At 44.5% G+C, this 140,000-nt stretch overlaps 4 protein-coding genes and 2 long non-coding RNA genes across 9 annotated transcripts in view; 3 read left to right on the forward strand and 3 right to left on the reverse strand.

Annotated features, from left to right (window-relative positions):
* Window positions 1–4,849, forward strand: part of LOC146370114 (uncharacterized) — a 6,561-nt gene extending 1,712 nt beyond the window's left edge. Inside the window, exons 2-4 of the long non-coding RNA XR_014797198.1 lie at window positions 1–7; window positions 2,144–2,344; window positions 3,292–4,849. The exon at window positions 1–7 is cut by the window's left edge and continues 245 nt beyond it. This is a non-coding gene — a long non-coding RNA (uncharacterized LOC146370114). The remainder of the gene's footprint in view (window positions 8–2,143; window positions 2,345–3,291) is intronic.
* A 6,894-nt stretch (window positions 4,850–11,743) lies between these two features.
* Window positions 11,744–29,496, forward strand: arhgap15 (Rho GTPase activating protein 15). Its single transcript, XM_084908881.1, has 13 exons — window positions 11,744–11,835; window positions 13,926–14,097; window positions 14,167–14,238; window positions 21,835–21,975; window positions 22,072–22,161; window positions 22,265–22,363; window positions 22,530–22,659; window positions 25,798–25,932; window positions 26,300–26,398; window positions 27,816–27,893; window positions 28,291–28,425; window positions 28,666–28,771; window positions 29,147–29,496. The coding sequence occupies exons 1-13, from the start codon at window positions 11,822–11,824 to the stop codon at window positions 29,328–29,330; spliced, it is 1,455 nt and encodes a 484-aa protein (XP_084765007.1). The 5' UTR covers window positions 11,744–11,821; the 3' UTR covers window positions 29,331–29,496.
* A 2,100-nt stretch (window positions 29,497–31,596) lies between these two features.
* On the reverse strand, window positions 31,597–84,947 carry LOC146370116 (kinesin heavy chain-like). Its single transcript, XM_084908880.1, has 26 exons — window positions 84,665–84,947; window positions 78,573–78,660; window positions 78,410–78,483; window positions 78,220–78,324; window positions 77,938–77,986; window positions 77,760–77,815; window positions 68,942–69,029; window positions 68,723–68,847; window positions 68,531–68,635; window positions 68,239–68,387; window positions 67,988–68,136; window positions 64,837–65,006; window positions 62,995–63,063; window positions 62,710–62,916; window positions 61,854–62,000; window positions 61,584–61,772; window positions 61,327–61,444; window positions 61,131–61,207; window positions 60,925–61,034; window positions 60,621–60,722; window positions 60,241–60,301; window positions 55,014–55,085; window positions 54,565–54,669; window positions 42,955–43,171; window positions 42,713–42,865; window positions 31,597–34,932 (listed from the first exon to the last, which is right to left on the reverse strand). The coding sequence occupies exons 1-25, from the start codon at window positions 84,794–84,796 to the stop codon at window positions 42,720–42,722; spliced, it is 2,910 nt and encodes a 969-aa protein (XP_084765006.1). The 5' UTR covers window positions 84,797–84,947; the 3' UTR covers window positions 31,597–34,932; window positions 42,713–42,719.
* A 3,417-nt stretch (window positions 84,948–88,364) lies between these two features.
* On the reverse strand, window positions 88,365–95,662 carry LOC146370117 (activin receptor type-2A-like). Of its 2 annotated transcripts, XM_084907937.1 has the most exons (12): window positions 94,788–95,662; window positions 94,168–94,387; window positions 93,434–93,552; window positions 93,160–93,314; window positions 92,552–92,575; window positions 92,113–92,256; window positions 90,965–91,108; window positions 90,634–90,767; window positions 90,443–90,557; window positions 89,609–89,747; window positions 89,152–89,282; window positions 88,365–88,996 (listed from the first exon to the last, which is right to left on the reverse strand). In XM_084907937.1, exons 1-12 carry the CDS (start codon window positions 94,840–94,842, stop codon window positions 88,799–88,801), a joined length of 1,578 nt encoding a protein of 525 aa, XP_084764063.1. In that variant the 5' UTR covers window positions 94,843–95,662; the 3' UTR covers window positions 88,365–88,798. The 2 variants fall into 2 exon arrangements, with proteins under 2 accessions (XP_084764063.1, XP_084764064.1); XM_084907938.1 differs by lacking the exon at window positions 92,552–92,575.
* A 603-nt stretch (window positions 95,663–96,265) lies between these two features.
* On the reverse strand, window positions 96,266–102,872 carry LOC146370118 (uncharacterized). Of its 3 annotated transcripts, none has more exons than XM_084907940.1 (3): window positions 101,583–102,872; window positions 97,623–97,892; window positions 96,266–96,677 (listed from the first exon to the last, which is right to left on the reverse strand). In XM_084907940.1, exons 2-3 carry the CDS (start codon window positions 97,814–97,816, stop codon window positions 96,350–96,352), a joined length of 522 nt encoding a protein of 173 aa, XP_084764066.1. In that variant the 5' UTR covers window positions 97,817–97,892; window positions 101,583–102,872; the 3' UTR covers window positions 96,266–96,349. The 3 variants fall into 3 exon arrangements, with proteins under 3 accessions (XP_084764066.1, XP_084764065.1, XP_084764067.1); XM_084907939.1 differs by having other exon boundaries at window positions 97,623–99,303; XM_084907941.1 differs by having other exon boundaries at window positions 96,266–96,674; window positions 97,623–101,712.
* LOC146370119 (uncharacterized) lies at window positions 102,742–104,114 on the forward strand. Its single transcript, XR_014797139.1, has 2 exons — window positions 102,742–102,827; window positions 103,201–104,114. It is a non-coding gene; the product is annotated as an uncharacterized LOC146370119 (long non-coding RNA).
* Window positions 104,115–140,000: the final 35,886 nt, after the last annotated feature.

The following is a 140,000-nucleotide window of genomic DNA, read 5'->3' on the forward strand; positions in this document are numbered from 1 at the left end:
TGCAAAGGTACTCTGAACCATGCCATGTTGGGCACCTGCGGATGCGCCCGGACACGGGCAATGCAATGACAGTAGAACCAGGCCCTCTGCACCTTCCTTTCTCCCATTGGGACCGTTTTGTCCCATCCTTTTTGGTCCCATTCGCCATATCTCCAGAACCGAAGAAGCCATCGGCGTGGGCTCTTCGCCACAGCGTCCGGCACCAACCAAAACCCCCACCTAGACACCAACATCAGCCCTCTACACCTCTTACTTTTTCAGTTATTCCACTTTTGTCCCATCCTCTCCTGGCTTTTTCCCCATAACCTATCATTTAAGCCTCATCATACCTGCAGTGGGCCACTGGAGGGAGACAAATCACCAAGCACTGAAATTCAAATTTTGCACTGCACACCTCACAGTGTCTGTCTGTGTGTGTGTGTGTGTGTGTGTGTGTGTGTGTGTGTGTGTGTGTTTTTGTGTGTGTGTTTCTGTGTGTGTGTGTGTGTGTGTGTGTGTGTGACAGTTAGACAGAGAGACAGAAAGAGAGAGAGAGAGACAGAGAGAGATACAAATCAAAAAGCACTGAAATTCAAATTTTGTACTGCACACCTCACAGTGTCTGTCTGACTGTGTGTCTGTGTCTGTGTGTGTGTGTGTGTGTGTGTGTGTGTGTGTGTGTGCGTGACAGAAAGAGAGACAGAGAGAGAGAGAGAGAGATACAAATCAAAAAGCACTGAAATTCCAATTTTGCACTGCACACCTCACAGTGTCTGTCTGACTGTGTGTCTGACTGTGTGTCTGTCTGTGTGTGTGTGTGTGTGTGTGTGTGTGTGTGTGTGTGTGCGTGACAGACAGTTAGACAGAGAGAGAGAGAGAGATACAAATCAAAAAGCACTGAAATTCCAATTTTGCACTGCACACCTCACAGTGTCTGTCTGACTGTGTGTCTATGTGTGTGTCTGTGTGTGTGAAAGACAGAGAGAGACAGAGAGAGAGAGAATGAGTGACACTTGCTGTGTATTTAAAAAACAAGCACTCAAACAAACGAAAGAGAATGACAGACGCAGAAGGCGATTGCACTGTTTGCGGCAACCGACGATGCCTTGCTCTCCCCTTGTACAGTGCGTCGTGAAGGCATGTGTGGACCAGGAGATGACGCAGTGCTCCAAAGGCCTGGTTCTGCTGTCCCTTCTGCGGTCTCCTGCTGCAGACGCTTCTGTGCAGGGAAACTGCTACATGTTATGTCACCGATCCCTGCCACGTCGCGTGTCTAACGACCCCGCAGGGCCTGCTGAGTACAGTGGTGGTGGAATCAGCCCGACCGGACACTCCTATATGCCACTTTGACCTTTTTATTCCGTCAAATTTTGACCGATTTCCACCAAGTCCAGAACCGTTGGTGCTATCGACATGGGGTCTTTACCAGGGTGTCCGGAGGACCCAAAAACCCCCCTGTAGACACTACTTTCATCCCTCTACGACACTTACTTTTCGAGTTATTCCATTTTATTCCGTCAAATTTTGACCGATTTCCACCAAGTCCAGAACCGTTGGTGCTATCGACATGGGGTCTTCACCAGGGTGTCCGGAGGACCCAAAAACCCCCCCGTAGACACTACTTTCATCCCTCTACGACACTTACTTTTCGAGTTATTCCATTTTATTCCGTCAACTACTGGCTATTACCACCTAACCTATCCTATCATTTAAACCTCATCATACCTGCAGTGGGCCACTGGAGGGAGACAAATCACCAAGCACTGAAATTCAAATTTTGCACTGCACACCTCACAGTGTCTGTGTGTGTGTGTGTGTGTGTGTGTGTGTGTGTGTGACAGACAGACAGAGAGACAGAGAGACAGAGAGAGAGAGAGAGATACAAATCAAAAAGCACTGAAATTCCAATTTTGCACTGCACACCTCACAGTGTCTGTCTGACTGTGTGTCTGTCTGTGTGTCTGTGTGTGAATGTGTGTGTCTGTGTGTGAGTGTGTGTGTCTGTGTGTGTGACAGACAGAGAGAGAGAGAGAGAGAGAGAGAGAGTGACACTTGCTGTGTATTTAAAAAACAAGCACTCAAACAAACGAAAGAGAATGACAGACGCAGAAGGCGATTGCACTGTTTGTGGCAACCGACGATGCCTTGCTCTCCCCTTGTACAGTGCGTCGTGAAGGCATGTGTGGACCAGGAGATGAGAGGAACAGGAGCCACAGAGCGTCAGCGGCACACACCCAAGCTGCACAGGGCACACGCGGCGCCACGCAGAATAAATGACGTTCCTGAGGCGCAGCCCAAGGCCAGCCACCCGTAGCCTCCTCGCCTCCTCCTCCCGGGACCTTTGAGGAGCACCCCCCAGCCACAGGTACTCATTCCAATGTTACACAATGGCCCAGCATCACAGGCCATCTCCTCACATTGAAATCTCTCCTGATTTCTGTTGCTTTTCCCTCATCTCTGAGCCGGTGTGTGTGTGTGTGTGTGTGTGTGTGTGCGTGCGTGTGCGTGTGTGTGTGCGTGTGTGTGTGCGTGTCTCTCTTTTACACAAAAAGCACATGTGAGTGCAATTGAAACGGCATTAATATGCAATGCACAGGACTTGCCAACTGGGCGCCCTCCTGTGGACCACAGATGCAATTGATTGTCCAAAGCTGTTAATTTCTGCGGCACTAACACCTTCTGACACTTTGTACCGCATTGAGCCAGCAGAGGGAGCCCCTCTTGTCAAATCCCAGTTGCACAGCAGCTGCCCTGCTTCTGTCTGTGTGCTTTGGTGTGTGTGTGTGTGTGTGTGTGTGTGTGAGTGTGTGTGTGTGTGTGTGTGTGTGTGTGTGTACGTGTGTGACAGACAGACAGACAGAGAGAGAGAGAGAGAGAGAGAGAGAGAGAGAGAGATACAAATCAAAAAGCACTGAAATTCCAATTTTGCACTGCACACCCCACAGTGTCTGTCTGACTGTGTGTCTGTCTGTGTGTCTATGTGTGTGTGTGTGTGTGTGTGTGTGTGTGTGCATGACAGACAGAGAGACAGAGAGAGAGAGAGAGATACAAATCAAAAAGCACTGAAATTCCAATTTTGCACTGCACACCTCACAGTGTCTGTCTGACTGTGTGTCGGTCTGTGTGTCTGTGTGTGTGTGTATGTGTGTGACAGACAGAGAGAGAGAGAGAGAGAGACAGAGAGAGAGAGTGAGTGACACTTGCTGTGTATTTAAAAAACAAGCACTCAAACAAACGAAAGAGAATAACAGACGCAGAAGGCGATTGTACTGTTTGCGGCCACCGACGATGCCTTGCTCTCCCCCTGTACAGTGCGTCGTGATGGCATGTGTGGACCAGGAGATGACGCAGTGCTCCAAAGGCCTGGTTCTGCTGTCCCTTCTGCGGTCTCCTGCTGCAGACGCTTCTGTGCAGGGAAAGTGCTTCCGAAAAAGGTTTGCAGCTCTATTTCCAGATAGGAGGGTCTGACAAAGACACGGCGGGCACCCTTGGAGTCGGGGAACGATTCTGCATCCGTGGACGCATCACACGACCGTTCTCCAACTACTGCCCCATCCTGCAAAGGTACTCTGAACCATGCCATGTTGGGCACCTGCGGATGCGCCCGGACACGGGCAATGCAATGACAGTAGAACCAGGCCCTCTGCACCTTCCTTTCTCCCATTGGGACCGTTTTGTCCCATCCTTTTTGGTCCCATTCGCCATATCTCCAGAACCGAAGAAGCCATCGGCGTGGGCTCTTCGCCACAGCGTCCGGCACCAACCAAAACCCCCACCTAGACACCAACATCAGCCCTCTACACCTCTTACTTTTTCAGTTATTCCACTTTTGTCCCATCCTCTCCTGGCTTTTTCCCCATAACCCTAAGACAAACACGTAATTAGGATAAAACGATAAAAGGAGGGCTTGGAGGACACAAAACAATTGGACATAATACAAAAGTCAATAAGAACAAACACATAATTAGGACAAAACAATAAAAGGAGGATTTGGAGGACATAAAACAATTGGACATAACACTAAAGTCAAAACGAGAAACACATAATTGGGACAGAAAAATAATAGGAGGACTTGGAGGACACAAAACAATTGGATGTTACACAAAAAGTCACAGAGGAGGACATAACAAGGACAAAAGAATGTGGGACAGGATGGTTACAAAGAAAGGAACAAGTCATGACGAAACCAAAGGAAAGGACAAATAGGAAGGGGGTGCCATAAATATAAAAACTAAAGACAAATACTGGAAAGGAAATTAAAGAAGGGGGTGCCATGAAAATAATAAAAACAGAGAAAGCCAAAGAAAAGACAGGACAAAACAAAAAAATAATAAAACAGAAAATCCAAGAGTGGGAGGAGACAGCACACTATAAAAGCCAAGAGAGGCACACAAAAAACACACATGGACAGACACGTTGGGCCAGCCTGAAGAAGGCCTATAACTCGCCGAAACGTCGCGACGGCCCAACGATATACACGTGCACTAAAAAACCAAATCATGGTTAATTTTTTGAACTGGGACGGGGTTATCATCACCGGCCCCTTGGACAATCATACCCCTTTGGGGCGTACTGTGGGAGACCTGAACGCCCGGGATGGGAGCAGGTGTGGACAGCGCATTGATTTCCCCTAACCCCTAACCCTAACCCTATAAAAACAGTGATTAAATTAATTTGGCTTTAAAATTCATTAAAAGTAATTTTATAGAGTGCAAATATGTTATTTTTGGCTAAAAAACAGTTAAAATGTAATGCCGGTTTAAAAATAAAGACCAAATTCATTTTTACCGAATAAAAGTAAAAAAGACGAATGGGATTTTACACAGCCGAGGGGAGAATATAAAAGGCGGAGCTCGCACAGGAGCTCATTTCCCACTCGGCACTCGATGAGAGCACATCTCTGTCAGTCCAACTGTTGCCAGCTAACCTAGCTTACAGTTTTCTGTGTGCCACACCTGAGGAAGACCGTGTACGGTCGAAACGTTGTGTTTTTGTGTTTATTTTTAAATAAACAGGTTTTTTTTGGCACACCTTCTTTTGTTGTTTATTGTTTTTTCCTGATTTTTTTCCTTTCCACATTTTGGAAAGCGTTTTTTGTTCACCTTAAAATTAAATTGATATTTTTTGAGGCACATTTTATTTTTTGAAAAGAAGAAACACAAAGGAGAAAAAGACTGGACGCCATGGAAGACGGCTGGACGGTGGTGCGTTATGGCCGCCGCCGCCAACGTGACTGCCAAGTCTTCTGGGACGGGTACGGAGGGCCGCAGGGAGGGATGGACCGCGCACGCTCCTTTTCCTTTCGGAGAAGGGATTATCTTCCCCATCCTAACCCTATGTTAAAAAGACTGAGTTCGGCCATTTTTCACACCCATGTTCCAGGATAAGGATTTACATCATAACCGTTGATATATTGTTTTTCCAGAGGTCCGTGAAAGCACCATTCAGTGGCGCGACCAATCAGAACCCCGATTCGGCAGAGACTGTGGGCCGTGCCAGTGTGTGGACCACTGATTGGTGCAAAAACCCGGGCACCCTAGGCATTATGGGAAGTGTGGTCCGATCCACATGCAACCTTTATGGACGCTTTGCAGACAGCACGCAATCTGTTCCGGACACTTGTTGTTGGATTTATTACTGCTTCTTTCGCAAGCCAGCCTGAAGAAGGTTCATTTGGAACCGAAACGTCGCAACTTTGGCTCTTATTGTATGTATGTGTTTTATGATTTATTGAGTTTGAGCAATAATGAAGCGCTCAGTAATCATAAGTCAGTAGTACGAGTAATCCGTTAGCACAGAACCACCTAGCATTATCAGCACGGTCAAGAGTGACCAGACGATACAGCTAAGGACATTAGTGGACACACAACCATGGCCACATTTGCTACGGATGAACAGTGGACCGTCGTTCGGCGGCGCAGGGACCGGAGAGGAGATCGTGGCTGGACGGCCGGGGCGAGCGGACGCAGATTGCCCCGACGGAACAGTTTTCCAACTCGGGACGGTCGGAGAACTTATGCGTCGGTCGTGAGAGGAGAACACCGCAACGGTGAGTCAGATCTCTTCCACGCACCACAGCGGAGCCGGAGGAGAGAACAGCTGGCGACAGACCGCTACGCAGCCCGACAGAGAAGTCGGACCGGACGGGACTGACGATTTGAACGGAGAACAGCTCAGGACAATTGGTAGACCCACCCGAATTGAGCGAGCTGGACCTCCTGCTAACAAAATATTATCAGATGATCCTGACTTTTCTGCGAAGGTTCGCATTATTCACAGACTAATTAAAGCGGTGCATCATCTGAAAAATGTGGCAAGTGACATTTATCCTCCTTCTCTAAATAAGATAGCCCACAATCTAATGACTGTTATTAAACCAGCCATCCCCAACAGAAAGACACAGACTATGATTGAGGGAAACGCGAGAAACTGGGCTCATACAGCCATTTTGATCCTTCGGGATCACTATACTGAGAGCATAGAGAAGGAAATAAAAGCACTTTCTGAGTTCCCTAAACAGGACTGGGGGGCCCATTCGAAATAGCAACGTCCTGGGCCAAGAGGAACCTGGGCCGTCGCCTGCAACCCGAATCCCTGGAGCAGGCCTGAGCGGAGATTGTGGTGAAGCTGGCTGATCTCAGGGCAGCCACTGGAACAGTGGAGGAGAATACTGCCAGCGAACCTGCGCGACAGCCACAGGGGAACGGGGAGATGAGGCAACTGGACGCTATTGAACCCCTTACTGAGGTAATACAACAAACTGTTCTACACACACAACCCGCCCCACCTCAGACCGAGGCCGGCTGGAGGATAACCATTTCAGCACAGGTCCATGACCCACCTGCAACGAGCACCACATCTAAAACAACAACTGCAACAATGACAGATCACATCATTGGAGATTGGTCACCCTTTTCTGAGAGGGAGCAGGAAAAAGAGAGCGACTCGAGGCTTACCTCCCCTCCGGAGACTCCACAAACGGCAGAATCCAATCCAGCGGCACCGAGGGACCAGAGGGTGAAGAGAATCCTCATCGCACTCCAAGAGACTCCAATCCAGGAGATACCACCTTCTCTCTCCATCCAGCCACCACAATCTGTGGAGGAGATGAACACTGAGGGGCTTGACCTCACACAGGGGGAATCCACCTCCAAAAAGATAAAGCGGGTTAACACAGTAACAGTGGCCAAACCACAACCAGTGACTTACCTGGGCCCGCCTTGCAGCAGCTTAGACAGACTAAAATCCTGTGTACAGACTCGGCTCCAAATAAGAGCAGCAGAGGAATCGTCTTCATCGTCTTCTCCTCCTTCACTAGCCTCATCAGAACAGCAGGTGCGGACCCCGACGAGACATCCCAACACTTGCAGAAAGCTGAAGGACTGGCACCTACACGTTAAGGAGCCCTGGATCATCATCGGCGATTCCAATATCAGCAGACTTCCTCCTTTTGCAGCTGACAGCCTACAAATTGACAGCTTCGGGAGCCAAATGGTGGCATGCGGAGAACCTACTGGAGAGAGCGACCGCTGACATATCGGTGACAAAATTAGTCCTATCCTTTGGTATTAACAACAGGTCCCAAAGAGACAAGAATGTGCCAGTAATGGAGCTGAAAAGGGCACTGAGAGTAGCTCGTGAAAAGTTCCCTGAGGCTGACATTTATGTGCCTGAAATTAACTTTTCTTCTGCCCTTCCTCAGGTAGAACAAGACACATTATTGCACCTGAACACTTTCATTGCAGGTTTAAAGGACCACATTCCGGCCCTCACTCCAGACGTGTTCACCACAGAAGGTGATGACCTTCATTGGTCACATGGAACTGCAGAAACAATGTTACAGCATTGGGAAATGTATGTAAATGGGGAATCCCCATAAGCCCGTTTAACCGGGGGGGGACAAGTGATGAGAAGGTAACTGATGGTGTAATTAACCTGTGCAAAACATTCCAGCCTTCCATTGCTCAGCGGACCATACTAAATAGAGGCCTTACATTCATTCCCACAAAAGGTTACAATAAAAATTTACGTTTACAGTGTAAGTATGATCTCCAACAGTATCACAGACGTGTGAAATTGGCTATATTCTACGGGGATAAGAATGATTCTGTACCCCAGCCTTTCACTCCAAAATCAGACTGGTCTCCACCGATCGGCCAGCTTCCACCTCAGGTGCTCACCTTGGTGAGGACTGACGATGAGTACTTCCAAAACCAATTCCATATAGACCATATTAAATCCAATTTGACAACAGACGAATTGAAAGCTTTAACAGAACTGAAAGAAACAAACAAATCATCATCAAACCGGCGGATAAAGGAAGTGCTGTGGTGATCCTTGATAGAGAACAGTATTTGGAGGAAGGCTACAGACGATTAAAGGATAAAACATATTATTTGATATTAAATAAACTGATTTATTTAGAAACAGTGCCAATGGTGGAAAAAATCATTAACAATTTACACCAAAAGAAATTCATTAACATAAAACAAAGGAACTATTTACTGGGTTCCGCTGAACCAAGGGGACGGCTCTTTTACATGCTGCCCAAGATCCATAAGGATCCTGCCAAATGGAGCATTCCTTTCCAGGTTCCTCCAGGAAGGCCTATTGTTTCGGACTGTGACAGTGAGACGTATTACACAGCTGAATATTTGGATTATTTTCTGAACCCTCTGTCTATTAGGCATGCAAGCTATATTAAAGATACATATGATTTTGTAGAGAAAGTGAAACAAATACAAGTCCCCGTTGATGCCTTTTTATTCTCCATTGATATCGACAGCCTCTATACAAATATAGACATTAGAGAAGGAATTAACTCCATTAGGAGAATCTTTCAAAAATATCCAGATAAGAGAAGACCAGATAAAGAATTGCTACAATTGTTGGAAATAAATCTCATGAGGAATGATTTTGAGTTCAACGGGGAATTCTATTTACAGATTAAGGGTACGGCTATGGGGAAAAGTTTGCCCCAGCCTATGCCAACATTTTCATGGCAGAGTGGGAGACCTCTGCATCGGAGAAATGTGTTAAAAAGCCATTATATTATTATCGATTCTTGGATGATATCTGGGGTATTTGGCAACATCCTGAGCAAGACTGAGGCGTTTTTGAGGACTCTCAATGACCATAATGCTTCCATCAAACTGAAATCCACCATTAACAAATCCTCAATTGATTTTTTAGACACAACCACATTTAAGGGCCCAAATTTCCTGAATGACCACAAATTGGATATTAAAGTCTTTTTCAAACCTACAGATACACATGCCTTGTTGTTCAGATCTAGTTTTCACCCAAAACACACATTTGCAGGAATAATTAAATCCCAATTACTGAGATTTCACAGGATCTGCACTCAACAGGTTGATTTTGGGGAAGCGGTCAAGATTTTATTCTCAGCTCTCTCCACTAGGGGGTACTGTTGGTCCTTTTTAAGAAAATGTTTTAATTCATTCTTGCAGACCAAGCCAATTGATGTTTCTCCCCTCATCCCAGTGGTGACCACATATTCTCCTTCCACCTGCAAATTGGCCAGAGTTATCAGGAGTAACTTTCAAAGGTTTGCTCAGGATACACATATGCTTCAGGATCACAAGGTAATTGCAGCCTCTAGGAGGAGCAAAAACCTGGGTGATCTCCTCCAGGTCTGAAACTAAAACCCCCCCTCTTTGGGTCCTGCTGCAGGGGACCTGGACACCTGAGATGGGAGCAGGTATGGCCAGTGCATGGGAGCCCGGCCCCCTTCGGGGACCGGACTCCTAACTTGATTTCCCCTAACCATGGGGGGGTCCCTAACACAAAAAAACAAGAAGTCACGCACAAGAAAGAAAGACAAGCACAAAACAAACAGAAAAAGAGTGAGACAAAACAAAGAGAATAACGTACACGAACACACAGAAAGGATTTAAAGGAAGGGGGTGCCATAAACACAAACAGAGTGAACAAAGGACGGGATGTCAAAAAAGACAGGGGGTGCCATTAAAAGACAAAGAGAAACAAAGAGATGACAGAAAACAAAGAGAAAAACAAGTGAAAAACAGAGAAAAATAGTGAGAAAAACAAAGATATGAAAGAAAACAGAGAAAAACAAGAAAAACAAAGAAAAACAGTAAGACAAAGAGAAAACAAGTCAAAGGAAAAAGGAGAAAACAAGTAAAAGCAAAAGAATGTTTCACAAAAACTAAGAATTTTTCAACTAAAAACACAAGTGGGAGGAGCTAACAAAAGTATAAAAAGCCAAGGGAGGCAAACAGAAAGACAAAGACAAGACACACTGGGTCGGCCTGAAGAAGGCAAAAACATGCCAAAACGTCACGAACGGCCCAGTGATGCTATAGCGCACTAAAACCCTAGATAAGTTTGAAGTTTACACACCCACGTTCTCGCCTGAAAATATGTTAAAAGTTTATTATGTGACACAGAAAGATTAATAAGAGTAATATTAAAACTTAGTAGCGGCCGCCATTGTTGAAAGCTGGAATTGGCTGGGCCGCGCTATGAATTCTGGGATATGGTGGGCCACGAAGGACACACCCGACCCATCCTTCAAATCTGGGGAAAAGGAGGACACATTTGTCGACTACATTCGGAGGAGTCTACGAATCTGGACAGCCTTCGTCGCGTCGCTGTGACAACGGGGGGGTGGGGGGGGCTAACTGCCAAATACCTCAAATTGAATTCTGCATTAAATCATGTTCAGTTGTTTCTAATCTTTCCTTATTGAAATAATATGTTTAATACAACTACTACACATGTCAGTTTAAAATTATAAAAAGACATTCATTATATTATATTAAATGTTTTGTATCTTTGTGATTTGTCTGTTTCCTTTTCCTGTTGTATAAACTCACTTTAGATCAGCTAACTCTAAATACTGAACTAGCAGCTGGTACCTGTCTGAATGTCTCAAGCTTAACTACAGCATGAAAGAAATATTAATAAAACCTGTGCTAACACACAGTTAGCCCATTTCACTATCATTATTGAGATTATGTATACTATCTAAACACTTTGTTAATGATTTATTTAGAAATTCCAAATGATGCCAAAACCATGCCATGAGCCATCAACAGCTCCTTGATAACTTGTAAAGTAAAAGTAAAGTAAAGTGTGTGTGTTGCGTCCCCATAGGGAAATAGTTCCTCTGCATTTAACCCATTCACCCAGTGAAGCAGTGGGCAGCCACCAATGCAGCGCCCGGGGAGCAGTGTGTAGGGACGGTACCTTGCTCAGGGGTACCTTAGGGTAGCCGTTCAGTGGAGTCGAACCCCCGACCTTCTGATCATGGGGCCGCCACTCTACCTACTGAGCTATCCCTGCCCAACTGTGTGCAGTTGGTGTAATATTTATTTTAAAATGGTGAATATATTGTTTGCAATGTATAAAGCTACTGTTATTAAACATGTTATATTATAGTATATAAGCATATTAATTACCTATAAGTCACTTATATCTTATAAATTAGATATTTAGGTGGAATAATTTTTCTAAAATAATACATTTACTATGTACTAACACAACAACAGGCCAAGAAAGCCTTGAAATAATCAAAATAATCTGATTAGGTTCCTAATCAGCTGTTCTGAGTAATAGGTTTATAAATCCAGGGTAAATAAAGTCAGACCATCTGTAACGTTTGAACACCAGCACTGACAGAAGTGACAAACTGCCCGTGTCTGGTCTCACGAGAGTGAGGTTTGTTTTCAGGAAATGGGGAGGTTGCAGCAGTTGTAGTTTGAGACGTCTGGTTTGAAGAAACCACGTGATGCTTTTTACTTCCTCTGACAGTTAGGCCTCTCTGCGTCTCTTCTTTTGTGATCTGAGACATACAGAGATGGCGGGTACAAGGTGAGTTCATTTTAAATATGAAATCTCATTATTCTGTTGTCTCTGTGATTGGTTTGTTTTGGTGTGTGTCTGCAGGTCTCACCACTGCGTTACTGGGGTTCACATTAGTTTACTTTCTGTAGGCCTCCGCTCACTTCTGGCTGAAATTAAAAAAAAAATAGGCCAATAATAATAGGAATAACCCTAAATGAGCATAAAGATTTCATTTGCTTATTTTTTTAGACCAATCTCATCTGAAGTTATGGAAACATTGTAACAGTCTCTGATTCAGACTATGAGGTTATGATAGTAAGACTTCATGCATGACTGACGGTCCAGCTTCCGTTGTTTGGAGGGTTTCATTTTGTTTCCGGTTAATGAGGCTTCACTTCTCATCATGTCAGTTCTGAGACCTGATCATATTTTTAAGTGTGCTGTTTTTATGATGTGGTTTTATGTCACAGTCAGTTACTGAAACAGCTCAAACCCACAGAACTGCAGACACGAGGGATGATTCAAACATATGTCAACGTCATAAAAAACAAAACGATCGGAGAGTTTAATGTTTTTATTTGCATTTTCTAACACACTTACCAGACATTTCAACAATATATTTAAATGTAATATTGCACACTAAGAGTTCAGGAAGTACATACAAACCATCAGCTTCTTTCTATAGCCCCACATTCTCCAGCCCTACGCTCTTTTTTTAAATTATTTGAATAACCACATTTTAGGAGGAAGACCAAAGTGTTACGAGATGGTACTTTGACATTTTCATGATACCGCTCAACCTCTGATGTACACCAAACTTTTCATTAAAACTGTTGAAAAAAAGATGTGACTAGGGATTTCAAGAAATGCTGTTTTTTAATGTTGTTGATTGTTTTTCCATTGTATTCTCCAGGAAAAGTAAACTTCATCCTACTCTTTTCCAGCACACACATTGTGTGGACATAGAGATATACATGAAAACTTGATGTTTTTTAAGTTGTGCTTTTTCTTCTTTTCTCTTATTTCAGTTACATTTCCATGTTTGAAATAATAATCTCTCTCTCGCCCTCCCTCCCCCTTTGACTTTTGAGGGAACTGTTGTTGTGATTTGGCAGGATATAAATAAAAGACAATGGTTGTTTACACACCTGACACGTGGTAAAATTCTGTCACCAGAATCATGTGGCCTGGAAGTATCTGCATGACAGCGATAAGAACTACTTGAATTCTCCAGCTACTAAGAAAAAGAGCTTAAATGTTTCCCTTATTAACGTCTTTAGAAGAGGAAAAATGCTGTTCTATAAAATACACCATCCAGCCATTCATGTAAACCAGCAACAGAACTGTAAATGTCAAGTAACAGTGTGTTTTACATTCCATGCCAAAAGCTGCTGACACTGCCAGTTAAATACAACCGGATACACCCTTCTCTTGTTCTAAGTCCTGGTTAATTTTCCTACCCAGCTTTCCTTATATTGTTTCCCACTTAGATCGAGGAAAACTGGTTAGAAAAGGAGAGAAGAGGTACTATTCAAACATACCCTCAGTCTTTTCAGCTCTGGTTTCCTTGCAGCTGGCTAGCAGAAAGGCAGACATTGTGTAACTAAAGTGAAGCAAACAGGAAAAAGTCAAACTGTCCTCAGATCCTTTTGTGGATGGAACTTCTGAATGTTCAGTCACTCAGTTTAAATAAAACAGGAGGTGGAGGAGTGGATGAGAAGTCAGGGTGGATGTAAACAGGTGAATAGACGCAGACAGAACCATTTCAGTTAAGTTTAACTGATTCTAATATTACATATTTTATTAAATGTATTTTTATTTAATCATGGTTAATTTAACATTACGCATAATGGGTGTTCTACAAAGTATTTCCCAAAGTACACAAATGAAAAGAATGAACAGTCTATGTACGTTTTTACCTGAGAAAATGGTTACCCATACTGCCTGGGGAAACATAATATTCTTCATTATTTTAATGGGAAATAAAATGTAATATCATAATACATTTTCTCTAAAGTGGATTGTTTAAGAGCATAGAAATATAAATTCACAGACATCATAACTAACTGTAAAGCTATGAAATGAAAAAAATGATTGTTTTGTTTTTCCATGTGCAGAATCACGAACCTGCAGGGTACCGTGAAACCACCAGTGATTCAGGCTCCACAGCGCAGCACAGCGACACAGGGAGCCGTGCAGATGCGCAGTAAAAACTCTCCGAGCTCCGGAGACCGTCTGAGTCAGTCCAAGTCGATGGTGCTGCAGGAGACCGACCTTCCTCAGAAACCTGTACGTAAATCACAAAGAAGCACCAGCCTGCAGGAGACGCTTCTGTTTTAATGAACATGTCTTTTGCAGATCTCTCGACATCGCAGGAATCAGTCTCAGCACAATGTTGTGGTAGCAGGAGCTGCTACATTTGAACCTCTGGTAATTACAACCTATATAATCGTTACATTCCTCCTGTTTTCGAAAAGTTCCTTCACAGATTCGGTTTAATCTCCTCTCTCCACATCTGACTCCCCCCACATTCACTCTTCTGTAAGATGATCTTACTTTGTCATTTTGCTTTTTATTTGCGATCCACAACAACTGATCCCAGTGCAGATTGGTCATCATTTATGAAAACAAAAAAAATCTACTTCCCAATTAAATGAATGAATGTTTCAACGACAGCACAGTGGCGTACGAAACAGTGATTAGCACTGTTTCCTCACAGTAAGAAGGTCCTGGTTTGATTCAACCACCAGTCTCTCTGCGTTAGCCCTGTGACAGACTGGTGACATGTTCAGAGTGTAAGTATTTAAAATACTTACAGTGTAATTTGTGCATCCTTTCTTCTTCATCATCATCTTTATTTAGAAAGCAAGTGCTGCACATTGGAACTAAATAATAAAAATTCATAATATATAAATAAGATCCAAATAAAAGAAAGTGAAATAGTTAATTAATTAATAATTAATTTAATTTTAAGAAATACTAAGTCTCATTGAGGCCAAAAGCCAAAGAATAAAAATGGGTTTTAAGACATTGTGGTGGGGCGTGGTTCGTGTGGGGGAAGCTGACACACCTGAGCTCGATCTCAGGCATATTAAACGTGCCAGCCCAAATGGAAAAGATATACATTAATCTTATAAAGTTTGTATCTGTCTTGTGTGAAACTTGTATGAAAAGCACACAAGAGTGAAAACAGATAAGATCCCTTGAAAAATTATATAAATGAAACTTGTATGTTTTGAATACTTACTAAAACAATATATGAAAGTAATGAGAAAGTGGCCACTTTCATGAGTAAATCATGTAAGCCTTATATGATTCACTATATGAAGTAGGCCACATCTGATGCAAGTCTTTTATAAGTTTTTACTATTTCTTTTCCATATGGGAGGACCTGAGGAAGTGTTTGTTTGTTTGGTTGGGTGGGTGTTATGTGTGGGATGCAGCTGAAAAGCTGTGGCCGGGAGTTGTAGATGCAGCAACCAGGAATAAAAAGTGTGTAAAGAGTGAAAGTATGTGGTCGGGGCCGTCATTGCTGTCACAGACGTGTTTTAAAAGTGGACAGTGAAGGGCCCTCTCTAACATGCAAGGGCGAGTTATTCCATTATTTAGGAGCCATGATAGAAAAGGCCCCGCCCCCTGTGAGCTTCCTCCTGGATCTCAATACTTCCAGGAGCAGCTGGTCAGCTGACCTGAGAGACTGACAAGGTGTGCGGGGATGAAAAAGCTCAGAGAGGTAGTGAAAGAATTTAAAAACCAAACATGAGAATCTTAAAATGAACTCTAAAAGACACAGGCAGCCAATGCAGTGAGGCCAGGACAGGGGTTATATGCTCTCTTTTACGAGTTCCTGTTATGCAGTCATGCAGCGGCATGAACCAGCTGCAGACGTGAGAGCAACGACTGACTGACCTCCACATAAAGTGAGTTACAGTAGTTCAGACGGGATGAAATAAAAGCATGGATCACTGTTTTAAGGTGCTGCCTCGAAAGAAAAGATTTCACTCTTGCCAGTCGCCTTAAGTAATAAAACTGGACTTCACCACTGCTCTGATTTGGTTGTCCAATTTAAAACCACTGTCCAACTTAAAACCAAGGTCAGTAATGACAGGTTTAAAATAAACTTCCAGGGATCCAAAATCAACAGGAGGACTAACAGGCACCACTGGGTCCACACACCAACAATTCTGTTTTCTTGTACTTGAAATTTAAGTAGTTTAAAGCCAACCAAGCTTTAATGTCATCTAGACATGTCAAAACACGTTTTATGGAGATGCTATCCTTCTGCTTTAGTGGCAAATAGATCTGGCATTCATCAGCATGTGCAATGAAAAGAGATCCCATGCCTTCTTAGGAAGATGGCGCCAGCAGTATGCACGGCGACACGTCCGTCAACTCTGCTAGCTTTGCTTTGGCTTTCGCTAGCCTTATCCTTTTCTATTTGATCCCAAAATGCCCTCTCTCTGCGTGTGCACAATTGCCAGTTACTCTTAGAAATCAAAGCATCGTATGACCTGGCTCTTAAACAAACGGACACAGGAGATGATTATGGGCCTCCTCCACCACTTTTTGAGCCCTGTATTCCGGTTTATCTGTGCCAACACTCCTACACCACTTCCTGGAAGAAGCGCCCGAGGAAACGAGGAAAGCGGGCTTGTACACTCATCAAAGTCCGAGCTCTTCTCCGTGCTTCTCGTGGAACTACTGGACCAGCAGAGTGCATCTTTAGATGGATCCTGCCTGTTGTCCCTGGAGCTCCCACGACACTTGATCCCCCGCTCTCAGCTTTTTATTTCCCTAAGCGGCCTCGGACCCGTGGATGCGGTGTGGACCACAGAAATCTTCGCACAATTAACCGAGCTGGAACATCTGATGTTAGGATCTACACACTCCAAATGGCTTTACTAAATGTAAGATCATTAGCAAACAAGACGTTTGTATTAAACGACTTCCTAAAGTCACAACAGTTGGACTTTCTGTTTCTGACAGAAACATGGCTTCAACCCGGTGAGTCTGGAGCTTTTTCGGAACTGGTTCCTCCTAATTTCTCATTCTTCAGCCTCCCTCGGTCCTCTGGTAGGGGGGGAGGCTTAGCCACCGTGTTCAACGCTCGATTTCACGATTTCATCAAATATTACAGCACGACTCATTTTCTAGTTTTGAACTCCAACTGTTTGAGTTACACCTACACTCTGCTGCGCCTTTGCTGTGTGCCCTCATATACCGTCCTCCATCTTAAAAAGGATTTTATCAAAGAGTTTTCAGGTTTTATGGCTGGAATCGTTCTTAAATTTGACAGTTTTTTAATCCTTGGTGATTTTAACATCCATGTCTGCTGTGACTCTAAACTTTTGGTCAAGGACTTTTTAAATATTATTGACTCTTTTAACTTGACCCAGTGGGTTACCGGTCCCACGCATGAAAAAGGTCACACACTGGACTTGGTGCTCTCCCACGGGCTGGATGTGTGCATCATGGAAATATCCAAGTTGCGCATCTCCGATTATCTTCCTGTGTTGTTCACTGTAACACTGCGCTGCTCTTAATGCTCTAACAGGGCCCGCTTTGTCTGCTGCCTTTATGGATTCTGCAATAATGAACTCCAACTGTAAAAGTGTTGAGGACCTTTCGGACATTCTTCATTCTACCTGCACTGATATCTTGGACTCTATTGCTCCGCTCAGGATTGTGCGCACTAAGCATTTATCAGAGCCGTGGTTGAATGAACATACGCGCTCCCTCAGACGTGACTACAGACGCGCCAAAAGGAGATGGAAAAAGGACAGATTGCACGTTTCCCTACAGATTTTAAGGACTCGTCTTTCTGCTCACCAAGAAGCTGTAAAAACTGCAAAGACAAAGTTTGTCTCAAACTTAGTGTCAGTAAACAGTCACAGGCCTCAGGTACTTTTTAATGTCTTTAATCGCTTTCTTAGGTCACGTGATAATGCTGGAGTCATTTCTTCACCAAGTATGTGCGATGATTTTTTAGCATTTTTTAATGACAAGATTCTATCGATTAGGGCTCTTGTCTCGTCGTCTGCTGCTTTAGATCAGAGTCTTTCTCCTGTGTGCTCAGCTGTCTTAGAGCAGTTTGATCCCATCTCCCTTAATGACTTGACCGCGGTAGTTAGTAACTAGGGCTGGGTATCGTCACTGATTTCTAGAATTGATTCGATTCCAGTTCACAAGGTCCCGAATTGATTCGATCCACGATTCGATTAAAATCTGGGAAATTTTGCCTGAGACAGTCAGAAATATTATAATTCAGATCAGTACATTTACATATTTTTGTATCTATAAAAAGGAAGCTGACACTTTCGAGACTTTATCAAAGGTGTGAGCATCACAGCAGAGGCCTTTGTGTCAAAGTAAACATGGAGGTGGTTTTCCTGGCCTGGGATTTTATAAAAATATTCCACAGTACATCAAAAACGAAAGAAAACCATTAATCAACATATGAATGTTACCTCTGACACAGCTGAGCGTTTTGCATAATTTTAAAAAGTTTATATTTGTTTAGAAGCCTGTTGAACAGCAGAAATTAGGTTTTCTTTTCGGAAGTAAGTGAAAGGGAAAAAAAACAGCGGCCGACAGCCTGTGAACAATGGTAGACTTGTGCGTAACAAGCAAGCGAATAATGCAGAAAACAGATGTGTGAAGCGTAGTTTGGATCTTCTTTTGCTGCTGGTTTGGTCAATAATGTTAAGCTTTAGAATCACCGCAAAAAGGGTGTAAACACAAAGCGCGGACCCGCCGAAACATCAGAATCAGCAAGCTGTCGGCTTTCAGCCCCGAGCGTGTCCGTGCTGTCGGGTGAGAAAAGCGACATCTCACTGATTCTGATCCGTCGGCAGGTCCGAGCTTTGTGTTTACATCTTTGTGCAGAATCCGTGTTCCTGCTCTCATTTACTGTTTTAGCTGTTTGGTGGTTCTTGAAATTTTGTGAGGTTTAACCTGAGATTCTGGCGTTTCGGGCAAAATAAATTAATAAAAAAAAAAAAAAAATTCGATTCAGGATTTTAATGAATCGATATCATGTTATCCAAGCCTGAATTTATTTTAATCGATAAATCGATTATCAAAACCCACCCCTATTAGTAACCTAAGATCATCACACTGCCCCTCTGATTGTCTCCTTCCAAGCTTGCTTAAAAGCACTTTTAATACACTTTTAATGTTGGGCCTTTTATCCTGAGATTAATTAATACGTCCCTTGCTACAGGCTGCGTCCCATCATGCTTTAAACAAGCTGTAGTTCAGCCTCTTCTTAAAAAACAAAACCTGGACCCAACTGTTCTGTCCAACTACAGGCCTATCTCAAAGCTTCCTTTTCTATCTAAAGTCTTGGAGAAAGTGGTCTACCTACAGTTGCAGGCCCACCTTGATTTTAATATGATCTCTGAAAAATTTCAATCTGGTTTTAAATCACTACATAGCACTGAGACGGCACTTTTAAGGGTTTTTAACGATATTCTTTTAACTCTGGACTCTGGCAGCCCTGCTGCCCTTTTATTGTTGGACTTGTCAGCAGCTTTTGACACGGTCGACCATGACATCCTGTTATCAAGGCTAGAATTTTATGCTGGCCTAAAAGGATCTGCCCTCCAGTGGTTTTGGTCCTATTTGTCAGAAAGGTCTTTTCATGTCAATATGGGCCCCCACAACTCCAAAATAGCCCCTCTTAAATACGGTGTACCTCAAGGCTCTATTTTGGGTCCTGCCCTGTTCGCACTCTATTTGTTGCCATTGGGCTCCATCTTCTCGCGGTACAGCATTTCATTTCACTGTTTTGCTGATGATTTGCAGATTTATCTACCTTTAAAAGCAGGGTCAGACCATCCCCAGCTCTTATTACGCTGACGATTTCAAACAGTGGTCGTCATTAAATTTTTGAAAGCTAAATGAAAATAAAACTGAGGTTGTCATTTTTGGCAACTTTAATCATATCGACAGCACTCTGGGCCCCTTTCCTCGTATTGTAAAACACATGTAAAAAACCTCGGTGTCTACTTTGATGGTTCTTTTAAATTGAATAAGCAGGTGAGTGCAGTAGTTCAGTCCTGCTTTTTTCAGTTAAGACAGCTGGCCAAGGTAAAGCCATACCTCCCAGCTAACGTCTTTGAGCGTGTTATTCACTTGCAGATTAGACTACTGCAATTCATTGTATTATGGTCTAGATCAGGTCACCATCCATCATCTTCAGATGGTCCAAAATGCAGCTGCTCGCCTGCTAACTGGTACCAAACGGAGAGAGCATATAACCCCAGTTTTATCTTCTCTACACTGGCTTCCTGTCTCCTACAGGATCCAATTTAAACTTTTACTTTTTGTTTTTAAGTCACTTAATGCCCGAGCCCCTCCTTACCTGTCTGAGCTCCTCTCTGCCTATGCTCCAGGAAAAACCACGAGGTCTAGCTCAAAATTAATGCTGTCCATCCCACGGACTTATCTCAAATCCCGTGGTGATAGATCCTTCTCTGTGGCAGGTCCCAGACTTTGGAATAGTCTCCCCTTAAATATTAAATCTGCACAAACACTTGAGCAATTTAAATCATTACTAAAGACACATTTCTATGCCCTGGCTTTTAACACACTATGACCCAAGCATTTTGGTCTTATTTGAATTAGTTTTAGTTATTGTTTTTTATTGTTATTATTGTACTACATTGTTGCTTTTTAATGCCATTTTTATATTGTTAAGCACTTTGTGCAGCATCGGCTGTTTGAAATGTGCTATATAAATAAATTTGACCTTGACCTTCTAAGGATGGAGCCCAGCAGCAATAAATACAGTGAAAACAGCAGTGGCCCTAAAATTGAGCCCTGTGGGACGCTGCATGACAGAGGAGCAGAAGATGATTCAGAACTGAGAAGGCTGGCGGAGACAATTGGTTTAGGTCTTATTTGGCCAAGAGAACTAAGTGCAGAGCCACCAATATCCACTACATCATTTAATCAAGAATTAGACTATTGTGGTCTACGGTGTCAAAAACAGCAGCTAGGTCAAGCAAGACCAGAACAAATCACATACCAGAAGGATGTCATTAAAAACCCTTAATAATGCAGATTCTCTGCTATGAAGGGTTTTAAAACCTGATTGAAAAAACCTCAAGGATGCCATTATCATCTAGAAAATATTGAAGTTGACTAAAAACAGTTTTCTCTAAAACCTTGGAAAGTAAAGGCAGCTTGGAAATAGGCCTATAATTGGGACAGAGACAGAGGGGTCAGAGTCAGGAGCTGTGATCAGAGCCCTGGTGGTGACAAAAAAAAAAAAACACCCTCAGAAAATTATTGCAAATATCAGGAGAAATTTCCAAACAGACATTCAGTGGAGTATTAGGAACAGAGTCAGTGGTGTTAAATAACACACATGGGTTATGACTGTTGGAAGAAATGATATTTTCAAAATATTCCCTTTTTGTCTCTTTGACAGTGTTCTGGTAGCGATGTCAGCAGTCTTTGAAAATTTGAAATGATACATGCAGTTTATCCTTTCTCCACCTGGGTTCTGCTGGGTGACATTCCCTCTTAACAGCGTGAGCGCTGTCATTAAACCAAGGCGCAGGTTTACCCCGAGGCTGTCTGGGTTTTAATGGAGCCATGGAGTCCCACAGAGTCAGAGAAATTCCTCTTGCATCCAGATGGCTAGCCAAATCTGACATGCAGATTTGGCTAGCCATCTGGTTGGAACTACTGGTGAGGCCAGGAAAGTTCAAAGCTTTAGAAGTGGCTTGTTCTGATCCCCACAAGTGAGTCTGATTATCGGTGTCTACAGAGAGTTCACTGACATCTTGGTTTGGTTGACATATGGATTAAATATGCATGTCTGTTCATTCAGATTAGTTTTTCACAACTAAACATGGCTAACCTTTAGAGTCACTGTTTATTTTAAAATAGATTTGATGTAAAGTCCCATGTTCAGTTTGTCTTTCTGGGTTTCTGATGATTCCCCCCCCCCGCTCTCGACAGCATATGTATAAAACATCTGAACACTTCCTTAATTTCCCTTTTGTGTGCTTCCAGGTGGATTTGAAAGGGGAAATCATGAATATGGCTAAAATTTCAGACAGTGGTAAGAAGCAGAGGAAGAACTGGTCTTCAGTGTGGACTGTGCTCACCTCAGACCAGTTAACGTTTTATAAAGACAAACAGGAAACTGGACTGGTATAAAAATCTTTCATCACTACTGTCAGTGTATCTCTACTTATATTTGTCATGTCTAACTTGTGTGACCCATCACATTACTGTCTTTGCGCTTAGAAACCAGGAGGTAAGGCAGATGTGCTTCAGCTGTGTGGAGCAGTCATTGAGTGGAATACTGAGAAATCAAGCAGGAAAAATGTCTTCGAGGTGAACACTTGTCTGCTGCTGATGGCTTATTCTCTCTGGTTATTTAAAATAGATGGTACAGAAATGAACTGTTTTTTTCGGTTGTCTTTTTTACCTGTTCTAGATTAAAACAAGCACAGGAAGTGAGTATCTTGTCCAGACTGACAGTTACTCCACTGCCAGCAAATGGTACGACGCCATCAAAAAGACTGTCGACTCTTCAGTAAGAAGTCACCACCCTTTAAAATCATCATCACTATATTCCTTGTTCATTAATTATTTATAAATTATTTCTGTGCATTTTGTGAATTTCTTTTCAAAAAGACAAATTGATCACTTATTAATAAAACTAATCTTCCTGAGATTGCTTGTACCTCTTTTCTGCTCAGACTAAAGAAGGTTTTCCTCTGCGGAGATCAAACAGTACAGACTACCTGCCCAGACACAGCTCCCTACCTGGATATGGCTCTGCTTCTCCTGGTGTCAAACAACGTAACCCGATACACCGACGATCTATCAGTGAGTCTGAGGAATAATGATTTGTATTTATACAAAGCAGCAGTGAGCAGCTAAAGCCACAGAAACCATTAGTGTGTAAAACATGATTCACATCTAAATTATCATGACTGCTCCATAACTGCTGGAGGTGGAAAGCAGCTGTGCAACTCCTAAAAAAAGTTAAGGTAATAATGTCACGCGGGTGGAAACTGACTCAGGCGCAGACCAGCTGAACTAGAATTACAGTCACAAGTGTATTTACAAACACACCATGTGAAATTATAAACAGTGTATGGGGGCAGGGACTTTCATTGGTCCAAGGGAAAACGCGAAGCACACTCTGCTCGTTCGCTCCTCTCGCATTTGTCTTTAGCAATCTCACCTACTCCACGCCAGGGAAACAGATCCAGGGATAAGGATAAGGACAAGTCCAGGAGTCTATGCACTTGAGAACCGTGGTTAGAATAAACTGAGAAATCACACAAGAAACAGATTATCAGAGCTGTACTGACGAGAATAACTCAACAATCCAGCAAAGACACCTTCTGAGCCCTCAGCTTAAAAATCAGGCCAGGAGTCCACGTAATCAGGCAGATTCACAGCAGCTGCATGGGCCAAGGGCGGGAGCCCAGCTGAGCTCTGCCCAGGCAGACAGGTGAGAGAGAGACTCTCAAAACAAAATGTGGCCTGGAAACTAGGTCAACCAGGGAGACACAGAGACCATGACAAATACAGTCCTTGGACCAGTCAATATGGGGTTTATGTGTATTTAGCCATGGATAACCGAGAACGAAGGATACAAGCGTCATCAAACAGAAAGGAACTAATCTTTTCAACATGGTTGCAGGAAAAGGAGATCTGAATGGCCTGCAAGTGACGATGGGTATCATCACTTGCAGGCCAATATAAACCTGACACTAACACTGGAGTCTAGGTAGGGAGACGTCCTCAATCGTGCCCGCCAGCATTCCTACTGCTACTGACGGACAAGATCTTTCGGCCACGTGGGACAGGTGTCTGCATAGTGTCCTTATCTGCCACAATAAAAACACTGACCAGCCAGATGTAATTTCCTGCAGTCTGAGAGCGAAAGTCGGGCCTGGCCAAGCTGCGTGGTCTGCTCTTCCTCCTCTGCTGGCTCGTCTCTTCCTGGCCTTCGTTCCCAGGGGTCAGCCCCTCATGGATCTATCAGGACTGGAGACCTGTTTACCATATACCTGCATGTTGTCATCAATCCTAACAGTCATGGAAATCACAGCATCCTACTCACTGGAGTTGAATGCTACCGTGCAGTGACTTCTCTTCATAGTGAAAATACAACTTACAGCTCTATCTCTGTACAATGGTGCTCAGCTATCTCCACATGTTCCCGTAAATCTCCTGGGAGACTTTCACCTTGACGAGCTGGATTACTGACTGTGTTCCTCAATGATACAGTGTCAGCTACTGTGTTAAGTAGAGAGCCATTGACAAGGCTGATCAGCATCAGGATAGCATGATTAGTCAGGAGGGGTGGCCAACTCCAAGGCAGGAAACTCTTCAGGCCTGGTGTTGCACCAAAACACAAACACCACCACACACACACAAACATGCACAGACCAGGAGTAGAAAACACAAATCCAAATACAACACAGACATGGCAGGTCGACCGGTGAGGAATGGCAGACCATGACAGAAAAAGACTCTAAATGAATATCAATGGTACTAAAAGTAGCTGTAGATAATGTTACATCTGTGTGATGATTATGGGTCATTTTGTCTCTAATGGTTAAAATGTTATTTGTGAAGAAGTGGCTACAGTGCTGAAGAGAAACCTTCAGTTCTTATTTCTTATTTCTCCAGGCTAAATGATGATCCTCTAAATTTGTGACACACCATTTCCTCTCCAGCTTACGAGTTATCTGCTTTAGGCTACGTGTTTGAGAATTATACCACGGAGTCAGGTACTTCTGATTTGAGGCCTTAGTTTTCACAGGAGCTACAGTATCCAGAGTCATACGTAGTGAGGAGGTAAAATTATTAACAAGATAATTGACCTCTGTTGGAGGAGCGTTCAGATAGCTGCTCTGCTCTGTGTTGGTACAGGGCATTGAAGATGATAACAGTGGGTGGATTATATTCTTAAACTTAGTTACAGCGCTTTCAGAAAGACATCTACTGTGATAAAGTCTACTCTCCACTGCTGTGTAATCAATTATTGTAAATGTAAATGTTATCAGGAAATGATCAGACAGCAGAGGGTTTTCAGGAAACACTGTTAAATGTTCAGTTTCTATGCCATATGTTAAAACAAGATCTAGAGTGTGATTAAAGTGGTGGGTGGGTTCTTTTACATTTTAAGAGAAGCCAATTGAGTCTAATAACAGATTAAATGCCATGTTGAGGCTGTCATTTTTAGCATCTACATGGATGTTAAAATCACCCACAATAATTAATTTATCTGAGCTGAGCACTAAATCAGATAAAAAGTCTGAGAAATCAAACAGAAACTCTGTGTAAGGCCCAGGTGGACGATAGATGATAACAAGTAAGACTGGTTTCTGAGTTTTACAGCTGGGGTGGACGAGGCGAAGCATCAGGCTTTCAAATGAATTAAAAGTCTTTCTGGGTCTTTGGTTGATTAATAACCATGCCACCAGAATATGGGTGATGAGAGACATCATTTAAAGTTAACATTGAGAAACATTATTCTGAACATTATTCCACCATAGTTTTTTGCAGATTGGTGAACCTCTGCCTATTTTCACTTCTGAGAGCTCCTGTTGTGCCTAAACTGTACAAAGATTGGCTACAATCGTTTTGCATCCATTAAAACGCTGTTGTGATTGGATACAATTACCCTGATTAGCTGCAAATTGTTCCTGCAGCTGTTTCTTTTTAGTACCACTTACTTATCCAGCTTTTTGTTGCTCTGTCCCAAGAGCTGATGTTCAGCTGCCATCTAATTCAAAATGAGCGCATGTGTGTGTTTTCTGTTCTATTGTGAGTAAAATATGGGTTGATAAGATTTGAAAATAATTAATTTCTGTTTTTTTAATCCCTAACCCTTTTACATTCAATTCAACTTAATTCAATCCTGTTTTATTTACACAGCACCAAATCACAACACTTGTTTTACATAGTATCTCAAAGCTGTACCTCAACCTGTTTCTTCTGTAGACATGTTTGGCAGCTCAAAGCTGAAGCACAGCGCCTCAGATAGCGCAGACAAGAATGGAGTGAAAAACAGGCTGAAGAAATTCATCATCAGACGTCCATCCATGAAGACTCTACAGGAGAAAGGCCTGATAAAAGGTTTCTGCTTGTTTTGCTTCAGCCTTTTTTCTGAAGCCTTGTTTTCCAGTCGTGTTTTTATGCTTGCTTCCTTTCCTTTAGAAATGTCTTTTTTAAAAATTAAAACTTAACTAACAGTTTGGATAAATTTTGTTTCAACAGCATTGCTGGCAGACTAGAGAGGTTTAAGAAATAAAATAACATCATGTTTTTATATACAGTGTTACCTTTGCAGAAGCTTTACAGGTTCAGTTTTATAACCTAACCCTGGCCCTAACACAAGCTTAAAATGATTTTTGTGAGTCAACTGGCTTTCAAAATGTGCTTAATCTAATAATTAAGTTAACAAAAATTCTAATTGATCAAATTGTTATAACATCTGTCTCAGATCGAGTGTTTGGCTGCCATCTGTCGAGTCTCTGTGAGCGTGAAGGGACCACAGTACCAAAGTTTGTTCGGATCTGTGTGGACGCCGTTGAGAAACGAGGTACGTTTACTGATACTGAAACTCAGACATGACTGTGCAAGATATGGACACCCACTCTCCCACCCATTCCTTGACATCCTTGCCAGTCACAGGAGCACGTTCAGTGAGAGACTGAGATTACCCATAATGCACCAATGAACGACACAGGAAATCATTGCTGCCCGTGGCCATCTACAGTACACAGTACAATAGTTACACCCCTTTGCACATGCTTTACAGTAAAATAATAACTAACAAAGTTTTACAGGTCAGAGTAAAATGTCAATCATATATATTTCACCTCTGCAATATTCTGGATATTTACAACTGAGCTACTTGTATATATTAGAGTTATTTCTTGTATTTTGTAAACTTTGTAATATATTGTATTATTTAATTTAGTTCAGTCTGTTACCGTTATTGTGTGTGTGTAACTGTGACCACATGATTTCTTTTGGCATTATTCTGATTCTAAACACAGGTACAGTGGTATGAAAAAGTGTTTGCCCTCTTCTTGAGTTCCATCTGGAAATTAAGAAGACTCAGATTCATGCTGACCAATGCATGAGCCAGAGTCGAGTTTCTGCATCTCTATGAAAGTTAAAAAGTACTTCTGCATGGAATTGTTGTATAAAGAATGTGCTGCCATCTGTTTGTGACCTCAAACTGAAGCGCACTTGGGTTCTGCAGCAGAACACAGCAGCAAGTCCTCCTCCGAGTGGCTGAAGAAAAACAAAATGAAGAATTTGGAGTGGCCCAGTCAAAGTCCTGACCTGAACCCAGAGTTTATAAAGCCAGTTCATGCTCAAATAACCTCGGATGTGCTAAAATTCCTCCACAGAGCTGTAGAAGATTCATTGCTAGTTATCACAATTGCAGTTAGGCTGCTAACGGTGGACCAACCAGTTATTAGGTTTAGGGCACTGTGGTGGGGTGTGGTCTGTGGTGCTGCTGCAGGAGATCACGCCTTGCTGGTTGTGCGGACTGCTGTAATGCTGTTGTTGTTGGTGATGTGTGTGGCTGGCAGCTTTAGAGCTGCAGTCGTGTGTTTGTGACAACAACCGTGAGAATGCAAAATAAAGAGATGCTTATAAGCATAAAAATGTCGTCAGGTCTGCCATGGATCATTTACAGGGGCAATCAGTTTTCGTAGGTTTGGACTTTTCCCCTTGATAATAAACACCTTCATTGAGAAACTGCATTTTGTGTTTACTTGTGATATCTTTGTCTATTTAAAATTTTTTGATAATCCGAACCATTTAAGTGTGACAAACATATGAAAAATTCAGGAAGGGGGAAAACACTGTATGTTTAGTTTCTGTTTCCTGAAAGCTAAAGCTGTTTGAGTACAATCAACTAGCGACGAGTAGTACATATGGAGCTATTGAATGAGCTCAGACTTAAATTAAGGTTTTTAATAAAGTGTATCTCTTTGCAGGTCTGGAAGCTGATGGGATCTACAGAGTCAGTGGAAACCTGGCCACAATCCAGAAACTTCGCTTCCTCGTCGATGAAGGTCAACTAAACAGTAGCTTTTACAGTAGCTGTGAAGTAGTTAATTTCCCTTTCATTTATGAAAATGGGTTATAATTAATCAGCGTAAGTCTTACATTGCCCTGGCAAAGCTAGGGGATTAAAACAAAGAGTCAAACAATGCAGGTTACAAAATGAAACAGAATTTTATTAAAAAATTAAACCTCGATACACAGCTAAGCAACTAAGTCAGTCAACCAAACCCATCAAAAATAGTGCTTGTGGCATGACCTTACACCAATAATTTATATCAAAATGTATTAAATCCTCCTAAGTAGACTCCGAAGTTAAAAACCAATACATATAAAATGGTAAAACAATGTGCTCTGACCTCTTCTCATAAAATCCTGCTCAGTAATATTTCCATGGTTGTCCCACAGAGGAGGACCTGGACCTGGAACACAGTCAGTGGGAGGATGTCCACGTCGTCACCGGAGCCCTCAAAATGTTTTTCCGTGAACTGCCGGAGCCACTGTTTCCATTTAGGTTTTTCCAGCCTTTTGTGGAGGCCATCAGTGAGTAAAACCTGCCTTTGTTATAAATCTTCAGTTTGTGATGACTTTATAAAATGGTTCTTTTATTTCTGTAATCTCTGCTGCTCTTGGTCAGGTCACTTTAAGAATGAGACTTGTATTTAGACAGAATCTCCAGACTGCTTGAACAAGCCCCCCCCCCCCCGCCCAAGTTTAAAAGCGTTTAAACTTCAATTAGAAACCTAAAGGTTAAACTAATGCTGCTGTCATTTGTTTTAACAGAGATCAAAGAACCCAAACAAAAAGTTCAGGCTGTGAAGAAACTGATACAGCAGCTGCCCAAGCCCAACCATGACACCATGAAGCTTCTCTTCAGCCACCTGCACAAGTAATCCAACACACACCTGAACCTCACCTGTTAGGAGCATTTACAGTGTTCAGGTGGAATACTGTGGAATAAACCACTGCACATATTACTTTACAAACAAGTGATAATTCTTACATTCCTGTCCTTATATTTGGCTTGTATCTTATGTTTCTTGTATTTTGCACACCGCTGTTGCTTGTGAAGCTTGCACACAAGAATTTCACTCACATGTGCTGTGACAATAAAAGTGATTTGATTTGAAGTTCACACAATCAGAAAGGCACCATCAGAAAGGGTCGTATTTATAAACTCAGGATGGGTAGCACATAGTACACTGTTTGATGCTTTGTTAGCTAATTTAAAGGACATGTTAACGTTTGCATTTTCCTTTTGCAGAGTTCTGGCCTTTTCCAGGAAGAACCTGATGTCCACTCAGGGCATCGGAATCGTGTTCGGTCCAACGCTGATGTGGCCTGAACTGGACGCCGGAAACATGGCGGTCAACATGGTGTATCAGAATCAGATTGTGGAGTTCATTCTCACTGAAAGCCAAGAAATCTTCAACTTGGACAGAAAGTAAAAGGTGCTGAGCGGGACCAAATCAGCTGATGGACTCACGTTTACAGATATTAGAAGCCATGTCTGGTTTGGGCCGGGATGTAAAAACTGGAATTTTCAGAAGACATTTTGTCAGAGTTTATATTGTATTAGCACAAACAAATCTATAATTAAATGTTTTGACTGTTTTACCTCTGCCACAATCGGTTTTGTTTTCAAATACAAAAATATACAGTACTCCAATAAATAATTCTAATGATTTTCTGTATATTTGTAACGTACCACTGAATATTTAAAACATATCCTAGTGTCATTATAAAATTCAGCTGCATTATCACAAAATTAGCCTGCAGAGCAAACATGTTTTTATTTATAAAACAGAATCTTAGTAATGTTTTTTTTTTTATTTCAAATATAGCATTCACACTACTCAAGGCTTCACATGAACATCTCAAACAAACCCTGTCATATTATTGGTAAAATATTGCTGAAGATTATTTTAAAGTTATTGAATGTTGGTGAGTAAATAAGATGATTTGTATGATTAGTGTGTTTGTTTCTAGACAGTCTTGCAGTATAAATATTGACTAAAAAGAAACAATAGAGCCTGAAGTCAACATCATAAACATCCAACTTTAGTGAGAACTGACGCATTTAAAAAAATCTACAGCAGAAAACAGAAAACAAACTGGATTCAGACAATAATTTGTGTGTCAAAAGTTAAAATGAGTGAATATAACGGAAAATATGTTCATGTGTGAATAATTCAGCCCGGAAGGGGTAAATCTGTCAGCACAAAGAGTTTGATGTGTGTTTGTGAGTTTGACAATTAATCAATGAATTCTGCCCGGAGGTACTGAACCGAAGTTTTTAAAGGTTCTGTCTTGTGGTCTGAACACATCAGACTACAGCGACAAAAATTTATTTAATAAGAATAGAAAAAGAGGTGATTTTAAATTCCTGTAAACAGCATAAGTTTCCACTAGTTCATGTTTGTATGTTAAGATATTTTAACTGAACAGAAATTAAACGTTCTAAAAATTATTTGAGATTTTAAAGGTTGCACATCTTGTGAGAGACGAAGATACTGAAGGTACATCTCAAGTTTATTTGACTCGTTCCTATTGATAAATATATTTTAGAGAATTCGCTGATTAAAATTTACTAAGCTCAGCCGTCTGTTCCTTGCTATCTAAAATATAACAGGACACTGGAGTAAACTCTTGACTGTCTCACACTTCTGTTTAATCAGTTTTCTGTTTGACGTTTATTCAGCTGTGTGAAAACTGTAACTTTAATCTCAGCCAAACCGATTTACTCAGGAACAAATAAAATACTGAAAAAGCCAAACAATAACATTTTTAAGTTATCTGAGTGACTTATATATCATGTTTAACCTGAGTAGCCAAAGACCGCGGGGATGTGAAAACGATGTGCAGGGAGTTTGCTGTTGTCGCCCCGGTCAGCTATCGAGCTAGTGGGTCTCTGAAAACGTCAGAGCACTTTTACAAATATGCGATGTCTTGATAAACCGAGCAGATATTTGAAGTTTACACAGCTACTTTCTCACCTTATAACATGTTAAAAGTTTATTTTGTGACCCAGAAAGAATAATAAGAGTAATATTAAAAACTTAGTAGCGGCCGCCATTGTTGGAAACTGGAATTGGCTGGGCCGCGCTATGAATTCTGGGATATGGTAGGCCACGAAGGACACACCCGACCCATCCTTCAAATTTAGAGAAAAGGAGGACGCATTTGTCGGCTGCATTTGGAGGAGTCTACCAATTTGGACAGCCTTCGGCATGTCGGCCAACAAATGTGGCCTCAGGAGGATGTAGCCCATGAATTTGGATACCCCCAAAGTGTCACGGTAAAGTGGCAGTTCATGAGAGGCTGATTAAAAGTCTGTTTTATAAATGTTATTCTAGAATTTTTCCAGTGTTTTTTTAAGACTTGAATTTTATTAGATTTTTTTACAAGAAACAGAAAAAAAAAATAGAAGGGACATTCCACTCCTTAAGACAGTTAAAATAGCAAATGTGTTGAAGATGCGTACACCATCTCAACAAAAACAGAGTGCAAAATATAACATAAATAAATAACGATGCCAATAGTTCACATAAACCCGATTACAGCTGTTATAATTAATCACGAGCTTAACTACTTAAGCCAGATACATCACTGACCTGTATATGAAAAATAGTTGGCCCATTTATCAGTTTAATCATCCGATCTCAAATTTTTCCAGTGTTTAAATAAATGATTAAGTAAACACTATTCCTGATGTCAGATAAACACTCAATTTTTCACTTTATTTGACATGTTCAGAAACACGTGATGTTCGATGTCTTTACAACAACCTGTGAATCACTTCAGTATCACTTTGTTCTTACAGCACATTATGAACATAGTTATGATAAACACTTTCATTAGCAACACGTAAACATTACCAATACATCAATAAACACTTACAAACAGATGTGCTTTAGTTTGCTTTCAATACAATGTTGGAGATGTAAAGTGACCACAAACACTGCAGAAAACATGATGTTCTGATTGGCTGACATCATGTCACTAACTTCCTGTTCACAACATCTGCCATCAGCTGATCGTGTCACTTTGAAGCTGTCATTCATCAGCCTCGCCGCTCTGTAAACTTACTGCAGATTCACAACAACAACCACAACACAAACACACGCACAAACACACTGACACATGATCATTTCCAGCTGGATGACAAAAGTAACATACACATTTTTCACTTTAAGCTAATAAATAAACAGTAAAATAAACTCCTTAAATTACATTTCAGTAATAAACACATTAAAAACACACAATCAATATCTGCAATCCAACACTGTCGTCAGGAAAACAAGTTTTAAATTCATTTAAAAAAAAAAAAAAAGAAAGAAAAACTTTCGATCATGTTCCTGGAATTTCCTGAATTTTATTCCTCTAGCAGCATCTTTTAAAGCTGCAATCATATTTATGGTTTGAATGAAAGAGAAAGTTTGTGAGAGGATAGCTGTAATTTTTAAACTCATATAATCAAAAGTTGTAACACTTTGAAAATTTTATTTCAAAATGAAAAAAAAAATGTGAGAAACATTTGTTTCATTAAAAAAAAAAAAAGATTTGAGGTTTTTAATGCATCAACATAAACAAGGCTCTAGAGTGTGACATGCGACCTAACTTCTCAGTGGTGTGACTAAAAGAATCCTAGGTCGCACCGGTGCAACCAGTCATTCAAGTAAAGAAAACATCACACATTATGCCTGTATCGTGGTCTAAACCAATCAGAGATAGTGAGGGGCAGGAGCTCTCTGATTGGTCATGGTCCAGATGTAGGCCTATGTGTGTTTACATTTGAAGGTGCAGGCAGATAGACAGAGGTGAGCAGCCTAGACCCGATAGAAGTGGCTGTAGTTGTGGGTAATGAGAAAAGATGAAAAGAACGATTGATAACTGTTTTGTTAAGGCCTGATCCCTCTGAAATTCATAGCGAGTGCTCTGACACGGAGCCATCAACCTCTCAGGTTATGTCTAACACTGGTCCAGAGACGGCATCAGATAATGAGCCACATACGATGGACTCAGAGCCCACTGACAGTAAAAGCGTAAAGTGTATACGTTGGGAAGAGAGCGGCTTGACCAGTTTCCCTGGCTAAGATACAGTAAAGCTGACAACATGATGCACTGCATTTACTGCAGTGAGTGTGGAGAAACTGTGGCCGGCAATACTGCATTTGTGACTGCAGCTAATACGTTTCAAAAAGAAACGCTGAAAAAGCAGTGCATTCAGAAAACACATTTTATGCTGCGATAAATGCACTGGCTTCTCCCCACACCTTTCAGCGGCAGCAAACAGGTCGTCACAGGAGGCCGATGTGATGATTAAGTTTAACATTGCCTACGATATTCCCAAAGAAGATGTTCCGTTCACTAAGTTCAAGTCCAAAATAATTCTTCACAAGAAAAATGTCTTGAAGGTAAACCCCATGTACAGTAATGATGTCACGTGTGCCCAGGTTACAGGTGTCATCACAGACACATGGGAAAAAAGGGGGAAAAGGCCAGATTACAGGAGTTGACCATCTGAGGGCCATGTGACTGTAATGGAGGAGGGTCCATAAGATATAAAGCTGTTCAGATACTGAGATGTTCATTTTGAAGCCTGTCAGACACTTTGAGGTCTTTTTAATTTACATTTTCTTTTTATTGAATATATCTTGAGATGTTTTAAGTTTAAATTTCAGCTCAGTGAAGCACTTTAAACACATTTTTTCAGTAACTTGTCTTTCTTGTAGAAATGTGCTCCAAATAAAGAACTTTGTGTTGACAGGTGCTGGTGCACCTAAGGAAAAAACGTTAGGTGCACCAGGCAACTGTGGCAAAAAGTTAGTCTAGAGCCCTGACTGATTTTAGTATCATTGTTATGTGTGTTTTTATTTGTGTGACCCCTCCCACCAGAGAATGTGGGTGTGGGTTTTTCTCTCTCCTCCCTCCCAGGGTCCTGTGTGGGTATATCTTGACAGCCGAGTTGTTTGCTTGGATACCTGTTCCCAGACTGGACAACAAGCTGTGTGTTTCTGATGGTAACTTTTGAGTGTTCTCTGTGTGAAACTCCTGAGTCAAAAAGTTCATTAGTGAGTAAAGTGAGTGAACTTGTGTGTGTGGCGTTGTGAGACCTAATCAAGCTCTTTGTAAATAGTTATTAATAGTTTTGTCAATTAGACAACCTGGAGTATTCTTTCACTATATGTTAAACACGGCAGCAGCCTGATATGAATGAGAAGCCTTTTCTGTTGAAATCTGTTTTCTCTTGTTTGAGTAGGACCTTGGGTTAGAAATGTATCTGTTGTTTGACTTTCATATTGGGCAGGGAACATTAGGGACCTTTATTTTGGCGTGGCTCACTGCCGAAGTCAACAAACGGCTGCGTAGAGTTTAGACTGCTAAAAGTTTTTGTCCTTGGGTGGAGTTGGAATCAGGGAGCAGCATTTCCAGATTACCCCTAGGTTTGGAGAATAACACTTTTTAAAGATTATAATAAACTCTTTTTTAATTTAATTTCAAACGAGGAATTCTGCACCTCTGTGAAAAATCTGTTTACTTTAAATCTGAGAGTTGAATGCCATAAACATGATGAGTAAACACTGACAGGTTTACAGACTCAGATTCAGACTCAGGTTTAGCTCACAGCTAAAGGCAACCAGACGCAGCGACCAGGCAGAACTGATCCGAGAGCCTTTGCTGCATCCTTCCTCTCTTTCTCCACTGTGCTGTGTAATAAAGGCAACAGAGACCCAAAAATCTAAAAAAGGCATTTAGTTAAAAAAAAAAAAAAAAGATACTAACTTTTCTTAGCGGTAATTCTTTGAAGATATTTGATTGTTTGAGAATAAAGAACAAAAACAAAAATTCAGAAAACAGTCAGAGAGAGCACCTGCGTTAGGGTGGAATGTTTGTTAAGCTGGCAAGGCTGTTAAGGTGGATTGTTTAAGGTGGAATGGCTGTTAAGGCAGAACATTGTGGGGTGTGGTTCCAGTATAGGCAGAGTGGTGAAAACAGGAGAGTCCAAAGATCCACAGAAAAGGAAACTGATCCAGAGTCATCTGCTACCTGTGAAGAATGGGAGTGATTAAAAAAAATGACTCAGAAAGAAGTTAACAAACTGACTGATTAAACAGTTAATTCAGGGTTTCAACATTAAATATTAAACATACTCTGACCCGGGAGAAAGGGTTTGTTCCTATTCAGTTTTCTCAGACTTTTTATCAGTGTAGATAAAATAATCATAGCGAGTGACTTTAATATCCATGTAGATATGTGCTCTCTTTCCCAGCACCCTGGCATAGACTTTCCTGGGAGGGCAAAGATGGGAACCACCAAAACAGCTCTACAGCATCCAGAGCCTTCAGGAACTTAGGCCAAACTTCTTCCACCCCAGGAGTTCTGCAACCATGGAGTTGTTTAAGTGGCCTCACTCCCGGTGATGGACAATTCGCCCCCCCTTGTACACAGACTCTGCTTTTTCATACAGATGACATGTCAGTAGAATTAAAAAGGCTTTCAGCACAGCCTCTCCGAATTCCACCTAAACCCAGGTTTTTGCTTCAGCTACTGCCTGACCCATGATCCTCTTGGCCTGTCGTTACCTATCCCCACCAGTGAAGTGACATTCCATGTCCCAATTGCTAGTCTCGATAGCCTGGGATTAGTCCATCAGGGTTTTCTAAAAACCTTAAAAACATGATATCTAACCAGATACTTTAAATGGCGTTACCTTGGCCTCCAATAACACTGTGAGGAATCCAATTAATCTTGGATTGATGTGATGGCAGCGTGCTACTTCGGCTCCTAAAACAGGTGCATTATTTTGTTTTTTGTTTGCTTTTCTATTGATTCTGCCCCTGTATTACACAACATGTGTGTGAAAGATACAAAGACTCTCATACACCCGCTACGCTCTTCTGGAATATCAATGTGAGATTTAAAACTCTACCTGAAGATCCTCTAACAAAAGAATACAATACAACTTTATTTATAGAGCACATTTAAAAACCAATGGTATACCAAAGTGCTTCACATAACAGACAGAAAATAAGACAGAAATATTATAAATATTATAGGACCATAACAAAATACCAAGTATGCTAACAGGTCAGTGTTACTAATACACAGGAATGGCATAAAATGCATATCAAGTAAAACATGTTAAAAGCACAAAACCACAAAAGATACGTATAAAAGGTAAAATAGAGTAAGTCTAGGGATCAGATACAGGCATTAACAAGCAGGAAAGGCAAGGTTAAATAAATAGGTTTTTAACCGTGATTTAAATGATTGGATAGAGTCAGACGCGCAGATAACAATAGGAAGGTTATTCCATAAATGTGGTGCAGCCAAGGCAAACACACGGTCTGTGTTGTTGATAATTTTAAAAGTAAGCGGCAGTATTTTAAATTGGATGCGGTATTTAATGGGTAGCCAGTGCAGCTCAGCTAGAACAGGGGTAATAGATTCAAACCTCCCAGTTCCACAAGGTCACAAAGGCGTGAACAAGCTTTTCCAGGTCCTTATGCAGAACATAATGCCTAGCCTTAGAAATTACACGCAGTTGGTAGAAACTAGATCTAACTACAGCGGACACTTGTTTATTAATTGCTAACAGTGTCAGAGAGGGAGCTGGCAAGGGAGCCAAAGGCATCGTGAAATTGTCCGCGAGGAATATTACTATCAAATACAACGATTTCAGTTTTATTATCATTTAAGATATGTCACGGTCCTGGGTCTGTGACCCAGTGTTTTCTGTTCTGTATTGTTAATCTTTGATTTCTTGATGTATCTTTGTTAATTCTTACGTTTTGGTTCTGTGTATCCCCTCTATTGTAGTCAGGTCTGTGTTAAGCCCGCGTCCCTGAGTCTGTGTCTTTGCGTGTGTGAGTTTCCTGTTTTACTTTGAAGGTCTTTGTCTCATGTGAGTGTGTTCAATTTACGTCTCCCCTGTCTCATCAGCTCTGATTTTTCCCATGTGTGTTCCTCTCCTGACTCCCATCCCTTGATTACTGCTGTGTGTATTTAAGCCCTGTGTGTTATCCTGCCTGTTGCCGGTTCGTCTGTGTTATCTCCCTACGTCATCCTATGTTTTTCTCTCCATGTCTCCATGCATCTGGCTTCAGAGCCTTGACAAGATAAGAGTTTCCTAAGAGCCACTCTTTGACCTGACACATGCACTCTTGAAAGCAGTGCAGAGACAGTATGCAGGGCGACCGTGGCTCAGGGGGTTGGGAAGCGCATCTGTAACCGGAAGGTTGCCGGTTCGATCCCCGGGCTCTCTGTCCTGGTCGTTGTGTTCTTGGGCAAGACACTTTACCCTACCGCCTACTGGTGATGGCCAGAGGGGCCGATGGCGCGATATGGCAGCCTCGCTTCTGTCAGTCTGCCCCAGGGCAGCTGTGGCTACAACTGTAGCTTGCCTCCACCAGTGTGTGAATGCGAGAGTGAATGAATACTGGCATTGTAAAGTGCTTTGGGTGCCTTGAAAAGCGCTATATAAATCCAATCCATTATTATTATTATGCTCAAGCCTCGCTAACAACATGCTGTGATCGACCATGTCAAAAGCCGAGGATAAATCCAATAGAACTACCCATATGGACAAGAAATAGTAAAAACTTATATGATTTACTCATGAAAGTGGCCACTTTCTCATTACTTTCATATATTGTTTTAGTAAGTATCCAAAACATACAAGTTTCATTATATAATTTTTCAAGGGATCTTATATGTGTTTTCACTCTTGTATGCTTTTCATACAAGTTTCACACAAGACAGATACAAACTTTATAAGATTTATATATATCTTTTCCATATGGGTAGGACCGCAGCGCATCCAGTATCAGCAATTAGAAGATCATTTAGGACTCTAAGCAAAGCTGTTTCGGTGCTATGACATGGTTTAAAGGCAGACTGGAATTTATCAATAATGTCATTCGCATCCAAATACGACAGGAGTTGTGAAAAAACTATCCTCTCGAGAATTTTAGACAGGAACGGGAGCTCGGCCTGCAATTAACATAATCATTATAATCAAGGTTCCTTTTTTTAAGAACAGGCTGGACTACGGCATGTGATGCATGCATGTGATTGACCACCGAATTAAAAATTTTAAATAGCGTTCGGGAGTTGTGACCATTAGCCAGGATCATTTTTGATAAGAAAGCCACTTTGGCCAATTTAGCAGCAGTTTGAAATTTTGAGCAGCTAGCACGTAAGATTTCACAGGATACCTGGAGTTTATCTTTTTTCCACCTTCTCTCATCACAGCGGCAGACACGTCGTAAGCCGTGCGTAGAGTCGTTTAACCAGCATTGGGAAAAGGTTGTAGGGCGCTTCATTTTAATAGGTGCAACAGTGTCAAGGATAGAGAAGCATATGGATAACAAGGTGTTTGCAAAGTCTTCAACCATATGAGAGGCAGAACAATCAAAAGTACTGGACGCAGAATTCAGGAAAGACACAGAAAGATTTGCCACAGTTTCAGCATTAACTACAGGTAAAGCAGGAACTCAGGGTGCAGTGCAGTATTATCTAAGTCAACATGACTGGGGAGTGGTCAGAGATCCCCACATTGTTTACATCCTTGATGTGAATGTTCAAGCCATAGGAAAAGACCGAGTCAAGGGTGTGGCCCTTAGCATGGGTAGGTTCATTTACCCACTGAACGAGGTTAAAAGAGTCAGTTAATGCAAGAAAGTCTTTAGCTAACGGGTCGTCCCTACAGCAGACGTGTATATTAAAATCGCCAGTAATAAGAACACAGCCATGTTTAAAAAGAACAGATCCTACAAGGTCGGCAAATTCAGAGATAAAAGTCTTATTGTATTTAGGCAGGCGATTGGCTACTCTGTGTGTTGTAGCCTAAGAGTCAGCCATCTCCAGTAGCTGAGCTTCAAAGCTGGGGTAGGTAGGGGAGGGGCCACCACCTCTGCCAGTGAGCCTCGGTGAGCTAAAAAAGGCACATTCTGGGGGGAGAAGCTCAGAGAAGGGGATGGACTCACCGGGGCAAATCCAGGTCTCCGTTAGGAGTAAAACGTCCAGTCCAGAAGCGAGGAAAAAGTCATTTAAAAGAAAGGTCTTGTTTGCCAGTCACCTGATATTTACTAAAGCCATCCGTGTCCAGGGAGCTAGGTCACCACTGGTAGCCCATCACAGAATGCTTAGGTTGCTGTGATGGACGCCACATCTGGAGGACGTAATCCAGGACCGAACAGGGAGGCATGCCACTGGAAGGGCTGGGTAGGCTTGTAATCCAGCGGGGCAGATCCACGATAGCTAAGCAATTTAGCATCAAAGCGGTCTCCGGAGGAGGGGAGAAAGCGTAGACTATCCTGGCCAGTATTTGGATAATCCGTAGCCCTTGCTTTAAGGTAAGCCTTGAGGCGGACGCGAAGACCACTCCTTTTACCCCGTTTCCTGTAACGTTTCTTGTGCAGGTTGGGAAGGGGTAGGCAGGAAATACTGGTGGAGGAGTCTAGCCGTAACAGGGTGGCGTCACCCAGGTTCAGTGTTGGGAAGGTTACATTTAAAATGTATTTCACTACAGATTACAGAATACATGCCCCAAAATGTATTTTGTAACGTATTCTATTACGTTACTCAATGAGAGTAACGTATTCTGAATACTTTGGATTACTTAATATATTATCATGCTGTTTACAACTACATGAATGTACTATTGCTGTGTGATTTATTACTGTTACTGAAGGTCCGCGGCTCTGAACCGTAGTAAAGGGACGTCTGGCTAATACGTCGGGTTCCGTGTTGGGCTCGTAGCCGAAAACCAGCTTTACTTTGTTCTCTGGGTCAAGTTTTAGACAGAGAGAGGCGTTGAAAGGCTGCTCCAACGGAACTTATTGTTTCAGAGGAAAACACGAACACAGCGTACAGTCAAGTCTTAATAGCTTACTTACAACTGGGCTCGTCAGGCTCTCTGTTTGGCTGCAGTGGTTATTATTATATGCTATATATGCTATAATAATATATGCTTCCAGCTCCTGTTTCTGCTCGATGACAACTCGTACTTTTCTACTCTCCTTTTTCTCCCTCCTCGCTCACAGACACATAACGAGTATGGCAGTCCATTCTCCCTGCAGCACGGACTACACTGCCCATGAGGCTACATTCTTTAGGGCGATGCCTGTAGCATTCTGCCTATTAGCTTAGCACAACAACAACAAAAAGGCACTCTCTCACCCAGGAAACACAGAGAGAGAGAGCGTTACCCTGTAACCATGGCAACCGTAACGCTGCCGCCTGGAACAACAAAACAAACAAAACCTAAACAGTCCTGACCCGCGATAATATGAAACAGGAAAATACCCCTGTGTAATCCATTTATTTCAACAAAGTAACTGTATTCTAAATACCACCTTTTTAAACGGTAACTGTAACGGATACAGTTACTCATATTTTGTGTTTTAAATACGTAACGCGGTACATGTATTCTGTTACTCCCCAACACTGCTCCGGTTCCAATATGGATCCGAGCAATGAGAGTAAGAGAATTGGAGATTTAAAAGCGTTTGTCTGTCGTAGGTTATTAGTGCACAAAATGAGCATGAGCATAAAACCAAAAAAATAACGAGTACTATGCCAAGGTCCAGTAAAAGGGGTAGGGAATGTAAAAAGCAGAGGCACAGACGCGGACGAGGACGGCTTGCCATACACACCGGCGCCATCTTGAGTCCCCGCGAGTACGCCCTCAAATTGCCCACTGCTACCATCCCTGTGAGGAGATGCCGCAAGCATCTCCTAACAGTTCCGAACCCGGAAGTGCAGCAAGGAAGTCCTAAAAACTCCCTGAAAAGCCTTCAGTTGATCCAAAATGCTGCAGCAAGAGTCCTGACAGGGACTAGAAAGAGAGCAGATTTCTCCTGTATTGGCTTCCCTTCATTGGCTTCCTGTTACATCCAGAATTGAATTCAAAATCCTGCTCCTCACATACAAGGTCTTAAATAATCAGGCCCCATCTTATCTCAATGACCTTGTAGTACCATATCACCCTATTAGAGCACTTCGCTCTCACACTGCAGGCCTACTTGTTGTTCCTAGAGTATTTAAAAGTAGAATGGGAGGCAGAGCCTTCAGTTTTCAGGCCCCTCTTCTGTGGAACCAGCTTCCAGTTTGGATTCAGGAGACAGACACTATCTCTGCTTATGCTGCAATAGGTGCCCACATAGCAAAATTGGTATGGCCCCGATCTGGCCCACACATGGCCCACATACCGCAAAGAATGATGGCCCTTTGGTGGTCCAGGTGTCAGCTTTATGTGTACCTTAATCAAGCCATGTAATAACAACATGTGCCGGAACATAATAGTGCTAAAGTCACATGACTAAACTCTGTTCAGACAGTGAACGGACTGATTCTTGTATAGCGCTTTTCTACTCTCCCGGATTACTTAAAGTGCTCTATACAACAGGCCACATTCACCCACCCACACACTTTCTCTAAACTGAGTGCTTCCTAACTACATTCATACACATTCAGACTCTTGACATGCAGACTGGAGGAGCCAGGGATCGAAACACTAACCTTCTGATCAGTAGGTGACCTGCTCTACCTCCTGAGCTACAGCCACCCACTGGCTAAGTTGAGTAAACCGTCACTAGGTTTTGGATAAAGTGTACACTCACAAACCTGCATTTGAAACGTTGGCTACCATAGCAGTATAGTATTGCAACTAGAGATGGACCGATCCGATATTACGTATCGGTCCGATACTGACGTAAATTACTGGATCGGATATCGGAGGGAAATAAAAAATGTAATCCGATCCATTAAATATCAAAAAAACACCTCACAAAACTTGCGACATGACGTAACTCGGCTCATAACCGTAGCACGTCGCAGCAGTATGCGTCAGGTGATAGAGCGGCTGTGTGTATTTGTAGCCTCGCTAGCAATCCGGCATTTCATCTCCAAGGAAGTTATCCCAGAGAGAAGTAAAGCAAGTGTGTAAGTTCATCTCTGAATGTTTGTAAAGCATTCCTGCGTTAAGCTTAACAACCGATATATGGAGCGACTGCCTCTCTCTCTCTCCTGCTGCTACTTCAATCATGAAACTGATCAATGATCAGCTGATCGGCTTTTCTGTCGCTCTTTGTTTTTGGCCCACTTTGCACCAGAAAGAGGAAACCAGCGGCTGAACAACAGCAGCACGTTTAACCTTGATAAGCTGTTGTTAGAATGTATTTAATATTACTTTCTACACCAGGATCGTTTTCTACGTAGCTGACCTGTAACTGTGCAGGGGCGGATCTAGGAAAGTTTAGCCAGGGGGGCCGATAGGGCATTAACAGGGAAAAGGGGGCACAGATATCCAAATTTATGATATCGGTATCGGTATCGTGCCATCTCTAATTGCAACATGGCATTTGGGTCTTCTAACTAAAAAAGGAAAATAGGAACATAAACAGTGGCATCTACGCCAGGCCTGGCCCACATCTGGATGACATACCACTTACCATGCCAGAAGTCAACCAGCAGTCCCGGCTTGATACCAGATCCGGGCCAGACCTGCTTGCTATGTGGGTGTAGGCTGCTGGGGGATTCCCATGATGCACTGGGTGTTTCTTCTTCAGTCAGCTTTTTCACTCACTATGTGTTTATACACCTCTCTGCATTTAATCATTAGTTATTATTAATCTCTGGCTCTCTCCCACAGCATGTCTTTTATCCTGTTTTCCTCCACTCAAATATACAGTAGAAAAGCTCCCAAGCATTTTATTTAATGAGCTGTAATAAAACAGATCGGTTTGACAAGCAGTGCTGACAGAAATAAAGTTGTGGCTGAAGCTTTGTAGTTGTGTGCCATGGTTTCTGAGGTGTGACTCACCTGGAGCCTACTTGCTGCTGCTGCTCTGGTGGAGATGTTGCTGAGGTTGGTGTCGGGGGCTGGACCCTGCACCCCCTCCTCTGACGGTAGGTCGGATAGCATGGGAGAAGGACGGATTCTGATGGTGCTGATGACCGGCTCTTATTGGCTTGGCTATATGAATGCAGGTAACAGGTGAGTTTAGGTAAAGACAAACAGCCTATCACATATCAGACTTGGCCTGTTTTAAGTTATCTTCTCACCGATCTGAGCCGAGTGTCCTTTCCTGAACAGGTTTTTGGACCGCACAGCCTCTTTGATGCGGTCAACTTCCTGTTGGTAGCGTTTGCGATCCCTCACGGCTGACTCTTTTGCATTTTTCAGAGCAGTTTCCAGAGCTTTCACTCGCTCCGCTGTCGCCCGGAGACGTTTCTCCAATTTGGGCAGCTCACAGCGGAGCTCAGCGTTATCCCGAACCAGCTGGAGGAAACAGCTACTGTCAGTTATGTGACTTGAAAGCGTGTTTGTTTATCCACCTTGAGGAATCCCCAGTAAAACACTTCTTTCTTTAATTATTATTTATTAAAGCAGGCGATGAATGATTACATGTTATCATGTACATGGATCCCTTTTGTTCAGAAGACCACAGGCTATAAAGTTGCAGATCAGAGTTCCTCAACTTATCAGTATACAAAGTTTTATATGAGACTGTGCATCTGCCTGATTGATTAAAATTGATGGGGAGAAATCATAGTTTACACTTAATTCTCCCTTCGTCGGTGCCCCAGGCTGGTCCCAGCCTCTCAGCAGTCCGCCTTGTCCAATCCAGGGGAGCAGCACCTACAAACTCTGCTAAACATGTACTAAGTGCTTTTCCCTATTCTCTCACCTTTCACCTAACAGCCTGTTGTCTTAGTGGCCGTGAAAGCAACCCTGACTGAGACGCCAGATGTTGTTTTGTCTCAAGCGGTCCCAAGTGCAGTGTTGGGCAAGTTAATTTGAAAAAGTAATTAATTATAGTTACTAGTTACTTCTTCAAAAAAGTAACTGAGTTACAAGATTCTAAAAGTAATTAATTACTTGGAAGTCACCCCACGTAAAGCTGCTGGACCAGACAACATCCCAGGCAGAGTGCTCAGAGTATGTGCTGAACAGCTGGCAGATGTTCTCACCGACATCTTCAACATCTCTCTGAGCAGTGCCGTCGTTCCCACGTGCTTCAAGGCCACCACCATCGTCCCCGTGCCCAAGAAGTCTTCTGTGTCCTGTCTCAACGACTACCGTCCTGTTGCACTTACACCCACCATCATGAAGTGCTTCGAGCGGCTCGTCATGAGACACATCAAGACCCTGCTGCCCCCCTCACTGGACCCACTGCAATTTGCGTACCGCCATAACCGCTCAACGGACGACGCCATCTCCACTGCACTCCATCTTGCCCTCACACACTTGGACAAGAAGGACTCACACGTTCGAATGCTGTACATAGATTTCAACTCAGCATTCAACACGATCATCCCCCAACAACTGATCGGAAAGCTGAGCCTGTTGGGCCTGAACACCTCCCTCTGCAACTGGATCCTGGACTTTCTGACCGGAAGGCCTTAGTCAGTACGGATCGGGAACTGCACCTCCAGCACCACCACACTGAGCACTGGGGCCCCACAAGGCTGTGTGCTCAGTCCTCTGCTGTTCACACTGCTGACTCATGACTGTGTAGCAACACACAGTTCAAATCACATCATTAAGTTCGCTGATGACACGACCGTGGTGGGTCTCATTAGCAAGAACGACGAGTCAGCGTACAGAGAGGAAGTGCAGAGGCTAACGGACTGGTGTAAAGACAACAACCTGTCTCTGAATGTTGACAAGACAAAAGAGATGGTTGTTGACTTTAGGGCTGCTACGATTAGTCGACTAGTCACGATTACGTCGACTATCAAAATCGTCGATGACTGATTTAATAGTCGACGCGTCCTTTAAAGCTTTGTAAGATCACAACAGACGCAGGAATAAGTAGTAGGATTTAAGAGTGTAATAACGAACGAGACAGAAGATGGCAGCACTGCATGTACAAGGATGCCAGCTGCTGTTAAACCCCGAAGAAGAAGAAGCTGTGTCCCAGAATTCATAGCGCAGCCCAGCTCAGTTTCCAACAATGGCGGCAGCTAGTTAGTTTTAATATTACTCTTATTATTCTTTCTGGGTCACAAAATAAACGTTTAACATATTTTCAGGCGAGAATGTAGCTGTGTAAACCTCAAATATCTGCTCAGTTTATCAAGACACCACATATTTTCAAAAGCGCTCCGACGTTTTCGGAGACGTCTGTTACCCACTAGCTCGATAGCTCGCTGGGGGCAAGGCTAACTAGATCCCGTGAGAACACCGGACTCCCGGCAAATCGTTTTCAAACCCACCGCCGTCTTTCGCTACTCGAGTTAAATATATATAAGGCACTTAGATAACTTAAAAATGATATTTTGTTATTTGTTCCTGAGTAAATCGGCTTGGCTGAGATTAAAGTTATAGTTTTTGCACAGCTGAATAAACGTCAAGCAGACAACTGATTATCAGAAATGTGAGATGCTCGAGAATATACTCCGGTGTCCTGTTATATTTTAGATAGCAAGGAGTTTATTAAACTTCACCGAAACAATCTGCAAATTTCATCCAAATTTAATAAAGTATCATCTTGTCTTTATTTTTAGTTAGCACATACCTTAAACACTTAAAACTGTAAGCTAATGATAGTTATATAAGAGCAGATGAATGCTGGTGCAGTAAGCTGTACGTTTTACGTCCAATGGATGCATGATCTGATTAGTCGACTAATCGCAAAAATAATCGGTGACTAGTCGATTATCAAAATAATCGTTTGTGGCAGCCCTAGTTGACTTTAGGAGGACACGAGGCGACCATTCACCGCTGAGCATCAACGGCTCCTCTGTGGAGATCGTCGACAGCACCAAATTCCTGGGCGTCCACCTGGAGAAGGACCTCGGCTGGTCCCTCAACACCAGCTCCCTGCACAAGAAAGCCCAACAGCGTCTCTTCTTTCTGAGAAGACTGAGAAAGGCCCAGCTTCCACCACCGATCCTGACCACCTTCTATAGAGAAACTATCGAGAGCATCCTGAGCGGCTGCATCACTGTCTGGTTTGGGAACTGTGCCATATCGGACCGCAAGACCCTACAGCGGATAGTGGGAACAGCAGAGAAGATCATCGGGGTCTCTCTCCCCTCTATTGAGGACATCTACACCACACGCTGCATTCGCAAAGCCACCAGCATTGTGGCTGATCGGACACACCCCTCTCACACACTCTTGCCATCTGGAAAAAGGTACCGAAGCATTCGGGCACACACATCCAGACTGTGCAACAGCTTTTTTCCACAAGCCATCCGTCTCCTCAGCAAAAAGGGACTGGACTGATAAACACACACGCGCGCACACACACACACACACACACACACACACACACACACACAATCACTCAGCTTAACTCAACTACCTCAAAACATTGAGACTGGACTGACTAATCAACACAAGCGCAAACACACTGACCTACACCACCAAACTATCGTACACACCAACCTGTAAATGCTCTTTTGCACTACATTATTACTGGACTTTTTGCACTACATTATTACTGGACTTTTTGCACTAACTTCTTTACTTCCTAATTTTTGCTGCTACACTAAGGAATGTTTACTGTTCCCCCACTACCTCAACTTATCATCACAAAACCTTATTATTATGTTACGTTGTGTTTTTTTGTCACACTGTCACTTTGTTGCTCTTGTTTGCACATTTGCACGTGCACTTTGTTGTCTGCTGTCTGTTAACAAAAAAAAAAAAGAAAAAAAAAAAAGTCTTCCTTAGATAGTTAGTTTTTGTTAATTTATGTTGTAATTTATGTTAGGTCAGTCTGTCTTGTCTCTGCTAGCCAGCTAACTAGGCCTCTTAGTTAGCTAGTTTAGTGTTTTCTGTTAATTTATGTTGTAAATTTATGTTGCATGTAGCACCTTGGTCCTGGAGGAACGTTGTTTCGCTTCACTGTGTACTAACTGTATATGGTTGAAGTGACAATAAAGCCAACTTGACTTGACTTGACAAGTAACTATTGCGTTACTTTTAAAAAAAAATGTTTAACCCTCTGGGGTCCAGGGTATAATTGGCCATTTTTAACTACTTCTGATGTTTCCTCCACATTTCACCTTTAAAAACTATTTACATTGCCTTGTTTGGTATCATCCTTTTCAGCACAACCTCACGTGTCTGAATTTACAGTTATGTTTTCATTTTGACAGACTGTATTAACACAATTGATCTAAAATCAGACAAAAAACATACAATCCGAGTAGAAAAAGTTAAATTTTTTACTGTGACAACCAAAAACATGTTTAATGAATCATATTTCATAACTTTAAATGCAAATATAAATTGTCAATTTTAAAATCATATGCACAAGTTTTCCAAAGTTATTTGCAGCCATTTACCTTTTACCTTTTTTAAATAACCATTTCAAACTATTTACAGAACAATCAGGTGTTCTTCAATAAGATGCCACAAATTATTTGTGCCACTCCAAAAAAAATAATTTCTGTCCACTATAAAGGAGAACCTAACAGCCTGATACCTGCAGGTCTGACAGCAGCAGGTGTATCACTCCTGTTTCTACCTGGAGACAGCAGTCGCCTCATTGTTCTGACACACAACACAAAACTATCCACAACACTACACACTAACTACACACGACAACACATTAACTACACACTCCAAACACGCTAAACGTCACAAATCTCTCACATCTTAAAACTCTCTCTCTCTCCCTCTTTTTCTGCTGTCTCTCTCTCTCTCTCTCTCTCGCCGTCACTCCTAAAACTTCCCCTGTTTTGGGTTTTTTTTGGGGGGGGGGGGGTTTTGCTCATAAGCAGAGAGTGCTTGCTAGCGCTGTCCTTAGACAGTGAATGTGACGAAACTATTGAGGAAAAAACACGCGTATATATTGTTTATCATGAGTCTGGTTTTACGTGGCATATCAGCACAATTTAAAAACTGGTATATACAGAGGTGGGTAGGGTTAGGGTTAACCCTAACCCTATTTACTCAGTTACATTTACTTAAGTTTTTGAAAAAACATGTACTTCTAAAGTACCTTTTTGCAAGATACTTTTTACTTTTACTTGAGTACATTTGTGAAGAAGAAACTGTACTTTTACTCCGCTACATTTGCAAAATTCGACTCGTTACTTTTTAAAAACTAATTAGTTTAACACATTAGATAACATGCTGCCAGTGGAGTTTCCGGTAACTTTTTTACCAATCAGATGTGGCCATGCAGTCATGACCAGTTTGAAACTGTGGCGGGCAGAGCGGCCCAAGCGTTTCAAAGTAGTGGACACACGGAAAGAAGAAACATGAAAACATCGCAGAGCCAATTGTCTACGCTAGAGCTGAAGAGGATGAACAGCCTTGGCCTCACATACAAAGAATGTTTCGCTTAAAAGCAGCACAAAAGAACAGCTATGTCGTCAGTGTCGGTGTCTTCAGTGAGAGCCAAAACAAACCAACTTTTCAGCGTGAAAAAACTCAACTCATGTAACCTGAGGAAACGGTAAGTTTTCTCTAAATATCTTTTTAGCTGTGGTTAGCTGGATGTCAGTCTTATGTTACAGCAGCTGTGTCGAGCTCAAGCTGCGAGTCATATTTTCGGCGCTACGTTGTAGTGAGATAAGTTTGTGGGTGTTTTGTGCAGCTTTAGCTGTCCTTTTAACTGCTCGCTGGTTAGCTAGCGTGAGCTATAAGCTAACAACTAGCCTGGTTAATGACGCTAGAGTTCCACGCACATGCAAACAGCTCGTCTCTACTGCTTTAACTGTTAAAACAGAAGGCAATACTGCGGCTGACAGGGTTTATTATGTGAAACAGCAGCTTGTTGAGTTTAAACAGTCTGCATTAAGCTGGGCAAACACTGCGATTTTTTTCAGTCACGTTATTCCGCTCCTGCTCAAACTGTACAATTGAATCTCAGGGGTTAGAAGTTCATAGGTCACGATGCAGGGTCTCACACTATACGGCCTGATGCTCTGATGCGACCTGAGTGCTCAAACTGTGCGTCCATAACATGAAGCTTATCATACAAAATCTGTCCCTCGCTCTCCCTCTCTCTGTCTTACAGACACACACACACACACACACTCACACCACCACTGTCAACTTTGCTAAATTACTAATGAAAAACATTGACCAGGCAGCTGTGATTGAGCAGCAATGTCCATCCAACTCTTTTCGTGGTTGTTGTAGTCGTGATAATTTTGTGAGGCCACATTGAAAAGCCTCGGATACGGAAGCGTAGAGCTGCCACCGGGGCAAAAGAAAAATAGAAAGGTATATTGTTCTAACAATATACCTTTCACGTTTGAACAATATAATATCACGTTATTACAATATACATAATTATCACGTTCGTACAATATAAATATTATATAGGCTACATCGCAGCTCCAGTCACGCTTCCATCACCGTCTTTCTCGTCTTTCCCCAGAGTAACAGCCAAACAGGAGGACCTATTGGCTAGCACTGCTTAGCCTTGCACGCATTCTTATTTTAAACCTAATCTGGAATTCATTGCAAACTGTTTGTGCGGGATATGAATGACAAGATTTTGTTTTTCTACAAGAGTTAGTAAAAAACATCTCCAGTGTGATCAAATCTTCTTGCCAAACATCTGCAGCTTGGCAGTGTATACAGCACTATAATGACCAGACCTAATTCTTTTGAAAACCATACATCTTTCCACAGGTCTCCACTTCATCAGACATCACCTAGACACAGAGCTGGATGAGGCCAGCACAAACAGCAGCCTAACCGACTAAGATGATGGATCCATGGGGTCAGGAAAGCCAGAAGCAGGGGAGCTGGAGAGGTACCTTTCATGTCCATTCACTGGAGGTGTGGATCTATTGCATGGCGTTCCTCACATCAAGAAGCTGTCAATCAAAATCAATACAGCTCTTCCTGCATCTGGAGCTTGTGAAGGCCTTCTTAGTCATGCAGGACTCCTGTTCACTGCTAAACAGTTACAGCTTCACAGAAAGAACCTTGAGAGCAAACTGCTGCTGAAGCTTAACCATCACCTCACTGAGTGAAGAAATGGCACATTTTTGCTAAATATGCAGAAATAGATGCACACTAGGGGTGCAACGATACACAAAATTCATGGTTCGGTTCGATACTTTGGTGTCACGGTTCGATATTTTTTCGATACAAAAAAAAAAAAAAAAAAAAAAATGTTCATGCCTTTTTAATTTGTCATTTATTAAATTTTCACGGCACATTCCGCACCACATCTCTGTGCGTTCATCATTTGTTTGAAGCCAGCTCACCTCCAGCAAATACTTTTTCGAGAATACGCGCTTCTTTTGTGGTTCGGACTCCTTCTGACATTTCTTTGGAGGTGGAGGAACATCACAGTAATTGCTTAAAGGAGCTTCTTCGACATCTTTAAGAGTTCTAAACAAATGTCTGTCCTCCTCCTGAAAAGCTTATGTACGCAAACACGCGTTGCAACTTCTTGTGCGCGTTTTTTATTTTGACAGCGAATGCGCACCTGCGGACCACTTATGTGCAGCCCTGGTTATTTAGCTTGTCATATTGCAGCCACAGAAATTCTTTTGTCCATGAAACCATAAAGCTGCACTTTCTTTTTGCCTTATAGTCTGATTTGTCATAACTTTGTACAGCATTGTACAGCGTTCGAACAGTGCATGGGCCTCTCCGCTTCACATGGTGCCCAAATCGGATGGTCAGTGGCGGCCATGCGGAGATTTCCGCCGTTTAAATAATGCCACGGAGAATGACCGTTACCCCATCCCCCACATTCAGGATTTTTCTGCCAATCTCGCCGGAACGTCGATTTTTTCTAAAATTGACTTGCTGCGGGGGTATCACCAAGTTCCCGTGCGTGTCGAAGACGTTCCTAAAACCGCTGTCATTACCCCCTTCGGCTTGTTCGAGTTTTTGCGCATGCCGTTTGGCCTGAAAGGTGCCGCCCAGACCTTTCAGCGGCTGATGGACTCCGTTTTGCGTGGGTTGCCGTTCGTTTTTGTTTATCTGGACGATATATTGGTGGCCAGCTGCTCAGCGAGCCAGCACGAGTCCCATCTGCGCCAGGTTTTCCAGCGTTTGGCAGCGCACGGCCTGATCATCAACCCTTCCAAGTGCCAGTTTGGGTTGCCTGTTCTGGATTTCCTCGGGCACCGCATTTCCGCTGAAGGTGTGGTTCCGTTGCCCGACAGAGTCCAGGCCGTTTCGGCTTTTCCGCGTCCCACGTCGGTGAAGGCGTTGCAGGAGTTCTTGGGGATGATAAATTTTTACAACCGCTTTCTCCCCAGAGCTGCCCACCTGCTACAGCCACTCTATGCTGCCTTAAAAGGTAAGACAGCCAAAGATCCGGTTGACTGGCTGCCGGAACGAGTCCATGCGTTTTCCGCAGCCAAGTCCGCGCTGGCTGACGCCGCCCTGCTGGCCCACCCGCTTCCGTCGGCGGAGATCGCGTTGACCACCGACGCGTCCGACGTGGCAGACCGTTTTTGACAGGGAGTTGCTGGCCCTGCACCTCGCGACACAACATTTTCGTTTTTTCCTCGAGGGTCGCAACTTTACTGCGTACGTTGACCACAAACCTTTGACGTTTACGATGTCCAAGGTCTCTGACCCATGGAGCGCACGCCAGCAGCACCAGTTGGCACCCATTTCAGAGTTTACCACAGACATTCAGCATGTGGCTGGTAAGTCCAATCACGTCGCTGACTGTCTCCCACGTGTGTTGGTTTCTCCGGTGTATGTCGGCGTCGACTACGCTGCCATGGCCGCCGAGCAACGTGCTGACCCGGACGTCCTTGCCCTTCAGTCAACAAAAACGGGCCTCGTGCTGGAGGACACCCCGGTGTGGGACGGCGGTCCGCACCTTCTTTGCGACGTTTCCACCGGCCGCCCCCGCCCGGTGGTTCCCCTTTCATGGCGTCGTCGTGTTTTTGACTCGGTGCATGCCCTCTCTCATCCCGGCGTCCGGGCCTCGGTCAAGCTGGTCAGCGCCAGGTTTGTTTGGCCGGGCCCTCGGGCGGCGGTTTGTATCCCATGCCAACGCTCGAAAATCCACCGGCACACACAGGCACCCCTCGAACCTTTCCGTGTCCCGGGTAGGCGTTTCGATCACGTTCATGTGGACCTGGTTGGTCCCTTGCCGCAGTCACAGGGTTTCACGCACCTTTTGACTGTGGTGGACCGCACAACCAGGTGGCCGGAGGCAGTACCCCTGGCGTCCACGACAGCGGTGACGGTGGCCAGGGCATTTTTTTCAACGTGGGTTTCACGTTTCGGTCCCCCTGCTGACATTACCTCGGACACGGGCCCCCAGTTTGTTTCTGAGCTTTGGTCTGCTATGGCTGACGGCCTGGGGGTCAAGGTCCACCGCACCACAGCATACCACCCGCAAGCTAACGGGATGTGCGAACGGTTTCACCGGTCACTTAAGGCCGCGCTCCGGGCTTCCTTAACAAGTGGCGACTGGGTCGACCGTCTTCCATGGGTTTTGCTGGGATTGCGTAGCGCGGTTAAAGAAGACCTCGGGGTTTCCCTGGCTGAACTGGTCCTCGGCCAGCCTCTACGGGTCCCCGGGGAATTCTTACTTGAGAGCCCTCCCCCATGTTTCGATACCTCTTTGTTGCCTTTTCGCCCCCCAAGTGACTCATTTCCTGTTCCTGGTCCTTTGCACCACTGCCTGCCTGTTCCGAGTTCGTTGGACTCTGCTCGTTTCGTTTTTGTCAGGCACGATGCCCATAGGACTCCGCTGCGTCCACCATATGACGGGCCATACAGGGTTCTTAAACGAGGCAACAAACATTTCATTTTGGACTTTGGCGGTCGGCAGGAGGTTGTCTCTGTTGACAGACTTAAGCCTGCACATGTTATGCAAGAGGATCAGGTGATTGTTGGGTTTTTCTCTGTATGTATGAAGCGCCTTGAGGCGACTTTTGTTGTGATTTGGCGCTATATAAATAAAATTGAATTGAATTGAATTGGTCCCGGCCCAGGCCCCTCGCCGCAGCCGCCCACCTGCCACCGGGCTGATGGATTCTGTTTTTTTCCCCCCAGGAGCGACCCAAAATCAACGGAGTCCGAGTCGTCTGCAGCTTTTTCTGACCGCCAGTGCCAGCCTCGCTCCCGGGCTGGGTTGCCCTCTGTCAGTTCCCCACCCCCCCGGTTCAGCCGTTCCGGCCGTTTGCTTAAGCCCCGGGTCCTGGACTAGTTCTGCTGGGTGTTGTGTGGTGGACCACTAGAGGGCTCCACTCACACCCAGTGTATAGGAAGTGTGTTCCTGTGTTTTGTGGCGCGATATGCGCAGTTGATGTTGGAGACGAACAAAGGAGTGAGAACTGAGAGCTCTGTGTCGTTGATGCTTACCTCCACAGTTGATAAAATAAATTAAAAAATTTTGTATTGTTCGATACATATGCGTACCGAAAGCACTGTATCGAACGGTTCAATATCGATACGAGTATCGTTGCACCCCTAATGCACACCCATACAATTTATGGTAAACTGAGCTGCCTTGTATGAACATATGTTGAAGATGCCTCGCTCTGTTTTCTCTGAGGCTGCTGTGCCATTTGGAGCAAAGATGAATATAAAGTTTACAGCATATCTTGTCACTGGAAATTGTTTGCACTGTTTATATGTTTATATTATTTACTGTAGGTATTGGTGAAAAAAGCTTTATGTTGTGAAAAACTGAAATCTGGAAAAATTTTTGTTGATCTTTTTACATATATTCCTGTTGAAAATACTAAAATTTGTATATTTATTTATTTTTGTTTGTCTGATAGCATTTATTTATAAAATAAATCAGACATTTCAAACAGTTACTCGCTACTTGAGTAGTCTTTTCACCAAGTACTTTTTTACTCTTACTTGAGTAACATTTTTGAAGACTACTTTTCACTTTTACTTGAGTAATAATATTTTAAAGTAATGCTACTCTTACTTGAGTACAATTTTTGGATACTCGACCCACCTCTGGGTATATATCACCTTGTTGCTTTGTCTTTAAGTGGTCATGTGATTGGCTTACCACGACTACTTTATTCTTCCTCAGTCAAACAGCAGCACTCATGCGATTGTTTTGCACCCTTATCTGCAGGTGTTGTGAGAAAAAGTGATCATCAGGCAGAAAGTGATTGCTGTCAGCGGGAACGTGCGGAGCTGCTGAAAGCTGTAGCGCCCACATTACTTACAGCTATTTCCATGCAACTGATATAAGATGTGGTCAACTGAACACAGCTTCAACTGTCTGTTTGTTGAAAAATAGTAACGCCACCGCATTTTCTTGTTAGTAACGGTAACTGCGTTACGATAGAAATAGTAATTAGTTAGATTAGTCGTTACTGAAAAAACTAACGGCGTTACTTGTAATCACATGCCGTTATTCCCATCACTGCTTAAGTCTCCACCTTATCATAGGACTTAGTGTCCCTTCACCTGGAAGCTTCTACACTGTCTACACGTCTAAATTCTTAGGCTTTTATGCACTATTATACCTGAGAGACTGCTTCTCATTCACATGGTCACACAGAGGATCACAGCTGGAGACACAAGCTTCACTGCAGGAGCTGTACTCTGTCATATTTCAAGAAATAATTGCCAACAAACAACATCAGCAAACATCCAATCACAGAGTGACCTATCAATGACAGACCCACACTAAAGATCCTGGTTTTAAAAACTGAAGCACAAACTTCCAATGGGGGAGACACCAGTTGAGGGTGACTCTGTGGGTAGGGCTTAGAGACTAGGTGAGAATCACTCACCTGCTTGTGGACCCTGCTGAGCTGCTCCAAGTTATTTTCTAAGAAGATGATCCTCTGTCTCTGAGCCAAACTGCCACCAGCCTCATCGCTGTCATTCTCTGAACTCTGATCATGACAATAACACATGAGACTTTATCACTGGACAGACACACACACACACACACACACACACACACACACACACACACACACACAATGATCCCTAAAACTCCTCACAAAATGGACTGAGGCAGATCAGTTAGGTTAACATCAGTGGAAATGCAATTTCGCAATGGTACTCTTTAAACTTTATTAAATTTGAATGTAAATAAGCTGGAAAATGATAAATGAGCTTATTGTAAACCTGGAGCAGCGACAGCATTCAAAGCAGGAAGTGACATCAGCGATTGTGTGACGAATCAAAGCTCTGCTGCTCTGAATCTCAAAGTAAAGCTACTTTTTATTCTTACATTCTTGATTCGAGCTCCGATGTCGTCGATGAAGAGTTTGCGAAGGTCGTTGAGCATCTGCAGCTCTTTGGCCTGTTGGAGGAAACAGAGACTCAGCTGGTCTCACATCAGCAGTAAGAGATTTTGGACTTTATCATTTTGCTTCTGTACATCATCACAGAGGAAACCAAGAATCCAGCATGTGAGTGAAGAGTAGACTTTCAGACATTTAACAAAAGTATACCCAGGAACTAAACACTACTCACCCTCTCCACAGCAGCACCATTTGTGGTGAGGTCTGTGTGGTGATCTTTGCCGGGCCTCCTGAAATCACTCTCTTTCATTTTGTCCACATTGATTGTGACTTTTGGATCTACACCTGACTTCAAGCTGCTTCATGTCCTTTCTGTAAACGGACTAAACACCGTAACTGATGGGACCGAGCACTGACATGTCATCTGGAAACCACAATGGTGCTGGATCTGACTGTACAGTCATGTGTAAACAGTCTAAACAGCAGCGAGCTCAGGACACACCCCTGAGGTGTGCTGACTGAGATGGTTTTTCATCTGTGGCTGCCATTTTGAATTCAAAATCCTGCTCCTCACATACAAGGTCTTAAATAATCAGGCCCCATCTTATCTTAATGACCTTGTAGTACCATATCACCCTATTAGAGCACTTCGCTCTCACACTGCAGGCCTAGTTGTTGTTCCTAGAGTATTTAAAAGTAGAATGGGAGGCAGAGCCTTCAGTTTTCAGGCCCCTCTTCTGTGGAACCAGCTTCCAGTTTGGATTCAGGAGACAGACACTATCTCTACTTTTAAGATTAGGCTTCAAACAATTCAATTCAGGATGTAGAACTCATGACTGTGAAATGTCTCCCATTCTATTCACCTTCTCAGTTTTTGGAGATTTTTGTCATAGCAGCCTGCATAGCACCGCATGCTAATGCTAACAACGCACTGAAGGAGCTACACCATCACATCAGCTCACTTCAGAATAAGCACCTGGAAGGTTTTTAGGTAGTGGCTGGGAATTTTAACCACTTAAACCTGACAGACATCTTACCAAGGTTTTATCAGCATGTCACCATACCGACACGGGGAAATAACACGCTGGACCATGTTTATACCAACATGCGAGATGCATACAGAGCAGTACCCCGCCCCCACCTCAGCCTCTCCGACCACATCTGTATTATGCTGGTCTCTGCCTACCATCCCCAACTACGACGCTCCAAACCACACTAAAAACCATCACTGTGTGCCCCAGTGACGGTGACTCTGCACAGGGTGGGGCCACTTGCCCCTCCCTTCCTTCCCTCCCCATCTCCAGCTGCCTCCCTCTTCCCGCTCCACCACAATCACCCACACATGCAGGGCCTTTGGGTAAAGGTGTGTCACCAGGGGTCAGGGGAGGCATCCCCCCCTCTGTCCCCTTCTGGCCGCCTGTGCCTTAATTTTATCCCACAACTTAGACATTCACATTACTCACACTCTCATAACACATACATATAGGACCTTGGGGGCGGGCACGCTACACGGCATCCAGAAGACCAGCAGGGTGTACAACCTCACCCCTGGCGTCGTTGCCCACCTCTCAATCTGCCCCCCCCCCCATTCTCTGTTGCCAGGGGCCTCCCTACTGCTGCGGAGTCGGGGCGGTCTGCTTCTCTCCACCCCAGGGAAAAGGGTAACACCACCTGGGTCTGGGTGCAGTTTCCCCCTCCAGGGGCAAGGGTACCTAGACCCGGTTCTTAGAGTACGCTTGGGGAGTGTGATTGTGTGTACAGTGTCTCTTTGTGTCTGTCTCCATGTTGGTTGAGTGTTGAGTAATTGCATATGAGAGGGCACATCTCAGGCCCTCCAAGGTATGGAGGCCTATCTCCCCCCCACCACATCCCCTGCCAGTGGCAGACGCCCTCAGACATCGGTGCGTTGGTGGGTCTTTGTGTCCGGGGATGGGCGTCCAGGTACACACCGGCTCACTCCTTGGTGGCTGCTTGTCGGGGCCTGGAGCCTGGGGCTCGCTCGGGCCACTTCGGAGGTGGGGTGCCCTCGGCCTCTCGGCCTGGGGCTCGGTCACTCAGGCGCAGCTGGCTGCCGGCGGAGCTCACGGGTACGTCACTGCAACCCCCCCTGGCTTCTGCTCCGCGGCTGCTAAGTGACCCCTCATCTGGGACTCTCCTCAGCTCTTTCTGGGACAGTGGCACGGCTGCCCCTCTGTTGGTCTTCCTTAGTGTCTTGTGCTCTGAGGGCCTCTGGATGTCTGGAGCCTGGATCTCCTCCATACCTGCTTCAAGCCCTGGAGGACGAGGCTGTGGCCCCCCCACACCCTCTAGCAGATCATTACATGAAGGAACCTGTTAAATACAAGCGCGCTCACAGGTGTACACACGGGTGCTCACACCCACAAACTACACCCTTTTTGGCTCCTACCTCAAAGCACACTGTGCGCTGTCGATCTTACGTGCTGCACAATAATGTTTAATATTTAATATTTACTGTTATATTCACATAGATCGTCGCGATGATGTTGTTTATTATATTGCTCTCTTTTTTTGCTTGTTTTCTCTTTTTTCTTTCTCAACAGGTGATCCAGGTGATTGTATTTTTTGTCTGTTGTTTTTGTTTTTTGCCCTTTATCACCGTTCATCTTCCCCGCTGTTTTTCTTTCCCTCTTTCTTTCTCCCTTTTCTTTTCCCCAGTCAAGTCTGTCCCAAGTGTAGCAAGTGAAAATAAAATAAACAATAAAAGCAAAGGTGAATCAAATAGACCAACACGGCAAGGCTGGGATGGTCCATTTGGTAAAGTAAATCCGTTGGGCATCTTTCTTTGCCTTTAGACAATAATTCTGATGGCAAAAGAACCAAACGGGACAGGCGGGAAAGAAAACAAAGAAGAAGTCCATGCCCTGCTGAAAGCCGCCTTCAGGTCTGGTGACGCACAGGAACTCAGGAGGGCTAGAAGAGAAATGACTGCAGGCGTCACGAGAGCCAAAGCCACATACGCACAGGAGATAGACGGTTATTTTTCTTCCCAGGATCCACGCAGTATGTGGAGGGGTAAGTGCATCACTGACTACAAAACTAGGGATACACAATGCCCCAGGGATCCTTCTCTGCCTGAGGCTCTCGACCGGTTCTACGCCCGCTTTGAGGATCCTAACACGAGGACCCTGTGCTAAGTCCCCTCCTGTTCACACTGCTCACCCAACCATCCAGGCTGTCATATTGTAAGGTTTGCAGCTGTGGTTGGCTGCATCACAAACAATGATGAGACCGGCTACAGGAAGGAGGTGGAACACTTAGAGGACTGGTGCAGGGAAAACAATCTCTGCTTAAATGAGAAGAAGATGAAGGAGATGACTGTGGACTTGAGGAGGGGAAGACACACACACACACGCCACTGCACGTCGGAGGATCTGCAGTCGAAGTAGTACCCAGCTACAAGTACCTGGGTATGTACCTAGATAGCAACCTCACCTGGAAAAACACTTCCAGCCTGATCAGGAAGGCTCACCAGAGGCTCTACTTCCTGAGGCGGATGAGATGTGCGGGACTTGAGAACTCAGTCCTCATCTCCTTTTACAGATGTGCGGTGGACAATGTTCTGTGCTCTGGCATCAACGTGTGGCACAGAAACTGCACTGAGGCAGAGAGGAAAGCTCTACACAGGGTGGACAGCCTTCGTCGCGTCGCTGTGACGTAATCGGCCTACAAATGTGTCCTCAGGAGGATGCAGCCCGTGAATTTGGACACAACCTATGTGTTAACAGACCTCTCTGCACTGAATCATACCTGTTATTAATCTCTGTCTCTCTTCCACAGCATGTCTTTATCCTGTCTTCCTTCTCTCGCAGCAGATGGCCCCGCCCCTCCCTGAGCCTGGTTCTGACAGAGGTTTCTTCCTGTTAAAAGGGAGTTTTTCCTTCCCACTGTCGCCAAAGTGTTTGCTCATAGAGGGTCATATGATTGTTGGGTTTTTCTCTGTATGTATTATTGTAGAGTCTACCTTACAATATAAAGCGCCTTGAGGCGACTGTTGTTGTGATTTGGGGCTGTATAAATAAAGCTGAATTGAATTTTGTCAGGAAGCTGAGAACCCAGTTGCAGGTTGCAGTGTCCACACCTGGAAGCATCAGTGTTTCCACCAGCTGCTGTGGGATGATTGTGTTAAAAGTGGTTGAAGTCAGTGACTCTGGTGTTTTCCTCTCCAGGTGTGACAGCATAAGGTGGTGGGTGGTGGAGATGGTATCCTCTGTGGATAGACTGGTTCTGTATGCAAATTGAAGGGTATCCGGGTTTATTGGGAGAATGTCCTTGATGTGCTTCAAAAACAGCTGCTCAAAGCATTTACTCACAATTGGTTTGAGGGCCACAGGCCTAAAGTTATTTAAGCAGTTAAGTTATTGATTGCATGCATCAACAAGACTGCAGAGTCCTGGCCTGACGAGGTAGCTCTTCTATGTTGTGCCATCCGCTTCACCAGAGGTTGTTTGGTTTCCCCGATTTATGAATCCTGGCAATCCTCCTGCACTTAACAGCGTACACTATGTTACTCTGTTTGTGTCGGGGGACCCGATCCTTGGGGTGGACCAATTTCTGGCGCAACATGTTTTGGGGTTTGAAAGCCCCAGAGAACAGGTGTTTAGGAAAAATGCGCCTCAACTGTACTGATACTCCTGACACGTACGTGATCACTACAGGTTTTCTGTTAGGCAGCGGTTGTCCTACTCTCCTGGATCAGCTGGAGCTTTCTTTTGGCGCCTTCCCAGCTTTGACAAAAGTCCAGCTGGGATAACCACATTTACTCAGGGCCTTCTTGATGTTCTTCTGCCTCCCTGGCCGCTGTGTCTGTGGGGATGGTGTTCGCTCTGTGTTGTAGCGTCCTGATGACGAAATGAAATTGAAAAATTGAATTGGAGGCCCTTAACTGAAGAGTTTATTTGCAGACTTTCAGGAGTAATCCTTTATACAGCGCCAAATCACAACAACAGTCGCCTCAAGGCGCTTTATCTTGTAATGTAGACCTACAATAATACATAAAGAGAAGATAAACAGAATCAACTTTTATGGATTTCCTTACCTGGATGATTGAGCACGCATTTCAACAGTTCATATAAAATTTTAGTTGAATTGAAAATCTGCACTTCAGTCATAGACTGATGTAACACCCACTGTGGTGCTGCACAGAAGCACTTCTGGACCCAGAGCATCTATGCCAGTGAAAATACAATCTCATACCACCGTCTCCTCCAAACCCTTCAGGTCTTCTTTGGCTTGTTCTCTCTTCTCGTTCACAAACCTGAAGACACAAGCAGAGTTTAGCATGACAGAGCTGAACTCCGTTTACACCCACTGCCTGTTAATGTGAGTTCACTGATTGGTCAGAGAAATGGTAGGTGGAAGCAGAAGGAGGCGACATGATACAATGATGTCATCTGAGCGCCGCAGGAGTTTAAATGAGAAAAATAACATGATAAATAAATATATGGTTTCTGTCTGACACACTTAGACGTCACAGATTATATCGTGAACTGAATGTGGACACAACCATGTCTGATGGCGCTAAAACCTCAATCACGATGTTTGAGGCGACTGCAAGAACAGAGGGACAAACGTACATGAGCTTTTGAAGCTTCTGGTCTTTGTTCTGATCCTCTGCTCTCAGTTTGTCCAAGTCAGACTGAAGCTTCCTGTTTTCCAGCTGCAGAGCCTGATTCACGCTGAAAGAAACAAAGACGCTGGAAACAGCCGGCTCGACACTGTGACAAAACACATGCTTGAAGCAAAAATCTGACCAATAACAAATCTCTTTAAAATGAATGATGTGACTGAACCCAGAACAGCTGAGAAGAGTCTGGGAGCAGCTCAATCACTCAGTAATCAGTAATATCAATAATCAATCAATAATAATCAATAACTCACTCTTTGAGTCGGTCGACGTCTCTGTGTTTCTGATCGATCTCATCTCGGAGTCGACTCAGCTGTTTGTGATGAACCTCCCGGTGGTTCTCCATCTGTTCCTCCAGCGTTCTCTATAGAACACACAGCGACATTTCCATCACCTCTATCACTGATTTGACAGATTGTTGATTGTTACTTTGCTCACAGTGACATCACGCCATGTTTACCTTCATCTCCACAACATCCTTCAGCTGGCTCATGTGTTCTTTCTCTTTGTCCATCACTGTCAGCTCGTGCATTTGACCTGCTCACACACAAACACAGAGTCTCTTATTGTTTCTACCTGTTCACCTGTGATGGATTTTTAAAAATACCTGTTAGCCAATCAGAGTTTACCGTTTCCTGTAACCATGGCAGTATTACCTTGAGCGCGGAGCTTGGCGACCTCCTCCATCAGAGCATCCTGACTCTCCTCCAGCTGCCTCTTCTTCTGCTCCACCTTCTGGAGGTCATCGGTGAGAGACCCCAGCTTTGCCCGGAGCTGCACAAGCAGACACACAAACAACCAGCACAGGTGAATTTATCATCACACCTATTCAGACAGGCTGTGTGTGTGTGTGTGTGTGTGTGTGTGTGTGTGTGTGTGTGTATGTCTCTGTCTCAGTTTGTATTTGTCTCACCTGCGACACGAGCAGCTGGCACGTGCTCAGCTCCTTCTCGCTCGCCTTCATCTTGCAGGTGTTTTCTGTCAGGTTGACCTCCAACTGTTTGCTGCGGTTCACCAGAGATTTGACTTCAGACTTCATCTTACTGATGTAGAGTCGGGCAGAGGTGAACTCTTCCTCCATCACTCCACTCACTTCAGTCATCTGAAGAGACAGAATCAGAGTTTGTTTTCAGACACATGAAAAGTAGAAGTAGATGAGAAGAAGAACTAGTTTGAGGCTCACAGCTTTGAGCTCGGTGGTTCCGAGAACACTGCCGATCTCACTGAGGTCTCTGAGCAGCAAACTGACGATCTCCGCTGACCTCCTCTTATGATGAGAGCTGAGCTCCTGCAGGGAGGACAGCTCCCTCTGAACAGCCTCCAGACTGACCTGGAAACACAGCAGGTTCATTACACATCCATCCATCCATTCATCCATCCATCCAAACATCAATCCATCCATCCAAACATCCAAAAATCCATCCATCCAAACATCCAAAAATCCATCCATCCATCCAAACATCCATCCATCCAAACATCAATCCATCCATCCATCCAAACATCAATCCATCCCCATCCATTCAAACATCCATCCATCCATCCATCCATCCAAACATCCATCCATCCATATCCATTCAAACATCCATACATCCCCATCCATTCAAACATCCATCCATCCATCCATCCAAACATCCATCCATCCGTCCATCCAAAAATCCATCCATCCATCCATCCGTCCATCCAAAAATCCATCCATCCGTCCATCCATGCATCCATCCATCCGTCCAAAAATCCATCCATGCATCCATCCAAAAATCCATCCATCCAGACATCCATCCATCCATCCCCATCCATCCAAACATCAATCCATTCTCCAAACATCCATCCATCCATCCAAACATCAATCCATCCATCCAAACATCCAAAAATCCATCCATCCATCCCCATCCATCCATCCATCCAAACATCCATCCATCCATCAAAACATCAATCCATCCATCCAAACATCCATCCATCCATCCATCCAAACATCAGTCCATCCAAACATCAATTCATCCATCCATTCAAACATCCATCCATCCCTCTGACTGTGGACTCACAGTTTTGTGAGCGAGCTCGTCGTTCAGCTGTTCATTGCAGCGGTTCTTATTCTCCACCTCCTGACTCTTGTGGTCGTAGTTGACAGCCAGCTCCTCCAGCGCCTGCAATACCTCTTTCACCTCCTCTTTAGCTGAATCGCTTTCCCTCTGCAGGCGGGACAGCTCCTCCTGCAGCCGCTCATAGTCCTGGCGGATAGATGCCAGCAGCTGGTGGAGAGCTATTGATTAACCTGTGATCCATCGATCAGTGGATAGTATGGAATGTAACACTCAGGTGAGACTCACCTCATCCTGGTCGATCAGCTGCTGTTTGAGTTTCTCAGACATCTGACTCTGCTGGTTGATCTCATCATCCTAAACATCAATCAGACAGAGTTTAATGATTTAAACATGTCTTCCAGCTAGTTACCACAGCAGGTGTTAAGAAGACTGACTGTACAAAACCAGACAAGATCTGGCCCATCCATGCAACTTGTGACAACAGATAATTTCACACACTATCCAGAAGACACTGCGTGCTTTCCGGGGTTACTGCACATGCTGGAATTTTGGCATGGACTGTCCATTGATCCCTTGGCATTTTACTGTTACCTTGTTAAAATAAAACCCTATCATCTAATATTTCCCGATTTTTCTAAAATGGGCTTACTTATCAAATACTGAATTTTGGGTGTGTGGGATCCAAAGACAAATAATTATGACCACTATAACCTAGAAGTGGAGAGGATGTTTTGACCCGGCATAAATTATCCACAAGAGGGACTCCGGGTTGCCTAGCAACACAATTATTGACATACATTTTGATGTAAAAGCTGCTTTAACATGACTAAGAGCTAGCTATTTGTGACTGATCAATAAATATGTAGGTGATGGTGACAGGGTGGGTCAGAGCGGGAGTCTATGACCGAAGCGGTGCAGAGCAGCAGAGGAATGGCAGCTGAACTAATCAGAGAATCCAGAGTGTTTAGAACTACCTGGAGAAGATAATGAATGAAATCCAGGTTAGAAAGGCAGAATCAGACTTTGACTGTTCTACTTTTACAGTAATTATTTATTGTTATTGTTACTAAGTGTTTCTTACTTTTTTGTAGCAGTGGTGAAGCCAGTTTTAAAATGCAGATGCTCATTGCCTAAGGGAAGCATGTATAATGTAAACAGAACTGGTCCTAGCACTGAACCCTGTGGAACTCCATAATTAACCTCAGTGTGTGAAGAGGACTCTCCATTTACATGCACAAACTGGAGTCTATTAGATAGATATGATACAAACCACTGCAGCACAGTACCTGTAATACCTACAGCATGTTCTAATCGCTCTAATAGGATATTATGGTCGACAGTATCGAACGCTGCACTGAGGTCTAGCAGGACAAGCACAGAGATGAGTCCACTGTCAGAGGCCATAAGAAGATCATTTGTAACCTTCACTAAAGATCCCAAAGGTTGATTGTGCTCATCCGGATGTTCTCAGAGGGAGAAACGTTGCATCATCACCCAGGTGGGCCTCTTCAGTCTCAGCTGACTGCAGGTTTCCAACCTTATAAATAGGACATTAGCACAATGACTGAAACTAGCACCACTGACTAACACTGGGTTGTGAGGTCAGTTTCTTTGATATGATGTTCATTACATCAAGAAGGCCCTGAGCAAATGTGGTTATCACAGCTGGACATTTGTCAAAGCTGGGAAGGCGCCTAAAGAAAGCTCCAGCTGATCCAGGAGAGGGACAACTGCTGACTAAGGGAAAACCTGTAGTGATCCCTTTTAAAAATCTTTTGTTCCGCAGTCAAAGCTGCCGTCATGAGACCTCCACAATCCTTTAAAACAGGGGTCCCCAATCCCAGTCCACGAGGGCCGGTGTCCCTGCAGGTTTTAGATGTGTCCTTGATCCATCACAGCTGATTTAAATGGATAAATTACCTTCTCAACATGTCTTGAACTTCTCCAGAGGCCTGGTAATGAACTAATCATGTGATTCAGGTGTGTTGACCCAGGGTGAGATCTAAAACCTGCAGGGACACCGGCCCTCGTGGACTGGGATTGGGGACCCCTGCTTTAAAGGAAAAGCACTGCTGTCTTTGAGCTTTTAAATAGTTTGGCCTCACACAGGGTACAGGTGCGACTCACTTTGTCGTCCAGCTGCTGGTACAGGTCAGTGATGAGAGTCTCGTACTGCGACTTCTCCTCCACAGACAGGGCGACAGGGGGCGGAGCCAAGCTGTCAATCGCTGCTGCTGTCTCGCTGCTGCACTTCTTGTTTCTGTTGCCCAGCTGTTCCTCCACAGGTACAGACTCACCTGGAGGAGTCAAAATTACTGATAATAGAATCAAATCAGGATCCATGAATAAAACATTGGCCACATGCTCACATCACAAGAGACGGAGCTGCAGCTGAGAGTCTTATCAGTGAGCTGCCAACAGAAACTAAACAGGAATTCAATCAGACGCAAAACGATGGCTCAGACACAAACAGCTCCACTCTGACAAAATATTAAGAGACTCTCCATCATAAACGGTTCACAGTGACAGCTTTCCTAAACAAACTACTACCACGTGTACAATATAGCAGCCTCTAGTGGACAGGTGAATAGCTGCATGTAAAACGCTCCCTGGTACTGTCACTGCCTTCTCTAAAACGAGTTTAAAGAGAACTGATCAAAGCGTGACACGGAAACCTTCAAAATAGGGCTGGGCCATATCATACCGTTCATGGTAATACCGGTATAAGGTTAGGCAATGATAAGAAAATGAAATATCGCGATAGAATATGGTGATACGTGCATGCGCAGTGCCTTTATTTTCACAAGCACATGGCAGAAAAAGTATGGCAGAGAATGAGAAGGGCGAAAGCGGATCGTTGATCAGATGAACCAGAACTGGTTTGTAAAAATGCTGCAGCTTCAGTGGTGTGGAACTGGTTTAGCTTTCGTCCGTCAGATACACAACAAAGCACAGTTTTTGGTAGAGCATGCAAGCGGGCCGTCGTTATTACCGTGTTTTTCGGAAAATAAGTCGCACTTAAAATCCTTTAATTTTCTCAAAAAATCGACAGTGCGCCTTATGTATGAATTCTGGTTGTGCTTACTGACCTCGAACCGATTTTATGTACACGGTGCTCGAAAATCTGTCAAAAATGTTTTAATATGACTTTGCTAAGCTATGAAGCCGCACCGGCGCTCGATGGATTGTCGGAGCATTACGGCTATCGTAGTCAGGAGCCTCGGGTGTAATACGTACTGTGCTTTAGGGCTGCCACAAACGATTATTTTGATAGTCGACTAGTCACCGATTATTTTTGCGATTAGTCGACTAATCAGATCATCATCCATTGGACGTAAAACGTACAGCTTATTGCACCAGCAGCATCTGCTCTTATATAACTATCATTAGCTTACAGCTTTAAGTGTTTAAGGTATGTGCTAACTAAAAATAAAGACAAGATGATAGTTTATTAAATTTTAATGAAATTTGCAGATTGTTTCGGTGAAGTTTAATAAACTCCTTGCTATCTAAAATATAACAGGACATCGGAGTAAATTCTCGAGCATCTCACACTTCTGATAATCAGCTGTCTGCTTGACGTTTATTCAGCTGTGTAAAAACTATAACTTTAATCTCAGCCAAACCGATTTACTCAAGACAAATAAAATACTGAAAAAAAAAGCCAAACAATAACATTGTTAAGTTATCTAAGTGACTTATATATCATGTTTAACCTGAGTAGTGAAAGACGGCGGTGGGTTTGAAAACAATTTGCCGGGAGTCCGGTGGTCTCACGGCTCTAGTGAGCCTTGCCCCCGGCTCGCTATCGAGCTAGTGGGTAACAGATGTCTCCGAAAACGTCGGAGCGCTTTTGAAAATATGTGGTGTCTTGATAAACTGAGCAGATATTTGAGGTTTACACAGCTACATTCTCTCCTGAAAATATGTTAAACGTTTATTTTGTGACCCAGAAAGAATAATAAGAGTAATATTAAAACTAACTAGCTGCCGCCATTGTTGGAAACTGAGCTGGGCCGCGCTATGAATTCTGGGACACAGCTTCTTCTTCTTCTTCGGGGTTTAACGGCAGCTGGCATCCTTGTACATGCAGTGCTGCCATCTTCTGTTTCAGTCCGTTATTACACTCTTAAATCCTACAACTTATTCCTGCGTCTTTTGGGATCTTACAAAGCTTCAAACGACGCGTCGACTATTAAATCAGTTGTCGACGATTTTGATAGTCGACGTAATCGTGACTAGTCGACTAATCGTGGCAGCCCTACTGTGCTTCAACACAATGTTACCGTATTGTGTGTGTATAACCTCTTTTTAAGTTTTGTGGATATTATACATGGTTATGCTGAGGATATGTCGGCCAGTTTCCACTGGAAATGCCTTTTGGTTAGACTGTCAGCGAGGAATTACCATAATTTTTTGCACTAATAAAGTTGTGGAGTTGTAAAGTATTTTTTCTCGCATCAATTATATCGTCAGTTATATCGTTATCGCAAATTTTCAAATGTATATCATGATAAATATTTTTGGCCATATTGCTCTGTCCTACTTCAAAGAGTCCTGAAGTGAAACCTTTACAGACTAAAGTAACACAAAGATGGAGGCAGACGTTTACCTTCCAGGAGGAAGAAAAAGCTTTTAAACTTTCTTTTGGAACAAAGCTGGTAAATGTTAAAGGATGAGTGTTTTTTTTATCATTAAAGCTCATTTAGGAAAAGCTGCCCGAATATATGCCCAGAGGCTGTCACGTGGGCAGACTTGCTGATAGGAGTAGTTTGATGTCAGAGGGTTGAGTCCAGCAAAAATCATGATCTTTCTCTAACCGAACTCTTTTGGTACCAGAACCAAATGTGAAAAAAATTAAAGTGCAGAATGCGTTCGTGCCACCACTAAATGACCTGCCTTCCAAAACACGTGACAGATTTAAGATGACGTAGCAGCAAGATGCAGCCTCACTCCACCTTTGTGGAAACTGTGGACTTTAAAGCACATACATCGTTTACAGCTGTTTCCTGGATAGTCACATTTAGTGCAGGAAGAAAACTGAATAAAACAAACAAACATGATGCCCCCTTTGCTGTTGGTGGAAAATGCAACACATCAACCAATCAGATTATTTGACAACATGGGCATTCGGTAGCTCTGAGTAAAAAGTTGTGGGAGTGCCAGCGGTGAGAGAGAGCAATATCAATCGTGGGTTTTGAGCTGTCTGGAGTGTGCAGGCATATTGAAGTATAAATGCCGTCTCCAGGTGAAAACCTGAAGTAACATCTTTTTTCACCTTTCCTCCAGCGTTTCAGCTCATTCTCCAGTTTCTGGATCATGATGTTCAGACTCCTGTTCTTCTCTTTCTCCTTCTCATACTTCTTCTTCCACTCCTCGGCGGTCAGCTCCAGGTTCACAGACACTGTGTTCTTTATGGTTTTAGCTCTGAAACAACAGGACGCGGAATGAAGAAACACTCAGATCTGTGGAGGACGTACTTCGACCACAGTACTCTGCTTTTTCCTCTGATCAGGTGACTTGCCGTACCTCTGTCCAAACATGAGCGTGGACTTGGTTTCAGCCTCGTTGTAAACAGACGGCGAGCAGCAGATGATGATGGTAGTTCGACAGTTTCCACCCAGAGAGTCCTGAAGGATCCGGGTCATCTTACTGTCTCTGTATGGAACGTGGGTTTTCTAGAGACACACGAGACACGTGACAATCACTTCACCTGAAAATCAGGTGAGCTGTGACGTTTCTGTCAAACAAATCAAGTTAAATCCAGAATATTTCAGGCGTACATGTCAGAGACCTGAAGGTCGGAGACATGAAGACTCACCGTTCCTTCACTCAGGGCAGCGATGACGTTCCCCAGAGCAGACAGAGACTTGTTGATGTTTTTAGCCTCATCCAAAACGGCGCCCTCTGCTCCTGTTTTACTCACCTGGATGGCAGAAAGCACAATCCAGGTGTCAGCAAGCAGACATTTACAGAGAACAGGTGCTCACTGAGTGTGATGGAGCAGTGCGACCTTCTCGCTGCCTGCCAGGTCCACCAGGTAAAGTTTCCCTGATAGCTTCATCTCCGTCTCCACGTTCTCCTGTTTGATGTTGATCAGAAAAATGCTGTGACTGCGAGAGCTGTGCTCGTTCATGTCTGCATGAAGAAGAAACCCCATTCAGTAAACTGATCCGAGAACAAACACACGATGGTCGGGGCGGAAGTATCACACGTACAGGTGAAGACTTACTGGTCACAGCGACGTGTCTGTTTGCTTTTCCTTCATCGATAACGTCCATCACCTCCTCGGGACTGGAAACAAAGCGCTCCGTGCAGCCCTGACAATGAAACACACATCAGTAGAGTATCAGCAGCAGGACGCTGCAGACATGCGGTAAATATGGCTGTTTGGAGGCGCCGTGCACCCACAGCACACCTGTGAGACTCAGCAGACAAACAAAATTCTCCATAAACTGAACGAATATAATATATCAATTTAATATTAAAGCTTACTGTTCCACAGCTCCATAAAGGAGACGTGGAAACTTGAATGAATGTGATTGGTTGCGTTGCGTGTTTCCAGCAGTGACTCATCAGCAGATCAGAATCAAGCATAATGACAATTAAACATTTTCAAAATCACCAGAATAAAACAGAGTTTTCTGTGACAACCAGATCCAGGAAACATGACCTGCTCCTCACAAAGGTTGTACCTCCCCTTTTTGTGAGTGTGGACGCTTCCTCTCTTTGCTCTTTAAATGCTTTGCTTCTTTTATTGATTTTTATGCTGTTTTTTCCCTTTTTTCCGTATGAGCTTACCTGCAATAGCTTTTGGTCACTTATAGATCATTAGGACTAAAGTGTTCTTAACAGAAACAGCAAAATTTTTATAGTTACCTTATCTTCAGCGCTCTGTGTCTGTGGCCTACACACAGCTGAAGCCTGATTACAGCGTCTGGGCACCGAACAGCCTCAATAGCCTGGAAAGGTGCTAACCGCTAGGCTAACTAGCAACAAATGCTTCCCCTCTCCACAGATGACTACCACAGCCTCCTGCAGAAGATTGCAGTACTGGAGACAAAAATTCATCGCTTAGAAGTAAACGTGGAGGTAAATGGACTGTGTGGAAATGAAACAACCTTGCCTTTGATTCAAAACAATGGCGATGAGCAAGCTAGTACACAGCCAAGGAGCACAGATAACATGACCAAGAAAGTAGACTCTGTGCATTATAATAAATCCTCAAGCAATAATCCCCCCTTGGACTGTCTTGGTGCAAAACCAAGACATAAATCATGTCTCCTGGAAGGGGGAGGACCAAGGGCGTAGATTTGGTTTTGGAATTGGTGGGGACGGATGATTCAAGCACCGAACCCTGTTTCTTATTTTTTTCCTTTTTGTCTTTGCTTCTTGATTAAAAGAAAGGAGAAATATACTTGCATACATATGCTATTCTACATGCTTTTTAAAAATTACAATTCATAGTTTTATATGTGAATTATATAATGTTAAATTACTATTAAACAAATGACTAAGTATTTTAGACTTTAGTTTACTTCAGCCATATTCCATATAAAAAGTGAGACATGTCAATTCAGATTCTTTGTCAAACATACACTAATGAATCAATTTACATCAGCAGCCTAACAATTGTCATGAGAATAAATACTAGTTAATCTATAGCAGAAAATCATCAGTCAGTCACCTGTGACCTCGCCTCTTCACCTCTGAGCTACAACATGGCAGAGCTGCCTCTGTCACCTGACAAATAACAGTGAGACACTCCACATACATGCAGTCACACATGTGCTTCAAATACAGTCATGAACCACCAGGTCATCATCACATTTCACCTGTGATCTTGTGTTACCATTACTCTCTGAGCTTTGTGTTGGTTCTTCTGTCACCTGACAAATAGGACATACATGACAATAAGAATAAAATGTGGAGCTGCTTCAGTGTTTCTGTCACTTTGTGCAGATCTTGACTCATCAGTAACGTTTGTAGGGTGAGTGCATTTTTAAAACAATTTGTGCAAACTGCACTACAAGGTGGAATATTTGCAAAATCATGACTATTCATGACTATGACCTATGAATACGTCAGTGCCATTAGGATGAAATTTCTGTGTCACCAACATTTAACTTCAGACATATAATTTTAACAGCCTCTGTAAACTAATATCCTGGCTCGCTCTAGGCTGCCGTTTTCTGACAGCTTCAATCAAAATTAGAAATGCTGCTCTGAGACTGAGAGAACTAATACTGCTGCCTGTTGTGCATTTAGTTTCCCAAACACGTTATTCATGGTTACATACAATTTTAGACTGATGTGGGCCAAAGCCTAGCATAGCCTGTAACGTTATTATGACGGACACATTTTATGAGTGAGCTTGACTTTAAGTGACTTACAGGTTTCTTTGAAAAATACTTTCTTATATCCAGGTTCTTCCTCTTTGCTGCCGTCCTCCTTGCAGGTCCTCGCAGCGCAGGCTTGCCGCTGCTAAAACTAAACAGAGCTCCCTGAAAGGCACAGCCAATCAGTGTTGCCAACTCCTCAGTAAGGAAAATCGCTATTGGCTGTCCTAAAAGTCGCTAGAAGTCGCTGAATGACGTCATCGCCTAATTTGCATAATTGGTCATGCTAATATAATTGTAACCTACGTTGTTGGAGAGAGAAATAACATCGTGGAAGAGACATAAAGTGAGTAAAAAAACGTCCTAAATGCATTTAGAGTTTATTTAGAACTACAAATTAAATTTATTTTAGCAATTATTGTTTTTTGTAATGTCACAATTCCAACCCTGCTCCTTTATCCGGGCTTGGACCGGCAAAAGTGACCCGAAATAGGCACTCTGGTGGAGTTACTGTGTGTGTGTGTGTTTATAAGTAGTTTTAAACCTTGTGATCCACAAAACAGCATAACAGTAAAGGAAGAACTGACTGCGTTACAGTGAGTGCAGGAGCAGCGGCTTCGCTCATGCGCAGTGTTGCCAACTTAGCAACTTTGTCGCTATATTTAGCGAGTTTTCAGACCCCTAAAAAAAGACGTGAAAGCGCGTATGGCTTTTACTCTCAACAAGCAGCGGGTGCTGTAATGCAGTCAGTTCTTCTTTTACTCTTTTACTCTTATGCTGTTTTGTGGATCACAAGGTTTAAAACTACTTATAAACACACACACACAAAGTAACTCCACCAGAGTGCCTATTTCGGGTCACTTTTGCCGGTCCAAGCCCGGGTAAAGGAGCAGGGTTGGAATTGTGACATTAAAAAAAACAATAATTGCTAAAAGAAATTTAATTTGTAGTTCTAAATAAACTCTAAATGCATTTAGGACGTTTTTTTACTCACTTTATGTCTCTTCCACGATGTTATTTCTCTCTCCAACAACGTAGGTTACAATTATATTAGCATGACCAATTATGCAAATTAGGCGATGACGTCATTTAGCGACTTCTAGCGACTTTTCGGACAGCCAATAGCGATTTTCCTTACTGAGGAGTTGGCAACACTGCTCATGCGCGATTCATTTGCAGTTTGGACGCACAGGTGTGAACATCTTCTGCCCTGATAGCAACTTGGGGAAGACTATCCTCCGCCCGTGAGCGCTTTGGAACGGGCGGTGCCCACGGCAGCACCCGCTGCTTGTTGAGAGTAAAGGCGATACCTGCTTTCAGGTCAAAAAGTCGTCATAAATAAGTCTCCAATAACACCAGAAAAAGTTGCCAGAATTGTCGCTAGTCGCTTTTTAGAAAAAAAGTCGGGGTCTGAAAACTCGCTAAATATAGCAACAAAGTCGCTAAGTTGGCAACACTGCAGCCAATCACATTGGCCATATTTGTCACATGACGTAGGACTCCAGTGGAGAACGTAATTTAACTCTTTCTGCACCCTGGGTGAATGAGACGTTGACAGATCGTTTTTTTCTTACTATCGGGTTTGTTTTTCTTTACTCGATGAGATCAAATTATTGGTGGGGACAATTCAATAATCGCTGGATATTGGTGGGGACATGTCCCTTCCGTCCATGCCAAATCTACGCCCTTGGGGAGGACGTATCACAGACAGGGCACAGCGAGCTGAAATCTCTGAAACCGACTGGCCTTCACTTCCTATGAGACAGAGAAGCTCTTCTACCCCTGTATACGGGAGGAAACAGGACTGGACAACCGTGAATAGGAAGGTTAACATCAAGCCTCCAAAACAACTGAATGTGAAACTGCAGAACAGATTTGCTCCACTATCAAAGGACCCTGGATCTATATCGGACAACCATCCATCTAAAAGTAGCGAAGGACTGAAAATCTGTTGAAAAGTAAAAGGCCACAGGGAAAGAAATTCTTCAAATTGCAGATGAATATCCAACTGTGACAAACATTGTTCTGCATACAGGGTCAAACGATGTGTCCAAACAACAGTCGGAGGTTCTGAAACGGGACTTTACTGGATTATTAAATACTGTAAACTCTCTGAATGCAGCTGTATTCATCAGTGGACCTGTACCGCCCATCAGAGGAGACGAGAGATTCAGCAGGTTGTTTGCACTGTCAGCATGTACTGACTAGTGATGTGTCGGTCGCGAACGAAATGGGTCTTAGAGCCGGATCTTTGACGTGAACGACGCGAGCCGGCTCCTTATCGCGAGCCGTGGGGTTTTTCTTTTTCTTTCTCTCACCCTCTCTCTCTTGCACTTTTTTCCCGCTTCACTCCGCATGCGAGTCTTGTGCTTTGCACTGGGAAGAGGGGGGAGGGGCGGTAGTTACACTGGCAGTAGCACAGGAACAGAGCGGGAGGGAGAGAGAGAGAGAGCCAGGGACAACAACGTCACATTAGAAAGGTATAGTAATCATCCTCAACTATTTTCAGTTGCACATGATAAAGGATTCAGAAAGTTTATTCATGCAGGCCCATATGACAGATAATGTTCATGTTTCTGTTTGTTTTCATATTGTAATTTATATTTAATTGTGTTGTGGTTTGCAGTGTTTTGTGTTGTTTCACTTTAAATTTGTTTAAAAGGAAAAAGCTGAAAATTTAAATAGTTAAAAGTTGAACTGTGACTAGTTGGATTTTGTATTATAGGATTTATTTATTACATTTTATGTGGAGTGAATAAATAAAAGTATATTTACGGTGGCCCCTACAGACAAAGCACGTACAAACTTCAAATCACGTACAAACTCCAAAACACATAAAAACTCAGAAGCACGTACAAAACACAACAGAAGTGCTCCAGGATGCTAGGGGGCAGTGTTTTGTTACCTAGTGGCTACACAAGCCAGCAAGTACCAACGACCGGATTTGGTGTGTGGTAGTAACAGGTAAATGAACATTTTTTTTAATTATTTGAATAAATATGACTGCTTGTGTATAAATACACAAACAATACACATATGCTTTCAATTGTGTAATTTAAGTGATCTAGGTAGCTCTGTTTTGGAAGTTCAGTTAAAGCTAGAAATGTGTTTTGGAGTTTGTACGTGTTTTGTCTCTAGGGGCCACCACATATATTTATATATAAACATATATAAATAAAACCACTTTTTTTTTACATTAGTAATTCCTTTTGTGCATAATTTTATATTATTGTTAATAATAAATTAATTAAAGCAACAAAACAACCCGAAGAGGTGGATCGGAGCCAAAAGAGCCGGCTCTTTTTAATGATCCGAGCCGAAAGAGCCGGTTCTCTAAAAAGAGCCGGAAATCCCATCACTAGTACTGACCACTCAGTGCATTTTATCAACAATTTTAATATTTTTGGGGAACACAGGCATCTGTTTAAAGCAAATGGATTTAATTTTAACAAGTCAGGGGTGAAACTGTTCACCTCCAACTTGTTTTATTCCATACGTCATCCATCTGTGCTTGGTGCCAAGGCTGAGATAAACGAGGAGTTATCTCATAAAGAGGAACAAACAGTACTGCAAGAACAGACAAAGCCCAGCAGAAACCTTGAGGAGGAGCCTCATCAGCCCCCACCCGGGAAGAGCTTCAGAAAGGAGAGACATCAGAGGCAAGAAGAGGGGTCCCTATTTGCCTCCAACTCTCTCAACAACACCAACGACCAGGACCAGGGACCACGACCTTCCCCAGTCCCCCAAACCCCTGACAGGTCATCACCCTCCCCCCCCCTCCCTTTCTCCCTCCTCCCCACACCTGAAATTCACTGAGGAGATGATGGAGCGGGTCAATGCTGGGATCAGATCTACCCCCCGGCCCAATCCCTTTTTGTCCCCACAAACCCCCAACCAGAACAGCCAAAGGTTCGCCATCAAGCCCCGCCCCCAACAGAGCAATCGAAGTTACATTGCCCAGCCTCGCCCCCCCTAGTTCCTCCTTACCACCTTCATGCTCTGTCTCCGCAGTCTGATGTGTGATGTGTGGAGGGTCCGGGCTGCGAGGATTATGGCAGTGGTGACTTTTCCCAGGAGAAGCTGGGACCCTGTTTACTAGAAGGTTTTAAAATTTCTGTACTTTTAGGTGACAGAAGGAGACATGTGGCCTGGTCAAAACACAGAGAGCGGCACTCTAAAAGACCTTTAAATATAGTAAACATACCTTGTGTGCCACAGACTGCTCCCAAACACGAGGGGCAAATAATACCTCTAAAACACTAAAGTTGGCTTTATTAAATGTTAGATCTTTAGCTGGGAAAACATTTTTAATTAATGATTTAATCAATGAGCAGACGGCCCAGTTTATTAAACTCCACCGACACAGCGGTGACGCTAATCAGAAGGCTAGACCGTCCAATTTCACGGCCGTTTACTTCCGGCCTACCCGACCTTCTGAGGACCCGCCCCACGTAGACTTAATCAAGTTTTCAGTCTTTTGAATATGTGGCTCTACAGCTGAAGGCCCCATCCAAAGTTGTGTTTCTTAATGTTTACAGGCCTCCCTAATACTGCACAGACTTTGTTAATGATCTCAGTGAACTGCTGTCTGTGATCTGTGTTGATTTCGACTGTGTAATTATTGTTGGGGATTTTAACATCCATGTTGACAACCCTCAGGACAAAGGGACTAAAGACCTGAGTAACACTCTGGCCAACTTTGGGCTGACTCAGCATGTAACAGAGGCCACACACAACAGCTCAATTACTTCTTGACACAGAATAACTGCTATGATGCCTTCCAGTCAGGTTTTAGACAGAACCACAGCACTGAAACCGCTCTGACCAAAGTGTTTAATGACATATGTCTGAATACAGACAGTGGAAAAACGTCAGTCTTAGTTTTACTGGATCTCAGTGCAGCATTTGGTACAGTCGACCACAACATATTACTCAAACGACTGGAGAACTGGGCAGGTCTTTCAGGAACTGTACCAAACTGGTTCAAAACATACTTAGAAAACAGGAAATACTTTGTATCAATAGGTAACTTCACATCTGAGCAGACAAGTATCACATGTGGAGTTCCCCAAGGTTCCATCTTGGGACCCCTTCTGTTCAACATTTACATGCTCCCACTGGCACAGATTATAAAGAACAACAAAATAAACTATCACAGCTATGCAGATGACACACAAATATATATCACAATATCACCAGGAGACCGAGGCCCTGTACAGGCTCTTGGTAAATGCATTGAGGAAATTAATGACTGGTTGTGCCACAATTTTCTCCAGCTAAACAAAAACAAAACTGAGGTAATAGTCTTTGGTGCCAAAGAAAAACGATTGCAGGTCACCAGAGAACTTCAACCTCTACACCTAAAAACCACAAACCAGGCGAGAAATGTGGGTGTAGTGATGGATGCAGACCTAAACTTAGAAAAACACATTAAGACAATAACAAAATCAGCTTACTATCACCTCAAGAATATTTCAAGGATAAAAGATCTGATGTCTCAACAGGACCTGGAAAAACTAGTCCATGCATTCATCTTTAGTAGGCTTGATTACTGTAACAGCATCTTTACAGGTCTACCTAAAAAATCAGTCAGACAACTACAGCTCATTCAGAGCTCTGCTGCTCGAGTCCTCACTAAGACCAAAAAAGTGGACCACATCAGTCCAGCTCTGAGGTCTTTACACTGGCTGCCTGTCCGTCAGAGGATAGACTTTAAAGTACATCAGTGACCTCCTGACCCAGTATGAACCTTCCAGATCCCTCAGGTCATCTGGATCCTGTTTTTTATCAGTTCCCAGAGTCAGAACCAGACACGGAGAAGCTGCATTCAGCTTTTATGCTCCATATATCTGGAACAAACTCCCAGAAAGCCTCAGATCAGCTGAAACACTCAGTTTATTTAAATCCAGGTTGAAGACCTGTTCTCAGCTGCATTTGAATAAAGCACCAAATCCTTAAAAGTTTTACTTTTAAGCTTAAATTTCAAAACTTACATTTTAACTACTGATTTTATCTACTGTTCCTTTTTTTCTTTTTCTTTTTAAATCATGCTTTTTAGTTGTTTCTGTTTTTTAATGTCTCTGTAAAGCACTTTGAATCACCTTGCTGTTGAATTGTGCCATATAAATAAACTTGCCTTGCCTATTCTCTCAGCTGCCGTTTAACGATTCAGACATGAGTCTATGTCCATATTTGATCTGAGCTCAGCAGGTAGAGTGCAGGTGTCCTGTTTTAAAATCATATAATTACGCTTATAGATTAATAACACTGTGTCTAAAAATCTATATTATTATTTGTTATTTAATATTTATGATTTAATACCATGTCTTTGCATGGAAGTAGAAAACTTTAGACCCTCCTACTGTTTGCACACAAACCTCTGACGGATCATCCAGAAACTGTGACGCTGTATTCTGGAGAACTGATTGGTCAGTGGGCGGTGCTTCATACCTGCTGACGTCTAATCTGGATCTAAACGGGCTCCAGAGCGAGTTAAGTTCACAGCATAAGTTACTGTGTCAATTTACCCCAGTAAGAATGAACCAGCTTCTAACCCAAAATAGTTTAGGCCTCTGCAGTTATATCCAGTCACTATTTAGGCTACCAGGTGAGTCCAGTGGATCCCCCACAGCTGTGGAAACAAACATCTGGAGACAGTTTCTGCTGACTTTTGTTCCTGCAGTCGAAACGCAGCTAACACGATTTATTTACCTTCACAAAGGGAACTCTGTTCTTATCTTCATGAACAGCCAGGTTGGTCTTTGACACTGAAACATGAAAGCATCATCATAGCAGTTAGCATTAGCTTGATTGTATTTACACTCTATTTCTACTCTACTATTCTATTCAACTCTATATGAGCATAGTAAAGGTTCAGGGTTGGTCTCACCATCCAGCAGGTCTCTGATTTTATCCAGATAGATTTCAAAATAAGACACCTGCAGATACACAGCCAGTGTTTATGTTACGTTAAACATGTTCAGTCTTCTAAAAAGAAAAACTGTGATTCAGAATAAAAACACTTTGGAGATTAAATGATGCTACACTGATCAAATGATGATATTTCTTTGAATTAAGATGAAGAATCATTTTTTACAGTTAGATTTTCCTAAGATCTGACAACAGAAACACAAAAACAACATAAAAATATTTGTTTCACAAGCAGAATCACCTTGATGTGGAACTCCAGGTTCTCATCCATGGAGTAGATGTGGTCGAAGATGTCTCTGGAAATACGAGGGATGATGCCCATCTGATGAGGGTCATGAAGGGTCCCCTGAAACATGACGAATCATTTAATTAATCATTCAAATAACACCAAAACAAATACCTGAAAATAAACTACAAAACAACAGACCAACCTCCATTGTGTGAGTCTTTCCTGAGGAGGTCTGACCATAAGCAAAGATGGTGCCGTTATATCCTCCCAACACATCTGAGGCACAAACAAAGAAACAAACGCCGTTTACAGCCGTCACTTCCTCTCAGTCGCTTTCCTTCTTTAATGGAATATGTTGCACTGACCTCTGACGATCTGCTTGGCACAGGTGTCGTACACCTGAACCTGTTCAGTGGTTGGGGGGAAGACTCGGTCGAACACATATGGCTTCCCCTGAAACACAGGAAACACACTGTAAAAATAAAAGCCTCTGTTTGAAAAAAAAAAGGTTTATGCTGTCAGCAGACAGTCTCCTCCTGCTATGAAGAGGTCATATAAAAAACACCCTGCTCACTGACACTGAGTGTTATGGTGTGATGTTTCAGTCTCTCAGTAACATCTTAACACATCGAAGCCAAGATTATCAATGTAAGTCAGTGAGGACTGTTAGATTTCTGTTTTAACAAACAAAACTAGCAGTAAAAAGAGAGTGCTTCTTATGTATCTGCATTTATACAACATTCACACTCTGATGGAGGTCTCACAGAGCAGCTCGGCGTAAGTATGTCGCCAAAGGGTATTTGGCATGGCGACTGGAGCAGCCAGGGATCAAAACCACCAACCGTCCGCTGGTCGTTGAGGTCACAGTGAGCTTCCCTGATCACCTCCTGGTTGGACTCCTGCTGAGCTGTCCTGATTGGTCAGTCCACACAGGCACCTCCACTGACCGTCCCACATCTACAAACCCCTCCATGCTTTCCTCGTCAGCACCTGTCAGACCATCTCCAGCCCCACAGCAGACCTTCAGCTCTGCTGCCTCCTCTGTGTGAGTGCTCCCCTCTGAGATCTTCAACGTCCATCAGTTAATGTTCAGATCTTTGAACTTTGACTGTAACTGTCCCTGACACAGTTAAAATAAAGTTGGTTATTTCATGTTTCTGTGATAGATTCATGCTTAATTTAGTTCATTTATTTATAAGATAAGATGATAAAAGTGTAACATTAATTAAAAAACATGTCTAAAATATGTGATTACAAAATATGGGTTCGTTAAATATGTAAAGTGCTGTAAAGTTTGTATGAGGTAAAGTTTGTAATTGTCACATGACCAGAGTTTGGTGAGAGCACAACCATGGCACATGGCTACAGATGCATCTACAGCCTCAACGTTAATGTTATTCTGCATGTGGTCCAAGAGGCGCACACGGTATGGTTTCATGTATATTGTTTGTATAATGTTGCATACGTGTTCTACACTGGTAATGAGAGGACATTTTTGTGATATCCATTATTGTGCATTTTTCTGTTCTGCTTGCACAAGACTGTTTATGGACACTGATATGAGAGACTGATAAGCTCAAAACATTTATGTTGTAAACTTTGTGTTTCTTCAGTTTTCACGGTGTCTGAAGACAATAAGAGTGAGAGAGAGAGAGAGAAATAAATTTCCGAAGACATCAGTATGATGCGTGGCCATTCTTTGTTGGACCCCTGTAGTTACATTGACCTTCTTTATGTAATGCGGCCTTGGCTTCCTTGAAAGCTGAACATAAATCTAATTATTATTTTTTTACAAAGTGTCTCCACTGTGATTTTAAATAAAGTTTGATAGAATTTATAGTTTAATGGGACTCCTGATGGTCACATGACTGTCTCAGTTTCTCCTTCAGAAAAACAAACAGACAATACCGAGACAATAACAGATGTTGGAGCTATTTGGTCTTTATTTTTATTATTTTTGAAATTTGTTGTTAAAGTTTGTTGTTAGTTTACTTATATTTTGGGGTTTATTTACAAGTTTATTTGTAGGTTAATATTTGTTTCAATGTTTTGTTTGTTTGATGTTACCTTGTTAAATTAGTCAGTAAGAGCTGTAGGGCCATTTTGTTTCTATAAATAAAGAGACTGGTATAGGACCAGCATGCACTGGGGTGGGCCTATGGGTTGTTGTTTTTTTACCAGAGCAGGAGAAGCAGCAGGAAGAAACAAAAAATGGATCTTGTTATTGCCAAACTGGATGAATAAACCATAAAAACACAACTTACAACTTTGGACAGTGGACTTCTTTTGCCTGCATATGAAATATTATCTCAGTGCAGCAGTGGCGTGTGGATTTTTAATTATGGGATGTTTGGTTTGTCAAACAGAAGGAATTGCCACTACAACAGATTTACCTTTATATAAAGAGTAGGGTCAAGGGTCAGAGGCTCAGGGGAGGTAACGAGAACAAAAACAAGACGTTCAGTCTGAGTTTAATGAGGGCTCGTTAAATCACCACAAACCTTTCACTGTTGTCTCGTTAGTTTAAATAAAGTTCAGTCTAAAACAAACAAACAAGAGAATTCAGAGAGTGCAGCTGTCTCTGATGATTTTTCAATGATCAGTTTTATTTCTACATTTAAAAGCAACAAAGTGCTTCACATTTAGTTATGAACAAGAGAAAAACAGGACCATACAACACTGGGCATTTGGGAATGTTTACAGTCACATGTTTAATCCTCTCACTGAAAACGTTTCAGGTACAGGTTTCACAGGTTGAGTCTTTTTCAGGTTGAGAGGAGTCATTCAGTCTCAGTTATCATGATAACAGACAGGTTAACTTAAGTCTCTGTCAGAGCTCAGAGGGGAGAGAATTTATCTGAATCACAGTTAATCAGTCCTCAGTACATCAATGTGTGATTGATTATCAGTACAGTAAAATATCTGGTCTCCATCTTTGCAGCTGTGGACAGCCAGATGGTAATCTGATTACATTTCTTCTTCAGATGTCAACACATTAGACATTGAATGATGTCATTGATGTCAAACAACATTTTAAAGGTTCAGAGCTTTGACAGATGTTGGTGCTCCATCAGTAAACAGCCTGTGTCTGCACTTTCTGTCAGGCTGCTGCTGAATAATTAATTTAATTTCAATCTAAAAGTTGGTCAGTGCGTCAGGAGCTTGAAAAGACAAGAAAATCAGCTGGACTTCTTTAAGTTTGATGAAGATGTTTCAGCTGAGAAGCTTCTTCAGTTCTAAGACCTAGCCCCACCCTATCATGTGACTCACTAAGGTCAAAAGGCCCAGGATGTGAGTGGGCGTTCAGGCATCTGGGAAGGATCTCAAAATTGGATTATAGATGGCAGACAGTTGGTGTGATAAGCCCCGCCCTCTATTCAAAGATGGTCATTCACAGTGGACATAGAAGCTTCTTTCACTCCTCTTTCAAACTACCTGTCCTCTCTGTCCAAAATGTGAACATTGGCATCCTGGAAAGAGTGACCTTTGACCTTTAGATGCAGATGGACAGCAGAGTCTTGTCCCGTGGAGGTGGCTCTTCTATGTTGTGCCATGCGTTTATGAAGTAGCTGTTTGGTCTCTCCAATGTAGAGGTCTGGGCATTCGTCACTACACTGTACAGTATACACTACGTTGTTAAGTTTGTGTCTGAGTGTGTTGCTGGGTCTGAAGTACACTGGGATGGATCAAGGACACGTATAAAACCTGCAGGACACCGGCCCTTGAGGCCTGGAGTTCAACACCTGTGATTTAAGGTGATAGGAAATATAAATAACTGCAACTTGATTCTTTACTGAAGCTCAGTATTTGACACAGAGTTTGAGTTCACTGCTGCAATGACAAGTGATGAGAAAAACAATGTTATAAGCAATGGCGTTACTAATGGCGTTACTTTTTTCAGTAACAAGTAATCTAACTAATTACTATTTCTATTGTTACAACGCCGTTACCGTTACTAACAAGAACAAGGTGCGGTCCGTTACTATTTTTCAACAAACAGACAGTTGAAGCTGTGTTCATCTTACCGCATCTTATATCAGTTGCATGGAAGTAGCTGTAAGTAATCTGGACGCTACAGCTTTAAGCAGCTGTGCGCTCCCGTGGACAGCAATCACTTTCTGGCACAACACCTGGAGCTAGGGGGGCAAAACCACCAGGAATGAACTTCCAGCCATGCAGGATCTCTATAGACAGCGTTGCATGAGGAAGTCGCAGCGGATCCTCTCTGATCCCAGCCACACCTGCTATCTGGCAGGCGGTTCAGGAGCATTCAGACCCGCACCAGCAGACAGAGAGAGTTTCTACCCACAAGCCATCAGACTTTTGAACTGCTGACATTCCATACACCCTCACTACAATTACAGGACTCTGCACACTGTCACTTCAACAAATGCCACTTAAATTCTCATCGCACAACTTTTGCACAAACTTGTAAACACCAACTCGTCTTAAATTCTCTAATATTTAATACTGGTATATATCAACAAGGTGATATATACCAGTTTTTAAATTGTGCTAATACGCCATGTAAAACCAGACTCGTGATAAACAATATATACGCGGCGTTTTTTCTGAATACTTTAGTCATGTTTACTGACACTCTGCTTATGACCAAAAAATAAGAAAACAAAACAAAACAAAAACCAGCCCTTTGGTGTTGGTGGAAAAATGCACCATGTCGACCAATCAAAAAATGATATGGCAACATGACATTTGGTTGTTTAGGAAGAGGGGGAAGATTTAGGAGTGAGGGCGAGAGAGAGAGAGAGAGAGAGAGAGAGAGCGAGTTTTGAGATGTGAGAGATTTGTGACGTTTAGCGTGTTTGGAGTGTGTAGTTAATGTGTTGGCTTGTGTAGTTAGTGTGTAGAGTTGTGGATAGTTTTGTGTTGTGTGTCAGAACAATGAGGCGACTGCTGTCTCCAGGTAGAAACAGGAGTGATGCACCTGCTGCTGTCAGACCTGCAGGTATCAGGCTGTGATGTTCTCCTTTATAGTGGACAGAAATGATTTTTTTGGAGTGGCACAAATAATTTGTGGCATCTTATTGAAGAACAGCTGATTGTTCTGTAAATAGTTTGAAATGGTTATTTAAAAAAGGTAAAAGGTAAATGGCTGCAAATAACTTTGTTGTTTGGAAAACTAGTGCATATGATTTTAAAATTGACAATTTATATTTGCATTTAAAGTTATGAAATATGATTCATCGTGGTTGTTACAGTAACAAATACTTTTATATACTTTATACATTTTCTACTCGGATTGTATGTTTTTTGTCTGATTTTTGATCAATTGTGTTAATACAGTATGTCAAAATGAAAACTTAAAATTAAGTGTATATGTAAAATTAAAAGTAGTCAAAAACGGCCAATTATACCCTGGACCCCAGAGGGTTAAACTTTTTTTAAGTAACGCAATAGTTACAAGATTCTAAAAGTCATTAATTACTAGGAAAAGTAACTCAGCTACTAACTCAGTTACGTTTTTGATGAAGTAACTAGTAACTATAATTAATTACTTTTTCAAAGTAACTTGCCCAACACTGGTAATAACTAATAATGATTAATATAATAATAACTTTAATATTGGCCATATTACATTTACATTACCAGTGAAGTGACTTTAGTGTCATGAACAACATTAGCTAATTGTTACTAACTAATCTTAAATGACTGTTCAGTACAGAAATGAAGCCCAACAATCATGTTTTTACAGTCCCGTGGTCTCATCCTCAGATACTTATCAAATCAAACAGAGCTCATGTAAAACAAACAGATGAACAAAAGAAATTTGTCCTTCATTTCTGTCAAACAATGCCAGATGAAATGTTTCCAGCAGTTATTATCATGGTTGCTAGGCAATATGAGCAGTGCAACGGAAGCTAGACCATCCCATTTCACAAGCATTGCACTTCAGGCCTTCTCAGTCTACAGTGAAGGCCTTATCCTCCAAAGGATGCAACCCCTGAATTGGGAAAAAGCCTATGTGTTAATAGACCTCTCTGCATTGAATCGTATCTGTTATTAATCTGTCTCTCTTCCACAGCATGTCTTTATCCTGTCTTCCTTCTCTCACCCCAACCGGTCGCAGCAGATGGCCCCGCCCCTCCCTGAGCCTGGTTCTGTCGGAGGTTTCTTCCTGTTAAAAGGGAGTTTTTCCTTCCCACTCTCACCAAAGTGCTTGCTCATAGGGGGTCATATGACTGTTATTATTGTAGGATCTACCTTGAGGCGACTGTTGCTGTGATTTGGCGCTGTATAAATAGAACTGCAGTGAACATGTTTGACTCTCCTGCTTTGAAGCAGCTGCTCCTGATTGATCAATGCAAACAATGCACTGATTGATTGATTGATTTAAGGAGGGGCAGTTACACACAGCAGGTTTGTTTGCACACTAAACAACACACACACACCGTGGCGCTGGCGGTGTGTGTGTGCACGAGCGCGCGCGCGTACTCACCGACACCACCACGGTGTCCTCTCCGTTAAATTTCGGGATGTTTTTGTCTCCGCGGTTCCGCTCCGCCTCGTTCAGCGGCCTGAAGCGACACATCACCTTCACCCCGCACACGCCACCCTCCGCCGCCTCCATCACCGACAAGAAGCACCGACACGCACGCGGAAACACACACAAACCGGGAGGTTCGGCTCTGGTTCGGGTCCACACGGTCCGCTCAGAGGCTGTGATCTCCGGTTAGTGCTTCTCCATCAGGAGGCTGAAGGCTCCACCTCTCACAGGTCCACCCTGGACCACCGAGCCGCAAAGAACCATGGGACATGAAGTCCTCCTTCACATCCAGCGTGAACATGATTTAGTTCGGGTTAAAGCCAAATGGGTCATATTTGACTCATGACGTTTTAGGCTCTTTAAGACTTCATCGATTTTTCTCCCTGAAAAACAAAATTGATACAAAATAAAACTCATATAAACATTTATACTTTTTTTTTTATTTGTCAGAGGGGTTTTTAAAATAAGTGAATAGAACAAAGTTTATTAATTTAGAAATAAATGTGTGATAAGGTGGAACAGTGGTTAGCACTGCTGCCTCATAAGAGGAACAGGATGGAGGTTTGGCCCCCACCTGGGCGGGGCCTTTGTTGTGGAGTGTGCAGGTTCTCTCCAGGTGCTTCTCCCACAGTTGTGTAACACGTGTAGTTAGTGGGGTGATTCTAAATTAGCCATAGGTGTGACTATGAGTGCAAATGGTTGTCTCTCTCTCCCTCTCTCTGTGTGACCCTGTGACAGACCGTACCCGCCTCTTGCCCTATGGAAGCTGGGCTAGCCTCCAGTTCCCGCCCCCGAGACCCTGACGAGGACAAGCAGAAGAGGATTGGTGGATTTTCAGAAGGCTTGAGAAACATTCCCGTTTCAAAAATCAGAATTTTCTGACAACTTCATGATTAGAATAAATAATTAACCCGATAAATCAGAGTATGCTCAGGGTCATTGATGATCTGATCTCTAGAAGTATTCGGTTACGCTCCTGGAGTAACGGTATTAACACCACTGTGTAGAAATACTCAATTAGGACAGTTTTTTACTTTCTAACCATAAATTCAGTATGACACACCCCTGTATCAGCTGTTTTCTGTTTAAAATGGAATAAAGATTACATTATATTTAAGTAGGCAGACCTACCCAGCACATGTTGTTAGCAACATCTGGATGGATGGGTGGACATTTTATTAGAACATATTAAATTTCACAGTAAATTAGTTTTGAGTCCCCAGAAAGGCGTCAATACTCGGTATGCTAAATATGCCGGCAGAATGAGGGTTAACATATATCAACATATAAATTTTAATTCAAATTTAATTTAGTTGGCAAATATCTGAAAATAGAAGAAACACGTGTGTCTGTGATCAGTATATCCACTGATCTACGTTCCACTCGTCATTCGTCTCCAGTTCATCCTCTGACTGAAGGAGGTCGAGCTACATCGCCCACGCGACGCATCAAAACACCTCTAACCCGAGCGTGCTCGGAGATTGAACATGATGTTCCCGTCGTCACCTCGATTACCACTGAGTGATGATCTCAGACTGCTTCAAAACATAAACAATCAGAAGAGGTTGGACGACTGATGACCAATCAGAGGACATGATGATTTTCATAAACAGATCAAACTCTCTTACATCACAGACCGTACAACAACAGCATCAATAATAATAATAATAATGACCACACAGTTAAATGTTCTGGTTTCTTCTTCTGCAGCAGAAAATGATTCACTGTTAGGTTTGTGGGATAAACAGGATACAGTGAAGAAATTCACTTCCAAGCCTTTTTCACACCTTGGCTCATGTGATGAGGCACATGGTCAGCAGTGGGTCAAAAAGGTACAACTCCCACTATGGGTTAAATACCTGCGACGCTCCACCATCTGGTTTTAGAACTGAAGAAGCTTCAGTCTGTGAAACATCTTCAGGAATCAGAAATACATCCAGTCGTTTCCTTAGATCACCTTGACCTGGAGGACTGAGAACCTACAGACACACTTCCTCCTCTTTGATCAAACCCCACAGGCAGTCAGGCTGCTACTGTCACCACTGCTTTCATTTTGGGGTTTACCGGCAGGGGGCAGTGTTTCACACAGCACGCTGCTGCTCTAAAAAGCATTTGAATCACAGTGCAGCTGTTCCTTTATTGCCATTGGCTCAGCACAGGACTTGCAGCACACACACTTCCCGGTTCAACCTTCCAGTCTCAGGACCAGGACCACACTAACACCAGGTATCAAACCCCCAACTCTTCACATGTGAACCCCTGAGCCAATAAAAGACAAAGTGGATTCTGTTCATCTGGACCTTTCATCATCAGCCAGGTAACGTCTTCAGTCTCAGCTGACTGCAGGTTTCCCACCTTATAAACATGACATTCGTATGATGACTGACACTAGCACCACTGAACAATGGGCTGGGAGGTTAGTTCCTTGAGCTCTTCCGTGTTGTGCCATCTGCTTAGTCAGAGGTTGTTTGGTTTCTCTGATTTTGTTAATAAGGTTGGAAACCTGTAGTCATCTGATGAAAAGTTTCTCCCACTGAAAACATCCAGATGAACACGTCTGCCCAGATGTTTGCAGCTGTTTGTCGTGGACACAGTACTGCACTTTACGGTTGCTCTCTTCTTTTGTGCAATAAAAATAAAGGTCGCATCCATATCTATCGATCGCTGTAGACCGCTCCACCATTCTCGTCCTTCCACACACCAACTGAAAGCAGATGATTGTAGCAGGAAGAAAAACAACCTGATGTTTGTTTCCTTTCTATCTGCAAAGAACTGAAGAGCCTTTGTAGCACAAACAACAGAACAAACAACAAATTACTGAATTTAGAGTAATTCGTTAATTTTGAGTACAGTAAAGCATTACTTTGGTGATGCAGACTTTAAAGTTAACTGAAGTGTGTAGACTGACTTCACTCTCAGGTGTGTTTGATCCGTCAGGCGTGCAGCTACAGTAACGGCACCTGTGAACTGATGACATCACTCACAGCAGTGATGTCAGAGTGTGATAGTGCCATCAGCTCCATCAGTCCCTGCTGCTCTGTCTGCAGGTGTTTGATCCTCATATACCTGCTGTCAGCACATCTGTCCATGCTTCTGACTCCGCCTCCTTCCTGTAACCATGCTTAGAGCTGATTGAGAAAGTCTGGATTACCTGATCGAGTTCAGAACAATGATCACGTGACCTGAGCCTGATGTCGGGATATTTGAAACCAATCAGGAAACCCGATCCTCGATTTGCACAGGGACCTGAACGCAACATGTTCTCATCTGAACAGACGCCCTGAATGCAGCACAGGTTTAGTGATGTGTTCGCTGACATCATCGGCATCATCTGAGGTTAAAACGGTCCTGCTGACCTTTGACCTCCAGCTGCTCAGCTTAAGGTGACACCCAAAGAGTTCAGCTGCTAAATAACCAACCAATCAAAGCCTGTCCTGATGATCAAATGACTTCCTGTTTCTCTAAGAGACTCCTAAGTCTGACCCCGCCTACTCAGATGGCATCACACAGAAGCATGGTCTCCACAGCATGCACGTCTTATGAAGAACTCAGGATCAGTAAACAATTCTGAGGTCAGAGGTCAGCTTACATGTCTCTCTCTCTCACACACACACACAGGAAATTAGTGTTTGGAAATAAAAACACGGCTCTGTTTGTGTTCCTGTAAAACCAATTGATGTTTTTATTCTCCGATAATCAATACATCTGATCACATGATTGTTTCCTGATGTCCTCACTCTGACTCAATGAGGCCACATGTAGCAGCTTTACTAGAACTGAGTTTGACCCCGAGACGAACCTGAAGGTCATACCGACCTCTTGGCGGCGAGGACTGAAAGACTAGGTCATCGGAGGTGAAAAGGTTCATAGCGGACGCGATTGTCAGCTCCAGGAGGTGAAAAAAGAAATAAAGTTTGTCTCTGTTCCTGATCAGACTTCCTGCTGATGACCCAATCAGCTGTGCTTACCTGCACGAGCCTGTACACCTGTAGCACAGTCACAGGCTTTGTTCTTTTATTCTGACACCTGTACTCTCCATCCTACATGAAGTCTTTTATTTTGGCGTCCCCGCCCTGCTCTGATTGATCATAAGCTTGACTCTTTGGGCGGGTAGTCCACGTTGGTCACCATGGTGACGACCGTGACAATCTCCTCGTGGGCCGTGACGCTCGACTGCTGCTGCTGCATCTGCACGACGCGCTCCTCCACGCAGCCCGCTGACAGCCGCGCCTCCGCCTCATGATCCCAGCACTCCTCCATCGTCTCACAGAGGAGAGCCAGACCCTGCCAGGGGGGGGGGCAGAGAGGAGACCTGGATCAGAGGTCAAACATAGCACTTGTTTCTTTATAAACTACACCAGCGGTGAGGTCATCCTGATGCTTCAAACAAATGCATCGGCTGTGGGTAATGTGCTGGTGCATTGTGCGTAGTGACTCACGGCGTGCTTCTGCCAGCACTCTCTGATTGTGGGCCTGAGCTTCTTGTAGACGACCACCTCCTGCATGTCCTCCAGAGACGGATGCTGACCCGCCTCCTCCTCAAAGGGCAGCAGGTACTCATCTACTGGACCTGAACCACAGAAAACCAGGTGTGCGGATCAGTCAATGATAGTCTTCACTTTGCCCCCCACACACACACACACACACACACACACACACACACACACACACACACAAAGCAGGTGAAGACGTAAACACAGGACGGCGGTGTTGGCCTCCACCGACCACAACGACATGTTCATGTCAGTTTCCTCACATGTCACATAACCATTCTTTGTAAGCAGGTCAAACTTTAACAACCAACCAGGCGTGACTAGGGACTAGGCCTGGCCGGGGCTGTTGTTAAATTTTGACGTGCTGACCTGGTGAGTCAGGTGACCTTCTGGCGTTTCATACCGTCAGCAGCTTTGCAGCGTGATGCGAGCTCCCACAGCACCAGCCCCACAGCGTACATGTCGATCCTCAGGAAGGAGTCTCTCTGGAAGTTGATGGCGCCCTCCAGGACCTCTGGGGCCATGTACCTCCTGGTCCCCACCTGACACAGACAGGAACCAGATCAGCTGTTTACTGAGGTGATGTGACACAACTACAAAGAGCAGAGGAGCTGGTGGAGGAGACATGGATAACATCACTAATATCAATAAAGTTTGAACTTGTTACGCAGCACTTATCTGAAGCCCCGCCCCCTCTGACCTCATGGCAGGTCCTCACACATATTTTAAAACTCTGTAATAACACAACAGCATTTAAATGATGTCATTACTGTGGAGATCGAGCTGTGACCGGTAAACAAACACAGCTCATTTAGAGCCAACCTCAAAGCTGCTACTAATATGTAAACGCAGTGAGTTTATCACACCATCCGCTCTGCAGCTCCACCTCCTCAAACCCTCTGATTGGCTGCTCTTCTCTCATTTCTCTCTTTGGTTCCCCACACTCTGGAGACTCTGCTCCGTTCAGCTACGCCTCCCCTGCTGTGCACAGCTGCAATCAGGCCAGCTCAACATCCCAGCACTAATTATTCTTCTTTTATCAAACATCCTTGAATATTTACCCATCAGCCACCAGATGGAGCTATTTGCTTCTTCCTAACCCAGACTGTCCTCACCTGGACCATCAGGTGTACCTGGAACTCCATCATGCATTTGCTAAACACTGTTTCCACTGACTGTTACACTCTCACTGCTGTAATGACAAAGCGTGACAGAGGCGTAGCTCGGGTGGACACACCTGTCCATGAGCGTCACCTGGAGACTTTCCCGCCTCAAACCTGAGAGCGAGGCCAAAGTCGGCGATGCAGGCAGTCAGGTCGGACTTAAGTAGGACGTTCTTACTCTTGAAGTCCCTGAAAAACACACAGAACTGTCAGGCAGGTGTGTGTGTGTACGCACCTGTGTGTGTGTGTGCCCGTACGCTCGTACCTGTGTGCGATGGCGGGTTTGTATGCAGGTATGTCTTCGTGCAGGTAGGCCAGGCCTCGGGACATAGACTGAGCGATCCGACACAGTTCAGACCAGGAGAGAACGTTGGCTTTAAGGTGGTCAGTCAAGGAACCCTGAGAACACGTCATGGAGAACACAGAGTGAAGACTGAGGGTCAGAGGTCAAATTTGTTAGAGTGACTCAGTCTTCTGTCCACACATTCACAAACTGAACCCGCTCCAACTCGTCTGCGCTCCACGTTCTTCCAGGTTCTAATGGAGTTTTAGGAGTGTTCTGCAGTTCCACCTCCAGCCTGCGGGGTCACTGTTACCTTGTGATGGTAGGCGGTGACAAGCCACAGCTCCGTTTCCAGCTCGCTGCCTCTCTTCTCAGCGCCGAGGAACTGCAGCAGGTTCTCGTGTCTCATCCCGCTCAGGCTAAAGATCTCAAACTCGTTCTGCCAAGACTGACGCTCCTGAGCACAGGTCAGAGGTCAGAGTAGTCAGGGGCGTGGCCCAACTGTGACCTCACACAGAGGTAATTTCTTAAGATGTGCTCTTGTGAGACATCATCAATTCAAAGGGTTAGGTTGCATTTCATCTGAAAATATGTGTTATTGTAGGATCTACTTTACAATATGAAGCTCCTCGAGGCGACTGGTGTTGTGATTTGGTGCTGTGGAAATGAAACTGAACTGAAACTCAAAAGTGGCCGTGGCGGAGGAGAGTGGCTAAAACTGTGAGTGAAGTTTGAAATGTGCCCGTTTCTGTGACACAAAGTAACTCTTAAGATGTTTCAGGCGAGAATGTAGATACGGATATTTCCAAACATCACCTCCCTCTGGGTGAACGGCCAGTTTGCCTCGCCAGGTGTCACCTGACCAAAAGGTCGAGGCTTATTCTCCCTGACTCCTGCCACATCATTTTTAAATCTCCACTGAGTGGCCAGGTTAAACATCATGTTTGGCTTATTTCAGTGTTTTAGAGAAAATCTGTTTGATCAAAACTGGATCGTTGTATTTAACTTTCACGTCTCACTGGAGCGCTGTCACTGTGTTTGGAAACGAATATTCCGCTCATCATTATTCCCTCACGCAGATGTGCTCATGTATATGGAGCAGAAACATCTGGCGCAGCTGCTCATGAAGACTTCACACAAAGGATCAGATAATGTTTAACGTTTATTCTGTTTCTACGACAATAAACAAAATCATTCTCACATCTGACCCGTTTGTTGTTGTTGTTAAATGAGCAGTGCGAGCTGTGCGTACATGTTTGTGTTTCAGTCATGTGACTGTTGGTGCTCAGCTGTATGAAGGTCATCAGTGTCTGGATGTTAGAAGAGCCGTGAAGACCAACGCTCTGATGCTCCTCTCACAGCCAAGCGCTTTGCCAAAGTGCTTGGAAGCACTTGTGTAGTAAATGGGCTACTTGTATTATCAATATTAATCACACTAAGATTAACAGCACACACACTGACCTGGGCAGGGAAGATCTTGACGGCGACGTGTTCACTGAGCAGCTGAGCCTTCCACACGCAGCCAAAGCGCCCCCTGGCTTTCAGCTCCAGCAACTGCAGAGGCTTCTGTCCCAGGACGGGGGAGGGGGGCAGGGGGCCGGTCTCCTGGGGGGGACAGGTGGAGATCAGAGACAGAGGATACAGGAAAATAAAGAACATCTTGTCAGGGCTGTCAGGCCACACCCACATGGACATGTGTACATTAAAAACACAGAGTGACAGAACCATGAGAGTGGGCTGGCCTAAAGATGGGCGGTGTGGCGTGCTGACAGTCATGCAGGGCAAGGAAGGAGCGGGACGTGCAGACATCATGTGACACAAAACATAAAGGTGCTCAGAGACCCAAAGTGGGAGAACACAAGGCGGGTGGTGACAGAGCACGCTCAGTGGGTCTCCTTACCTCGACCATGATGTGAAAGGCGTGCTGAGAGGCAAAGAAACAGCTCAGAGTCACACAGACAGGAAGAGGTGGAGCTAACTCACAGCCTCCCTCTGAAACATCAGCATTGCCTCACTACTCCAGCTATGTGTCACCACCTCCTCGCGTCTTAGCCCCTCCCACCCCAGAGGTGAAGACACAGGTTTTTAACAAAAAGAGCATCCATGTCACATGACACAGTCACGTGACAGAGTTGATGATGCTGTTAAAAACTACAACAAACACCAGCTCTGTGTGCTGTTACCGTGGAAACAGTGCTTTTCCTGATCACCCTGCGAGTGCTTCAGGTCTTTTATTTTGAACGTCAACCTGACGGTGTTCCTGACTTCCTGATTGGACTAAGCAGCAGGAACGTGTCAGGACAAACCCCAAACACCTGATCAGTACACCTGGCTTCAGTGTTTACCTGGAACGAGTTTGTTCACTTGCTGCTAGGACTTCCTGTAGAACAGACAGCTGATTAAAGCTGTTATGAAGCATTTATTGTAAAAGTTTGTTCTTCATTTTTTAAACTCAGAGCAGGAAGTCACCTGACTGTCACATGACCCACTCCTCACAGGAGGTCTCACCTGTGTGGGCACCAGCACAGGTGGGTAGGCCAGTTTGTGGTGTCGGTACATCCAAAAGGACAGCAGGACGATGGTGGCAACGGCCATGATGGGGAGCAGCGAATACATCAGCGCGGTGACCACCGGGGGTCGCAGTGTGAGTGGGATATTTGTCGCTATGGAAACACACACGGAAAAGAGGTTACAACATGAAGTACAGGAGGCTTTTCACTATAAGGTTCCGTTTTAACATCAAAGATTTTCAGAATAAGGTGCGAGATGAGCAGGTACGTACGGGGCAGCGGCGGCGTGTGGTTGCTGTTGGGCAGGTAGAAGAACTTCTGGTTGCACAGACTTCCCTCACAGCAGCAGAAAAAGACGTCAGGGGACTCCTTCCTCTCGACACACTCCCACCTATCAGGAAACAGCACAGATGAGCTGATGCACAGGTGAGGTCACCACACTCAAGTAACCCCCCCCCCCAACTGATGTGTCTCCTCCTCCTCACACACACTAATGTCTTTCAGCTTTATCACTGAACTCTCAAGTGACCTCACACATGAGCTCACACAGGTGAGCTTTTACAGCACCTCTCAGTTCACATATGAAAACTGATCAATTGCTCTGATTGATACATGGGGTGACTGGTGACAGGTAATGGTAAATGGACTGGTTCTTATATAGCGCTTTTCTACTCTGAGCACTCAAAGCGCTTTATACAACTCGCTCATTCACCCATTCACACAAACACGTTTCTAAGTTCTTAGTGCTATCTAACTAATTCATACATACACAGTGTGTGTGAGTGTGAGCTAGATCTTCTTCTCCTGAAATCACTCTGGTCCTCCGAGTGAACCTACAGCAACACGTAGGCAAACCAATTCAACTACAGGTAGACATACACCTGAACACACCTGCCCTGAGGGGACTTATAAAATCACCACTCAGTACTCGAACAAAGTCAGGTTCAGGTCTGGGAGCATCATCAATCAATAAACCAATCAGGTCTAAACTCTGGGCCCCACATACCTGTCATAGCAGCTAGGGTCGTCAAGCCAGCAGCCCTGTTTGACCACGGTCACCTGACCGGAGGTGTTCCTCCAGGTGGCGAAGCAGTGCTGCCGCTTATCCTTCTGCCCGGAGCAGATCTCCACGCCGCTGATGTTCCCTCGGCCCTCCACTGAGGAGGAGTAGGAGCTGTAGCTGTACAGCACACAGGTCTGAGTCTGAGTGTGGCCCAGGATTGCACCTGAGGAGGCAGAGGAAGCATACAGCATCGTGAGAGTGACTGAAACAGGTACAGATCAGCTCTTTCCTGTCAGCTCAAGAGCTAATCAATAACTGACCAATATCTGATCAGCAGGTTTTCTGCAGGAGGTCTGAGGTGACCTGTGGTTGAAGATCACCTATATATGATATACACCATTGAAATAAAGCTGCTGGATAGCTGCCCTGCGGCGTTTCAGTGAGCAGACAGCATCACTGACACACAGCTGACTGCTCTAGCCTATTTTAGCTCTGAGCCTGGATTAGGATCAAAGCAGCTCACGAGTTATTTACTGGGGCTTGTTTCCTGTGACATCAGAATTACACTCTGGTTTCTAATCGATTGTGTCTGTGGTGATGATGTTAGAGCCAGGTGTGCTCACCTGAGGAACAGGTGATTAGGAGGACGCTGAAGGCCAGCCTGGTGGCGGATCCCATGGTGCTGCTCAGATAAATCCTAGTTTCAATCCTAATCCGTGATTACGCTCCCTCTGACTGACAACAGGACTCCGGGCACCGGAACCATGTCCCAGTCCAAGCAGCGGTTGCGGTCCGTTCACCAGGACGCCCCGTGAGAGCACTCGGGAAGAGGGTCCCAGGAGCTGGGCAGGCCCTGAGACATGGTGCGCTGTCAGGAGATCCGGACCTGAGGACCAGTACAGGCTGCTCGCCGGGTTGGAGCGGTGCTGTAAAGGTTTATGCTGCAGAAATCGGTTTATCGACGAACTGACAGGTTATCAATCAGAGGATTGATCTGGATTAACTCCATCAGCGAACCTCCGGCCATGAAGCACAGTTCACCTTGGACCCCTGCACCATTCTCCGCGAAGCCTCAGCCGTGCTGTGACCCTGGATCAAACTCACCTCCCCGTAGAGAGCCGGGCGGAGGTGTAGCCTCAGCCCGCCTCTGATTATCACTGCTCGGTCACACGGATGCTAGCTGGCCCGGCTACCCTTTAGCTTAGCTCCGAGGAGGAAAACCTCAAACCGCATCCGCGTCCCGTCTGTTCGCTCAGCGGGAGGAAGCGCCGTGTGAACGATCCCGGACTGGCTCACAGCGTACGGCCGAGCTGTCCGCCTCCCCCTCACCTAGTCTCCGTATTACTTCCACTCCACACTCTGAGGCCGACAGCAGGAGGAAGATGGCGGCTACGCTGCGATCAGTTTGTTTTTTTCACAGTCTTCCAAAGTCACCTGTCACAGCGTACACGATCATCTGACGGGCACCTGCAAAAACCAATAGGATGCCTAGAACAATCCGGAGCCCCATTTATTCACCAATGATTAGCCGTGTTTGTGTGTAGAGCCCATGGAATGAGGGAAAAGCCCCGCCCACTGGAAAGAGGTCGGTGGGCTGTCAGAAAAATGGAGAAAAATAAAAGCGGAAAGAAACCTCCATAAACCAATCAAAATTCAGTAAAACTATTTTTATTAATTTTTTTGTACTATAATCCAAATAAAACCTAAAAAATATAAAAATGCTTTATAAACTTTCTGGCCTTTGAGATTTATACTTTAAACTTGTTTCGTCACTTGGTGGTGGAAACAGCAGTTAGCGACTGAACTAACATCATGTAGGTCCTCAGTAATCCAGGTCATGGTAGTCTAAGGAGCTTGGAAAGAAAAACGTCTGGTCTTCTTTAACATCTTGAAGACATTTCACTTCTCATCCGAGAAGCTTCTTCACTTCTAACACCAAATTCATCTAATTCAAGGATTCAAAGCGTTTGTTGTCATGTGTGCAAGAAAAAGCATTACTCTGTACAATGAAATTCTTTGTCTGCTGTCCACACGCAGACTGGTTAATATGTACAAATAGCTAAAATACAAATAGCATGAATAAATAAATGGAGAAAACATCTGAAGTATTAAATAGATTTATGTGCAAAAGAGCAATATGTGAGATGACCTGATGTACAAAAAATATTATTACTGTTAAAACAGGTCAGCTGTTCAAGAGTCTGATGGCAGTGGGGAAGAAGGAGTTGTTGAGTCGAGATGTTCTGGATTTCACACTTCTAAACCTTTGTCTTGAGGGCAGAAGTGTGAACAGTCCGTGTTGGGTGTGTGTGGGGTCTTTGAGGATGGAGGCAGCTCTCCTCTGGACTGTGCGATGGTAGAAGCTCTGCAGAGAGGGCACCGGGGTCCTGATGATCTTCTCTGCAGTTGTTATCACTCTCTGCAGGCGTTTGCGGTCCATAGCAGTAGGTCTGCTGTACCATGCAGTGATGCAGCTGGTCAGGGTGCTCTCCACAGTACAGCTGTAGAACCTGCTGAGGATATTGGCCGACATACCAAATTTCAAATTCATTCGCTACACTTTTAGGGATACTGGTCACCTGTGGTTGTTGTATCATTCCCTGTGTCAAAGGATTGTTGGTAAAAATGATGGCTAGGGTTGCGGACCCTGGACTGGTGGATTCAATCTACCTGATGAACTTGGAAGCCAGAATGTGGGCCGAGGAGTGATACAACACGAGGTGTGGTGACATTCCTTTTGGAATGTCAAAAGAGGGAATGTGGAGATACAGAAATTCTTTTATTGCTGCCATATAATCTGCATCATTATAATTGCATTAATAACATTCTTTACAGCATTATTCCATTTAATAATATTTCTTACAGTATTGATATTGCATTAAAGTTGTAGATTGAAGATGTCCATTTGAGGATCCTTCCATTATGTTATCTTTTATTACAAGTACGGTTAGAAGTATTTTATACACATTGCATATTTGTGCTTATTTTGAGTTGATGTTCGGTTCATTAAGGGTCTTAAGCTTCTCTGGCGTGACTGTCCAGGTGATACATGCTGAGGGAAACTAGAACATAGAAGGATAACTGCAATGCATGCTTACAACACATATAATCTAGGAATGTGTCAGGCCTGAGGCCTTAACTCATTTGGAGTCTCACTATATTTTACTCCACTTGGAAACAGATGACCAGAGTCAATAATTAGCCCCAGAGACCCTGAGGGCTTGAAGTTTATTACCTTGTATGGAAGGTGTTATAGAAAAGAGAAGTTCTATGTCTGTTTATAGCTATCAAAGATGTACAAGATGTACGATTAACTGTGACTAATGTCTGGAACCTATTTTAATATGTCATTGACGCCATGGGGGGGCATGTACCCCACTGCTTTATAAGTATCCACAACATGTATTTTGGTCAGAAGACATATGTTGATGTTTTCTCCGGGCTGTTAATAAACTCACCGTTTGATTGCACTTTTCTGGGGCCTCCGTGGTTTGTGACACTGCTCTACATTGATCGATTTCGCGACACTCAGCCTCCTCAGGAAATACAGCCGCTGCTGAGCCTTCTTGACCAGCTGTGGGGTGTTCAGTGTCCAGTTGAGGTTCTCAGTGATGTAGACACCCAGGTACCTAAAGCTACCTAAAGTAGGCATACTGCAGGGGTGTCCAACTCCAGGCTTCGAGAGCTGGTGTTCTGCAGGTTTTAGATATCACCCTGGGTCAGCACACCTGAAAAAAATGATTAGTTCATTGCTGGGCTTCTGGAGAACTTCAAGACATGTTGAGGAGGTAATTTAGCCATTTAAATCAGCTGTGATGGATCAAGGACACATCTAAAACCTGCATATATTGACAGAGCAGTTCCCCTTGGTGGCTGCAGTTTGAAACACATCCCAGTCTGTTTGGGCAAAACAGTCCTGTCGGATACTCTCAGTCTCTGGGGTCCACAGTTTCACAGGTTTGATGGTTTCAGTTTCTGTCTGTAAGCCGGGTACATGAACAGGGAGATGTGATCAGACTGTCCAGAGTGAGGACGTGGTGCAGCCCTGTATGCACCCTGTATGTTGCTGTAAATATGATCCAGGGTGTTCTTGTCACGGGTAGGAATGGCCACACGTTGATGGCATTTTGGGAGTACAGTCCGTAAGTTGCACTTACTAAAGTCACCGGCGACGATAAAAACAGCGTCTCAATGAGTTGTCTCTAATGCGCTGATGTCGTCAAGGAGTTTGCCGAGCGCTGCTGCGGAGTTAGCGCGTGGCTGGATGTAAACAATGACCAAAAACACAGCTGACAACTCCCGCAGCAGATAGTAAGGGCGGCATGTAGCATTAAAAACTCCACGTCTGGCGAACAGTGCTTCTGGATAGTCTGCACGTTTCACCACCACGATTTCTTAATGAAAGCACACTAGGGTGACCATATTTTGATTTCCAAAAAAGAGGACGCTTGGCCCAGTCATGAAGAACTTAGTAATACTGTTTGCTTAAAGAAAATTTTAACATATTTAAACGATGCCTTCTCTCGGTTAATGAATGGTGAAACAAAAATGTCATATAGACTTTTACAAGTCAACAAGGGCAGAAAATAACTTAAAAACCTCTGGAATTAGATAATAGTACAGAAATAAGGTCTCATCTCTATAAGAAAAATGACCAGTACCGGGATGGTACGACGGAAATTTCTTTTGCAGTTCGTCTGAAAGCTGCAGTTGCGCTTTGGCTGGTTTTAAACATCACCAGACATCACTACTGCATGCTGTCTGTCCCGTCTGTGAGCGCAGAACAACACTCACAGCCGCAGCTCAGGGATGACGTCACACATATGGGTCCTCTGTAGGAAAACCAGGACATTTTCATCAATCTCGAAAATCCCCCCGGACACCCCAGACAGAACGTGAAAAGTGGACATGTCCGGGGAAAAGAGGACGGTCGATCACCCTAACGCACACACACGTCCCCCGATAGCCTTACCGGAGGCTTCGAAGTCCACTCCTGGGGTCAGCTGACTCACTAGGCCTCGGTGCTTACGGGCCTTCCTGGGGGTGGTGGTGGTGTCTCCTGGGGTGAACAATGACTTGAAGCTCCGGTGGGAGGGTAAAATCCAGAAGATTGTGTGAGTTACCGATGTCCAGTAGTGCCTGTCGCGGATATGTTAACAGTGCACAGCACTTATCCAGTGCAAAAAGAACAAAAAACAAACAACAACAAGTCGGCATCTGAGAGCGGAGCAAGCAAACACGTCTGCCTCGAGGGGCGCTATGATAATGTAAATGATGGAGAGTCCCTGATTTTAAACCCTGCTGGGAGTGGTCCCTTAACAGGGTCATGGACCCATTTTTGATCATCGCCATAATCACGGGAGCCAAGGTGTGAAAACAGGTGTGGGTGATTATCAGCAGAGGTTTCAGGTGAAACCATTGTGAGACCCTCACAACTAAAATACACAATCAGAAATATCAGGATGGATAAAGATATAATTAGTGTTGGAAAAGAAATGACCCCAACCTCTCCCACAGGGGGACTGTAGAAAAGGGGAGAGGCCAAAGGTTGTGCCAAATTTATAGGGCTGCACCTAAGAAGAAGAAGAGGAGGATGAGGAAGGGCTCTGACTGATAATGAGGAAAACTACAGGTGTGGAGGTCCTAAGAGTCAGGATATGAAGGACAGTTTGGGGTTCTTCTTCTATGTTGTGTGTTTATGAAGTGGCTGTTTGATGTCAGCAGTGTAGAGGTCTTAGCACTCCTCACTGCACAGCTACACTATTGTTTAGTTTGTGTCTGAGTGTGTGGCTGAGTTGGACAGATGTCTGTCCCGACATCTGTCAAACACTCTGACCGAGTTCTCTGTTGATTGTGATGAAGAGAGGAGCAGTGATGGCGTGAGTCCAGCAGAGGGGGCTGTAACACCACAGGTCAGAGTCACACTGAGCCCGCTGTTATCAGTGGCTGCTGACAGGAGAGTGACCAGCAGGGGGCAGCAGCACACTCCAGCCTTCGTGTCAGTGTGTCCCTGTTCTTATGATTTTCAACACAAATATTAACCTTTGAGTGTGAGTGTGTGAGATTGTGTGTGTGTGTGTGTGTGTGTGTGTGTGTGTGTGTGTGTGTGTGAGAGAGAGAGAGAGAGAGAGAGAGAAAGAGTTTGTAATAAACCAGAGTGAATAAATGAGAGAATAAAAGCCTCAACATGATGTTGGGGGGGACGCCTCCCGTCGCTTCCCATAATGCACTGTGTCATAATGTTGGCAGCCAGATCCGAGCCCCAGAACAAAGACTCGACCTTCAGATGTTTCATTCATCGAACCTCTGAGCAGCAGGATACACACACTCACACACTCACACACACAGACACACTCACACACACACACACTCACACACACACACAGACACACCCACACACAGACTCACTCACCCACACTCACACACACACACACACACACACACACTCACACACACACACAGACACACGCTCACACACACACACTCACACACACACACTCACACACACACACACTCACACTCACACAGACACACGCTCACACACACACACTCACACACAGACACACTCACACACACACACACACTCACACACTCACGCACACACAGACACACACACACACACTCACACACACACACTCACACACACTCACACACACACACACACACTCACGCACACACAGACACACACACACACACAGACACACACACAGACACACAAACACAGACACACACACAGACACACACACACTCACACACACACTCACTCACACACACACACACTCACACACACACACACTCACACACACACTCACACACACACAGACACACACACACTCACACACACACTCACACACACACACTCACACAAACACTCACACACACACACACACTCACACACACACAGACACACACACACACTCACACACACACACTCACACACACTCACACACACACAGACACACACACACTCACACACACACTCACACACACACACTCACACAAACACTCACACACACACACACACTCACACACACACACTCACACACACACACTCACACACACACTCACACACAGATGTCTGCAGGTCACAGAGTCAGAATATCCTCCGCGCTCAGCTGTTTTCTTTCAGATCCACACTGAATCATTAATCCGAGTTTGCAGCTGAACTTTTCCACTTTTATATATTTGCTTAGTTTTTGTTCATTGTTGTTCAGAGGAGGGACGGCTGACACAACAAGCTGCAGAGAAACACCTGAACAAGTCCACAGACCAAGTTAGTCTGACCTGCTGGTTATGTATATATGTGATCACAATTGTTATAACACTGAGGGCCTCGAACACGTCCCAGCACCGAGACCAAATCTGAAGAATCTTCATCGCTCTATTTTAGTCTCTATAAAAACTCTGTGTGGAGTTACCTGTGGGAGGGACCTCAGCAGCAAGAGGTTGACCTTGATTGGTCAGTGGCTTCACCATAGATCCATCTTCCTGTGAGTGGAGGGTTTGATAGCAGATTGTTTATAGTCTTCAGACATCCATAACCACAGCTGGCATCACTTCCTGTTTCTCCTCCTGTGTGTGGAGATGAAACAATAATTAATCATACATGATGGAGTCACTGATCGGGTGTTGTTAACCGCTCTGCTTCCTGCTGTCACTGAAGGGTTAATCTCTTCCTCTTCCCGTTGGACGGTGGCAGCGTCTCTCACGGTGTCCGTCCTGCTGTTGGGGGACTTCCTGAGCTTTCAGCCAGCTAAAAGGTGGTGTTGCTAAGTGACAGCGGCTCAGCCGTGGAAGCGTCTCCTCCCCGCTGGCCGACCAGCTCTGCAGCCAACACTAAAACCAAACGCACCCGAGGGCTCTCCAAACACACCCATTCTTCCTTTGATGAGTGTTTCCTGCTCCCGCAGGGAGCCTTCACTCCTCCTCCTCCTCCTCGTCCTGCAGACCTGCTCTGAGTCAGGAGGAAGAAAAGCGCCCCGGTGTCTGAGCGAGCTGGCAACCGGCGAACATCATGGCGGTTTCTCTGCTCAGCTGGCGGCGAGTCAAAGATCGACCACATGGAGACGCCACAAACGGCCTTTTAGCGCCTTGTTGTTTCTGCATGAGCGCCTCTGACTCGGCCTTTGTGTCGCCGTCGCTCTGCTTCCTGTCTATTGGTTTATTTCTCAGAAAGAAGGTGTCAGGATGCAGGGAGGCTTTAATCTGAGTCACAGAAGAAGCAGCAGCAGCTCAATCGTCTCTGCAGGCTGAAACTGGTCTGAAGCTTTTACTGATCATCAATCAATAATCACTTCTCCCCCTCAGAGTTCTCTCAGTTCACGGCCAGAGGCTGCAGGCAAGTAACACCGGGTAGGCTTGACTTGAAGGTCGAACTTTGTCTCTAAGACCCATCGATGGCGGCGGTAGAGCGTCTGGACACGAAGCGTTTATCTATGACCTCCTGACCCCGGCGGCGCCTCCGTTTCTCACCTCCTCCTGGTGAAGACAAGAAGTCTTTGTGAGGCAGAGTCTCATTACGCCGCAGGAGCTGCTGCTCATTATGTCGCCTTCATCCAATCAGAGCTCGATCTGCTGCCACTCTGTCCGATAATGAGGAATTTAAAGATTACAGCTGGACGAGGAGGAAGAGTCTTCATCAGGCAGGAGAAATAAAATAATGGGTGTGACCTCGTCTATCAGTGTCTCCTCTGAGTCTGACTTCCTGTTTCCTGTTAGTCTGTGACTGCGATCATCACTCTGAGCTTCTTGTTTCTTTTTGCTGCTTCTTCACTTATCGCTGCTCACTCCTCTGTTACTATAAGTGATATTGATCACTTGCTGCTGCATCATCATTCAGCTATGAGGATCCGTAATGTCCCACAGCCACTAACATCATCATATCAATATATTTTTAAACTGAAGCTCAATAATCAATAAACTGATTAGCTTTTCTCAGAACATCAGTCCTTATATCATAATTACTGTTATTAGATATTGACATGTATGCTACTAAACTTACTATTACTGTGTGTTTCTGTCTGTACCTCTGATCAGGTCTGATTGGTGAATGTTCAGGACGCAGATGAGCGTCTAAATAACCGACGATAATGATAAACGGGCTCTGTCCTCGCCGTTGTCATGTTCTGGCCCCGCCCTCTCGCAGCGTTTAGATTTCCATCCAAACAAAGCAAACTGGAGACGTTTGTGTGCTGATGTTCAATGACCTGCTTGACTGAGACCCATTGAACTACTTTTAATATTTTAAATGTTATATTATTTGTATAAATTGATTTAATCTGTTATTTTCTTTGAAATAGCATTTGTTTATTTTCCTTTAATTTTATGTCCCATTTCGTTGTATTTTGTTTACATTATTTGATGTCACAGGAATTAGATTTTTTTAATTATATTTTTAATGAGTTTTGTAAACTGAGTGCATTTCTATTTTATCTGCCTGTTTTGTTTTATTTCGTTAACATTTAATGTTATTTGACGCAGATGTTTATGACCTGAAGTTTAACCACGAATGTCATGAGCTTCTGTCGGTGGGCGAGGGCGGTGCCTGTGGTGATTTCCTAACCCAAACAGTCAGACACATTTCCAGCCTGAAGCATGAGACTCATCCTCGCCGCCTCTGACAGGAGCTGAAACAGCGATCTGACCCAGAGGTCACCAAAGGAAGTGTGATCGGGGAGCTTTAATTTCACGTGTCTGAACGTTGGAGGCCGGTTTAAATAAAAAAAAAAACAGCTCCTTCATCTCTTTGTTGGTTTGAAATGTTCGGAAGAGCTAAACGATGTCAGCTGATCATCAGGAAAGTTTCTGATGGTGGCCTGAAGTCCTCCGACTTCTGATCATACAGGCTTCATTAAAGCAACCATTTCCTCGTCACATCTGACACTTCCTGTTTCTCCTCAGAAGGTCAAAGTCTTTTCAAGTGTGATTAATTAAAGCCTGAGAGCCCATCATTTATCCCGACCCTGAGTGTTTCCTATCAGAAACCGAGCACGCCTGTGAAATGATGTTGATTTAAAAATGAGCAGCAGCATTGATAAGACGCCGATTCATTTCCAGTTTCAAAACGTGTTTTAAATGAATCCTCAGCAGATAACAGCTCTCATTCAGGAGGCAGGAGAAACTCAGTCTGCAGAACAACGAGCCTCATCATCACAAAGCTCAGCCTCTCATGGTCCACAGGAACTCAGGTAGGCTTCAGCACTGACACAGTGGGCTTACTTTAAACCGGGTCCATTCGGTTCTGGTCTCCTGAGACTGGGACTGTAAACTCGGCTATATTTCTTCAGCAGAGTTAATTCTATTAGCTATGCTACTCGAATCTAACCACATGAAAACTGTCAGAACCTTTGACACCCAACCAAAACTGAGTTTAGTCTCCACCTGTGGACCAATAAGTAAGTAAATTCTCTTTCTATAGCACATTTATAACCAAAGCAATTTACAGTAAAATAAAAGATGAGGTTTCTACATCCGGAAAGGCAGACGGCGTGGAGTGAAGAGGATGCAGACCCAAAATGAGACGATGGAGGCAGAGTGAGCTGATGAACAAAAAGCGAGCCTTTATTTGGCTACACAAAACTATAAACAAAAGGAAGACAAACAAACAAAAACCTAAACTGGGGTAAGCTAAACGAAACATGGAAACATGGGAGGAGAAACGCAGCAGACAAACTGACAGAGGACTAAATACACAAAGGGTAAAAAGGGAGTGAGGACCAGGAGGGAAACACAGCTGGGACTAATCACACACGAGACAGGGAGGAAGCAAAACAGAATAACACAGGACACGGGAAACTGGAAATACATGAACATAGAAACCATGATGACCAGACGTAAGACAAAGAACACGGGAGAGGCACAGTAGCAAAACCTCAAGACTAGAAATCACCAAAATACCAAAGAATAACTGAGCTAGAAGTACAAAATACTAAACCATGAAAAACCACTAAATCACAGAATATTAATAATCAAACATAAACCCTCTGACACCAGACCTATAATCATCACACGGTGTCTACCCATCGTCCAATCACAGCTCCAGAAACAGGCAGTTTACATTATCTTAGATCTTAAAACAGATGTTTTTCTGAGGTCACTGCCGAGTTTGAGTGTAACAGCTGCAAAGACAAGAGCTGCTTTTAAAATAAACTTCCAACATGATGTTCAGGGGATTTATGGACACAGGAAATCACCATGTATGCAGGTTTGTCTCTATGGGACAGTATTGAGCATAGAAACCACAGAGACTCTATTCTTTAAGATCAGCTAGCACATCCTCAGACTGAGCCATTCCCTCCAAAACTGACAAAATGAACAACGGTAGCAGCTTCTGCAGTCTGACAGCTCCTGTGTTTATGATCCAGCAAATCTACAGCAGCACTGACCATAAATAATAAACCATAAATCTAACCTAGTGGAAATTCATCGAAAGAAACAGTTAGCTATCTGCTAATCAGTGCTCAGTCACACACAAATCAAATCCTTAATTTCACAGTGCACCAAACTGGAGCTCCACCTCCTTGTATGCTCTGTTAGTACAATGACCTAACGGGAGCCTTATTATTGGTCACATGATGTCTTTACAAATGCTCCAACAGCACAAAGGTCCAGTTCAGGTCAAGCTAGCAGACAGCTAGCAGCTACAGCCACCTGTGCTGCCACTGACCTGTCAGTCAAAGAGGCCACGCCCCTAATAATTTAAACAGGTAAGTTATAGAAACCTTCGTACAGTTGGTACAAAGGACAAATTATATATAGAGACCAAATAGTTTGTGCGTCAGGCTGTAAACATGTTAATTTTATGGGGACTAAATCACTGCTGCCTCTGGTGGACATTAGAAGAACTGCAGGGTTTTTCAGCCCAGGTAAGATCTTCAGTTTCAGTTCTTTGGGAAGTGTCAGAGAGGAGGGCTGGGTCTCTTTCTGAAACACTGTGGGTGCATTTACAATAAGAAGCGAGGAACGAGCCAAAAAGCTGAGCTTACTGCCAGAAAAACACTTCATGAAGATTAAACTGAGGCAGCCAATCACAGCAAGGCTTGTCCTTCTAAAGAGATGGGGAGTTGCGTCATTATTACACCCAATCGTCCCATTCGTTTACACACCTCGTGATAAATAACACACTTTATTGATTTAATGCCTCTTTACACAAACATGAATGCCGACTCACAGGCACCCAGAGACCCAGATCTTGAGAGCTGGTTTCAGTATGTCTGTGAGCTCCATCAGCCGGTCTTAGGTCTGTATGTTTAATGATCCTCAGCAGTCATTAAGGTACAGTCCAGAGTCATGTGTCACAGTTTTACTCCTCTGCTGCATCACTCCATGTTTACTCACATTATCAGCCGTCTGGTTTTTCTAAAATCTTTTTTTTTTTTGGTTTGGAGGGCTGGGTCGTAGTCTGCAGCAGAAAGCTGCCCATTATCCTCTCCAAGCTCACTTCACATGAATACAGAGTAGGAGCTGATTAGCAGCAAACACTGAACGCCATCAGTCGCCGCTCATGCGCTTACAGCTGCAGATGAATTACAGGCTGCCAGAGTTTGAGTGATTTTACCCAGTGGGACGTCTACAGGACACTGTGACAGGGACGAGGCTGATGAACCTCCTGTTTACTCTGCAGACCAGGCCGAGCCTCCGTCCAGCTCACAGAGCTGTGCTGCTGGACCGCTGCTTCATGAAGGCACCTGAGTGTAAGTAGTAACGTGTGGCAGTGGCAGCACTCAGCTTAACCTCAGTCTGAAATCATCTTTCACACATTTAGAAACTTTGTTAGACGAATAAACATTAACCTGAACCTGAACCTCATTGGCTGCCTCTCACAAAAGAGTAGAGCAGGTGGGTGACACTCACCTGCTCTAATCTTGTGACATCATACAGATACAAACATATGAAACACGATAAACCTGACAAGCGTGTAAATAAAAACTCCACCTTGGTTAAATAGTGTCACTTGTGACAGCAGTGCAGCGAAACATGATGAGATGAGATGAGATAGCCTTTATTTGTCAGTTGCCGAGATGACAGACCTTGCCGACCGTACATACAATACACAAACATCACATTGGGGAGACAGGTCAGGCTAGGTAGCGAGGAAAAAAACATCGAAATGTGTAACACAAAAGGATAATACAGGAATGCACAGATATCAACACACCATAGCACAATAAACACAGACAGCAACATGGGAAAGTGTTCCAGTGTGTACATCTGATCTGGGACCGCTGCAATCTTTGACCGTGCTGCTCTCAATGAGCCTGTTCTGAGAAGTCGCGCCTCGTCCCATCGTTTCAATCCCAGCGGGCAGCCTTGGGGGGGTTTGAACAGCCGGTTCCGCTTTATTAATTCTCCGATAAGCCAGGGCCAAGCCAGCTCCGATCAGCAAGAACCCTGTTATCATGGTTCCGAATAGGTCAATATCTTCAGCGTCCTCGAACGACAGTCCCGCCAGGCACACGACCCTCCATTCCTGCCACCCGTCCATCGTGTATCCGGCAGGGAAAGTCCCTCGAGGGCACTCGGGCTCTCCCGAGCCCAGACTTCTCGTTGAGAAAAGGGTGTCAATAGCATTCAGAGACCAGCTGATCAAATCCATAATTCTCTTTAGGTTTTAGAAACAGACTGTGAGAGAGTGTTCCAGGGAAAAGTAAGCTTATTCTTAAAGAGTGTTTAGAGACTGTTTGAATAGATATTAGCGCACCATCAAAGCAAATTGGTTCTCTGAGATTATTACAAAGAATTCTGATAGTCCCAAAGTCCTGTTTAATTATGTCCTGCATCCCACGAGTACAGCTATACGTGAGCCTGCCTCACACACTTGTGAGGGTTTGTTACTGAAGAAACTGAGAGTTATCAGAGCTCATATTCTGCTCCCATCTCCAGGCCCTTCTGATCGACCAATATGCTGTTCTTTCCTCCTTGAACTTTAACTTATCTTACTGATATAATCATGCGTATGAAACCTGATCCTTGTGCCCTGGACCTGGTCCCCATGCCATTTCTCAGAGATGTGTTGTAGACAACTGGCCCTAACATCCTCACTATTGTAAGTATTAGTGCCTCAAGTGGAATTCCTCTTCATATTTTTAAACTACCTCTTCTTCAGCCACAATAAACCCCAAACTGGTTTGTATCTGTCAGCTAATAATAATTTTAGACTTATGTCGAAGCTGCTGTTTTTGTCTAAGATGTCCTCATTCTTAAATATCAGTTTAGTTTCAGAGCATTTCACAGTGTTGAGTCTGCTGTGTTGAAGCTGATCAATGACGTGTTTTTATCTGCTAATGTAATGTTTTCTTTTAGACCTCAGTGCAGCATTTTACACTGTTAATCACAGTCCTGCTGAAGCGCTTGAAGAGATGCATCAGCATTCAGGGTTCTGCTTTGAAATAGTTTGACCCTTACTTAGAGAACAATCAACATCAACTGGCTCCTTTCGATGTGGAGGAGCAGCGGCTCTACTCTGAGCCCCTACAGGATGGCCGAACTCCTCACCCTGTCTCTAAGGGAGAGGCCAGCCACCCTTCAGAGGAAGTTCGTTTCCACCGCTTGTATCCGCGATCTTGTTCTTTTGGTCACTACCCACAGCTCGTGACCATAGGTGAAGGTAGGGGCGTAGATCGCTTCGCTTTTACACTCAGCTCTCTCTTCACCACAAAAAACAGGTACAGCATCCGCATCACTGCAACCACAGCACCAATCTGTCTGTTGATCTCCCGCTCCCTTCTCCTGTCACTTGTGAACAAGACCCTAAGATACCTAACCTCTTCCAGGAACTTGTCCCTGACTCAGAGTGGGCACTCCACCCTTTTCCGGCTGGAGGTGCTGATTCACACTCGGCTACGAACCATTCCTAAGCTAGCTGGGGGGCATCACCTGATGAAGCCATGAGAACTAAATCATCTGTGAAAAGCAGAGATGAGATTCTGAGACCACCCAAGTGAAAGCCTTCTGCCACTTGCCCTTGCCTAGAAATTCTGTCCATAGAAATTACAAACTGAACTGGTGACAAAGGGCAGCCCTGGCGGAGCCATCACCCACCGGGAACGAGTCTGACTTATCGCCGGCTATGCGGACCAACAGAGGCGTCTCAGGTGACATGAATGGTTGGTCTGCAACTTGAACTTCGGGGAATGATGAGAAAGCCTAGCTCTTATGTCCAGTAAAGTTTGGTGGTTGTATACCAAAAAACATGAAGTGTTACTAGTGAAGAAATAAAGGAAGAGTAAAATTAAACACAAAAAACAGCGGTTCCTCTGGGGAGCTTGCGATGAGGTTGCCATACTTGGCGCCATCTTGATTGACTGATCTGGACTGATCAGTCAATGAATCGGTGGACTGATCTGTGCGAGGGAGGAGGAAGGTAGTAACATGGCATTTTTAAACCATATCGTTTTATCAGCACTGAGAAGCAAAATTTCCAGGTTGCTTAGTTTTTCTTAGTTGAATAAAAAGTACCGGTAACTTTTGTAAATTGAGTTCTAATAACAAATTGATAAAAATTGAGTTCAGTCTACTTAATATTTATAATTAAACACAATATTAGATTTTACAGTGTAGTGATAAAATTTTGGTAGTTCTATATCACTGTTGTGTTTTGGTTTTTGCAGAGTTTTTAAGTAAGAGAGGGTTTAAGAGCAAAAATATCACCAGCAATAAGAATTTAATATGTAATAATTAAAGGAAGTCCAGGAATTAAACTGTAATACAGTGTCAGTGTGTTTTGTTTTGTTTTTTGCACTGGGTCGACCTCGTCCACCCCTCCCCTCCTCCTGCTACTCCCCCCCCACACCCCAAGTGCTGAGCTGTACAGTTTAATGGCTCGGGGAACATGGAGCTTTTAGTCCTGCTGGTTCTGCTACTGGGGAGGAGCGTGGTTGAGATTATCCATCATGTTCAGGTGTCCCCCTTTCACAGATTGCCAAACCTTCTCCATAGAAACTTCATTCGGACGTTGGACCTCTCGACAGCTTTCACAGCCACGGCTTTGCTCCACACACCTGCCTGCCTCCCTGCTCTTCTTCACCATAATAACAACAACAGTACCCCCCCCCCCCCCCCCCAAAAGACAAAAAACGAGAAGAAAATAAAAAAAGAGGCTATGTTGATTAAACTGGCATTACTTCTTCTATGTACTAACTCCATTAGAGGGAGAGTGAAAATAGAAAAGCAGAGGTAAGAAGAGGTATTTGTGTAGGTACAAATCACCTGACTTGGTACAGTCAGGTGATTTGTAGTAGTGTGTAGTGTGATGTAGTGTTTTGGTTGCGATGACAGCTCAGGAGCCTACTTGGATTAACTTCTTCTTCTGGATCGGAAACAGGACCTTGTGTTGCTCCAGAATCTCTCTGAGAAACTGGTTGTTGACCTGAAGTCCATTCCTCTGCAGCTCTTCACCAGCTCTTTCTGTTTAAAGTATTTGAGTTTGGCCACAATCGCTCTGTGTCCGCGTGCACCGTCTCGTTGACCTCCCAGATGATGAAGACGATTAAAGGTGATGTTTTTAGATACATCCTCTGAGAGTTTTAGGTGGGTTAGGATGTTTGGACCACTGCTTCTAGATCTTCTTCTGGCTACTCTGGTATTCCTGAAAGCACCAAGGTGGCCCTCATGTTGCTGGTCTGCAGCTCGATGACAGTTTTTTACATTTTTTTTAACAAGAGTCAGGTCATTCTTTTGATCAGGGATCTCACCAACTCTGTGAGTGTCGCATTTTCAGATAACCTCTCTAACAACTCCAGAAAGGTATGGGAGGGCCTGAAACACAACACCAATTACAAAGGCAATGGGACAAATACAGATAACATGGACGTCTTATTAGCAGAGGAACTTAACCACTTCTTTGCCCGCTGCGAGAAATCTGCAGTCACCCCCACCATGCACACCGTCCTGCCCACAGCCTCCACTGAGCACAGCCCCCACACATTCAGCCTCCACGAACTCCAGGTTTGCAGTGTGTTCAGAGCAGTAAATCAGAGGAAAGCTGCTGGCCCTGACAGAATATTTGATAGAGTGCTCAAAGCCTGCGCCGACCAGCTGACTCCTATGTTCACCAGACTATTCAACCTCTCCCTGTCACATGCCACTGTCCCTCACTGCCTGAAATCACCAACAATAGTCCCAGTCCCCAAGTCCACCACCATTAGTAGCCTCAGCGACTACAGACCCATCGCACTGACTCCAGTTTGTAAAGTGCTTCGAGAAGCTGGTCCTAAAGCACATAAAGGACTGCCTCCCACCCAGCTTCGACCCCCACCAGTTTTTGCCTGTAAGGCAAACAGGTCCACAGAGGATGCAATTTCCACCACCCTCCACTCTGCTCTGCATCACCTGGAGAATCTTGGGACATCGGTAAGGATGCTCTTCATTGATTTCAGCTCGGCCTTCAATACCATCATCCCAGACATTCTTATAGCCAAGCTGGTGAACTTGGACTCCCCACCTCCACATGTGCATGGATCAAAAACTTCCTCACAGACCGCTCACAATCAGTCAGGCAACCAGAGATCATCCACCCTGTCACTCAGCACCTGCTCACCACAGGGATGTGTGCTGAGTCCACTTCTATACACCATCTACACCAGTGACTGCACCCCCACGCACCCCTGCAACATCATCATCATCAAATTTGCAGACGACACCACTCTGATGGGGCTCATCACCAACGATGACGACACCGCCTACAGGGGTGAGGTCCAGCAACTGTCAGAATGGTGTGACTACAATAACCTCACCCTAAACACCAAGAAAACAAAGGAAGTGGTCATGGACTTCCGCAAAACAAGAACTGATCCCCCTCCCCTCTCCATAAAAGGTGACTATGTGAAGAGGGGAGGGTTCCTCGGCACCCACATATCTGAGGACCTTTCTTGGTCCACAAACACATCAGCCCTGGTGAAGAAAGCCCAGCAGCGCCTCCATTTTCTGAGGGCTCTGAGATGGAACAGGCTGCAGACTGACGTCCTAGTGTCCTTCTACCGTGCCACTATCGAGAGTGTGCTGGTGCACGCCATGCCTGTGTGATACGCTGGTTGCACAACAGCTGACAAGAAGAGACTACAGAGGGTCATCAAAACTGCAGAGAAGGTGATCGGCTGTCCACTCTCCACTCTGGACTTAATTGCCAGCTCAAAATGTCTCTCCAGAGTCAGGGGGATTATTAAAGACCACCTCCACCCTAACCACCACCCTTTCAATATCCTGTTCAATGTTTCTACCCATACACCATTTATATAGTTCACTCACATATATGTATATATACATATATATATTGCTCCCCCCCCCCCTTTATTGTTTACTTTTCCACCTTTGTGGTCCAGCTACCCAATTTCGCTGTGTAAGAAACCGCTCAGTGACAATATAAGCTCTAAGTCTCTCTAACTCTCTAAGTTTTCAGCAGTAATTGTTGCTGCTGGATGAACTGACGCACACAGCACCTAAAAGTCTTTATGGGGGATTTCCGGGATGGGTCAAAGTTGGACAGTGCTTTGTGTATGAACGGCAAAATGTCCACGATGTTGTTGTTTTGTGGAGAAGCTGGTTCCGGTGAGTCTTCGGTGTGGCTTCATTTCGAGGGTGGTGTTCCTTTGCTGCTGGAGGGAGTCGGCACCTTGTTACCTGGTTGCCACATAAGAACAAAAAACTGGTCAGTATAATGCTGCGAACTGTCCAGATCTTCTTTGTGGCCCCTCCGGTGATGAAGTTGGTTGGAGTTTAATTCCTACTGCTGTAACCTTAAAAGCTGTCCAGGAACATACTTGCAGAGAAAATTAGTGGCTGGAATGTTCTCAGTCATGTTCAATGCTCGCTGTGTCTCACTTTACCACAGCATAACTTTCCCTTACTTGCCTGTCACTTCCTGCTCAGCACTGATCTAAAAACAACTCTAAATTCATCCAGAACATGTGAGGCCTGTGGGGTGAAAGCTCTAGATCTTAAAACAAAACAAAATATAACACTATATAAGGAAATAAAAAGTTCACACATGAAAGTTATCCGGATAACTTAGAAGTGAAATCTGCAAATCAATCACGTGGAAGCGAGGGAGCAGCTGACTCTTCTTTATTTGAACCTGGTGTGTTTTCCTGAATGAAGTTCTTTCAGATTTGTGGAGCTCTCACAGCTCTGCTCGTACCTCTGTGGAGCCTCCAGACGAGGGGGGTAGGCAGCTCTTAGATGGTAATGAAAGCTCCATGTGCGTCGCTGCAGATTCATTAAGACCAGCAGCTGTTCTCTGATGTGGGACAAAGCTCACAGCAGCCCCTCATCTGGAGGTTAATGGGCTGAACGGCCACCCTGAGCGCTCTCAGCACTGCGGCGCTGCGGTCAGCTTCACAGGTAAACCAGTCACAGCCATGTGTCATGTGTCTTTATTTAAGAGTGTGATCATTTCAGTGCTTTGTGACTTTTACAAGTCATGTATATATTCAGTGTATACAGTACATATGAGTATAATACACATATGTGAAGTGTATATGAGTATATATGTGTATCATTGAGACAAATCAGACAGACCATAGATTTGTCCTTCTGAGACTGTAAAGATTTAAACTCCAGCTCTGATTTTATCCTGCTGCTTGTTTCAGTTTGGGGATGAAAACAAATGCAGACTTTATTAATAATAATAATAACATTATTATAAATAATAATAATAATAATAATAATAATAATAGTGATGATGATGCTTTTCTATCAGGTCTCAGGATAAAATGAGCTGGATGTGTTTGTTTGTTTGTCCTGCAGGTGGAGCTCTTCACCTCTTCTGTGTGCTCCACCTGTGACTCCTGAATCTGCTCACAGCTTCTCCTCTCTGCTCTTTGGTTCTCACTCTTCACTCACATCACTCCTGTACGGAGGCCCACTGACTTTATAAAAAAGGTTTTGGGGAGATAATCGATTATAAATGATGTCTGAAAGTCTTTGAATATTAAAATATTCCAGATCTGTTCAGGTTTGAGGACACAAACACTGCACCAGATTATCGGTTAATTTCTTCACATTGTTATGAATTATTAGTCTACTTATTAAAATAGACTCTGACATTTATGATTTAGTTGATGTTCATGTAAAAAAGTGACCAAAATAATCTCCTCTGTATTTGGAGGATATTTGACGATAAAGTCATAAAATGTGAACTCAGGAGGAGAGTTGTGTTTAAAAACTTCCATCTTCTTCTTCTTATCCGGGGCTGGGTGGCGGGTGTCAGGGGCTGGGTCTGTGACCCGGCATTTTGTGTGCATTTGGTATTAGTGGTTTCTTATGCTACATTGAAAGAATGTTAAGTTTCAGGATTATTATCAGGTTGCCTTAAGTTTAGGTCTAGTTTAGGTTATTCTGTGTCTTCTTAGTTATGAGTCTTTTCCTGTGCACTATGTGGCCTTGTCGTCAGTGTCTTCCTTTCACTTATGCCTGTGTTTAAGTGTCTCTTATTGGTTCGTCATGTTGTATCTGTGTGTGTTTGTCTGTCATGTTTCATGATTGTGTCATGTATGTGTCCTGTTATGTCTCGTTTTATTTTGAAGAGGTCTTGTGTTCTTTGTTCATTGTCTTAGTTCACTTCCCTGTGGTGTCATGATGTTTATTTGTGTCAGCTGTGTCCCCGTGTGTTTCCACTTCCCCTGATCACCTCATGTGTGTATTTGTGTGTTTTCGTTCAGTCGGCGTCAGGTCATCTGTGCTACTTTTCCCAAGTCATAGTTTAAAGTCATAGTGGACACAGTCGTCATAGCTTCTTGGTTAGTTCATAGTCGTCATAGTGCCCTAGTTGATTCATAGTTTTCCTTGTGAAGTCAGAGTTCATCTGTCTTGTTGTGCTTAAGTTTGTTTTCGCTTTCATTTATGTTCCACGTGTATCTGCCCGAAATAAAGGCTCGCCTTTTGTTGGAACTGAGTCTGTCTCCTCGCCTGTGTCTGCTTCTGGGTCCTCCTCACACACTCCCTCCCGGGGCCTCCTCCTGGTGGGACATTCCCTGACCACCTCACCCAGGAGGCGGCAAGGAGGCATCCTTGTCAGACGGCCGAACACCTCAGCCTACTCAGGAGAACTCGTCCCTGACGTAGAGTGGGCACTCCACCTGTTTACCCCCCCACCCCCACCCCCGTCCATCCGAATATTACATTAAAAAAAAAAGTAAATCTGTTGAATACTAAATACTAAAAACATGTCTATGAGCCAAGATTGTTTAAAAGCCTAAGGTCTGATGATTTCCTTCTTGTTTCTGACAGTGAAAGGTTACACTTGATGCTGTGAAAACAGCTGCTTTTTGTTTTTTCTCTTCACTAAAATCTTTGTGGAGGTTTTATTGTTCAAACATTTCTGTTATTGGCAGCTCTGGGCCTCCATAGCTCTGACGGTATGTCGGGCTGGTTGGTCGGCCGCCATCACCCTGCATACCAACCACACACACACACACTCACACAGATGATGGGGGTGGATGGTGTTTTTTTTCGGGGCCCTCCCTCCTCTTTCCCAGCATCCTCTGGGGGACGATGCGAGCCAGTAAACCCTCCTCCCTCCCTGGAACAGCTAATCCCTGAATCCAGTCCAACGCCACAGTCTGAGAGCGAGCGAGGGAGCCCGCTGCGACTGCCAGGCGTGTCCCCGTGTCAGGCTCAGAGATAACTCAGCAACATGTCTCAGACCCAGAGAGCATTACATTGGGTATCACAGTGATCGCTGCCTTCGGTGATGTTATTAGTTCATTATTCAAACACACTGCTGATTTCTCTGTGAGCTCTGTTGAAGCTGCTTCTCTCTAAGGTTTGAAGTCTGTCCTCTCAGGCCCGCTGACGGTCAAAAATTAAAAAAACGCCAAAAATCTGTACCACACACACAAAACTAAAGAAGAAAATTTGCATTTATTTATCCATGTACATATTTTGATGAGGAGAAACAAAAGAGTTTGTGCAAAAAAATCAGATTCAACAAATAAAATGTCAAATAAAAAAATAATTAAAAATTAAAAACATTTGGAGTCTAGGTCGAATAGAAACTTTATCAAATGTCAGAAAATGTTTTAAATGTAGCACAAAAATGAAAGAATATTAATATGTGAATTCAACAATTTTAACTCTTTACATTTTCATTTCCATCATTTCAAACATAACTTTCCTCATTAAGAAACAGTAATCAGTATTAATGATCAGTATCAGGTAACAGGCAGTAATAATCATAATAATATTGAACTGAATTTATTAGTACTAAGAAATAATAATCAGCGATGACTGATGAGACTGTTCTGGTTTGATCCCTGAAGGTAAAATGGGCCAGTCTAACCGCTAGAACAGAGTCTGAACAGACTGGCAGTCTGGCCTGAACCTGTGATAGAAACCAGGTGAACTACATGAAACTGACAACGAAGAAGCTGCCACAGGGCTGCGGATCAGACTAATTCCTGGAATCACTGCGAGTGAACATAGAGCCAACAAGTTTACAGACTAAACCAGGAGAGACAAATTCAGAAATTGAACCTTTTCAGAGTCAAACAGAAGCTTCAGGCACAACAAGATGGACATTGTTTTTATTATTCTGGTGGTTCAGTCGGGGGCCATCTCTGAGAACGTTGGTGCCTCCTCAGATTCCTGTGGTAGAAAGATTGCTGACTGCTCCACAGGTCAGAGGCTGACAGTTGAACATGGGGTAAAGAAACAAGACTACAGGTGTGAATCAGGAGGAATCGCCTCCTCCTTGTGGTCACCGATGACAGTTGGAGGTGACTCACGTGGAAAGAGTTAAGCTTTGTCAGCAGGGCGTTGGGCCATCAGGTCACTGAAGGTAAAAGCAGTTCCTCTTGAGCGGCGGTCACAGAGGAAGTGTGGGAGCGGCAGGTTGCCTCAAGTTGCCACATCGCTGACAGTTTGAGTTACCTGCCAACGGTCTGAGTGTGATGAAATGTGCTGACGGTGTGCTCTGAAAGCCACCGCAGTCTGAGTCAGACCGCCGTTACCCAACGCACTGTAACAAGTTCTGCTTTCCCAGCAACAAGGTGAGAGGTGGAGGGACGCTGAAGCGAGGAAACAGGAGGGAAGAAAAGACCAACATGAAACCGCAGAAGTGATGATGAAGAGATTTACAGCAGGACTCAGTCTAACTCCTCCATACTGACTCTTTCTGCTGTCAGCTTCCTGAATGGCTCCAGAGTGCTTCATCACTACATTACACCCGTCTCAGAATACACCTTCTTCCTCAGAGACTAATTTCATGTGTGTTTTCCATGGTGTTATATTATATATCTGTAAATGACCACAGCAGACCCGGTGACATTAACATGCTTTGCAGCATTCTTTATTAGCACATACACGGTTGCTGTTCACAATACACACAGAGCTGCAGCTCTCCTGCTGCCAGCTCACCATTACCAACCCCAACCACAGGACAGGTACAATATTTAAGTCTGCGGTGCGTCCGCCTTCCCTGCACGGCACCACAGGCCACGCCCCGCCACATACCCCCATCGCCCGACTGAGGCCGGGGAGCCATCCGGCCGAACCTACTCCCCCCACCGCGAGCAGGAGAGGGGATTAGCCCAGACCGCCAGCGCCCCCGGGCCCTGGCCAAGCGACAGGGAGGTTTCTGTTCTGGTGGCCACCCACGCATCCAGCGATGAAGTGGGTCCGGGGGTCGCCCAAGTATCCAAAGGAAGCCCCGGAGCTGGACCGGGGGCTGCCCATGTGGCAAGCAGCGGCGCAGCCGGCGTGGCATTGAGCTTGGGCTCACGGGTGGCTGGGCAGGCATCCAGCACGCTGGACCACACCATGCGCCGGCCTCTGGTGGAGGTAAGGCCGCTCTGCTCAGCCCGCAGACCTCGGGCTTGGGTGGCATGGACTCCCCTAGCATTGGCACTTATCCCGCGGCTTCTCCGCCGCTCCGCGGGCGTGATTGCGGATGCCGTGCAGGTGCGTCCTCTAAACGAGGACAACATTATGCTAATCGACACGTGTAAAACTAAGAAATACTCTGATTTCAAGCTAAATCTGAGAACCGTTGTAAACAAAGGCATTTTAAACGATCCACGCCCCTTAACTGTGTGGCACCCAGTGTTGCCAACACCTCTGTAAGGAAAATCGCTATCGGCTGTCCTAAAAGTCGCTAGAAGTCGCAAAATGACGTCTTCGCCTAATTTGCATAATTGGACCCCAGCCCACCACCTCTCACCAGGGGCAACTCCAGACTGAGACAGAGTCCAGCCCCTCTCCAGGAGACTGGTTCCAGAGCCCAAGCCATGCGTAGAGGCGAGCCCGACTATATCTAGCCGGTACCTCTCAACCTCACGCACTAACTCAGGCTCCTTCCCCACCAGAGAGGTGACATTCCATGTCCCTATTGCCAGTCTTGGCAGCCGGGGATCAGTCTGCCAGGGCCTCCGCTCCTGGCCGCCACCCGGCACACAATGCACCCGACCCCTATGGCGCCTCATGCGGGTGGTGGGCCTGCGGGAGGATGGGCCCATGTCTCCTCTTCGGGCTGTGCCCGGCCGGGCCCCATGGACTAAGGCCCGGCCACCAGACACTCGCCCTCTGGCACCCTCCCCGGGCCTGGCTCCAGGGCGGGGCCCCGGTAACCCTATCCCGGGAAGGGTAAACTGTTCCCTCAATGTTCTCTTCATAAGGGTCTTCTGAATCGCTCTTTGTCTGGTCCCTCACCCAGGACCAATTTGCCATGGGAGACCCTACCAGGGGGCTAAAGCCCCCAGACAACATAGCCCCTGGGATCCCTGGGACACACAAACCCCTCCACCACGATAAGGTAGCGATTCACGGAGAGGGTTTTTGTATTATATGATTTATTTATTACATTTTATGTGGAGTGAATAAATAAAAGTATATTTACGGTGGCCCCTAGAGACAAACCACGTACGAACTCCAAAACACGTGCAAACTCAGAAGCACGTACAAAACACAACAGAAGTGCTCCAGGATGCTCGGCGCAGTGTTGAGCTTTTGTTACCTGGTGGCTACACAAGCCAACAAGTACCAACGACCGGATTTGGTGTGTGGTAGTAACAGGTAAATTAATTTTTTTTTTTTTAATTATTTGAATATATATGAGTGCTTGTGTATAAATACACAAACAATACACATATGCTTTCATGCTTTCAATTGTGTAATTTAAGTGATCTAGGTAGCTCTGTTTTGGAAGTTCAGTTAAAGCTAGAAATGTGTTTTGGAGTTTGTACGTGTTTTGTCTCTAGGAGCCACTGCATATATTTATATATAAACATATATAAATAAAACCACTTTTTTTTACATTAGTAATTCCTTTTGTGCATAATTTTATATTATTATTAATAATAAATTAATTAAAGCAACAAAACAACCTGAAGAGCCGGCTCTTTTTAATGAGCCGAGCCGAAAGAGCCGGTTCTCTAAAAAGAGCCGGAAATCCCATCACTACATAACAGTAAAAGAAGAACTGACTGCGTTACAGTCAGTGCAGGAGCAGCGGCTTCGCTCATGTGCAATTCATTTGCAGTTTGGACGCATAGGTGTGAACATCTCCTGCCCTGATAGCAGCGGGGGGAGGACTATCCTCCGCCGGTGAGCGCTTTGGCACGGGCGAGGTGCCCACGGCAGCACCCGCTGCTTGTTGAGAAGAGCGATACGCGCTTTCACATCAAAAAGTCGTCAGAAATAAGTCTCCAATAACACCAGAAAAAGTCGCCAGATTTGTCGCTTTTTAGAAAAAAAGTCGCTAAGGGGGTCTGAAAACTCGATAAATATAGCGACAAAGTCACTAAATTGGCAACACTGGCGGCACCTCACATCGTGCATTATCAACATTACACAATATCCTCCAGACAGACAACGAAGGAAAACACTTAAAATAAACAATGTTAAGTATTTCATGAAAACATGTAGGACAACAGATATTCGGCAAATGTGACACACTGATATTTGAAATACTAATAAACTATGAATGATGCATGCTGTTCAAACATTCACAACAACCACTTCAGTAACAGTGAAAATATAAAATAACAAAACAATAACTCATCATCCAGTTTTTCTGCTTACCTGAAGTCAAGTTGCAGGAAAACCCAGACTTCCCTCTTGCCACCTCCTCCACCTTATCCAGGGAAACATCAATAAGATAAGATAAGATGACCTTTATTAGTCCCACAGGTGGGAAATTTGTTTTGTTACAGCAAAAGTGCAAAGTTATGTAGCAGAAATTAGAAAACACTGGAATGCAATAAAATACAATAGAATAAAATAAAATACTATATACAATAGAATAACAGAATAGAATAATATATACAATAGAATAAAATAGAAATAGAAATACAAATACTATATACAACTGAGTAGGAAAATACCAAAATACAACTTCGTCAGAAGAAGAATCGCACAAGAATTGCACATATAGCAGTCTTATTGCACATGTGTGGGTTTGTGTGTTTGATCAGCTGCAAAAGTCTTTGTTGCAGAGTCTGACAGCAGTGGGGAGGAAAGACCTGTGAAATCTCTCCGTCCCACACCGTGGGTGCTGCAGCCACTGAAGGAGCTGCTCAGTGCTGTCACAGTCTCCTGCATGGGGTGGGAGATGTTGTCCAACAGGGATGACAGCTTAGCCACCGTTCTCCTGTCACTCACCACCTCCACTGGGTCCAGAGGGCAGAACAGAGCTGGCCCTGCGGATCAGCCTGTTCAGTCTCTTCCTGTCCCCGGCAGAGATGTTGCCGCCCCAGCAGACCACACCATAAAAGATGGCTGAGGCCACCACAGAGTCATAGAAGGTCTTCAGGAGTGGGCCCTCCACTCCAAAAGACCTGAGTCTCTGCAGCTGGTACAGCCTGCTCTGCCCTTTCCTGTAGAGGGCGTCTGAATTATGAGTCCAGTCCAGTTTATTGTTCAGGTGAACACCAAGGTACCTGTAGCTGTCCACAGCCTCAGTGTCCATACCTTGGATGTTCAGTGGTTGCAGTGGAGGATGTTTGTGCTTGCGGAAGTCTACCACCAGCTCCTTGGTTTTACTGGTGTTGATGTGGAGGTAGTGCAGCTGGCACCAGTCCACAAAGTCTTGAGTCAGTCCTCTGTACTCCTTGTCGTCCCCATCAGTGATGAGGCCGACTATTGCGGAGTCATCAGAGAACTTCTGCAGGAAGCACTGGGTGGAGCTGTGGGAGACGTCTGCAGTGTAGATGGTGAAGAGGAACGGAGCCAGAACCGTTCCCTGTGGGGCCCCCGTACTGCAGACGACCCTGTCCGACACACAGCCCTGAGTCCTCACATACTGTCAGAGGAAAAATTGTATATAATGTGATCAGCTTCATGAGATGTGCTCTTTTTATTGATCACTAAGCAATCTACGTGACTTTTCACCTAATAACTTTTGTGATGATGAACTTATTCAGCTACTAACCGCTTCCTGTCTTCAGAGAACATTCAGATGTAGAGAAGAGAAACCTCAGCTCTTTTTGTGAACATACAGATGTAGAAATGGGAAAAACCCGTTGCTCTGAGCAGAGATGGGCAGTAACGCGTTACTTGTAACGCATTACTGTAATCCGATTACTTTTTTCAAGTAACGAGTAAAGTAAGGGATTACTATTGCAAAAACGGTAATTAGATTACCGTTACTTTCCCGTAGGAACGCTGCGTTACTGCGTTACTAAAACCGTGATTGTTTTTTGCGAGAATGTCTCATGACAGTGACATAAGCGAGTGCCACGTTCATGATAACAGCTGTGTGCAGATCAACAATGGATCATATATCGAGTGATATATGCAGCGTTTAAAGCGTGGAAGTACTGACCTTACTTTAAGTTTGATTCCATAAAAAGTGACAAAAACATTAGCGTCCGTTGTGCGTGGGAAGAAAACTTCTTTTCACAGCGAAAAAAACCCCTAAACTTCCAAGAAAGCACCGAGTAGCTACGACGTAATGGGAAATTCACAGAGAAACTCGCGGATTCTTCCACTGACCGCTGCGGCACACCTGCACCAGGGTAAACCTCCGCCTACCCTGCTCCTGCTTTACAGGTGAAAATAGAGCAAAAGGACCGCTAGACCAAAGGACTTTATTTATTTTCTGCTGTGTTTTACTTGCATCTATTTGAAAGAGTGAGTGTAAACACACAAAAAAAAATTATTTTATGTGCTGGAATGTGCAGAAAATAGGTTTAAATATTAAACAAATTTCTTCCAGTCAGAGAATGTTGCATATAATTTAATTTTTGCTTGATGCATAAAGTTAAAAGATTAAAACTAATAAAACAAGTTTTAAAAAGGGACTTTTCCATTTGATTACATTTTGTATGATGGATTATGTAGAAAAAGTAGAATTGGGCTGAAAGATCTATCACTTTATCACCTATTCAGGTTGTAAATCGTTTTTTTAAAAAGTAACTAAGTAACTAAGTAATTAATTACTTTTGAAAATAAGTAATCAGTAAAGTAACGGGATTACTTTTTTGGGGAAGTAATCAGTAATTAGTTACTGATTACTTTTTTCAAATAACTTGACCAACACTGCTTATCAGTCACTCACCGAGAGGCTGATCACACCAATCAATCACACATAGGCTGATCAGTCACTCACCGAGGGGCTGATCACACCGATCAATCACTCAAAGGCTTATCAGTCACTCACTGAGGGGCTGATCAATAACTCACCGAGGGGCTGATCACACCGATCAATCACTCAGAGGCTAATCAATCACTCACCGAGGGGCTGATCACACCGATCAATCACTCAGAGGCTGATCAATCACTCACCGAGGGGCTGGTCACACCGATCAATCACTCAGAGGCTAATCAATCACTCACTGAGGGGCTGATCACACCAATCACACAGAGGCTGATCAATCACTCACCGAGGGGCTGATCACACCAATCAATCACACATAAGCTGATCAGTCACTCACTGAGGGGCTGATCACACCGATCAATCACTCAGAGGCTGATCAATCACTCACCGAGGGGCTGATCACACCAATCACACAGAGGCTGATCAATCACTCACCGAGGGGCTGATCAAACTGATCAATCACTCAGAGGCTGATCAATCACGCACAGAGGGCCTGATCACACCAATCAATCACACATAGGCTGATCACTCAATCACCGAGGGGCTGATCAATCACTCACCGAGGGGCTGATCACACCAATCAATCACACAGAGGCTGATCACTCAATCACCGAGGGGCTGATTAAACCGATCAATCACTCAGAGGCTAATCAGTCACTCACCGAGAGGCTGATCTATCACTCACCGAGGGGCTGATCAAGGACTCACCGAGGGGCTGATCACACGATCAATCACTCAGAGGCTGATCTATCACTCACCGAGGGGCTGATCAAGGACTCATTGAGGGGCTGATCAATCACTCAGAGGCTGGTCAGCCATAGTTAAAAACAGGAAGACATTTTTCTCACCAGCACACTCAGATGTCTGTGATTTCTGGTAAAGTCAGCTTTTCATGAACAGACAGAGAAAGTCACGTTTATTGATGTGGCACATTTACAACAACCAAGATATCACACAATGTTATAAAAGAAGCATAAAATGAGAAGATGTATGTGTGTGTGAGTGCGTGTGTGTGAGTGTGTGACTTGGTAAAGTTTTATTGATCCCTTTTCGTGGTTTGGGTTGCGGTCGAGTTTCAGAGTGTACGGTCTTCAGAGGAGATGTATCGCCATGGCAATAGCAGCTGTTGTGTTTCAGCCCAGGGCTCGTTTTTCTGAGTGAGTGGTCAGTGGTTGGTTCTGGTTCTGGTTCCTTAATCGGAGCTTGTAGTGTAACACTGATATTGCAGACGTGTGAAGCTCAGCGTGGCGTTTGAACTGCAGTGTTTAAGGTGAACTTAAGTGTGAAAGGTGACTCAACTTATCAGTGTCTGTCTTGGTTTGTCATCTGATGTGTTTGTGTCCTGTGATGGCAACTCCTCCCTGATTTACCGCATCTCCTCCTACAGCGGCGTCAGTGTCCATGCAGCTGAGGCCAACACTGTTGCCTCTCTGCTGACCCACAATGCCTTGCTTGTGACAGTGAGCGGGGGAGGGGGGTAGAGATAGATGGGTTGAGATAGGTAGAGATATATGGATTCGCTAAGATGCGCCTGACCACATCTGGGCAGGGGGAGCAGGGTGTAAGTAAGTACGTAAGTAAAAAAATTTTATATAGTGTTTTTTAAAACAGGGAGTTATTTCAAAGTGCTTCACATGGGAATAAAAGCATATCAAACGAAACAATAAAACACTATAAAGAGGGTATAATAGCATATCCCATAAAACAGTTTACTACACATGAATACTACCCAAATGCCTGTCCAAACAGATGTGTTCTGAGCTGTTTTTTAAAAGTAGCTACCGAGTTGATGGTGTGTAGCGGGAGGTAAACTGTTCCACAATATTGGAGCCAAGGTTTGAAAAGCACGATCACCCTTCGTCTTCAAACGGGTCCGTGGAATGGTAAGAAGACCACTATCAGTGGATCTAAGGATCCGGTTTGTAGAGTAGGGTTGGAGAAGCTCAGTGATATAAGTGGGGGCTTCACCTTGTAGGGACATGAATGTAAAAGTGAGGATTTTAAACTGATATCTATACTCAACCGGAAGCCAGTGCAAGGATTTTAACACAGGGTGATATGGGAGAATTTATGACTGTGGGATAAAAGCCTTGCTGTGGCATTTTGGACCACTTAGAGGCGATTTAGGGAAGCCTTAGACAGACAAGAAAAGAGTGCATTACAGTAATCTAAATGAGTGGAGATCAAGGCATGGACAAGCATCTCCAATTCGCCTGTGGATACAATAGTCCTGAGTTTGGCAATGTTTCTTAGATGAAAAAAAACAGGAGCGGGTCACAGACTTGGCATGAGCATCAAAAGACAGAGATTGATCAAAGATTATCCCAAGATTCCGAGCGGTAGCTTTTATTGAGGATGAAAAAGGACCCAGACCTTGACTACTTTGGGACTTGATGCTCTCTGGGGCAAAAATCAAACACTCAGTCTTGTCTGCATTCATCTGCAAGAAATTGTTTGTCATCCAACCATTAATCTCTTTAAGACAGTCCATTAGAGTGGATAATTTGTGTAATTCCCAGGGTTTAAAGGAGATGTACAATTGGATATCATCTGCATACTGATGGTAGGTCATTTTTGAAGATGATAATGATATGGCCTAAAGGAAGGATATATAATGAGAATAATAGGGGGTTTAGAACCGAACTTTGCGGAACACCCCATGACAATTTAGCTACAGCTGAGCGAAAGTTTCCCACCGAAACTAAGAATGTTCTATCTGCCAGAAATGAGGTGAGCCAGATCCAGATATCCCTACCATATGATTTAAGCGGTGGATTAAGATCTGATGATCAACGGCATCGAAGGCCGAGCTAAGATCCAATAGGACAAGGACTGAGCAATCACCTCTGTCCATCAAAAGGTCATTTGTGACTTTGAGGAGAGCAGTTTCTGTGGAGTGTGACTTTTTAAATCCCGACTGAAGATTATCAAGAATGTTATGTTTCTCCAGTGCCTTCTTTACTTGGGACCAAACAACTTTTTCTAATATTTTAGAAATGAAAGGAAGTTTTGAGATGGGTCTGTAGCATGACTGAAGAGTCGGTACCAGGTTCGGCTTTTTCAGCATAGGTTGAATAACACCCTGTTTAAAGCACCTGGGGACAGAGCCAGACAGCAGGCAACAATTTATCAGTGTGACCACAGAGGGCCCAATGGTGTCACAAACTTTGCAAAATAAAGAAGTAGGTCGGACATCAACTGGACTCATTGAGGGTTTCATTTGGGTCACTATTTCTGATAGATCTTCTAAAGAAGCTGGGTGAGAGGATTAGGGATGGGTATTGATAAGATTTTCACGATTCCGATTCCATTTTCGATTCTGTTTAATGATTCAATTCTTTATCGATTCTCTTATCGATTCTCTTATCGATTCTTTTTTAAAAAAGGAGAACACTGAGGTCGATTAGCTTAGAACTTTGTTTTATATCTTCTCTTTGAACAAGATAGAAATTTAGGAGTAACATGGCCTTACAAACACAACAGTGAGATCTTAAGAGATCCACAGCCTACGGCTCTTTAATGGGGTGTCACAGGGTCCCCGGGGAAAAAAATTGTAAATGTAAAATAATAAAATAAATATTCTTCTGTAGCAATAACAAAGTATAACATAAATTATTCTGTAGCAATTACACAAGAATATCCAGTAATGTCCCTGCCTACAATTAAACACATTCACTTACTGAAAATCATCTGCTGTGGCAAATGGGTGCAAGCCTTTGACCACAAATTTAGTCACTGCTCGGTGACATTCGTCTATCCTGGCCTGAAAGGAGACGCTACCGGTAGACTGCAGCGAGAACTGCCAGCGTCTGAGCCAGACTCTGTCTGTCTCTCTCATCATGGTCACCTAAATGCACAGTAATGGCAGGTTTGTAATAAGGCAGATCGTGCTAACATAATATGCACTGTTAGTTGATTATTTACCTGCCGCATTAACGGGAGAGGACGTGCAAACGTTACCGCTGCTGCTGGGTTGAGATTCACGAGTCCGGAGCGGAATTAAAAACACGACATTCATTTAAGGTCATCGTGTGTTTTGTGAGCAAATGCTTTTGCATATTCGTAGTGTTTCCTCCCTTAAATGAAATATCTACTATTCAAGTATTGCAAGTTGCCCTGTTGTCATCCGTTCTCGTAAAGTGTAATCAAACTTTTGAGCGTTTGAGCCGCCATGTTTCCTGCCAGGTAAATGACGCTCCGCAACGTGGTGACGTCATTCGGGGCGACTGGAATCGATAAGGGAATCGTTTGCAAAAGTGGCAAACAATTCCAAGGAATTGAAACAGTGGGAACCGGTTCTCAACAAGAACCGGTTTTCGATACCCATCCCTAGAGAGGATTCCATAATTACAGGGTGTGGAAGATCATGGTTGAAGGGACTATCTGAGCTAAGTTTCCTCTTACGCCACTGATTTTATCTTGGAAAAATCTTAGAAAGTCACTACAGTCCTTATCTGAAAAGACAGGTGTACACGGAGTGCCTCCGTGTGTGATCTGCATTTCAGTCCAGTTGTCTGGTTCGGCCTTGGCTGTGACATCCCTTAGGCCAGTATCATTAGAAGACATAGCATACATTTTCACTGCTATGCAGGTGACACCCAGCTCTATCTGTCCATGAAGCCAGATAACACACACCAATGAGTTAAACTGCAGGAATGTCTTAAAGACATAAAGACCTGGATGGCCGCTAACTTTCTGCTTCTTAATTCAGATCAAACTGAGGTTATTGTACTCGGCCCTGAAAGTCTTAGAAATATGGTATCTAACCAGATTCTTACTCTGGATGGCATTACCTTGGCCTCAAGAATAAGAATACTTTCTTCTTTATCATCTATTCGACCGACTTCAAGTACATCACAGAAACTTGTCTCCTATAGAAATTCAAGATTCAAAGCGTTTATTGTCATGTGTGCAAAGAAAAGCATTTCTCTCTACAATAAAATTCTTTCTCTGCTGTTCACACACAGATGCTGGTTAATATGTACAAATAGATCAAATACAAATAGCATGAATAAATAAATGAGGACAAAAACATTTAAGTATTAAATAGATTTATGTGCAAAAAAACTATAAGCTTATGGCATAGCTCTGATGACACAGCCATTATTGGAAGTGTGGAGATGGGATGGGTAGAGGAGTACAGAGGACTGATTGGTCGGTTTGTGAGGTGGTGTTAGGAGAACCACCTGCAGCTGAATGTGGCTAAAACAAAGGAGCCTGTCGTGGTGTGTGGAAGGAGCGGAGTCGAACGCAGATCTCCTTTTGCAATGAGACAGTGAATTTCTTTACAGTGTGAAATCATAACAGTCCAGTGTGAAATCCTTCGGCCGTGGCTCCCCGTGGTCAATTCACCCAGCTCCCAAAAGTGCAGTATGGCGAAGCAAAACAGGCGACACTCCGTGCGTTAATTCCCTGGTCGTGATTCAGCTCCCGTGTTCTCCTCTCCACCTGCTGGTGCGAAAGACAAAAAAGAGTGAGAAGCAATCCAAAAGGGAGTATGAAAGAGCACGCGATCTAAACACTACTAACGAGCTTAGTCTAATGATCCAGCGCTGACTGAAGCCTGGTCACAGCGTTAAATACATCGGGGTCTGCCGGCGAATAATTCACGGCAGCTGGTGAGTGTTGATTAATCAGCGGTATCCAGAAACTCCGAACGGAGCTACTTCCGGGTTGGTGGACCCGCCTCCAGGGAAGTAACTGAGTTACAAGATTCTAAAAGTAATTAATTACTTGAAAAGTAACTATTGTGTTACTTTAAAAAAACGTTTAACCCTCTGGGGTCCAGGGTATAATTGGCCATTTTTAACTACTTTTGATGTTTCCTCTACATTTCACCTTTAAAAACTATTTACTTTGCCTTGTTTGGTATCATCCTTTTCAGCACAACCTCACGTGTCTGAATTTACAGTCATGTTTTCATTTTGACTGTATTAACACAATTGATCTAAAATCAGACAAAAAACATAAAATCAGAGTAGAAAAAGTATAAAGTATATTAAAGTATTTGTTACTGTAACAACCACAAACATGTTTAATGAATCATATTTCATAACTTTAAATGCAAATATAAATTGTCAATTTTAAAATCCTATGCACAAGTTTTCCAAACAAAGTTATTTGCATCCATTTACCTTTTACCTTGATTTTTTAAATAACCATTTCAAACTATTTACAGAACAATCAGCTGTTCTTCAATAAGATGCCACACAAATTATTTGTGCCACACCAAAAAATTAATTTCTGTCCACTATAAAGGAGAACATCACAGCCTGATACCTGCAGGTCTGACAGCAGCAGGTGCATCACTCCTGTTTCTACCTGGAGACAGCAGTCGCCTCATTGTTCTGACACACAACACAAAACTATCCACAACACTACACACTAACTACACAAGACAACACACTAACTACACACTCCAAACATGCTAAACGTCACAAATCTAGTAACGGCATTACTTGTAACCCTGTTATTCCCATCACTGCTCCCATCCCCTCCATAACACACTGGACAATCTGAAGAGCAGTTTCAGCAACAGGCTCCTTCAACTAGGCTGTCTGTCTGAGGGAACGTTACAGGTGGTCATTCCTTCTGCTGCTGTCAGACTCATTCATCCAAGTGGATCTGATCCACAGATGTGGAACAGAATTAATCACACCTCAGTGCATCCTGTCACTCTGTACACCACAACATATTTGCACAAATACTTGTCTATCTATCTGTCTGTCTGTCTGTCTGTCTGTCTATCTATCTATCTATCTATCTATCTGTCTGTCCATAGAGAGAGAGACATGTATATATACACATGTATTTACCTTAATATTTATCTATCAATATCTCTGTTTCTACACTTCATTTCATATGAGTACTAGATGTTTGTTTGTGTATTGCTGCTATGACAGCTCAATTTCCCTCTGGGATAAATAAAGTCTCTCAGACTCTGATTCTGATTAACACTGTGAGGAACTTTGGAGTCATTTTTGACCAGGACATGTCCTTCAATGCACATATTAAAGAAATATGTGGGACTGCTTTCTTCCATTTGTGCAATACAGCGTTCCCTCACTATAACGCAGTTCACCTTTCGCGGCCTTGCTGTTTCACAAATTTTTTTGTATTTTGCATTTTTTTAATTTATTTTTTAATTTTTTTACAGAGCATTGTGTTCTGCGTCCTGATTGGCTGTAGACCACTGTTGGAGTCAAATTGTTAAATGTTCTCATTGTGTTACATAAATTTGTAAGTCTTAGTTCACATGCATACACACACACACACACACACACACACACACGTGCTTACACGTGCACACCCATAGTGCCTTATCTTTTGTGACCATAGGGGGGTTTTACAATGGGAGGTGCTTGTGTGTACAGTAACTGTTTTCAATAAAAGGCAGCAAGCCGAGGTCGGAGTCGAGGCCGTCTGTGGTTGGATTCAGAGTGCTTTCCTGAGACACCGAGCGGGCCTCCCTTGCTAGCAAGTAAAAACCGGTTAAAGATGTTCGTCTTGTTTCCTTGCTTGTCGTTAACGAGAATAAGTTTCTAAACCAGCGGGGCCTGTGGAAGCGCAGACCCAACACCACTATCAATCAATCTCCTGCCGCATCTCCTGTACAGTACAGAATGCGTTCAGCTTGTCAATGTCAGGGTTCCTGGGTCGGTGACCCAGTGTTTTCAGTTTTGTTCATGTTCAGTTTATTTTGCTACTTCCATGTTCTCACTTCCTGCTTTTCCTGTGTCAGCTCGTCTCGTGTCATTAGCCAGATTATGTTCAGCTGTGTGCTCACCGGTCTCTCATTATCATCCTCATCAGTCTATGTATTTAAGCCCTCTCTTCCCTTCAGCCCTTGTCGTGCCATTGATGTTATGTTGTCCTTCCCATGTGTTCCCTCAGTTCAGTCAGCCGTTCAGTTATCCAGCCAGTCAGTGTCCGTTCACCCTCTGTTCACCCACTCCCTATAATAAACCTTCACCTACCTGCGAGTCCTGCGTTTGGGTTCCTTCTTCCTCGCCTCCACACAACGCCTGACCGAATGACACGACCCGTGCCACGAAGACACGATTGGAACCCAGCAAACTCGGACCTCTACGAGCGGCAGCAGGCAGCGCTTTCCCGTTGGGCGGAGGAGCTCAGGGGAAAACAGCGGCTCTTCGCAGAGAGAGAGCACGTCTTCGAGGGGACTCGCCTGGCTCTGGGCGGGCCTCGGAGACGCCGCATTCCCCCACCTGCTGCCTCACCTGCACCGGAGCATTTGCCGCGGAGAGTGGACGTTTCACACCGCGCTTCGGCCGCTCCCTCTCTCGCCGCTCCGCTCCTCGCTCACACACGCCGCCATAACAAGGACTATTTTCAGCCACTCCCGATGGTGAGCTCCAGTGACTGTTTTTCGCACTCACCATCTGATTATTCACTCAAAACGCACAATAGACTCACTTCTGATTCATGGGGAGTCTCCCTCCTAGACGAGGACGTGGACTGGGAAGAGTTTTTCTGCTCTGCTCCAAAGACTGTAAATAGTGGTGGCAGAAAAACCAGAACAATCCCCAATAAACCTGCCAGTAACACACACACCGTCACTATTTCCACACCCATTACTCAGCCAGTTCCCACCAGCACGGCAGCCCAGATTCGGCCTTCCCCTTCAGCCGTTTCACCTCCTCTGATGGCTAGGGCCCAGTCTACACCCACACCAGTGCCAGCTCCCAGGAGGAGGGCAGCTGCGACCCAGTCTATCTCCACACCCGCTTCTGTTTCTCAGGTGGGGGTGACTGGTGTCCAGCCACCTTCCGTGCCTGTCCCAGCGCCCAGGCTGAGGGCAGCCAGAACCCAGCCTGACCTCCCTAGAGGCTTGGAAGAGCTAACCGGTCCACCTGCTACTCGACCCCTTCATCCACCTCCTGATCCAGCTTTTCACGCACTAGCTTTATCCCTGGTTAGGCTAGCTGAAGTGTCCCCTGCTCAGGCACCAGCTTTACTAGCCCAGGCTGTAGCCTTATCTCCCTGTCTAGCTCAGTCTGTAGCTCAGCCATCAGCCACACCAACCTCAGCTCCGTCGTCAGCCTCGCCTACCTCTGTTCCTCCCTTAGCATCTCCACTCCAGCCAGTTCCCTCACCTGCTGTTCAACTTTCACTCCAGCCAGTTCCCTCACCTGCTGTTCAGCCTTCACTCCAGTCAGTTCACTCACCTGCTGTTCAGCCTGCCCTCCAGTCCCCTGTAGTCCAGTCTCCTGCCCTCCGGTCCCCTGTAGTCCAGTCTCCTGCCCTCCGGTCCCCTGTAGTCCAGTCTCCTCCTGCCCCCCGGTCCCCTGTAGTCCAGTCTCCTCCTGCCCTCCGGTCCCCTGTAGTCCAGTCTCCTCCTGCCCTCCGGTCCCCTGTAGTCCAGTCTCCTCCTGCCCTCCGGTCCCCTGTAGTCCAGTCTCCTCCTGCCCTCCGGTCCCCTGTAGTCCAGTCTCCTGTCCTCTGGTCCCCTCCAGTTCAGTCTTCTGTCCTCCAGGCCCCTGTCCAGTCAGTCCAGTCTGCCTCAGTCCAGTCTGCTCCTGTCCAGTCTGTAGTCCAGTCAGCTCCTGTCCAGTCTGTAGTCCAGTCAGCTCCTGTCCAGTCTGTAGTCCAGTCAGCTCCTGTCCAGTCTGCAGTCCAGTTGCCTCCTGTCTCCCAGTCACCTGTCCACCATCCTGTTCAGTTCCCGGACCTGCAGCCACAGCACCCAGAGCCAGCTGTGAGCTCTCCTGCTCCTCAGCCAGGGGTTTCTGCACCCGCTGGCCCGGCCGCTCCTCAGCCAGGGGTTTCCGCACCCGCTGGCCCGGCCGCTCCACAGCCAGAGGCTTCCGCGCCTGCTGGCCCTGCCTGTCTCCAGCCAGAGGCTTCCGCGCCTACTGGCCCTGCCTGTCTCCAGCCAGAGGCTTCCGCGCCTACTGGCCCTGCCTGTCTCCAGCCAGAGGCTTCCGCGCCTACTGGCCCTGCCTGTCTCCAGCCAGAGGCTTCCGCGCCTACTGGCCCTGCCTGTCTCCAGCCAGAGGCTTCCGCGCCTACTGGCCCTGCCTGTCTCCAGCCAGAGGCTTCCGCGCCTACTGGCCCTGCCTGTCTCCAGCCAGAGGCTTCCGCGCCTACTGGCCCTGCCTGTCTCCAGCCAGAGGCTTCCGCGCCTACTGGCCCTGCCTGTCTCCAGCCAGAGGCTTCCGCGCCTACTGGCCCTGCCTGTCTCCAGCCAGAGGCTTCCGCGCCTACTGGCCCTGCCTGTCTCCAGCCAGAGGCTTCCGCGCCTACTGGCCCTGCCTGTCTCCAGCCAGAGGCTTCCGCGCCTGGTCCAGCCTCGGCCTCAGCCTCGCCTGGTCCAGCCTCGGCCTCAGCTTCACCTGGTCCAGCCTCGGCCTCAGCTTCAGCTTCTGTGTTGCCTGGTCCTGCGGCTGCGTGGCCGCCGCCGCCTTCCTCGCGGCCGCCCACCGGACCTGCTCCGTGGCCGCCGCCGGCTTCCTTGCGGCCGTCCTCGCGGCCGCCCACCGGACCGGCTCAGTGGTCGCCGCCGCCTTCCTCGCGGCCGCCCACCTGAACTGTCTCGTCGCGGTCACGGGCCGCATGGACGCCCACCTGAACTGTCTCGGTGTGGACTCCGTCCCTCCGTCCTGAGCCCCCTCCGCCCGCCCTGTTCTGGTCGTTTTCTCTTTTGGCCGTCGGGTGCCGGCCATTGACGGGGGGGGGGTACTGTCAGGGTTCCTGGGTCGGTGACCCAGTGTTTTCAGTTTTGTTCATGTTCAGTTTATTTTGCTACTTCCATGTTCTCACTTCCTGCTTTTCCTGTGTCAGCTCGTCTCATGTCATTAGCCAAATTATGTTCAGCTGTGTGCTCACCGGTCTCTCATTATCATCCTCATCAGTCTATGTATTTAAGCCCTCTCTTCCCTTCAGCCCTTGTCGTGTCATTGATGTTATGTTGTCCTTCCCGTGTGTTCCCTCAGTTCAGTCAGCCGTTCAGTTGTCCAGCCAGTCAGTGTCCGTTCACCCTCTGTTCACCCACTCCCTATAATAAACCTTCACCTACCTGCGAGTCCTGCGTTTGGGTTCCTTCTTCCTCGCCTCCACAGAACGCCTGACAGTCAAATTTACATAAATCTTCGATTACACACTTTGAGAGTTTAAACAAGAGAGAAAAGTGTGAAAATGTTCATGTCTGTCTGGGAAAAGTGTGTAAAGTGTGTAGTGAGGGGTTTTACAGCCTTAAAACATCTATAATAATTGTAAAAAATAAAGCTGCCTACTTTGCAGATTTCACCTATCGCGGGTTATTTTTAGAACGTAACTTGCGTGATAAACAAGAGAACGCAACATCTCTAAAATTAGAAATATCCTGTCTCAGAGTGACTCTGAAAAACTAGTTCATGCATTTATTACTTCCAGGCTGGACGACTGTAATTCATTATTATCAGGAAGTCCTAAAAACTCCCTGAAAAGCCTTCAGTTAATCCAAAATGCTGCAGCAAGAGTCCTGACAGGGACTAGAAAGAGAGCAGATTTCTCCTGTTTTGGCTTCCTGTTAAATCCAGAATTCAAAATCCTGCTCCTCACATACAAGGTCTTAAATAATCAGGCCCCATCTTATCTTAATGATCTTGTAGTACCATATCACCCTATTAGAGCACTTCGCTCTCACACTGCAGGCCTACTTGTTGTTCCTAGAGTATTTAAAAGTAGAATGGGAGGCAGAGCCTTCAGTTTTCAGGCCCCTCTTCTGTGGAACCAGCTTCCAGTTTGGATTCGGGAGACAGACACTATCTCTACTTTTAAGATTAGGCTTCAAACTTTCCTTTTTGCTAAAGCATATAGTTAGGGCTGGACCAGGTGACCCTGAATCCCCCCTTAGTTATGCTGCAATAGACGTAGGCTGCCGGGGATTCCCATGATGCACTGGGTGTTTCTTCTCAGGTGTTTATATACCTGACATTTTGTCCTGCTTTCGTCCACTCACCCCAAACCAATCTTCCATATGGCCCCGCCCCTCCCTGAGCCTGGTTCTGCTTGAGGTTTCTTCCCGTTAAAAGGGAGTTTTTCCTTCCCACTGTCGCCAAAGTGGTTGTTCATAGGGGGTCATATGATTGTTGGGTTTTCTCTGTTTTCTCTTTCTTACCGCAGGGTCTTTCCAATTCAAAGTACCATACGGCAACTGTTGTTGTAATTTTGCGCCAAAATATGAGTACCACAGCCTTCTGCAGCTCTCGACTCTTCTTTTGTCTTTTATTTGTATAAATTTTATTAGCACGCTTTTCTGCTTGAGGTGACCTTTAGGTGATAGTCGACCGCAGCAGGAGCATGATGTTGGAGTGTGTACTTCACTCTGCACAGCTGCTTCAGGTCCTCAGAGGATCTGCAAGCTGCCTTTAAAATGGGCAAATGAAGGCCAGAGAATTGTGCAGAGATGCATGAACCTCACAGATGTTCTTCATAAATGTTCTTGAGTCATTGGACCATAGCCAAAGGGTTGGTGTTGTTTCAGGTGTGCAGGTGTGCACGATTTAGACTCTGATAATATTGTGACTGCAGTGAGCTCATTGCATCTGTTTCGGCTTTTTACTGCACTTCATGAACACCTGCTCCTCTCAGCTCCCCTCTGCCCCCCTCCCCTCTCAGAATGGAGGGTGAGAGGATAGTGTCTGCTGTCTCACCTCTGAATGCAGTTTGGACCTCGCACAGTTAACACTGGTTCCATCTCATAGCAACTGGGACTCAAACCAGAGTCAACATCAACACTAATGAGTTCTGTTAAACCTGACCTAAGAAGTCACTGACTCTGGTGCAAAATGATCCCTGTGGGTCTGTGCATGTGTGCTCTGAGCAAACTTGTTTAAATGACTTCGGAGTGCAGAGAGCTGAGTTCTTCATTTAGTGAAATCAGATGTAAAGAACATCAACAGAACCGAAGACGACGCTGATCTGACATCAGACCGAAGCTGCTGCTGAATATCAGAAAACTGCAGAGACAGAAAAAAAGATGCAGGAAGTAAAACTCCTCAATAATTCAGAACGAGGAGAGTGAGATGAGGAAGAGAAGTTTCATTAAAATCATACTTGAATGGAAATGAATACACAGAGAACATCTCTGCTTTGTTAATAACAACACCTGTAGGCCCCGCCCCCAACCACAGGACAGGAGGATCTGCTGCCGGCATCCCGGTTAGAGCTGAGAAATTTTTAATGTTGTGGCTGATAGATGTGTGTGTTCTAGCGTCAGTGTGGGTGGTGTTTAACACGAGCCGGACTCTACTGTGTGAAATGCGTTCACATTATCTCTGCTGGATAAACCTTCAGTCTGCCTGAACCCACAATAAAACCAGCACAGCTCTTTGTTCCAGCGTGTTTACGCCTCAGGAGGAGATCCAGGACCGATGAAGGATCAGAGGAGGAGGAGGAGGAACACAGGAGGTAACGGCAACAAAAGGAGGATGAGACGAACAACAACAACACAAACAGTAGCAGCAGCACAAAGAACCACATAATTCTCCCATTCAGCCAATGTGTGTGATCAGGGTGTAATCCAGGGTGATGACACAGCGGGGAGACGCGCCACACACACATCACACACACACACTGAGATGGCAGTCCACTTTCTGTCAGGTCACATAACCTACAAAGACAAATTGATAGGCACTAACATCTGTAGGTACCACAAGGCAGCTAGTCCAGATGGGTTAACCAGGAGGGCCCTAAAAGGGTGTGCAGACCAGCTGGCTGGGGTCTTCACTGAGACCTTCAACACTTCACTGTCCCAGTCCTGCGTCCCGCCGTGCCTAAAGTCAGCCACAGCTGTCTCACTGCCAAAGCAGACCAACATTAACAGCCTCAGCGACTACCGACCAGTTGCTCTAACGCCTGTTATAATGAAGTGCTTCGAGAAACTGGTCCGACATCACATCATGTCCTGCCTGCCACCCACACTCAACCTGCTCCAGTTTGCACACAGAGCTAACAGATCTACTGAAGATGCCATTGTTACAACGCTCCACACCACCATCTCTCACCTGGAACAACAGCGGTGTGACACCAGGCTGCTCTTTGTTGACTTTGGCTCTGGTTTTAATACCATACTCCCGGCGAGACTAACAGTTAAACTGCTGGATATCGGACTTCCTTCTACCACCTCCCGCTGGATCAGAGACTTCCTGTCAGACCGTGTGCAGAGTTAGAGTGGGGCCTCATCTTCCCTCAGCCCTCAGCCTTAACACCGGCTCTCCACCAGACTGTGTACTGAGTCCCCTACTGTACACTCTGTACACACATGACTGTGTTAGTTCCCACCCAGACAACGCAGTCATCAAGTTTGCAGATGATACCACCGTGGTGGGGCTCATCTCTGGGGAGACGGCGTACAGAGCTGAGGTTCAGAGGCTGTCAGATTGGTGTGCTGACAACAACCTGGACCTCAAAACCACCAAAACAACAGAGCTGGTAGTCAACTTCAGAAGGAGGAAGTCTGAGCTGCAGCCTGTCAGCATCAATGGGGAGTGCGTGGAAAGGGTGTCCAGTTTCAAGTTCCTGGGTGTGCACATAGACACAGACCTCCAATGGAGCTCAAACACCTCGGCTGTTGTAAAGAAGACCCAACAGTGTCTCCGCTTTCTGACAATCCTCAGAAAAATCGTTGGTCTCTTTTTTCTGATGGTCTCTTTGCTGTGATGGTCTCTTTGGGACACTGTGTTTCGTCTGTTTACTCTTTTTTGTTCCTGGTCCAGCCTGTCGGGGGCGCAGCTCCTGCTCCACAGTTGTTCTTAATGGTTAATGGTCTTCAGCTGCAGGTTGTCTGAATGCTAACCCAATGACTCTAAATCATTTCTCTTTGTTAACTGAAGCAAGAGAGCTCAGACGTCAAAGGTCACAGACTGCTGTCAGAAAACAGGAAACACCCTCTGGCACAGCTTGAAGGTTGTGTGAAGATCGTGCAAGTGTTTCCTTGGTGCAACTGTCACACTGACAGACTTCAGATCTTTTCCTCTGCAGGTCCTTCTCACTTGTTTCTGCTGCCTCACACATTAATCAGTCTGCAGGTCATGTGACTGCAATTATGGGCTGTTAGAGGGAAACCAGATTTCATCCATTTGAATCTGGGACCTTCAAGCAGGTGAACCAACATGACATTCTGACATGTTCTCCATGTTCTTTCCCTGAGTCTTTGATGTTGGCTCATAAATGTGTAAAAAAAACTCCCTTTCTCCCAAAGAGGGTAATAAACCGTTTATTCAGCCAGTGCAAGAATTATCAGAGATATTTATCAGAATTACTTCTTTAATCTCAGTTTTGGTGGAATCCCCAATGTTGGATCTGCTGCTTCATTACAAACTGCTTCCTATGAGTGAAGAGTTAATCGGTACATCCACTGTTTGAGCTCCACGGAGAGCCGGCATCATATTTATTCTGCTGTGTAGTGTCATGTTATGGTCTGTGATCACCGCCATGTTTCCACCTGCCACTCAGAGTGCTCAGCCTCGTCTCTGCACGCGTTCCAAAGTGAAGGAACAAGTGAAGCTCCTGTTTGAAGTCGTCTCCACAGGAAGCGCAGCAAGAGTCAGAGACGAGCGTCAGACGGAGCAGGACCATCAGTATGTGCATATTAGATTCCAGTTAAAATTTGATTACACATGTCGTTTTTGAACATTTCTCACATGAAACTGAATATCTTCACTTTACTCTGGTACTGCCCCACATTTCCTGCTCAGCAGAAACACGACAGCCGTCAATCACAACCAAAAACACGGCACAGTTTCAGACAGAACAGCTCCACAGTTAATGTACACTCACATATACTCATCAGACATATATGTCTATATACACTCATATTTACATAATGTCAAATCTATAAACATCCACATCTAAATATACCACACTGAGTATGTGGTTGTGGCCATCCAAAACTTCCCAACAATTCTCTGCCAATACCAAACAGATTATTCTGCTCCTGACTCTTGTTTTGAGCTCCTCGCAGACACGAGATTGGGGTCAGACGTACAGGAGAAGATCTGGAGGGGAGCTGACAGGATGCCATGTCGTTTCCCAGAAGAAGATTTTTGTTGTGGTATAAAACTGTGTTGCCTGCTTACAGGGTGATCCTCTTTGTTAAGCAGAGGTCAGGCAGCAGAGGTTTTTTGGTTTACATCGAGGTCCAGCATGCTATAACTTGTAATTTCAACTACTGAAACGGATTAAACCTGTAAAAGATAGTCGTTCTCCTGTACTTCCTTAAAGAAAGAAAAACAAACACAAACATACCCCAGGTACTGACAACCAGGTGAGTGATTGATCAGCCTCTGAGTGATTGATCGGTGTGATCAGCCCCTCGGTGAGTTATTGATCAGCCCCTCTGTGATTGAGTGATCAGCCTCTGTGTGATTGATTGGTGTGATCAGCCCCTCGGTGAGCAATTGATCAGGCCCTCGGTGAGTGATTGATCAGCCTCTGAGTGATTGATCGGTGTGATCAGCCCCTCGGTGAGTGATTGATCAGCCTCTGAGTGATTGATCGTGTGATCAGCCCCTTGGTGAGTTATTGATCAGCCCCTCTGTGATTGAGTGATCAGCCTCTGTGTGATTGATTGGTGTGATCAGCCCCTCGGTGAGTGATTGATCAGGCCCTCGGTGAGTGACTGATCAGCCTATGTGTGATTGATTGGTGTGATCAGCCCCTCGGTGAGTGATTGATTAGCCTCTGAGTGATTGATCGGTGTGATCAGCCCCTCGGTGAGTGATTGATTAGCCTCTGAGTGATTGATTGGTGTGATCAGCCCCTCGGTGAGTTATTGATCAGCCCCTCAGTGAGTGACTGATAAGCCTTTGAGTGATTGATCAGTTTGATCAGCCCCTCGGTGAGTGACTGATCAGCCTCTGTTTGATTGATCGGTGTGATCAGCCCCTCGGTGAGTGATTGATCAGCCTCTCGGTGAGTGACTGATAAGCCTATGTGTTATTGATTGGTGTGATCAGCACCTCTGAGCGTGATTGATCAGCCTCTGAGTGATTGATCAGTTTGATCAGCCCCTCGGTGAGTGATTAATCAGCCCTGGCTGAGCTGCTGCAGGGATGCGGAGGTACCCAATGAATCCTGCAGTGTTTCAGCTGAGCTTGCTCGTGCCGTGAATCCCTCCTCAGTGAACTGTACCCCGCCTGCAGCTCTGCGGCTCACACAGCGTCGTCGTTGTCATCCTCTTGCTGCCCAGGGGCGCGCAGACGCATCCAGAGGACAGACAAATGTGTTTTTCAGCAGCGAACAGATAAAGATTTGATCCTCGCGGGAGTGAAAGGAGTGCCGGGTTATGAATGTGCGTTTGATTTCATAA

This window comes from Perissodus microlepis, chromosome 16 (genome assembly GCF_051167445.1).
Source record: "Perissodus microlepis isolate ML-2025 ecotype Zambia chromosome 16, ASM5116744v1, whole genome shotgun sequence".
Classification (NCBI taxonomy): domain Eukaryota; kingdom Metazoa; phylum Chordata; class Actinopteri; order Cichliformes; family Cichlidae; genus Perissodus; species Perissodus microlepis.

Coding starts and splice junctions, on each gene's coding strand:
- arhgap15 (XM_084908881.1), top strand. Junction 22,364..22,529: donor AAAAGACTGTCGACTCTTCA/GTAAGAAGTCAC, acceptor TTTTCTGCTCAG/ACTAAAGAAGGTTTTCCTCT. Junction 26,399..27,815: donor GGACGCCGTTGAGAAACGAG/GTACGTTTACTG, acceptor ATCTCTTTGCAG/GTCTGGAAGCTGATGGGATC.
- LOC146370117 (XM_084907937.1), bottom strand. CDS start 94,842: ATGGGATCCGCCACCAGGCTGGCCTTCAGCGTCCTCCTAATCACCTGT. Junction 90,558..90,633: donor AAACCCGCCATCGCACACAG/GTACGAGCGTAC, acceptor TGTGTTTTTCAG/GGACTTCAAGAGTAAGAACG. Junction 89,283..89,608: donor ACGCTGCAAAGCTGCTGACG/GTATGAAACGCC, acceptor TCTGTGGTTCAG/GTCCAGTAGATGAGTACCTG.
- LOC146370118 (XM_084907940.1), bottom strand. CDS start 97,816: ATGCCTACTTTAGGTAGCTTTAGGTACCTGGGTGTCTACATCACTGAG. Junction 96,678..97,622: donor CAGAAAAGTGCAATCAAACG/GTGAGTTTATTA, acceptor CAATATCCTCAG/CAGGTTCTACAGCTGTACTG.
- LOC146370116 (XM_084908880.1), bottom strand. CDS start 84,796: ATGGAGGCGGCGGAGGGTGGCGTGTGCGGGGTGAAGGTGATGTGTCGC. Junction 68,388..68,530: donor CTGCCCTGAGTGAAGGAACG/GTGAGTCTTCAT, acceptor GTGTGTCTCTAG/AAAACCCACGTTCCATACAG. Junction 60,302..60,620: donor CAGAAGCTTCAAAAGCTCAT/GTACGTTTGTCC, acceptor TTGTGTCTTCAG/GTTTGTGAACGAGAAGAGAG.